Source organism: Melopsittacus undulatus, chromosome 16 (assembly GCF_012275295.1).
Source record: "Melopsittacus undulatus isolate bMelUnd1 chromosome 16, bMelUnd1.mat.Z, whole genome shotgun sequence".
Classification (NCBI taxonomy): domain Eukaryota; kingdom Metazoa; phylum Chordata; class Aves; order Psittaciformes; family Psittaculidae; genus Melopsittacus; species Melopsittacus undulatus.
The window spans coordinates 1,272,447-1,394,437 of NC_047542.1; the positions used below are offsets into that span (position 1 = coordinate 1,272,447).

The 121,991-nt window shown below is 45.4% G+C and overlaps 7 protein-coding genes across 16 annotated transcripts; all 7 read left to right on the forward strand.

Moving 5' to 3' along the window:
* The first annotated feature begins 10,190 nt into the window (after positions 1-10,190).
* Positions 10,191-16,221, forward strand: SIKE1 (suppressor of IKBKE 1). Of its 5 annotated transcripts, none has more exons than XM_031054667.2 (5): positions 10,193-10,565; positions 10,634-10,742; positions 11,705-11,847; positions 14,213-14,326; positions 14,686-16,221. In XM_031054667.2, exons 1-5 carry the CDS (start codon positions 10,407-10,409, stop codon positions 14,695-14,697), a joined length of 537 nt encoding a protein of 178 aa, XP_030910527.1. In that variant the 5' UTR covers positions 10,193-10,406; the 3' UTR covers positions 14,698-16,221. The 5 variants fall into 5 exon arrangements, with proteins under 5 accessions (XP_030910523.1, XP_030910524.1, XP_030910527.1 ...); XM_031054666.2 differs by having other exon boundaries at positions 10,637-10,742; positions 14,706-16,221; XM_031054665.2 differs by having other exon boundaries at positions 10,194-10,565; positions 14,706-16,221.
* A 323-nt stretch (positions 16,222-16,544) lies between these two features.
* CSDE1 (cold shock domain containing E1) lies at positions 16,545-35,287 on the forward strand. 2 transcript variants are annotated; one of them, XM_005140863.4, is made up of 20 exons: positions 16,558-16,659; positions 20,173-20,589; positions 22,745-22,943; positions 23,670-23,779; positions 24,131-24,223; positions 24,760-24,857; positions 25,016-25,097; positions 25,424-25,552; positions 25,712-25,837; positions 26,668-26,880; positions 27,964-28,104; positions 28,194-28,352; positions 28,930-29,037; positions 29,884-30,059; positions 30,422-30,534; positions 31,206-31,325; positions 31,541-31,719; positions 32,645-32,808; positions 33,286-33,418; positions 33,985-35,287. In XM_005140863.4, the coding sequence occupies exons 3-20, from the start codon at positions 22,745-22,747 to the stop codon at positions 34,030-34,032; spliced, it is 2,391 nt and encodes a 796-aa protein (XP_005140920.1). In that variant the 5' UTR covers positions 16,558-16,659; positions 20,173-20,589; the 3' UTR covers positions 34,033-35,287. The 2 variants fall into 2 exon arrangements, with proteins under 2 accessions (XP_030910522.1, XP_005140920.1); XM_031054662.2 differs by lacking the exon at positions 24,131-24,223 and having other exon boundaries at positions 16,545-16,659.
* A 123-nt stretch (positions 35,288-35,410) lies between these two features.
* Positions 35,411-39,504, forward strand: NRAS (NRAS proto-oncogene, GTPase). The gene is made up of 5 exons (XM_005140862.2): positions 35,411-35,581; positions 36,699-36,877; positions 37,328-37,487; positions 38,367-38,490; positions 38,913-39,504. Exons 1-4 carry the CDS (start codon positions 35,471-35,473, stop codon positions 38,484-38,486), a joined length of 570 nt encoding a protein of 189 aa, XP_005140919.1. The 5' UTR covers positions 35,411-35,470; the 3' UTR covers positions 38,487-38,490; positions 38,913-39,504.
* A 6,056-nt stretch (positions 39,505-45,560) lies between these two features.
* AMPD1 (adenosine monophosphate deaminase 1) lies at positions 45,561-53,244 on the forward strand. Its single transcript, XM_034069865.1, has 10 exons — positions 45,561-45,582; positions 48,402-48,576; positions 49,035-49,200; positions 50,007-50,175; positions 50,381-50,600; positions 51,027-51,156; positions 51,436-51,630; positions 51,826-51,957; positions 52,051-52,200; positions 53,077-53,244. The coding sequence occupies exons 1-10, from the start codon at positions 45,561-45,563 to the stop codon at positions 53,242-53,244; spliced, it is 1,527 nt and encodes a 508-aa protein (XP_033925756.1).
* Positions 52,073-77,775, forward strand: DENND2C (DENN domain containing 2C). 5 transcript variants are annotated; one of them, XM_034069754.1, is made up of 25 exons: positions 52,073-52,214; positions 52,712-52,838; positions 53,077-53,240; positions 53,732-53,852; positions 54,314-54,487; positions 54,608-54,718; positions 55,348-55,510; positions 61,412-62,424; positions 64,232-64,380; positions 64,933-65,045; positions 65,400-65,567; positions 68,096-68,192; positions 68,867-68,911; positions 70,102-70,283; positions 71,303-71,412; positions 71,853-71,922; positions 72,268-72,345; positions 73,165-73,305; positions 74,159-74,307; positions 74,690-74,867; positions 75,172-75,213; positions 76,099-76,204; positions 76,616-76,855; positions 77,158-77,244; positions 77,586-77,775. In XM_034069754.1, the coding sequence occupies exons 4-25, from the start codon at positions 53,833-53,835 to the stop codon at positions 77,615-77,617; spliced, it is 3,468 nt and encodes a 1,155-aa protein (XP_033925645.1). In that variant the 5' UTR covers positions 52,073-52,214; positions 52,712-52,838; positions 53,077-53,240; positions 53,732-53,832; the 3' UTR covers positions 77,618-77,775. The 5 variants fall into 5 exon arrangements, with proteins under 5 accessions (XP_033925645.1, XP_033925646.1, XP_030910538.2 ...); XM_034069755.1 differs by lacking the exons at positions 52,073-52,214; positions 52,712-52,838; positions 53,077-53,240; ... (2 more) ...; positions 54,608-54,718; positions 55,348-55,510 and adding an exon at positions 55,750-55,886; XM_031054678.2 differs by lacking the exons at positions 52,073-52,214; positions 52,712-52,838; positions 53,077-53,240; ... (2 more) ...; positions 54,608-54,718; positions 55,348-55,510 and adding an exon at positions 57,313-57,898.
* A 190-nt stretch (positions 77,776-77,965) lies between these two features.
* BCAS2 (BCAS2 pre-mRNA processing factor) lies at positions 77,966-80,451 on the forward strand. Its single transcript, XM_034069965.1, has 7 exons — positions 77,966-78,099; positions 78,178-78,270; positions 78,353-78,423; positions 78,510-78,671; positions 79,092-79,142; positions 79,551-79,631; positions 80,133-80,451. Exons 1-7 carry the CDS (start codon positions 78,007-78,009, stop codon positions 80,260-80,262), a joined length of 681 nt encoding a protein of 226 aa, XP_033925856.1. The 5' UTR covers positions 77,966-78,006; the 3' UTR covers positions 80,263-80,451.
* A 2,861-nt stretch (positions 80,452-83,312) lies between these two features.
* Positions 83,313-116,429, forward strand: TRIM33 (tripartite motif containing 33). The gene is made up of 20 exons (XM_005140874.4): positions 83,313-83,790; positions 91,451-91,569; positions 91,671-91,818; positions 94,054-94,186; positions 96,316-96,432; positions 99,296-99,410; positions 100,482-100,628; positions 101,146-101,263; positions 101,552-101,796; positions 102,042-102,206; positions 103,001-103,201; positions 104,668-104,800; positions 105,829-105,892; positions 106,181-106,340; positions 106,727-107,073; positions 107,574-107,697; positions 108,411-108,485; positions 109,520-109,672; positions 111,385-111,435; positions 111,518-116,429. Exons 1-20 carry the CDS (start codon positions 83,358-83,360, stop codon positions 111,728-111,730), a joined length of 3,261 nt encoding a protein of 1,086 aa, XP_005140931.2. The 5' UTR covers positions 83,313-83,357; the 3' UTR covers positions 111,731-116,429.
* The last annotated feature ends 5,562 nt before the right edge of the window (positions 116,430-121,991 follow it).

Below are 121,991 nucleotides of genomic sequence, written 5' to 3' on the forward strand. Positions count from 1 at the left end.
ACAGTACAGATTCAGGATAGAGAACATTCCTAAATGAGCAAGTTATAGTTAGAACTGTTTTGCTCTGAATTTTACACAAAACTATGTGGGGGAATCAGACTGATCATAGGTAAATTTTCTAGTTCAGGAAGAGATTAAAAGGAGCTTTTCTGGATAGAGAAAACTTACTTCCAGAATGAGTTTGGCATTTGCACTTATGTGGATGTGGTGGATGTTCTGTTCCTGCACAAACATGGGCTTTTAGTGAATTTGCTTCATTCACTTCCTCAAATCTGAAGTAAATAGAAGAAAACAGCCTGGAAAGGACAGAATAGGATATCTTCTTCCCCATGTAAATACTTTTTTATGCAGTAAAAGTCAGCTTTGCCTCACTTAAGCACTGCCTGATTTACATTTAAGAGCCTGTATTCCTTAAAAAGTACAAAGCATCCTGTGAAGACCAAAACACATCCGTTTCCTATAGGATGTATTGCCCTCTAGAGAGCTTTTCTCTGCCCCTTGGTTAGTGAGGGAGTCTGGGCTCCAGTTGGATGCTTTGACACCGAAAGGAAGTGTACTTCTTGAAAGACACACACCCCTTCCCCCAAAACTGGACTAATCTCTGGAACTGAACACTTTCTGTTCGTGTTGTTAGCAGAAGGTGAGAAGATGCAGTGAGGCTGGAATGCTGGGTTTTTTTTGTTATCTCTGTTAGTAAATATTTGTTTGAGAAAGAAGTGACTCACTGTATCATGAGGTCCTTATCAGTTAGATCAGTTTGGCCTGGGCAAAGTCTACATTTTTCCCCCAAAATGTGTATTTGCTTAAGAAATGTGCTTCTGGATTCCAGTAGCTCTTTAAATAAAGATAATAGAAGAACAGTAGCTAATATAAAATGACACCAACCCAGTCTGAAAAGTATAATTTTGGAAGTATGAAGTACTTATGGCCAAACACTAAATGTTGGAAGCAGACTTTGATTAGGCAAAGTTCCCTCATCTTCAATATTGTATTAGGAACGGATTTGAGGACTTAGCCCTTCTTACTGATTTTTTCTGGGTAACGAAAGTTATCAGTTGCAACCACAGAATTCACAACTTAGAACAAGACTTTGTAAATTAAAACTCTTAAATTAAGAGAACGTTATAGCAGTATTAATAGTAAATCCAGTGGTTATTTGAAGAATGCTGTACTGCCCTGAAACAAGACTAATAGTCATGCTTGCATATGAATGTCACTGTTTCATTTTCTGACACTCTAGAATTCACTGTTAACAAGTTTGTTTTCCTGATATAAAATTGCATTGGGCTTTTTAAAACAAAAAATATAAAGATCAGATTAAGATGTGTAAAGTAGGAACTTAATTTTCTAGGACAAGATTAGTTTTGGTTATTTCTAAGACTGACTGTTGTAGTCATGTGTTGCAACCTTTGCCTCACCCTTTGTATGAATCTATTAGCAGCAAGGAAACCTCCTCCAAACTTGAGAAGTTGCTGAAAGAACAGAAGCTCAGTAGCTGTCCCTAATCTCTCTCACCTCATGGGAGTGAGCAGTGACCTAAAGGACACTTACTCAGCCCACACATATGTTCAGTAATCCTTTGCCTTGTAGGCAAGTAAATTCTGCACGCACACAGAGCTCAGCTCTACACTGGGGGCTGTGGAATCCTGGATAGAATGTAGTACGTGCCTGATCGTAATTTTCAAAACATAATCACTTGGACAAAGTTGAAGTGAGGTTGGCAGAGAGCTCTGGAGGCTTGGGGCAGTTACAGTAATTTTGTTTCCAAACTAAAACATTTTGTGCTCATTTTTCTCTTTTCTGTTGACTGAAAATACAGCTATATGTTTTGTGTAAGTGTGCTTTAAAAAGGAAGCAAAAAGAAAGAAATACATTTGGGGGTTGGAAGTAGATGATCTTAAGGTCCTTTGCGGTCCTTATGATTTTGTAATTGAAGAGATGCTTCATAAAGGTCTTTAGCTTAAAAAGTGGAACTGAAACCAAAAGATTTTTTTAAGTAGCTTGTTTCATAAAATTACAAGTAGTAACAGAGGATTAAAGTCTTTAGTCTTCAGCCAGACATACTGACCTGAAAGAAAATGTCATCTGTGTAAAAGCTATTCCCTGCTTTTCTTTCTTCTCAGTTACTTCTAAGTTGCTATTTCAGCTCGGTATTTTCATGTGTGAAATCCTGATGAGGGGTGTGTCGTATCAGTTTGGTTTCAATTTGAAGTCTCCGTAAGTGTGTAAGTGGAGTTACGGGTTTTTCCCTTTTTTCCCAGAAGATGTGTCCTAGGCTGTAGGTTGCTTAAACGCATCTGAAAATGTTCCACTTTTCCAGGCTTAGTTTTGACAACAATCAGTCTTCTGAACTACTAGTATTCAGTATAAACTGGAGTGGATGTAGATTCAACAGGTTGATTACCTGTCTAATACATAAATTCACCAACATTCAGTTCTTAGTCCTGCCTGAATGACTTCTCAATTTATCAAAGAAGATGGAAGCCAGTAAAGAAAACAAAACAAAACCCAATAATTGATAAAAGTAATACAGAATCACAAAGCAGACACTTAACAGAATGTACACGTTCAGACTGGAACGTACAGTACATGTATCCATTGTTATTTATGGTGAAAGATGTTTTTACCATTTCTATTGCTCTAAAATATAGTATTATAAAGTAACGTATCATTAACTTATATCATCAAATTTGTTAACATGCAAAATCTACTTGTAGAAGAGGCTCTGGGGCATATTTAAGAGGTATATATTGATAGTACTTCAACTGTTATAGTAAATATTTTGACAGTTGAGTCATAGGGAAATTTCTTGTTTACTGGGAATTTTAGGAACTCAAGCTGAAGGTCTCCAACATTTATTTAACACACCTTGCGGCATGTTACTGATCATGCAGTGGAGCCAGGTAGCATGTTTCAGGCTCGGTGTTAATAGCTGGACTCTTTTTGCTTCTGGAAAGCATAACTTAGTTTTTTCATTTGTGAAATTTAAACCAAAACCTGAAACAAATGATAACTGAGCACAGTTGGTGTCAATATGCTTACTGCCAGATGGGCTATTTGGTTTCACTCAAGCAATTCAGTAATCACTTATTACTGTCATTAGAGAATTCTTTTGCAGCATAAGCTGTAGGATCACTTGATCCATCCTATATGCAGCTTACATGCATTATTAAGGTTATATCTGTTTCTCCCAGTTTTAATGTTCCAAGAAGCTCCCCAAAGCTGCTGTTTGAAGAAATCCCACTTTTCTTCTCATTAAATAGATCCTTTCCTTGTCATATAATCACCATAATAGGAATTTACTTATTTCACTAATGGACTGTGTTGGAATTATCTTGAGATCATCCTTTGGAATTGCTACCCCATGAATGATTATTTCAAAGGTATCATCTTTATACATTGTAAAATAAGAGATTAGAGGTTGTTTGGAACTTAGCGTTTTCCAGGTACTTTGGGGAAGAGAAACAGATAATGGAATTTAAAAGTCATTTTACTTCACTCTGGATGTCAAATGAAGAACTGCCAGAACAAATTCTTGGCAGTAGGATGCCAAATTTAAAAGCTTCTTCTATTTTCATTTAGTCAGATGTTTAAAGGGGAAAAAAAGGAAGGAAAAAGAAGAAAAAAGCCCAATGCTTGAAATATTTTCACATGGCAAATTCATTTATGGCCAGAGCAACGATTTATAATCCCAGAGCAGTCAGGGAAGTACATGAAATACTCACAGTAGTCGCAGAATTTCTGGCTCCCAGAGCTGAGTCCACTGAGCTGCAGCACTGCTCCGAGTCTGAGTCCAGCTGGAGCAAATAGGGCTTTTTCCGTATTTATCAGCTTCTGAGCATACACAAGGCTCCAGACGCTGCGCAGAGCAATGCTGCACTCGGAGACACAAACTTCCCACACAGCCTTTCCTGGGGTCGAAGCAAGGGCAGCTGCAAGTCCACATAAATCAAATAATAACTGGGTCATCAGGGATAGAGGCCATGGGACCCTCACGTCACTGCTTCCCAGAGTTCTCCCTGTCCGCTTACTAAATATTCTGCTTTCTTGGTAGAATTTTAAATTCTCCCATTTTGCTTGTTCAACATTGCCATGTCTGTGTGTAAATGGATAATGTTCATTTGCTGGGCAGGGAAATACTGCAGCAGTATTATTTGGAATTGATTTTGGAAACACTGGTGAAATCAGTATCTCCAAACACAAACCACTCACCTGGTTTTCCCTGTTATAATTCTGACACAACTGAGCTGATGCAGTGAGCACAAGGCTCATGTGCTCCCATAACAGACCACACTGTTATCAACTTCTGTTGCTGCTACTTCTGCAAAATTTCATTCTTAAACCCCCAAGTATTTCTATTCTTAATAATTTCTAATACATGAATCATTATAATTAGAGGGTTTCCTCATTTCCTAGATAAAGTATGTGATCTTTGGCAGGGCATCTTCTTGTTAGATATCATGTCATTACACTTGCTCCCCAACATGATGCACGGCAGGTTAGATGCAAACATACTACTTCCAGAAGGGTGTCACTTTTCTTCTGTGGAAGAGCAATTCTGGATTTACATTAGGAAAGCCTGAGTCTGTTGTAGACTTCATGGAATTAGGTGTCAAAGGGAAAGACTCAGTCCATGTTGGTTATCTTACTGCAAAGTCACTTAAAATAGTCTTTAGGGACAATAGGTTTTCATGGCATAACGAGCTAACATTACCCTTCAGAGTTACAAATGTATTCCATAGGCTCCAGAGAAGAGCATGCTACTGATTTCCACACAGTCTATCACCATTTAGGAATCTCTTAGTCTTTGGAGGTGAATGGTTGAGTCTGACTTTCAGGATCAAAAAAGATTGACTTTGAAAAGGTGTTGTTTGAGCATCCTACAGGGCTTTTTGAGCTTTCAAATGCCCGACATTGATGATGCGTGGTGACAGAGGGCTGGAATGTACAGTTTACACAGTACAGACAAAGATAATGATTTTTTAAGTTTCATTATGATCAGCATTTGTCTTTCTGGTAAAAGTAGCCTTATACAGCAATTTACTAAAACATCACAAAAACTTCAGTAGTAACAGTGAAGACTTTACAATTGTTACAACTCAGATTTCTTTTGCAGCAGTATCTTTCATATACATCACTGGCTTTTCATCCAGTTTTTCAGCCTTTCCTGTGAAAGTTGGAAAAACAAGCAGGGGGTTGTGAACTATTTCCTTCAGCTTTTAATACTACTGACTTTTTTTAGTACCTTCTCTGATATGATACCTTATTGGTAAGCTGCTCAAATGTGCCTGAGGGACAAGGGCATTTAAAGCCTATTGCCTTCAGGAAACTCAAGTCTGAAGCTCAGTTTTTTAGAAGGTAACTAATCCCCCTGCTGCCCATATTATAAACCCTCGTGGATTCAGAATAAATGCAATTTCTAAAATAAGAATATAGGAACCTAAAACTTAGTCATAGTAGAAATCAAGTGCAGTGCCGCATTAAGCATTAGCCTGTGGTCATTTGCTCCAACCCATATGCTGTCCAGTCATGCAGTGATTCACACCAGGTGACTGGTCCACGTTAAATACATACATTTATATTATTTTAACAGGCCCCTTCTTCTATTCAAAAGTTTGTGTGACATTAAAAATGGGAGACCTGAGAGCCCACTACAGTCACACAAAGAACTGGTTAAAGGAAATCATACCTACTCCAGCTGGATCTTCTCTACATAACTGACCCGCTTGGCTTCATCTGGTATTGTTTACGTAACTTCAGTAATTAACCACTATCAGCCTCATTAATGAAACATAAACCACCTCTTCTGCTCATTTATAAAGCACTTGTCAAACAGAACTTAAACAAAGGGCACAATCTCAGCAAAGTAACAGCCCTTCAGAAGCTCCTGAGGCTCTGACTACCAGTCCTGACAGTCACTGTTGTTGTTTATCAGTAAGAATGAAACAGAAGCCATGGCATTGTATATTGCTTTTGGCTAACTCTCCACAAAAACATCTGAGTTCTGTCACAGGAGGGCAACGATGCCTGGACAACTGTTTTGGCCATTTCAGTACAAAATCCTGATGTTCCAGCTCATTACTGTAAATCATTAAATGATGAAAGCAAGAGTCAAATACTAAACTGGGAGCCTTTGGAAAACTATTTGCTAATTGCAAATAACGACATTGTTGTTATATGTGAGTTAAAGGTTATACTGAAATACAGATTATATCCTATCATCAGGGGATTAAGTTAGTAAACTGTCAGGACAATATTAAAGAAAGTTGAGCTATAACAACCAGCTGAGGTACTAAAATGTTCCTTTACCTATTTTTGTTTTAGAGAAATAAAATGTTTCAGAGGCATAAAATAGACTGGTAGACAAATAGATGGCAAGAAAAAGTCTTCCAAGAGCCACATGCACTTACAATTTGTTAAGGAGCTCATGGAAAACCTGCAAACTTTTGTTCACGCTCTTCTGGATTATTTATTAATCTTCAAAAAGTGCAGTGGTTCTGGCACTGTTGGGATGTTTTTCATGGCATGGATGAACCTAAACGCTGGATGAGAGAAGGCCCAAAGCCTCCTGACTAGCACTTGTGCAGGTTGGTGTGCATTCCTGGCTTTAACAGAGAGAAAGATTTATTTTAATGGGATGTGTACCTGTTGAACGTGGTGGGTTCAATTGTTGGATCACATGTTCTGAGAATTTCTCTGTAGGTACAGCAAAGAGAAGATAAATCCTGGACCTCATTTCCAAAAAGCAGAATATCTTGACATTATGTATTAAGCATTCCAGAATAATTATCATGGAATCCCTTGGTCAGCATTTTATCAGCTGTGGAGTCTTGCTGCTGAGAGATTTAAAAAGCTGGATATATCCATTTATCAGCAATAATGTTTTCCCTTTTTTCTAGCCTGGATTTCATCTTAAGGACATTTGTTTTAATAGTAAAAAGAATATTAGACTCATAAATATGAGTGCTGTGATGCAGTGGGTGACTCTTCAAGATTTATCAAAGCAGGATAATTGAGATGAACAATAAGACTGAGTTTCTGGGTAATAGTTTTTGTCACAGATGGACTCTGGGTTTATGCAGCAGTAATCCACCTGAAAGTACAGTCTGGGAAGTACAAGAGGAGGATTCACTTGGCCTAATGTGATGAGGATTTTGTGGAGCACCATACCAGTGACACTGTGACAGTAGCTGATTGTTATGTTAACACCAGCACTCTTCTAAAAGCCAGCAGTAAAAAGTGTTGGTGGTGTGGTGTGAGAGAAGCCTTTACAAACCAACTGGAGCTGATGATTTATTTGGCTCTTAGACACCAAGTTTTTCAAGGAAGGACTTGTAGAGGACATGAGAAAAGCCAGTGTCTGCTAGTGTGAGATGGTATGAGACCTGTCAGAGACTTAGCCACAGGTTCTCAAACTGTGCTGACCACACTTAGGATAAATATGATTTTACCTGGAATCCAAGAATTATCCTAGAAATTTGCCCTTCATTCTTTTATCTATTTCCAGCATTTAGATGCCACTTGGTCTGTTGCGGATGTTGCCATTTTCAGCCCATCAATTGCTCTGGGTATTATCATCCACCATTTCCTCCACCTCCAGTTCCTGGGTAAGTTACGGGCATCACCTGGTGCACATTCACATCCTCTGTAGTGATGCCTGAACCTGTTCCAGGTCTGGCTAGGTTTCCTTTTTACTTTCCTACTGTGAGCAAGAACCTGTTTATTCCATCACAGAAATAGTATAAATACTACTTATAAAATTAAAATTAAAACATAGAAATCATAAATTATTTTTCAAAGGTGGCCTAGAAATGGTTTTCATGCTGTTTTGGAGAGCCTCGACATGATTCTATCTAGCGTGTACTGTTCCTGCTAGAACAACTCCATGTTCTGTTTGACAAAATACAGCCATGTGGTTAAGAGTTATTAAAAGCATTAAAGCATTAACCTCTTGTACCCTCATTTTTCACTTTGTACACATACATAAGTGTTTAACCAAATTGAAGTTAAACACTAAAAAGTTTGAGAGGCCAAATTTATACATTCTCTTTAGTTTATACAGAATGGATGTGATAAGCCAAAGGAATTATAAGACACCACTACTCAGAAAAAGCTCATCCGTTGATTTGTTTAAGCTCTCTTGCTCCATACTAGAACTTCTTCTGACAAACATTCCCAGCATTTAAATCAAGGAGCTTTGTCCTGCTGGGATCAGTCGGTGTCCTGGCGCCACACTAACTTATTCTACTGTCCCATGGAAGTTGAACAAATGATTCTGTGTCAAAAGATCTGCTGGAGAGGGGGTGAGCCACATCCCAGAGGGAGAACACAAGACTTAGTGCTTTGTGGCCCTAGTAAAGTAGACTTACTGATTCTCATTCTACAATTTTATTTCAAAGAGCCTGAATTACAGAAGGGGACTACACTGATCCTGAACTGAAAAATCTGATAGAGCAGTGCTGGCCCTTGTCTCCTTTGCTTGTCTCTACTTGGCATGGAAGGCCAGGATGTCATCTCTAAAGCCAGGGAAAAGTGATTATTAAATCAGGAGTATAAAGACAAGGGACAGGCCAGACCAGAGATTCAGACATACAATCCACGTGCAGCTTCTGTTGAGGTGTAATGATCCTTCACGAGGGCTTTTGAACAACCTAGCCTAGTTCCAGCCCCCATGGCAGGAGGTTGGAACTAGCAGTTGATATTTGTTGTTTTCCCAACTGTTTGTGAATTGCCTGTTACAAAAAAAGAATTCTCATAACATGTTGTCTTAGCTTTGTAGTATTCTCTAGTAAGAAGAAAAATAAGGAAGACCCAGAAGGTAACACATGGTGTAAAGCATGGTCTGGACCTTTAGTTTATGCAGTTTACTATAAAGCAGCATTACACTTCCCAAATTTGCAAAATCTGTACCCTACTTCACATACTAATCTGAGTCTGATGAAACACTCCAAATGCAGATGCTTACTCTGTCCTCTTCTGGACTGTAGGAATGTTTTGACATTGTTGCTTACACAAAATCCTCTTACTCAGCACTTCTGCACCAGGCTTGGTGATCTCTGGGATCCCACAGAAACCTTCATCTGACAAAGCATCCTAGATTTTTCTTTTGTGTCTGAGTGAGTCCCGTGAGTCTTTGACATAAGTCAAAGGGAGCGCCACGGGAACCTTATTGTTGAAAACATGATTGATAAAGTTGGTGATACAAAATAAAGGAGCTTTGTGGCTCAGAGTTGTGCCAAACATCAAGGACATCACAGATCATGGACAGTAGCTTTACTTAGCAAATAAATACCAAAGGAGTAAGTCAGTATTGCACAGCTTGTTATTTTAGCTGGAGTGGAGGATGTTTGCAGTGAAGAGGGGCACATGGGAGCACAAGATAAGCAGACAGCCCAGCAGCCCTCAGCCCGGGTTTATCGTGTGCTAAGGCAGGAGTGGAGAAGATAACAGCACCCCAGGTCAGGGACACAGAATTAACCAGGTTGGAAAAGATCTTTAAGCTCATTCAGTCCAACCATTCCTCAGCCCTGCCAAGGCCATCACTAACCCATGGCATTTAAGAGCCTCATCTGCACAGGGTGTGAACACTTGCAGGGCCGGTGCCTGCAGCCCTGCCCTGGGCAGCCTGTTCCAATGCCTGAGCACCCTGTGGGGCAGGAATTGTTCCTCAGCTCCATCTAAACCTGCCCTGGTGCAGCTTGAGGCCGTTTCCTCTTGTCCCATCCCTTGTTCCTTGGGAGCAGAGCCCAGCCCCTCCTGGCTCCATCCTCCTGGCAGGCACTTGGAGGGAGCCATCAGGTCCCCCCTGAGCCTTCTCCAGACTGAACCCCACAGCTCCCTCAGCCGTTCCCCATCTCTTGTGCTCCAGCTCCATTGCCCTTCTCTGGCCTCGCTCCAGCCCCTCAAGGTCTCTCTGGCAGTGAGGGGCTCAGAGCTGAACCCAGGATTCGAGGGGCGGCCTCCCCAGTGCCCAGTGCAGGGACACAATCGCTGCCCTGGCCCTGCTGCCACTGGTGCTGGTACAGCCCAGGATGCTGGGAGCTGCCTGGGCAAAAGCTGCTCTCCCATCGCGCTGGTGCGAACCGGAGCCCGTCCGCCCGGGCTCCCCCGGCAGCACCGCTGCTGGGAGCGCATCGCGCCTCAGCGCTCTGGGGCGGAGAGAACGCAGGGCTGAGCTTCCGCCGCCGGGGCCGATGGCTCTGCAGCGCCCGCCCTGCTCCTAAGAGCCAGCCCGTAGCCGTACAGAGCGCGGCGGCCCCGAGCTCCCCGTCAAGGGGCCGGCCTGGCCCTGGACCCGAACCCGGATCCGGACCCACACGCGGACCCGCTGCGTAACCGGGGGCGGAAGCGGCGGGGTCGCGCGCTGCCGGTCATGGGGAGAGCGCGGGGCTGAGGAGCTGGTCGCCATGAGCTGCACCATAGAGAAGATCCTGACGGACGCGCGGACGCTGCTGGAGCGGCTCAAGGAGCACGACACCGCGGCCGAGTCACTCATCGACCAGTCCGCCGTCCTGCACCAGCGAGTGGCCGCCATGAGAGAGGCGGGCGCGGCGTGGGCCGAGAAGGTGAGAGCGGCGGCGCGGGCGGCGGTGGGTGGCGGCGGGGCCGCACCGGGTGACCGAAGTGTCTTCAGCAGGGCCAGGGCCCCGCGGCGGAGCGGACCGACTTGTCCCGGCTGCGGCCTCACGCCCTCCTGGCCCAGGAGAACACGCAGATACGCGACCTGCAGCGGGAGAACAGGGGTGAGCGCGGTGGCACCGGCGGCTGAGAGGGGCCGGGACCCGGGAGGGGGCATCGGGAAGGGTGTTGTGGAGCTCCCGAGGCCGTGTTGGGTGGTGCGCTGAGGACTGATGGGGTGCGATGCGTGGCGGGGCCTGTCGGGGTGACCAGAGAGCGCGGCTGTTCTGCCTTCTGCCAGGGCCGCTGGGTGCCCCAGCAGGGCTCAGGAGGTGATCCTGCCCCTCTGCTCTTGTGAGACGCCACTTGCAGCACTGAGTGCAGTTCTGGTGTTCTCAACATAAGGACATGGAGCAAGTCCAGAGGAGACCACGAGGATGCTCAGGGGCTGGAGCACCTCCCGTATGGAAACAGGCTGAGAAAGTTGGGGCTGTTCAGCCTGGAGAAGAGAAGGCTGCGTGGAGACCTCAGAGCAGCTTCCAGTGTCTGAAGGGGACTGCAAGGATGCTGGAGAGGGACTCTTCATCAGGACTGTAGTGATAGGACAAGGGATAATGGGTTCAGACTTAAACAGGGGAAATTCAGGTTAGATATAAGGAAGAAGTTCTTCCTTGTGAGGGTAGTGAGGCACAGGGTGCCTAAAGAAGTAGTAAATGCCCCATCCCTGGCAGCGTTAAAGGCCAAGTTGGACAAGGCCTCAGGCCACATGGTCTTGTGGAATGTGTCCCTGCCCATGGCGGGGGGTTGGAAGGGGATTATCTTAAGGCCCTTTCCAGACCAAACTGTTCTGCGATTCTGTGTTTCTATGCCGTGGAAGTGGCAACTGCTGTTGAGATGGCCCCTCAACTGGCTGATGGCTCCAGACAGCCAGTGGCCACAGGCCTGAGCCCTGGGGCTGCACTGGGAAGGGGAGTGATGGGATAGCACCAAGCAGGGGAGCAGCTGGTACAGGGAAACTGGGGGAACCGCCGACATGGCTATGGAAAATGGCTTGAAGTTTGTGGCAATGAGATGTAGTGCTTTGCAGAGCTGTGGATCTCGCTGGAGGAGCACCAGGATGCATTGGAGCTTATCATGAGCAAATACAGAAAGCAGATGTTACAGCTGTTGCAAGGGAGAAAAAGTGAAGATGCTGAACCAGCCTTGAACGTTCATCAGGCTAATTCTTTGGTAAGGTGGGATGGGGTCAGAAGAGAGCTCAAGACACCTGTTCCATGTCTCTTGCTTTTGTACAACATTTGTTTCCATCCATGGAACATCTCTGCTACAAAAGACATTTTCTGAAACTCTTGTCTCTCTTTGCTGGTATTTTTCTATATTCCTTTTCCAAGAATAGAGATTCCAACTGTAAATGGTTATAACAGTTATCACAGAGGACACTGAAAAGCACAACCCTTTCACAGCTGGGGTGAAGGTTTATTCTTTATGCACTAGGTCCTGAATTCCCTGGGTTAAGCTTAATGCACGTGATTCTATACAATAAAATCAAAGGCATCAGAGTTGTTACTCTTCCTGTCCAGGAATTTTAACAGAGGGAGAAGATCCTTCTAAAACTCTGTGAGCTGCAGCATGTTTAATTCTTAAGAAACCATCACTCCCAAATGTTTTTAAATCTGCATACTCAGTGGCCTAAAAGTTCCCCTTCATCAGTGACTTCAGACCTCTGAGCTGTGGCTGCTGAAAAATGCTGCCTATTTTATGTTTAGGCATCTAGTAATAACATTAAATCCCCATTTAAACTTATGAATTCAGTTAAGCATTTGTTAAGATGCATTTTTATGTGATTAGAGAACAGCAAACTAGTTCACACTATTGACATTTCATATCTTGTGGGGTTTTAATTGGTATTGGAGTTAGCCTATGTCTTTGCATGTGTATTTGGCACTGATACATGGCAGCTTGTTCTCTAGTTTGTGTTGCTTAGGTCTTCTGAAGTAGCTCAGCAATGTCTTGCTTCCAGTGCTTGTTTAGGGGCATGAACTGCTCTTTATCAAGACCTAACATTTGTACAAAGGTTCTACTATTATTCTCTGTCACTGCTTTTGTTTCACTGAGGAAAAATCTTCTGTACTTCAGATTAAATCCATGAGTTTTTTCCCACCCAGCACTTGGAGAACAATAACAACCTTTTAATGTCTTTTTAAGAGCTAAATTCTTGCTGTAACCATAGAATCATAGAATAGTTAGGGTTGGAAAGGACCTTAAGATCATCTAGTACCAACCCCACTGCCATGGGCAGGAACACCTCACACTAAACCATATCACCCAAGGCTTCATCCAGCCTGGCCTTGAACACTGCCAGGGATGGAGCATTCACAACCTCCCTGGGCAACCCATTCCAGCACCTCACCACCCTAACAGTAAAGAATTTATTCCTTATATCCAATCTAAACCTCTGCTGTTTCTTTCTGTTTAAGGAAAAACAAAGTAATTCTTTCTTCCCAGATTAAGTAATACAAGTTTTTCTTGTTCTTCCAGATGTCTTTTAGATACTTTAATCTGTTTACATATTTCCTGAATCATGGAATTTAAAACTGAATTCTTTGCTCTGGTGATATATTTATCTTCCAGAGGCAGTAGAATAACTACTGATGCTTAGACGAAAAAAGCTCTGTCCTGTCACTTTTTCTGGTATTTCCCAAAGGGCTTTGTGATAACCTTATATTTTTGTTACATTAAAATGCTTCAAAAACTTCCAAGTTCTTAGACAGGGCTTGGAGCAAGCTGCTCTAGTGGAAGGTGTCCCTGCCCATGGCAGGGGATTGGAACTGGATGAGCTTTAAGGCCCCTTCAACCCAAACCACTCTGTGATTCTATGATTTTTGCCACTTAGCGGCATGTTTGTGTTTGCACATTTGAGTTTCTCTCTGAAACCTGGAATTTGGAAACAGAACACTCTCCAAACAGGAGCTGTTCCTACATAATCAGTACCTCTTGGAATTTTTCAGTGCTCTTTACCTGTGTGTTTCTGACCTTCAACAAAATGCATCTCCCAAAGGATTAGAGCTGTGTCTAGATTTGTTTCTGTACAGACTGCCTCAGGAAGCTCTAGTCTTACATGGTTTACTTTCCTTGCTTGGCATCCTGCTGAGATGAGGCTGTTTACTTCACAGTTACTTAGTCATGAAACCCGTTTGCCTTTATGGTCAATGTTCTTAATTCAGTCAGGCTTTTCTAATAAAGCAATAGGAAATTTGCTGCATACTAAACTCTGTTCACATGAATCTGAATCTGTTGCCCTCAGTCCCTGTCACACTTGAAATGATTTCCATCTTGGTAAGTAAAGGTGCTTATCTAGATGTCTGATGTAATTCTCTTCACTGTTTTCAGTAATGGCTCATGATGAGAAGATACATGTTCATCTTTAAATATTATACCAGTTAGAAAGGGTTGCAGATGCTTGGGAGGAAAGGATTAAAATTCAAAACAGGGAAATAATAAAAAATCAAGAAAATGAAAGTAATGGATTTAGAAGGGATAAGTTGCTGCTGCTTTTGCCTGAACATACTGAATATATTCCTTTCATGTCTTTCAGGAAATTGAAAGTCAGATAGACAGAATATGTGAGATGGGAGAGGTGATGAGAAAAGCTGTTCAAGTTGATGATGATCAGTTCTTTAAGGTTCAGGAGAAACTAGCTCAGTTGGAGGTAAGAACAAATACAACTACTAAGGATCAAGCTTTGGGAGTGCCTAAACTTACTCTGGACTTGCATGTGTCATGGATTTATAACAATCAAAACTTTGGGGGTGGGGGTCAGGAAATGCAGAACATGATCTGTTAATTTTCAAGTTGTTAATGACTGTATTATATATATTATGTCTACATGTATGTACACATGCACACATGTAGCCAGAAGCAAAATATTAGCTGTAAATGATGTGGTTCCTCTCTTGCTAGCACTGCCTCAATGCTTATGTTACAAAATCAGTTTTATTTAGCTGTGGAGGAGCGGGCTATTGAAAGATGACTGTCCTTTAATTGTGAATTAGCTCATTTCTATTTCAGCAAAAATATTGATTTTGCAGCTTGAAAACAAAGAGCTGCGTGAACTATTGTCAATCAGCAAAGAATCTTTTGAGGTGGGGAGAGAAGATCTGCCTGACTGTGAAGCTTAGGTCACAAAATAACCTTATCTCCAAATCTTGACTTCAGAAACTTATGAAACTACCCTGCGAGGATGGGGTTTGGTTTGTTCTTTCAGGTGTTTCTTTGTATGTTTGTTCTGTCTTTCAAAGTGCGTGGGTTTTTTTCTCTGCATTTTGATGAAATTACATACTGTTGATGTCAAAGGCTTTGCATTGCTGCTCTGTCTTAGTAATTGCAGCATGCAGATGCTTAACTGTGAAGTATTTGATGTGTACTCTTGTGTGATAGTTCATTCCCTCTCCTGTTTGTATTTTTAATGAGCTTTAGTTAATAATTCCAACTGTGCAGAAGGCACTTAGATCCACCTTGCCAGTAGATAGAGAAGATAACATAGGTTGCGTTTATTTTGTTTGATAGAAGGAATCAGAGATTGTTCAAACCCGATGTAAATGGTAGTACACATTTTGCCCTGCCTGCACAAAGCAGGCATGCAGAGCTTTTGTTTGGCTCTGAAGAGCTAACACTCAGTATTTGCCTGGGTTGACATTGTTACTTGGGCAGCTGCTTAGAAGCAGGTCAACAGAACAGCAGATAGCCAAGAGAGCACTTTAGTAACTCCTCTAAGGAGCATTCTTTACCTTGTTTTAGGGGTGAAAAGCAGAGGGAACAACTCTTTCTGACACCTGTGCATTTCTGAAGGACGTTTATCCAATGAATTTTGGTTGTATGTGTAGCCCTGTTCCAGCTTTACCAGTGCTCCACATGTGTACTGGCTAGCTGTGAGTTCAAGGCCTATGTGCTCTAACCCTGCACAAGCACAGAGCTTTCAGATCAAAGCTCTTCAGCCTCCCACTGCTTTGGACTTCAGGAAGACTGTATAGTTCTGCCTCAAAACTAAACCAAAACTAACCATATAGACAGGTTTTTAGTGTTACCTCACAGGTAAGTCTAGTGCCAGATGTTAACATAGTTATGGCAGAATCCTGTAGTGAGTGAAGTTGGAGTTGTGTTATTGTATGAATTTATCAGTATCATGATGTTTTTAATGACATTTTTATATAAAGACTCATCTTTCTTACCTGTGGTCAAAGAATAATCCTCCAAGAACAGTAAACATCTTGGTTCCAATACTAGTTTATTTTTTATGCTACTTTTCCCCAGTGAGAATTTTGATAGATGCAGAAGGTGATTTATGTTCCTGTGCTTATTAAGAGACATTTTCTTGCAAAACTTTGGAATATTCAGCAAGATTGTTTGATAGATACAAGGGATTTCTGTACAGGAGTAATCTTGTATATAATCCTTTTCTATTAGAAATTGTTGAAGAGGGAATAAAAGATCCCAGTGGACAGTCTTTTCTCAAGTGTGGTATGCTTTGTGAATCCGTCTGCTCTGCATGTACCCAAGCTGTTAGCCCCCTATTTTTTACCTCATCTGAATGAAATATTACAATGACCAACAGTGCTGGATTGTTTCTTTTAACATATGAAATGCCTGTGTCGAGGCGCTGGCACAGGGTGCCCAGAGCAGCTGTGGCTGCCCCATCCCTGGCAGTGCTCAAGGCCAGGTTGGACACAGGGGCTTGGAGCAGCTGCTCCAGTGGAAGGGGTCCCTGCCCGTGGCAGGGGTTGGAGCTGGAGGAGCTTTAAGGTCTCACTTCTATCCAACCAACTCCGGGATTCCATGAACCTGGAGTCTGTGCTCCCTCAAGCGGACAGATCCGCGTCGCCGGCCGGTAGCCTGTCGCGCATGCGCATCGTGTGGCCGAGGGGGGGTGCTGAGGGTGCAGGCGCGGCTCCGCCCCACTGCTCTCGCGAGAGGCCGGGATTTATTGCTACGTGCGGTGCCGTGCTGCTCATGGCGGCGCTGGAGCGGGGGCGCTGAGCTGTTGGGGTGAGTACGGCTCGTCTGGCGCCGTGGCCGCTCCCGGCGCCCGCGGGCAAGTGAGGGGACACTGCGGGCAACGGGGAGTCGCCGAGAGGCGTAGAGGGCACCTCCGGGTCCGCCTCCCGCTTGTCCCATATCGCAGCGGGCTTAGCGGGGCGGAGGTGCCCGCAACCTCCCCTCGGCCTTGCGGAGCGCGGCGGGGACAGATGGGTAGTGTGCACTTGCCTTGTAGGCCGCATACCCCGGGGGTGGGTGTTGTGCCGGTGGCCGCGGGACGCTGGGCCGTGACGGTGTGCGCACTACGCTTCCCGGCGCCCCGCGGGCAGACGCCCTGCCGCCGGGGCTCCTGGGGCCTGGAGTTCCGTCCGGCCGCGCAGGCGGGGCTGCTGCGCCGCTGTAACTCGTCTTCCCGGCGGGCAGCGCGGCCCGGCGAGCTGCGGGGCGCCCTGGGGGCTGCAGGCCGCCGGGCGCTGGGGTACCGCGGGGATGGTGCCGAGGGGACTACGGGTCCCGGCAGGCCCCGGGCGGGGCCCCGGCGCTGTGGCTCCTGGGGACGGGGTGTTGCGTCCGCTGACGGGGGTGCGGCACGGACCGCGGCTCCCGGCGTGCTGCGCGCCAGCCCCGCCCGGCTCAGGGCCGAGGCCCCGATCCCTTTGTGTGTGGGGGAGCGGCCGCCATCGCCCCCCTTTGTGTGCGGGGCGGGCGGCGCGGCGGCCACTCCCTCCACCGGGCCTTGCCCTTCCCCTGGGTCTGGAAGCGGTGGTGCCTGGTTCGGCCCCTTTCCGGCCTTTGCGCTGTCATAGCGTAGGCCGCGGCCGGTGTGCTGTCCCCCTCCCGCGCACCGCGGCCCCCGCTCGGCGCGCCGCTGGCCGGGGCTGCTTTTGGCACCGCCCCTCTGCCGGGGCCCGCTCTGCTCCGCGGCCTCCATCTTGCTGCAGCGCAGCCGTTAGGGCCGCGCCGGGCCCTGGAGGCCGCCATCGGCCTGAGGCCGGCTCTCTGTTGTCTGGGTTAGTAACGAGCGCGGGGCTCTTCCCACATCCCTTTCAAACAAAACGGATTTGGGAGGTTATGGTTATCTTTGTAAACGATTCTGTATGTACATGTGCTTTTGCAGATCTAAGAATCCCAGGTTGGAAGGAACCTCAGAGATCATCTGGTCCAACCTCTCTAGGCAAACCATGACCTAGACTGGATGTCCCAACACGCTGCCCAGCTGAATCATAACAATGTCCAGTGCTGGGGAATGTGCCACTTCCCTGGGGAGGTTATTCCCATGGCTGGCTGCTCTCATTGGGAAAAATTCGCTTGTGTCCAATTGGAGTCTCACCAGGAGCTTGTGCCCATCATTCCTCACCTATTCCAAGGAACCCCTTGTCAGAAGGGAGTCTGTGTTCTTTGTAGCCACCCTTTAGATACTGGAACAAAATGTCTTTGGAAGTTCTTTTAACTTTTTTTCCCCCATAGATGTTTGAGGATTTTTTGATATAAAATTTGCTTCACTGACCCAGTCGATAGATGCTGGTGCCTCATCTTGTAACAGTCATGTATCAGTTGGGGCACTCAAGCTAGTGTTTAGTGCTGCTTTCTGATAGTCGTATAAGAATATGTGGAATAGTTTTATCTCCAAGTATCTAAGAGCTGTATTGTGTGTGCATACTAAAAATACGAAGTCTTTAGACAACTTGGTTATAGTCATGTAAGAGGTGGCTATTTCCAGAAGCACACGTTACATCCAGTAAAATGCAAGTTCTTGAAGTTACAATTTCTTCTGAAGAAAAAGTGAGATAAAGCAGTGGTGGCAATCCAGCAGGTTCTGCTGTGAGCCTGTTTGAAGCTGGGGCCAGCTTTATGTGACTTACTGTCAGTTAGCAAAATGTGCACCTGAAAGGCTTCAAGAACAGGATGTGTACGGCTCTACCCTGCCTGCATTAATCCTTTCAGCTGTAAATACACAAATGTGAACCCAGTGTGACTTGGGGGCTGGGCAGCTGCTTCGAGTGTTTACCATTTGGAGGAGTATTTATAGCAGCTGAATTAAAAAGTAAAGAATTTGAGGCAGATGCACACAGTGAGATTTTTTTTTGCTTGAGTTGGGCTTGCTTAACAACCCTGTGAACTGAGGTAAACCAGCCTTGTTACCAGATCAGACTGGCTTTTAAGGGAAAAGCTGATGCTTGACTCTTATTACCTGATACAATCAGCTTTGGTTATCTTTGGACAGAAGAGGGGTTTTGATTATTCTATGGAAATGTAATATATTCTATGTCCAGGAAAATGAGAAATGTAACATGATAGTTACAGTTTGAATAGAGCTCTAATAATATCAGTCTAATTAGATGAGAGAGAAGTACATGGATACTCTGTGCAGTTCCGGTATACAGTGTATGTCTGCTTTGCTCCTCCTCAGCTTGGGCAGGGAAAGGATGCTCATTTGAGATCTGAAATGCTGTCCAAGAAATACTAGTATTGTGAAAGAGATTCTGGTAACAGTTGCGTGAATCTGATGGGGAGGTTTGTGCAAAGTTTAGTGGTCTTGTTTTTTGCAATAGGTTCATGTCTTCTAATTTGTATGTTTTTATAATTGAGTGTTTCACAGGTTTGTACCACCCTCATCCAGTTCCTTATTTAACCTCATTCCTGTATGTGGAATGGTCTGATGAGAGCTTATTTCAGATGGCAGTTTTTCAGAGTGGTGACTAAAAGAAGGTGCCTCATCTGGAGGAGAGGTCATTGAAATACCAGCTTGTGTAAAAACTGAGTGATGAGTTTGCACACAGCCATTGTGTGCTGCTGGGGCATACAGTTATAATTTGTAATAGCTGCCTGCAGTCAGCGTTTTCACTATGAGAAGAGTTAAATGACTTTACATTCATGTTTCAGTCACTTAAGTTGACTCTTTCAGATTCAGTAAAGGGAATTCAAAGGTAGATACAAATTGTGAAATCCATTTTCCCCACTGCAGTGAAGAAGTGGACTTTGTTTTTTTCTCATATGGTGTGGGACTTGTGAAATAGCTCTGCAGTTCTTACATGCTGTGTAGGGTGCATACAGCATCTGTACTTTGGTTTTTTTTTTCATACACAAAGGTAAAGGTGCTTCAGGTATTGTTAGTCCTTGACTTGTCTTTTGCAACAAAAACTATTCCTTCCCACACAAACACCCTGCTGCTACACTGAAAGTCTGTGTAAGCACTTAGTAATTAAGTTATGGGGCAGCACATAAAGTAATTGATAGGAGGATTAAGACTTGTATTATCAAATGAAGTTGCTGTTTTAATTGTACCTTTCCTGAAATGCCCAACTGCATGCAGAGCTTAGAATGGGACACGCCACATCACTAGCTTGGAGGTAGTTTCTTGTAGAACAAAGCTGAAAATGGGTATGCTAAATATATCTGTAAGCCAGTCTTGGATCCCACCTGCAGTATTAAGGTAGAGGAACTGCACCTCTTTGTAGGAACACCTGGACTGATGTAGAATTTCTTTTTAAAGTGATACTTTGTGTCTTTTCCCTTCTCCAGTATGAAGTGGAACAGAACAGAATTTACCACCTGAAACTGCTGCTTCAAGTTCAGATCAGGAAAAGAATATACCACATTGTAACAACTCAAGACCAAAGAAGAGGAAACTTACACTGAAGACACAAGGCTTGATCTGAAACAAGAAGTTTGTGCCTACTCAACAGCTTCAAAAGAGCACGTCCCAACGCTGCTAGTAGTCTTTTTCTCCAGTGCTGTATTGAAACTGCTAAGGGCAGCAGCACTTGTATTCCCTATTAGCTTAATAGATCAAGTTCTCTTGCTATTTTTTTTTCTTTCTTTCTCTCTCATTTTCCTTATTTTTTTAAATAATAGCAGTCTTCATCCTTAGAAACTTGTGCTGAAACAGAAGAATCGGCTGATACTACTGAAAGTGCAATATTTGAATATCGCTGCGAGGTTGGTGTGCATATATAAAGGTTTTGTATATATATATTACAGAACTTAATAGGAAATAAGTTGCCAACAGAATGTATGTTGGTTTTTACTGTTATGTTGGCTTTCTAGTAGTGTAACAAATTAATAGTACTTGCAATTGATTCTAGTTAATGATGCTTATAACCCTGGAGAGCTGGTTATTAATGTTTCTGTTCTCTAGTAATGGTATTGTTGTGATTCAAATCCCCTCTTTTCAAATAACTTCCTATTTAGAAGTCAGCTGTTGGGAGTGAACTGTTGGCAGAATTGGGCAGTCATCATGGTGCAGTAGAGAACCATTATATTGTAGGTCCAAGTAATTAATAGGTAGTAGCCCATTACTAGAAGCTTCTTAGAGCACAGTTTTATGACAATACTCCTGGTGATCTGTATAAATGGGTGTTGTTTGATTTTTTTTTTTATGCTTTTTTTGACATGCTTGCACAGGTCTGGGAATATGACAAGCATCTGGAAAGGCTGCTGATATTATAATGTGTCCTTCTCTTTACAGCAGAGTGTATCTTGGAACTTAAGATGTCAGACTTTAGAATACTGATGATGAGTTCTTCGTGCTATGCTACTAATGCTTCTTGAAATACTATGCTACTAATACCCATATGGTTTATATATTGCAGTGATGGTGACAGGAACTAGTCTAACTCAGCAACTTTGCATAGCAGTGGTTTCGGGTTTTTTTGTTAGATATTCTGAGAAAATGTGGCCTTTAAACAATTCACTGCATAAAGGGAGAGGCAACACCTGTGACTTTCATCCCTTGAGCAACTTAGGCTGCACATGAGACATCTTTGCTGGGAAAGTAGCACAGCACTGCAACAGTTAACCCAGAAAGATGGTGGAACCTCTGCCATTGGAGGTGTTTAGCTCAGCTAGACAAAGCCTTGGCTGCCTTTGTCTGATGGCTAGAGGCTGAGGAGGATGGAGGAGAGTTCTCTAGGGGTTTCTGCTGGGCCCTTTTTTTTTTGAGTCACTATTTTATGACGTGTTTGTGCTTTGGCGTGAGCATGTGAGAGTAGTGCTTTATGCCAGATAGCACAGGTTTGTGGGGTGTCTTGATACTTGAGGTTTTCTAAGTGTAAGCTAAGAGGGCAGTTTAGATTAAAATCAAGAGATTGAGTAGCTGCTTGTCTGTAACACTGTGGCTTATCGTGCTGGTTTAACAGATAATGCTGCATTTGACTGTCTTCTTCCAGAAGACATTATGTAATCACTTGGCTACTTCATTTTGGGATAGTAGGTAGGCTATTGTTCTGAGTATGGTGGCAATAAAATTGATATCTAACCTGGCTGTGAACCAGATGTTCACATAGTTGTTACATACCTTCCTTCAAAGCATATTTATAGACTACCATGTTGCTATGTGTTCTTGCACTGGTGTTATGGTTCTGTGTTGAAATATTTTTTCATTCTCCTAAAGTTTTTGACAGTGTCAGCTGTGCCTGAAAAGACACATCATGTCCTAAAGCTGGTAGCAAATTATAGTGCATTACATCAAGCAAAGTAGGAAAGGATTAAAACAACTAAACTCTGTTGGTTCTAGGTTTGCAGGTTCTGTGGAAGTTACCTCAAGATTGCAATGTAGACAGATGGCAGGAATCTCTAACTAATGGGGTGTTAATTCCATAACTGCAAAAATGTTTTAAGTACTTAAAACCTTTTTTAGGTATGAAAGGCTGAACAAAGTAGGGACAAACTTTCCAGGGATGTGAAGCTGAATCTGTTGGTTCAGAACTGTTGCATTTTTCCTAAACCTGCTTAATTTGGAAGAACAGATACTTCAGGTATTTCCTGGCTCTGGTGTGAAACAGTGAATGTGGGAGTACTTTGAGGTGCAGTGCTTCAGAAATTCAGAAGTTTGGTTTTGTCTAAACAATATTTATTTTGGTGTTTTATTTGTGTCCTGTTTTATAAATATATTGGGTGTCTAAAGATGATTGTTTTGCAAAAGCTTGACTGTTTTGGTACTCTAGAATTTGCTTGTTACAATAACTTCAACAAGCTCTTTGTGTTTCTGTTAATAATAGTTACTGTATTTTGTGGGCATGGAGAAAACAAACATATTTTAAGTCAATAAGTGGGTTTTGTGGCTTTTTCACTCACTGTGCTTTCTTTTAACCAGATGAGCTTTGATCCAAACCTGCTCCACAACAATGGACACAACGGGTACCCCAATGGTACTTCGGCAGCGCTGCGTGAGACTGGGGTTATAGAAAAACTGCTGACCTCTTATGGCTTCATTCAGTGTTCAGAACGGCAAGCTAGACTGTTCTTTCACTGTTCCCAGTATAATGGCAACTTACAGGAGCTCAAAGTAGGAGGTAATGAGGCAACTTCCAGAGCTTCTTGAGTGAAGACCAGGCTCTTTCACTTGCCATAGAAAATACTTCTATCTTGTGGCATGATCAGATGGGTGCTGTTGCTTCTGGTGGGCTAAGAGACAACTGAATCAACCCACCACTCCTGATGAGAGACATTTGCAACACTTAAGCTTTTGTGCAGCTTGCATTAATGTAGCTGTGGCCATTCTGGCAGAGTTACGGTGTTAGGTCAAACTTCTATAACTGAGATGGGAATAAGTGCTTTGACTAGGGAAGAATCTACTTAAAGAAGTGTTTCTTCTTTAGAATTAGTTTGAGGATGGCCAGTTGTGTTTCAGAATGGGCAGACTGCTACTTCATGCTACTGATTAACCTGGCAGCAAAGGTTCTAAACTGTTGAATGGCATACTTCATGTTGTCTGAACTTCCATTTGAACTCTGCTTTACAGTGAGCAGGGCAGGAGGAGGGAATAACTCCGGGGCAAGCCATTGCAATAGAGTAGTTTGTTAGCAGGAGTGAATAACCAGAGAAATATTATAGTGTGTCCTTGCTTGCTAACAAAAGCAAGGTTTTTACTTTGTGTTTGGCTATACACTTTACTGAGATTTTACTTTGTGTTTGGCTACAAGCAGTGGATTAGCATGTCACCATTTAGTGATTTTAAAAAACCAAAACAAAACCCCTAAACAAAACTGTGACACCATTATTGTGTGTTTGTCTTGTAGATGATGTTGAGTTTGAAGTGTCTTCTGACCGCCGAACTGGAAAACCCATTGCTATTAAATTGGTGAAGATAAAACCAGAAATATTACCTGAAGAACGAATAAATGGACAAGTTAGTGCTTGTTTGCTATATATGCGTAATTTCCATGCTTCACTCCAGTACTGAAAGCTAAATTCATTTAGCATACATATTAACCAAATATGGTGTACTGTTACACTGAAATATATCTTTGTTCTGGTAAAAAAAAATCACAAGTTCTGTTTGAGCTCTTCCTTAGCTCCAAACAATTCTTACAATCACCAGATGCTCTGTAAGAGTGAAATTTGGCAATGTGGCATTCCCTGTTGCACACTAGAAGTGCATCCATGAGTGTATAGTAGGGGATACTGAGATTCATGTTGTATTCAACAGTGCTGCTCCTGAAATGACTAGCAATGGATTTTATTTGTTTTTGGCTGGTAGGTTGTGTGCGCTGTTCCTCACAATTTAGAGAGTAAATCTCCAGCTGCCCCGGGTCAGAGTCCAACAGGGAGTGTATGCTACGAACGTAATGGGGTAAAGCTTGCATATTTTACTTGAACTCTTCACTGGTCCATCACTGTGGTCTATGAGCAAAAAATGTGATGCAATTTATAATGTAGACAGCTGACATTGCTAAGAGCTCTAGTTTTTGGCCAAAACCCCCCATGCTTTGATAATTACTACAAGCAGAAATGTTAATTCCACAGCTTGCTAGCTTATATCTGTTGAGGACTTTATATAAAGCCACAGAGTTGTTTTTTCTCTTTTAAAACTTAATGAAGCTGGGCTTGTAATGTTCATGTATCCTTACCTTGAAGATGTAAAGTTTAGAAACTGACATTTCAAGATGGCCACATAAAAACCTTTCAACTTAAATTGCTTGTTAAAGACTCATCCAAGCAGCGTGATGGGGAAAAAGGAATGGTTTTGCATGCCATGTTTGAGCATTTTCCATTTTCTCAACTCAGTTTTTTTAGTGCAGGTATTGTTATTGAAACTCTGTTAATCTTTCTTTGAAACTGCTATTCTGCAAATATGAAGTAATAATGTCAGTCAATGTTAATTTACAGGAAGTATTTTACCTGACTTACACCCCAGAGGATGTTGAAGGAAATGTACAGCTGGAAACAGGAGATAAAATCAACTTTATAATTGATACAAATAAACAGTAAGTTGGTATTGCTTTTCTGCCTTCGTACTTGGGGTAGTAGGCAGCAGAATTAATGGTGGTTCCAAGAACTGAAATGACATTATGAAATAATCTTAAATTTTGCTGCAGTTTTAAGTTATTTCAGGTTTGCTCTGTTTACTTTTTTTCATCTCTAGTACTGGTGCTGTAAGTGCTCGTAACATTATGCTACTAAAAAAGAAACAAGCCCGCTGTCAAGGAGTAGTCTGTGCCATGAAAGTAAGTGGTGCTTCAGCTTTCAAGTTTCCGTAGAAAATGAAACGCTGTTCTGAAAAGTGATATTATAAATAATATATTTAGGGTGCTAAGAGCTATTAACAGCTTGGAGCTGTGGGTGTAAATTGGGTAAAACAGCTGATCTTTGACACAAATCTTAACAAATTAAGTCCTATTTATTTCCATTTGGATCTTAATTTCTCATGGTTGTCTGTTGTGTGCACTTGTGAATCTACTATACTGGTGTGTCATAGTCTTTTATTATCTTTGATAGAGCTTGCTATGTTAAGAGAATAGGCAATTTATTAAACACTCTGTTCTGTTCTTAGGAAGCCTTTGGATTTATTGAGAGGGGTGATGTCGTGAAGGAGATATTCTTTCACTATAGTGAATTTAAAGGTGACCTAGAAGCCTTACAGCCTGGCGATGATGTGGAGTTTACAATCAAAGACAGAAATGTAAGATGAAATCCAGTAAAAACGGAAGACAAGATGCTAAAACATAACTGGACAGCTGTCTGTTTTCTCAAATTCCCTTGTAAAAGGAGGGAGGAGGTTCATGGGAGAATGGCTCTTTACCTCATCTCTATGGGTGTCTGACTGATTTTGTGCTTTTAGGGTAAAGAAGTTGCAACAGATGTTAGACTGCTGCCTCAAGGAACTGTCATTTTTGAAGATATCAGCATTGAACATTTTGAAGGAACTGTAACCAAAGTAATTCCAAAAGTACCCAGCAAAAACCAGGTGAATTGCAGTATTTACTGAAGCTTGAAATGTTTTGTTGATCGTATTGAATTCCAGTCCAGCAGTAAGTGTTCCCTTTCCCTGTAACAGTCTGCTGCATAAGCATTGTATGAGAGTGGAGGAGTAAGTTTGGGCTTAATCTGTTACAACCACTCATAGCAGTTACAGTACACAACTTTTCTAAAGATGATGAAAAGCAAGAATTAGGGTAGTGCTACACTGGGGAGTGTTTTCTTTAACATTTCATATACTTCCCATTAAATTCAATTGGTTTAGGATGAATCTTTAAGGCAAAAGAACAGGGAAAAGGGGAGAAAGTATTTGCTGGAAATGCCCGATCTTGGGATTTCTGTGAAGATTAACACTTAAAGAGGTGTTTGACAGATAACTTGACCACTGATGTTTGCCTTAGAGGAAAGAGCACTTCCCTTATGGCTTTAGGCCACTCTGCATTGTTGTTCTGGGAGGGGTTGGGGCGGGGTTTCTTATGTGTTTTGAACACTTGGTAAGACTGCATTTTGGAAGTGTTGTAAGCATGGTTATAAGCTCAATTCTTAAAATAGCCTTGATTTCTTTTGCAATAACATGCTTGGTGCTTTAAATAAAATACCCAAACCAGCAAGCCACAAAAAAGACACCTTTAATTTGGCTATGTACAGCAACTTTCAAATGAGGAGTGGTAGAAATGGAGCATAGTGGTTTGAGTCCAGCAGGCACTTGGTGTCATCCATCCTTCTGTTAGAATAGCTGGCAGAAATACCAATGCTGTGTGCAGTTATGTTGACTCTTGCATGTGAACTAATGTCTTCCGTTGGGTGTTCTGCCTATAGAGTGATCCATTACCTGGCCGCATCAAAGTTGACTTTGTGATTCCTAAAGAACTTCCATTTGGAGACAAAGATACAAAATCCAAGGTGACCTTGCTGGAAAGTGACCACGTTCGATTCAATATTTCAACAGACAGACGTGACAAACTGGAACGAGCCACCAATATTGAGGTTCTTCCCAACACTTTCCAGTTTACTAATGAAACTAGGGAAATGGCAAGTATCTCTTAATTCTTATGAGGAAGTGAAAGTAAAATGTGAGGAGTGTTTTGTCTTAAACAGTAACTTCAGTGTAAAAATCACTGGTGTGTTCCATTGCCTTTTCTGAAATCCTTAGATATAAGACTAAGATGGATGTGCTAATCAGTATTATAGAGTATCTTTCATTCCTGTAATTTGGTATGCTGGTTCTGTTCCAGCTACACTGTAAGTTTGCCTTCCTTTTCAACTGAAGACCAGTTACATACCAGCGTGATAAGACTGCTGTGATTAGGGAGTCTTTGCTTTAAAAAAACACTGAACTTCAGCCTTGGGTTTTGGCTTTCTATCCTATAGACTTATGTTTCTACTATGGCCAGGTACAGTTGCCTGCCTGAACTGAGTTCTCATTGGGCTGACAAGTGTTAGCTGAATAGGAGCTAGGGAAGCTCAGGATGCTATGTAAGAGAATGTTCCCAAAGGTGGAAATGACCTTTGCATTGCCATTTAAGTCTTATAAGCCTTCCTTGAGACTTGCTAAAAGCTCTGTAGGAGCTGGGTTTAACTGAGCATGCTTATGAATTCTGTCTTGCTCTGTGCCTTTGGCAGGATCTTGTTTTAGTTCTTCCTAACTTGAATTATTAATTATTTCAGCAACTTCTTTTGTCTGGAAATCTGATGGGCTTTCTCTTAAACTTCATTTGACCACTGCATTTATTTTCTCTTTATATAAGTTCTTGTATATTTAGTTTGCATTTATGTGCTTTATATGTATGAATTTGTAGAGCTGTTCTCTGTGTAGTAGTAGTGCCAGGTTCCTTAACTGCAGTAGACCTTGTTAATGGCTTAATCTTTTTCCATATCACTCTTAAGAAATTAAGTTGAGAAACAAGGTAAGTACAACCTGTTTGCATTTCAGATTGACCATAGCCATTAACACCACAGTTTGCAAGGCAGCATATTGCATAAACCAATAAATGTTTTCTTAGGATTCAGGCCTTGTCTCCAGAGCATTATGTACTTCCTCAGACACGCATGGAGTACCTGCAGACAGGTGTCAAGTAGTACTAAAACTGTAATTGTCCCTTTGACTGTTACCAGGGTGTGATTGCAGCAATGAGAGATGGCTTTGGCTTCATTAAATGTGTGGACCGGGATGCTCGCATGTTCTTTCACTTCAGCGAAATTATGGATGGGAATCAACTCCATATTTCTGATGAAGTAGAATTTACTGTTGTTCCTGTAAGTGAGATTAATACTTCTAAGAAATCCTTACTTTTAAAAGGTATTACATACAGTCTGTCTACAATCAGATTGATCCTGTTTTCCAGGATATGTTGTCTGCCCAAAGAAATCATGCTATAAGGATTAAGAAGCTTCCAAAGGGCACGGTTTCTTTCCACACCCAGTCAGACCATCGTTTTGTGGGCACTATAGACAAAGAAGCCATGCCAGCCAAAGCCGCTAGCCCAAATAAAGGCAAAGAGAAGGTAATGCTTCTACTTGCTAATGCTCTTCTCTACTTGTGGAGTACCTGTTCTGCATCCCTGGCTTTGGAGCCTGAGGCTGTTTGCTTAAAAAAAATAATTCAATTTCTTGAAGCACTCTTACTCCTGTGTGAATGTGAAATACATTGAGTAGCCAACAACAGCAGTCAGAACAAACTAACCTGTGTGAAACAAGAAAACGTTAATGATTATATTATTGAGGATAATTTCCAGGAACTTTGGTAAGAAGTTTCTTTCTACCGTTTATTCCGTAAGATACTAGATAGAATAAAAAAATAAAGCTTCTAGGGCTAGAGGAGAACCTCTGCTTTGTCAAGTTGTTTTAAACAATACCAGAGTACTTACACTGCTAATAAGTGCTTACTGGAAATAGTAGTAATACTTTTCTTTCCCTTATTGTATCATTTAAATCTTCTTAGAGTCATTTGCTCTGTTGAGTTTTTCACCAGTTACTGTCAAACCACTGTGGCTCAAATGATCAGTCCTTGAATTGTACACATGGAACTTGCTCACTTACAAATGAGACACTGATTGCTGAATTCTCATGTTTTATTTTTAGGAGGCTGAGGATGGAATAATTGTTTATGATGACTGTGGAGTAAAACTGACCATTCCTTACCAGGCCAAGGATGTGGAAGGATCTGCTAATCCCCAGATAGGAGATAAGGCAATATAACTAAGTATACCATCGGGAAGTTTTTTTTTCTGTGAGGTGGGAGCTTCTCTTTGCCTTGATACTGGATTTGTTCTCCCTCTTGGAACAAACAAAGGACAAGGCATCTGCATAATGTTACCTGTTTCTTTTGTCCTAGGTTTGAAATGCTTAGTATTTTGTATACCTAAGAATAATATCCTAAAACCTGGTGATATATATGTGCAAATAGTGTCCTAATGAGTAAATGAAACTTTTAAAACAAGCAATTCTTATCTTTAAGACACTGGGCTCTGCTTGTGAATAATTAAGAGGAAATTGGCATAGAGATTTTGAGATGAATGGTGAAGAGGGAGAACATACCATTATGAGCAACTTAGCATGAGAGATAATAGAAAGGGAAAAAGAGCTTTGAGATCCAGAAGAGCAGCCTAAAAACTGCCAGTGTTCAGCAGCTGTACTAGGAAGGCACCAATTGCTGTCTTTAAAAACCTGAAACAAGTGGGTGAAGCTCAGTACATGTTCGCTGGGGGCTACTAATGGTAAGTGTAGTGTAAGGAGGCAACTCACAGGAACAAATATTCTCATCTATAATGGGTAAAAAGCTGAGTGCTGGAGGCTGGCTTGCCTTGCAGGTACTGCTAGTTGTGACTGCTACTCTCTGGAGTGTAGTAAATGTCAGTGACTGACAGATGTTTCTGTGAGTGTATTGGCTAGAAAACTGCTTCCCTGGTGAGTGTAGGTATTGATTAGAGCTACACAGCTTTGAAATTAGTTGGTTTGGGGCGGTTTTCTCTTTTTTGTTGGTGGTGGTGTATTTGGGTTTTTTCTACCTAGTATTGACATGCACCTCTTCAACAGGTTGAGTTCTGTGTCTGTGAAGTGAAGAGAACTGGTTTGCAGACAGCTGTTTCCGTCAGAATGCTAGGACGCAATTACAGCTCAAAGAGGCTTTTGGGATACGTGGCAGCCCTGAAAGATAACTTTGGATTTATTGAAACAGCAAATCATGATAAGGAGATCTTTTTCCACTACAGGTGAATGACAGTTTATTATTACTTGCTTGTTTGTGTGGGTTTGTTTAGTTGGGGGCCAGAGTTTTTGGTGTTTACTGTTAAACCCATCTGGACTTCACACACACATACGTGTTAGGTGTCTCAAGTTCCATTTATTATCTTTGCTGGACCGGTTCAGGTTTTTCTATTAGTCAGCAGCATTGGTATTCTATCCCTGTGAACCCCAGACCACAAAATACAGTTAATTGTATATTTGAAATGCTTGGTGGAAATGGGAAGTACTGAACTAGTTAAACAGTTTCTGATCAACTTATGTAAATGTTGAATGAGTATCACATTATTACATAACTAAAGGAAAGTTGTCCATAATTCTGTTTCTCTAGTGAATACTGTGGTGATATTGATAGCCTGGAACTTGGAGACACTGTTGAATACAGTTTGTCAAAAGGCAAAGGAAACAAAGTTAGTGCAGAAAAGGTGAACAAAACACATGCAGGTAAGACTCTATCTGGTATTTTCTGCTTACAAGCCTCTTTGCAGGTGTGGATGGATAAATTTTGTTAATAATCCATTTACAGCTGCAGCTTAGATCAATAGGATGATGCTTAACATGGTGGTCATAGGTTTCTTGAAAGCTGTTGCTTATATTTCCAGAGAACAGACAAGTGTAGACCAACAGTCCTGGGGACAGTAACAACTCTTTAGACCTTTACTGTACTTTGTCCTCTTCAATTGAAGGGTTATAACAGGAGAGCTAGTGGCAGAACAAGCCAAATTAATAATTGCCCTAACTGTGCTGTGCCTTGCAGGAGGTATGCAGCTGGGGCTGTTAAGGACTTGGGGGTAAAGAAAAAGCATACTTGAAGATTACTGGATGTTTAAAATATGTGGGGAATGGGAATGCAGTGGAAAAGAAGTAAAATCCTTTGATTCAGTGGTCTCTGGTTTCACAAGAATCTAGTGGTTTTCTGCTTCAGTGTTTGAAGTATCAGCATGGTCTTGATTAGAAAAGCTGTCATTGCTGCTGTTTTAAAGCTATTCCAGTGCTAGTGGGTTATAGTACATTGCCTTCAATGTCTTGCAGTGCAAACTAGTTTAAAAAGAGGAAGTTATTGACCACTAAAGTATGAAAAGAACATCCTGTTCTTCCATTATGTTTCTTTTCAGTGAATGGTATCACTGAAGAAGCTGATCCAACTGTTTACTCTGGTAAAGTAATTCGTCCTTTGAGGAGTGTAGATCCCACACAGACTGAATACCAGGGCATGATTGAAGTCATGGAGGATGGTAAGATTTTAAGTTACAAGAGTTCCTTTCACAAATACACAAGAAGTATAGAAGCTTAATAAACTATACACAGAGGTGTTGATATATCCTACAGACTATATTCATACTACTAAGCTGACTGTAAAAGCAGCATTTCTAATATCAGAAATAAGTTCTGAATTCCCTCAGGTAGGAAGGGATGTCTCTCAATTGTCCTGTGCTTTTTCCTCCTCTAGGTGAGATGAAAGGAGAGGTTTATCCATTTGGAATTGTTGGAATGGCAAACAAAGGTGACTGTCTGCAAAAGGGAGAGACTGTAAAGTTTCAGCTCTGTGTTCTTGGTCAAAATGGGCAGACAATGGCTGTTAACATCACACCATTCCGCAGAGCCACAGTGGAATGTGTGAAAGATCAGGTGAGTGACACATGTTCACAGGAAATACCAGTTAATACGGCATAGAGCAGATGAAAACCCACTTCAGCACTTTAATCCAGGAATCTTGTTGGGCAGGGATGGATTGCTTTGTGTGCTGGTCCTAGGGAAGCAGGTTTGTGTCACCCAAGCACTGGCTTATGTAAACTTGTGTAATGTGGTTTCAGGGAAGGTGAAGACAGTATTTGGTTTTACTGGTTCATTGATGCTACTAGGCAGCAGTTCCTGATCAGAATCAGTTGTTTCTGAACACCTGTTTCTGGGATGTCCTAGAAATTGTTCTAACTAGTTTTTGCTGAACAGGATATTAAAAAAGGGGTTTAAAAAAGAAACAAAATGGTGCAAACTCTGCTTCTAGAAGCAACTTCCCAGTATTAAGCAGACAGTGGTTGCAGTCCACCTGAAACACGAAGGATAATCGTAACCTGGCCAGCTGTATCTCACAATTCTTTGAAAATTAAGTGCTGTGGATGCTTTCTGGTTTTACAGCTCTTCTACAGCACTAAGCTCTAGTCATTGCCAGAGGGGTGAGTTTTGCTGAGTAAAATGGTAAATGGGAGTAACTGACTACTTATACCAGAGACAGACCAACAAGTGGAGTGGTTTCTGCTGTATGAGGAGTCTTGGAAAAGAACATGCAGCAGCACTCTTCAGTTTAATGCTGAGAATGCTGCCAGGGCTTTGGCAGGTTTCAAAACTTGTTCTATAGGTTTTTGGGGTTTAAATGTGACTTTACCAACTCGAGTGCCTAGACCTCCAGAAGTATTGTTTCCAGCAGAATGCTCTGATTAGTGTAGAAATTGCATTTCTACTTCTAAAAATCATTGAACTGCAATAATGAGTAAATCATTGAATTTATTTAGATCCAGAGAGAAAAACAATAACCTTGTGATATGTTGGTTTTCAGTTTGGTTTCATTAACTATGAAGTGGGTGACAGCAAAAAGCTCTTCTTCCATGTCAAAGAAGTTCAGGATGGTGTGGAGCTGCAGGCTGGGGACGAAGTGGAGTTCTCTGTAATCCTGAACCAGCGCACAGGAAAATGCAGTGCCTGTAACGTGTGGCGTGTCTGGTGAGGATTTACAATTCAAGTGACTTAATCTGGCATGATGTCTGCATCACAGCAGGCTGGTGCAAGCCTCTTCTAAACTGAGCTGTTCCTAGACTGGGAGCTCTGAACTTCTGGCTTCAGTGAGAGCCTCTCACCCAAGAGCTGCCATTATTTAGAGATGTTGATGCTATGCCATTATGTACCGGCAACTCGTAAATGTTCTATTGTTGCAGTTAAAGGAAACAGAAATGTAGGAAATAGTACTTAGATGTGCGTGAGAGTAAATGCAACACCTCTACTCACTACAGACTACTCTTTTGAGGAGTCTGAGCTACTGCTATTTTGTAGCCCTGTGCTTAAAGTAATGGTTTTGAAGCAGAATTGTGTGGCATCACTGAGGTCTGCTTTTGCACAGGATGGGTGATACTAGTGGGGACAGTGAATAGCTTATACTAGCTCTGGGAAGTGACCTGTGCCCTCTGTGGCTGACTGTTACAGTGAAGGTGCGAAGGCTGTGGCTGCCCCTCGTCCTGACAGACTCGTTAATCGCTTAAAGAGCATTAATCTGGATGATGCCAATGCTCCTCGGCTCACAGTTCTTCGTCAGCCTCGGGGACCGGATAACTCGAAGGTATGTAAGTTAAAAGGCTGCACTGCAGAGTAACTGCAGTTTGGGTTTGAACTTGAATGACATAAAGTTGACTTCTCTGTTGGAAACCTGAATGGTTGGAAATACAGTGTCCACCTTCATTCTGTAGTGAATGACTCACCTGCTGTGAGAGATGAGATTTTTTCTACATGATGTCAGGGTGCTGTCCCTTGTGTCAGTCATCTATACTGTGGTCTGAAGAGCATGCAGTATCAAAGCAGCCAGTTGCTGCTTGTGTTCTAACACATGATGGCTCTCCAGGTTTGTTTATAACCCTCCTGCTCCCCTTCTCAGAGATAGTAAATGAAATGTCTTCACATCAATTTGGCTTTCACAGGAAGTTCTGCCACTACTTGATAAACAGAAATGAAGTGTCTGGAATCTCTTGGGATATCCAGGAGCCCACAGAACCTGTATTGTGTGTGTTTCTGAAGCCAAATGTGGCTAATTAGAAGAAGTGCTCAGTTGGTCCTGGATTGGAAGAGAACAGGTTGACTTTAAAGTGTGAGGCTGGAGCTAAAAGTTACTTGTTTGTGTTTTCCTTGCAGGGATTTGGTGCAGAGAGAAAGATCCGTCAAGCTGGTGTTATAGACTGATCCTCAAAGCCCATCCCTGATATAAGGCTGAGTGCTGGGGGCTGGTGAAGGGTACTGAATATCTCCCTGTTAATCCCTTCCTCCAAATTCTAAGAAACTATTACACCGGTTTTAACACCTTCTCATGTTATGTTTAAAATAAATTTATGAAACCATTTTAAAATTATGCACAGTTGCATTCTGGAGAACTTTAAGGTGGCGCCTTTATAGTATCACATTTTAGAAGCTTGTTTTGAATGGTGCATTTAAACGCAACTGGTTACTGCAAATCTACGTTGCCTCTGTGAGTAAACATTATAGAGAGCTCGACTCGGGTAGACCTTACGGAATTCTGCACTACAGTACTCTGCTTTGTTACCTTGGCTGAGGTGTTCCTATGCCTTAGTGAGTGACTGCGTTGTGTCCACTGCCTAGTGGAAGCCGGAGGCTCCCTTCAGCTCACTGCTCCGCTCCCAAGGACCATGTGAGGGTGGAGTCAGTGCAACCTGATACAAATCTGTCTGAGCATTCAGATAACTTAAGTTGGTGGCCAAATGTTCCCCAATGTTTTCCTGTTTCATTTAACTTCAGTCCTTTTGCCAGTGACCTTTAGAGCCCAATGAGAGCCTCTTTCTGAGCTTCACCTTGTGTTTGTAGTGTTCGGAACCACGTGCAGTGCAGAATTTCCTAAGGCTGAGGTGTGCCATCAGTGTGGTAATTTAAATATACTTAAAACAATGCACAAATCTGCTGCTTCCACCACTGCAGCTTCCACCCCCCTTTCCGTTGACTGATTTAATCTGAAACAAAGGACGAAGTTGTGCCTGAAGTGAATACTTTTTTTTTCTCTATTTTTTTTTGCAGCCAGCACCATGTACTGTAACAGAAAAAATACTCCTTTAGGCTTCCCATACTAACTGTACCGAGCCTTCCATCGAGGTGGGATAGTTGATCTCTGTGTGCTTTATTTTGCCCGCCCCCTCCCCCATGTTCCTGTCACACTTTATCAAGAAACCGGATTGGTCGGTTCTGAGTCTTATTTACCCAACAGGATCGGGAGTTACCGCTCGGGATCGAGGCGAGTGCGGGGTTTGGGTTCGGTTTTGTTCAGTTTCGGGATTGTTTTTGTTTGGTCACGTTACCTCTCTTCTCGCTGTAGGGGTTTCTGGGGGAGACGCGTTCTCTTTGTAAACCGGACGTTGCTTCCTCCCGGTTTTCTGTTAATGGCAAAGAATGGAAATAGAATAAAGTTTTACTGATTTTGAGACAAAACGAACCCTCCCTCCCGCCCCGTCTCTTCCTTCCCGTCGGGGGGGGGCGGGGGGACGCTGCCCTCTGCACGTGTCCGGAAGTAGCTGTGCTGCGCTGCTGCGCTTCCGGCGGTGGGTGATGACGCGGCGGCGGAAGGCGGAAGCGGCGGAGGGCGGCGGGACGCGCCGTGAGGCGGCCGGGGCCGGCCATGACCGAGTACAAGCTGGTGGTGGTGGGGGCCGGCGGCGTCGGGAAGAGCGCGCTCACGATCCAGCTCATCCAGAACCACTTCGTGGACGAGTACGACCCCACCATCGAGGTGAGCCCGGGGGGGCTGTGACTGGGACGGCCGGAGGGGGTGCGCAGGGGAAGCGGGAGAACCGAGGACGGGAGCCAGAAGGATTCGGGCCACTGAGTTGTATCGGTGCTGAACACCCATCTTAATGGTACCTGTGTTAATGGGAACGGGACAAAGAATAAGAGACAAGGGAGTGAGAAGGGTTTGTTACGTTATGCATCGGGCTGTGCTCGGAACAAGCCGTAGCACTGCAGCCCCTGCGCTGCTCAGGAGCTGCAGGCACAAGTGGACCTGTAATCGCACGAAAAACTGGTAAATGCGGTGCTGGAAAACGTTTGGGCTTGATGAGCTTAAAGGGCTTTTCCAGCCTGATTGGTTTTATGATTCTAATGTAAGACCTGCACGCTGAGATAAGAATAGTTTATTGACTAAAGGGCTGTATAATAACAATGGTAAGGAAAATAACGAGGGGAGAGAATATAAAACTAAAAGGGAAAATGAAATAACAACAAACACAAGTGATGGCCAATACAATTGCTCAACTCCTGCACACCAATACCCAGCCCGGCCCCAGCAGCGATCAGTCCCTTCTGGGTAACTTCCCCCCAGGTTATATACGGGGCATGACGTGCTGTGGTATGGAATACCCCTTTGGCTAGTTTGGGTCAGGTGTCCTGTCTCTGCTTCCTCCTGGCAGAGGAGGAATTCTCTAGGAAGAGAATTAACTGCCACAGCTGCAAGTGGGACACTCTTTCTAAGACTCCTTGCCTGTCGCACTCCTTGGTGTCCAAGGGAGAGTGCAGGTAGGCATAATAGCAACAAAAGAAGTCATCAATTGGTAGGTTGGACATTCCATTCGTGGTGCTGCAGAGATGGTGTTTATCATTTTTTTCTACTACTAAAGGCATTTCTTACGAACAGGATTCTGCTTTTTAGTCAGAAAGGTGGAGAGGGATTAGAGCAACAGTTGAATTCCTGGCAGTTCTTAATACTGGTGTCTTTTTATCAGGCAGGGCTAGAAAAGCTCCTGATTCACGCTTCTCTTTATTCTTATTATATTTATTTTTCCTTAAAACTGCCTGAGGTGGACAGAAGTTGAGAAGTGCTTTACCCTGCAGTCTGCCTGTGTGTGTTCCAGGACTCGTACAGAAAGCAGGTGGTTATCGATGGTGAGACATGCCTGTTGGACATCCTGGACACTGCAGGGCAGGAGGAGTACAGCGCCATGCGGGACCAGTACATGCGAACTGGGGAAGGATTCCTCTGTGTCTTTGCCATTAACAACAGTAAATCATTTGCTGATATTAACCTTTACAGGTATGACCAGGGGCTGTGCCACTGGAGCAGAGAGCGGAAAAGGCACGAGACCCATTTGCTCTTAAATCCAGTGACGAGTAAATAATAGACAAATATTAAATCTCTCTGTTATTTGAGGAAGTTTTTTAAGCTTATCTGGGTTCTGTGTAAATACTTGAGTAGGCTGTTGGGAATGGGGCACTTATCTGGGTGGTTATTTTAGTCCAGTGACATTTAGAGCACACAGAACATGATCTCTAAGAAAATGGGCAAGGAGGCAAATGGAGTTACGTGTGGACAAGAAGATGAAGTGCAGGAAATTATCTGACATATTGCTGTAGGTTAGAAGCCCTGAGTCCCGTCTAGCTTCAGTATCTATTTTTGTAGCACAAGGTTGGTTGAATATTGAACTAAACAAATCTTTATATTTAGAAAACAGTTCAGAACTTTTAAAAACTTTTCTTTTTTAAGAGAACAGATCAAGAGAGTGAAAGATTCGGATGATGTACCAATGGTGCTAGTTGGAAACAAGTGTGATTTGCCCACAAGAACAGTAGACACAAAACAGGCTCAAGAATTAGCAAAAAGCTATGGAATCCCCTTCATAGAAACATCTGCTAAAACAAGACAGGTAAGATGCTTCTGTTCTTATCTGACCTCTTCCTGCATGATAAATGCAGAACGGTCTCACATTTTCCCATGTACTGTGGGCAGCCACAGCTTCATGTCTGTAAAGAGAGCTTCATTCTTCCCTGGGAGGGTGCTGAGGCACTGGCACAGGGTGCCCAGAGAAGCTGTGGCTGCCCCATCCCTGGCAGTGCTCAAGGCCAAGTTGGACATAGGGGCTTGGAGCAGCTGCTCCAGTGGAAGGGGTCCCTGCCCGTGGCAGGGGTTGGAGCTGGAGGAGCTTTAAGCTCCCATCCAACCCAAACCATTCCACAATTCTATGATCTTGCTCTTGCTGGGGCATAGTCAGACTTGCCATTAGTCATTGCAGACTTGTTCAGTTTTCTTGGCTTCTTAACAAAGGGTATTTATAAGATTATGTTTACAGAAGGATTTCCTCTGTGGACTAATAGGTTTGTTCAGAGCTGCACTGGGTACATGTCTGTGTCTGGTTAGCCTGGTTCTACCCACAACAGTGTGGACTGAAGCAGAAAAGCTCTAGTTATTAAGCAGCAGCCAGAAAATCCTAAGAATCCTAAACCAGAGATGATGAATCAAGAAGGATTTTTTCCTGCACAGGACCCTTCTACAGTTACAGTTTGCCTTGTTTCTTTTAATGGCTGCTCCTCTGGGTGTTTGCCTCTGAGAAGGAGTTAAGATCATAAGCCAAGAGTTTGGGACTTAAGTGCTAATTTCTCTTTCTTACGAGCTGTAGGATAAGTTGGATACTACTCTTCTGTACGGGTAGGTCTTTCAACTATGTTAAGAGATTCTGGGATGCAAAGAATTGTCATCTCAAAAGCTTCAGGGAAGAAAATACTTTATCTGGATCCTTTGCATTCAGGGCGTGGAAGATGCTTTTTACACACTGGTGAGAGAGATCCGGCAGTACCGGATGAAAAAGCTCAACAGCAATGAGGATGGGAATCAAGGCTGCATGGGATTGTCCTGCATTGTGATGTGATAAGGTGAGCTTAATGTCAGTCATTTATAACTGATCATTGTTGGTTTTTCTGTATCATTTTGTCAGCGTATCCTTCCTTTGGGAAATCATTCTGACTATTTGGAGAATGTGTCATTTCTGTTTTATACACAAGAAGCACCTGAACTAGAAAGAGAATGTGCACAGTTCTGCAGTCACCATTTGCTGGTGGTTGACTGACCCCTGAGCAGCTCGAGTGGCTTTGCTCTGGAGTATTTACTGTTTGAAGATTAACCAAATAAGCTAATGCAAGTAATGAACTTTAGGAGTTCCCCAACTGAAATTCTTTCCAGCAGTTACCTGAAATATGTTGTTTGTCGCCAGTAAAACAGGCAGATAAGTTCGGGACTGTTGCTCTGCACATCACAAGGTGAAGAGCAGCTAATTAGAGATGCCTTTCTGTTCCAGATGCCAAGAATACGTGGTTCAGATGTAGCTGCTGGATAAGTCTCGATGCTACTGTATTGCGTCTCATGCTGATGCCCTGCAGTATTTTGGTGCCAGTGACCAGAATCTTGGTACCAGTTAATTAGCACAAGGTCCTTTTCTGTGCTCCATCTGAAGAGAACATCTGTGGCATCTACCTCCTTGCTCAGCTAACAGAGCAGTCATATCTCTTGATGAACTGGGATTCTTTTCTCACTGTGTTATCTGGATTTGGTCAAGAAGAAAACCAGTCACAAGAAAAGTGAACTACAGAGACTAAATGCTGTGAAAAAGATGACACTTTACCTCTAGAGTAAAAAGCTAGAAGCAATGTTTGTCCCCTTTCGATTGGATTCTGATTTGCAGCACTGCCAGAGGAGTAGCACTGATCATTGCTTGGCAGCTTATGTCAGAAATGCTTTTGCCACCATGGATGCTCCTGTCACGTATCAGATTGGTATCTGCTCTCATTGCAAATATACCATAGGGGTGCACAATCTCCTTTGTGCCAGGAGTACCATTTAACTGATCCGTCATTTTCTGTAATAAAAAGGAGTTCTCTTTCCTAACTTAAGTGCCTGTTTGCTAAGAAGATTGGAAGTTTTCCCCTGTTCCCTTGGGTTGAGGAAAACCCCAAGGACTGGAATTTCTTGGGAGCTTATTGTCTGAAGCAGGCAAGTCTTGTGTGGGTGATACCTTTACCTGACAGGATACTAATGAAAGAGTTCATAGACTGGAAGATCCAGCAGGCACTTGTAAGACTCTTGAACTAGGGAGAGGGACATCCTGCCTCTGGTTTTTACTTTCTTTGTAGGTGGAACTGTTTGTATTGGTTTTCTGCAGCATTCAGATCTCTTCTGAGTTGGACCAAATTAGTCAGATGCTCATTTTAACATAAACTGCCAGCATTTATATGGGCAGCTTCTCGATAGTTAATCCAATAACTGGAGGTTAGAGAACTTGCACAGCTGGTACTCAGCTCTGTAACTTGCAGACTACTTTATTCTGAATTACTTTCTTACCAGCAGACTGTAAAACACAGTCTCTGCAAATTGTCTCTCTGTAAAATGTAGCTGGAGAGTCTCTATGTCAGGGAGGGGTGTGGGATTTCAGGCTGACTCTGCTTGGTGCAGTGGTTGTCATATACATCCAGGCTGAGGGGAGAAAGCAGTGAGCTAGAACAGAAACAGCTGGCTTCTGATTGCAGCATCCTTGCAAAATGAGGGAGGCAGCGAGTTCAGCAATGACTGTGCAGCAGGCAGTGTTTTACCGATGGGAATTCTGGGCTTGTTCTAGGAGAACTATACAAGAGGATTCCTGCATCAGCTGGATGAGTTCTTCCTAGAACAACATGTTGTCACCTCCTATAATAGGGATGTACAAGTGTGGTCAATGTTGCAAAACTTACCAGCATTCCTTGGAATGCTATGTCTTTCCCCAGTTCTTGTGCTATGGGGTTTTATTCTGGGTGGTCAGTCAGTGTGTCCCACTGCAAAGCTGAATTCCCAGCTGGTATCTGGAGGTAAAGATTCTTCAGCCAACAGAGGGAGCATTCAGTCAGCCTGCTGAACCAGCATGAGCAGAGACATTGCAAGAGGCGTAATTCAGTTTGGTGTCAGATTCGTACACCTTCACTTGGAGTTCTTAGTTTCAAATGGAAATTAGAAATCAGTGAATGCTGAGAGAAGAGATTGTTCCTTTTAATATTGTTCCCTCCACTACTTACAGTCTGAATTTTCCTCTTGGAATGGGAGAGGCTCAATCTGCATCAGGTTTTCTTTATCAGTGATAATCTTTGTAAGTACTTTTTGCAGTTTGTTTTACCCGTGACTGATGAGACACTGATGAAAGACTAAACCAACAGTGCTTTCACACAACACATTATTTTCCAGCAACACACACAAATGGTGACTCAGGTTGAGTTCATCTGAAGATGATCTCATGCCTGCAAGTTAAATGTGACAGAATTACCCTCGCTGCAAGCTGTCCTGGCTGTAAGCAGCAAGCAGGGTTTATTTGGTGCAAGAGAAGTGATTGATGAAAACATTCAGCACTGGCACAGCAGATGACTGTCTGCTTCTAAAGACATGAGTGGCACGCTGTTTTCTACTTAACAAATTGCATCTGGAAACTGGCAGCTTTTGGGATACACATCTGGTTGCACAGGAGAGCCAGCAGTGTGGAGTTTGCACTGTGTTTGAATGCTGAGATCTTGTCATCTGGCTACATTGGTGGTTTCTGCTTATTGAGAAACTTGGGAGATTCTTTTCTGGCAAACAGGACTGCAGAAGTCAGAGCCTGTGACCATGGGAAATCTTTTTCATCTGGCATTGGATGTTTGGAGGTTGTGTGGCCATGTATGGAAAACTGTTTCTTTTGGATGAAGGTTCATCACCATAACTCCCCATTGCAGGACCATTCAAAAATCTACCAGCTGTGAAAAATCCACAAGCTGTGAATTCTCAGAGTTGTTTGAGAACTGGCAAACGCTTCTGCCTTGGCTGCAGGGGTTCCCTTTCTCTTGGCCTGTATAAAATCTTAGAAGTGAAGATGATCTGGTAAGGATGGGTCAGTGTGGATTCATCTCTGGAGCCTTAGAGGGGATGCTACAGAGCTGCTCTACACAGGCTGTGCTCCCTCCCATCTGCATGATTTTAGTTTCAGATGTAGTGATACAAACTCAGGGTTTATGCTTCATTTCCAGCTGTCTGTAAGAGAACCCCAGTTTTGGTGGCAACTGAGAGAGAACCGTGGAAGGACAAACCTCCAAGAACTTTTGGGGGAATGATTCAGACTTTAAGCACAGAAGTTTTTGCACAAGTCCCTGGGAAAGGGGGTTTGTAGATTTAGTCCAGATGTTATTTAGAACTAACAGCAAAACCATGTGTTGGTGCCAAGTGAACTGCCCCATCCTGCTGGGGCAAATGGGCAGGAACAACCTAGAGGTAAAATACAACAAAAGAGTAAAGTTCTTGTTGAAAAATTACAAGTGCCAATAAGAAAACAAAGGTTCCTGTTGTTATGCCCATAAGCACCTGTTTAACTGTGAGACAGTGGAACTCTGTGGCTTGATCGTGTTCATGTCCCCACACCATGATCTTCAAACAACACCGCTCGGATTTTGTTCTTTCTGCCATCAGCTGAGCTTTGAATGTCCATGGTGATGCTCCAGCCCTCGGAGCTTAGTGCAGTGACTTAGAACTGGAGTTAAAGCAGCTTCAAGCCTATGTGGGGAAGGAGAGTAGTGGGAGTTTGAATTACGTGGTCCTTTTTACTCCCCAAACCTTGAGTGAGTGTTTGTGTGCAACTTCCAGGATTGTAGGGAACTGTTGGGATCTGGACTTCTTATCCAAGGGCTAACTTGTTGTTAATTTGTATAATTATTTCCTTCCAATAATGCATCTCATTTGGTTTGAAGTAAATTATTTTGCTTCTTAATTAACTTTTTTAAATAATAAAACTTTGAATTCTTTGGTTGTTTCTTTTGTTGGAGGTGAGCTGGGCAAGGGGTCCACAACTGGCTCACAGAAAGCCTACCATGATACTCTCTGCTTTCCCTGTGGCATCTGGGTTTCCTTAGATTGTCCCTTCTGCAATGTGGCACGAACAACAGTTCACTACAGCATGAATATGCAGCGAGAGTGGCTTTGAGATGTACCATGGGCTTGTTCCACAGTCCAGTTTTAGTGACTTCACCAATCTGTGCATGTCTTGAGTTGGTGCTGAGTCTCCACATTTGCAGTGGGGTCTCTCATCCTACTTTTGCTGTATTTGCCCTTGGAAAGGATGCTGAGTCAGAAAGGGGAAGGAGGAATTACTTGGCATTCCAAGAGTGACATCACCTATGGAGTTGTTGCTGTGTCCAAATCATGCTTTTAAGATGCTTAATTCAGTCTTCTGCAATACATCCCTTCTGGCTTTCTTCCTGCAATAAGGGGTTGGACCATGCAGTAAGTGTGCTTTGAATGTGTTTCTCCTAAGACATTGTGTCAAGCCTCTGGAAACACAGGCTCCAGTCCGTTTTCTGTGCAAGGAACTTAAGAAGAGTATATAAAAGTCCCTGCACTGTGTACCTGCAGTAGTAGCTGCCTGTTCCAAAAAGAGATATTCAGAATATACAGATGAACGCTTAAAAGCAAGGGCTTTTCCTGGTTTGTTAGGAAAGCTTTCCTCCACTGTGAAGGTTAGCTGGGACAGTCTGGTCCTACAAACTAGCTCACACCTGAAGAATTTCCTGACTTATGCTGCATTCCAGAGCAGAGGTTGATTTAAACAGCCCTGGAGGGATCTGTGTAGGGAATGACTAAGGGAATGTGGGGAGAGAACTTGCTGAGGCTCCTTAGTGCAAGGAGCTGTTGGTAAAGGCACAGCACATCCGGGCATGGTGGGATTTCCCCCTTTGTTAATACTTTCCCTCTTCAGGAATTGAAACCATTTTCTCACAACACTTGCCCCCAGGCTTCTATGGGGACAGTTTCCCCTGTGCCAGGGCTGCTCTGCTGGGCTCCCGGGAGCCGTCAGCTCCAAAGTTCTGGCATTTTCCTTTGACCAGACTGGGGTGGGATGGAGGCAGCTCAGACAGAAAGATGGGGAGGAGGTGGGGTTAGAGCTGCTCTGAAGCCTGGGGCTGTGAATCACTTTGCAGTTGAGAAAGAGCAAGAAGATGGCTTGTTTGTACTCAGTACTTCAGCCTAAAAAGGCTCAGATCTAACTTTAGCAGCACATACTCAAGCTTTACTCATATTTCTAACATGAACCCAACTACACTTACCCTGTGATTAAAAAAGCTGTGGGATCAAGAGCCCTCCTAAGAAGGGATGACCCTGTCACCCTAAAGGTTAACTTTGGTTTCCGATGTGAATCCCAAGGTCTTGATCTATCCAGAAAGGTCCCTGTGGGGGAGCAAAGCAGCAGGAGCCAATTATTAATTAATCGGGGGTTGGAACTAGATGATCTTAAGGTCCTTTCCAACCCTAACTATTCTATGATTCTATGATTAATGACCTTAAATGGAACGGTTACACAATAACCTGGTGTTGGGGGCTCAGAATCTGGGACTAAGAACAAGAGTAACGCAGAAACTGAAGACTGCTACTGGCAGGTATGAGACCAGGTATTAGAGATGATGACTCTGGCAGCATCCCACCTTTGCCCTGTTGGCTGCACCTCCAAATACTGGGGGGGAGGATCTATTTATATTCTTGGGATTCTATGAACATGTGGGAAGTGGAGCTAAAACCCCCTCAGTTCTGGAGAATCTCTTCATTATAACCCAGCACATTTGAAGTTGTGCACATGCAGTAGTGACCCTTGAGAGTTATGTTCTTTGGACATTATCTGATGCTGGGCCAGGTCTCAGCTCACCTGACTTCACTGAATAGTTGTGCTAGGAGCTTCCCATGCACCTACAGCCAAAATCTACAACTGGTTATTTCTAGATCTGTATCTTACGCAAGTCACTCATTCTAGCCACCGTCCAGGACAAAGCCTTTTCATTGCTGTTCCTGTGCCATCCAGCACAGGAAGCCTTTACATGCACATACACTTCCAACCAGTGTTGGCTTTTCCAGGGGTGCTGGTTTTTCTGTTCCCTTCAGAGTTATGACCAAAGTCACATTGAACTGAGCAGCAAGCCTCTGCTGCCTGTAGCCAAATGCTTTGCTTGTCCTGATTTCAGTGCAGTTTGTCAGCTCCAGCAAGCAGTGAAGTAGAAACAAACAGGAAAAGACCGTTTCAAATCAAAGCTATTGTATCCCTCTGACCTGGTCCCGGTTTTCCGCTTCCCACCAGGAAGCTGAGCTGAGTCAGGAGCTCACAATTACCCTGGCAATATGCAGTGCACTACAAACTGTGGTCATTTCCTTCAGATGGGAGCTGTTTTCCAGCTTCCTGAGAGATCTGAAGTAGATTTGAGAAGACCTTAAAGGACTGGGTACAGCCCTCAATGCCTGGATGCTAGGAAGAATCTACCTAAAACACGCAGAAGTACTTCCTGGAGTGATACCCTGCCCTGCTGCATCCAAGCACTATGTGTAGCTTAAAACAGCAGTTTCTTGCCACACCTTTGGTTGTACTAAGTGCTGGTCTCTGTGAGATACACCTTGGTTATGGCTCACACGTATAGAATTGAGGATCACCCTTACTATTAAGATACACAGCTTTATAACAGCAGTTCCTGAAAAGCTCCGGTGCAAAACACAGTTCCATGAACTTCCCTTTTGTTTGATCGATTCAGCTGGGAAGATGTGAGGACATTTCCTTTGCTAAAACCCCTCTCAGGAAACATCCTCTCTGAGCAGTGCACTGGTTGGTGAGAGCACATCATTTGTACCCATCCCCTGTGCTGATGAAAACAATGCAAACCTCAGCCTACTCTGCTAAATATAAAGTGAAAGCCTCAGTTAAAGAAGTTAAATTTGAGCTGTGGCTTCACCTGTTTCAGTGCAAGTGCTTGTGGCTGCACTTTAAATAGGCTTAGAGCTGACCTTGCTTCTCCTTTTAGAGCAGGAGAGTCTGATTACAGGCAAGGGAAAGGAGTGAAATCAGTGTGAGGCTGCTGTGCAGTCAGTCATCTGCTTGTGCTCTGTTATAGTAGGGTGTTACTTGAGGCTCTGCAGACTTGCTGCAAAGATGTCCCAGCTGAGAATGCCAGGTAGGTCTGAAACTGCAGGTAGTGAGGCCAGGAACCACTGGCCAGGCTGGAGCCCCTGTGGGTCTGGTGGTACTTGTGCAGCCCAGGGCACCTCTCTGGGGGCTTTGAGTGGTTTTCTTCCTGTTTGGATGGTGCAGCAAAGAAACATTATTGTTTAGCCCAGGTTGGATGGGGCTTGGAGCAGCTGCTCCAGTGGAAGGTGTCCCTGCCTGTGGCAGGGGTTGGAACTGGATGAGCTTCAAGGTCTCTTCCAACCCAAACCAGTCTAGGATTGTTTAAATCTTGCTCTGTTTGTACTGAATAAAAATGCTGTTTCTCCTGCAGTGCACTGGATCCTGTAACAACAGCATTAAATCACTGTGGAAAGGGGCAGAGGGATTTCAGGAGTCTCTGGTCAACCTGGCTAAGCTTGGATGATCTGGGGTGCTGCAGTCCCAAGGGATGGGGAACACAAGCTGAGCAGCAGGCATAGGGCCAGCCAGGCTGTGCAGAAAAGCACAGAGGGACATGTGATCCCATTGCAGAGGAATATCAGCACCGAACAGTTCTGATAAGAGCAGGTTAGAATTGCAGTGCTGTGTGGTGTGTTATACACTGTCCTGGTGTGTGAAGCTTGTGTCAAAGCCTGGCCCAGCAACACCAGTGGGAGTTTGTTGTGTCATTTTCATCCACTAAGGAGAGGAAAGGTCAAAGCAGGCATTTCTGGGATGCTTAGTTTGCAAATGAATACCTGGAGTTCAAGTGCCATGAGTGCATGTTCTGCCAGCTGGGCTTGGGCAAGTCAGCAGCTGGTGACTTGTGATGCCAGAGCTCCAGTCTGAATTTGCTGAGTCAGATGCAAAGGGCATGAGTTGTACCCCAAAGTATTGATGCCACACTATAACTGTGCATGAAAATCTGTGCAACTGTCTCAGCAATTTGATCCCATTAGTGGGTAAGTGGAGATGTGACCACAAGCAGCTGGAGGATCAACTTTAGCATCTATGATGTTCCCATCCACCCTGATCTTCGCAAAGGAGATGGATGAAAAAACAGCAAAGCAGCCCGAGTGCTCTGAACCCCTGAAACATTTGCTCTCTGTTAAGCAGGAGAATGCTGCTCTGCACTCAGTTCTTCCTGTGCTCTTCTGCATCTCCAGGTGTAAGGAGAGATGTTCTAAGACAGCTCAGTGTTATTAGATGATTGGGTATCTGGTAGTTGCTTATGGTGTTGAGGTGATGGAGATTCTAGGAAATGCTGTTCCCTTGGAGAGCTGCAGTGCAGAAGCTCTGCCAAAGAGCTCAGGTCTGATGGCATATGCCATGTGGTTCGTTGTGCACACATCATTGGGGTGCTATTGTGGAACAGCCAACACTGAGCTTCCATCTTTATATTGTACAAAGTGACAAGTTCTTTCTTTTGCAAGTGGAAGGCTTTGGCTAAACTTGCCCTTCACTCATCTCTTTATAATCACTGATGTGATGATTAGGCAAAAAGGCTTAAAGTTTGAAGAGCTGATCACATGTGTTTCATTTTGTTTCTGTTTTATCTCAAACAGCAGGAGACAAAGGTGAGTATTTCCAGGCTTTTTGTATGCTCTTCTGTATTGCTGCCTAGACATGACCACTGGAAACAAGCAGCAGTTAAGGATCATGGTGATGTTCCAGCAGCTGGAGAAGGTGCTGTTTCTCAGCAGTGCCAGCTATGCCCCTCACTCCTCCATGGAATGGTTCCAGCTTTTTGCTCCTTCGCTATACAATGCTATTTGTTAAGCATCGTCTTGCAGCCCTGAGCTCCTGCTCAGGAGATAAGCATTTCATAAAGGAGTTCTTTCCACTGTGGCAAGAAGTGAAACATTTTGCAGTTTCCTTTGAGCCTCTTCACACCTTTGTTGTTTATTTGGTTGATTTCCCCTTTTTCTTAACAGAGATCCAGCCTAAAGTAACTTCTTTTAAATTTACTTTAGGCTGGAGCATCCTGCTCCAAGAGCATTTTAATCCATGAGAGGACAGAGCCAGTGTTTCACCTCATTTATTCACATTGTCAGTCCTGTCTGCCTTGATTGTCATCTGCTGATCGTGTCCTGTCTGAGATGTCGGTGCTGTCCTCCATCTTTCATCATCTTTCCTCGCTATGCTTCAAGCTGAGCTGCCAGCTGCTGGCAAAACCTGTTCGATTACTGTCCAAACATACACTTCCAGAAACTGGTACCACAGGAGCCCTTGAGGTTCATGTGTTATGGTATTTTGTTGGCAGAAGAAGAGCTTTTAACCTTCTTTCTCTTTCTTCATAAAGCTCCAGTCAACCAGTGTGTCTTTCATAGGAGCATGTTAGCTGTCACCTTTGCAGCACACTGCTCTTGATGGGCTGAGAAGGTTCTCCAGCTAGGAGCTCTTTAGCTGCATGGTGATAAAGGGAGCTAAGTGCTTGAGCTGCTGGTTCTGTCTGTCTCCATCTATACCTTGTCATCATCCTGGCTGGATGCCTTGCAGAGCATGTGGGTCTTCAGCTTCCTACAGCTGTAATGACTCTGCCAACCTTCCCTTCTATATCTCTGTGCATGCTCTTATCAGCGCCCTTTGCAAGGACAGGCTGCTTTCTGGGCCTTTTGTGTCACTCTTGGACTGTGGTTTGTACCAGAGGTATCCAGGCATGTCTCCAACCCTCCATATGTGGCCCAGGCTCTGTTAAGCTTGTTGCAAACTTTAGAGTCTTGCAGGCAGCATGGAGGTGTAGGTGTCCTAAAGACACCTCTTAGCTGAGAGGTAAGATGCTGCACGATGCTGTTATGGTGGCTGCAAACCAGATGCCTGTGTGACCTTGCACTCTTCTCCCTTCAGAGATGGATGAGGCATTGCGCTCCTTCGCAGAGAAGGTCTTTGCTTCTGAGGTGAAAGATGAGGAGACCAGGCAAGAGATCTCTCCTTTTGATGTGGAAGATATCTGTCCCATCTCACGCCAGGAGATGAGAGAACACATGATACTTCAGGAGAGCACTGACACATCAGAAAAGCGGTGAGCAACAACCAGGGCAATTGGGAGAAGGAAAGGAGTGTTGTCTGCACGTCCCCAGCCAGAGCTGGGGAACATAAATCAGTGCCTCTGAAAACAGTTCACACCACCCCTGGGATAAATCCTTGGTAATCCCAAGGCATCTCTCAGGTACCTCAGGGTTTCCTCTCCAACTGTTGCCAATGTTGGACAGAAGGACACCCATGGCCTGTTTCTTAGGTGTCAGCACAGCAATGGTCATGGAGCTGCTGGAGAGGGAGACCTGGAGACCTTTCTCTGGAAAGGTGCAATTTCTAAAGACCATACTTGAAAGCCTGTGGCTACTCTGTGTGCTGTGACCCCTACTCCTGGCACTGCCTGTTGGAGATGCTTAGAAAGCACCAATGAGATGGCTCATGTAGTGCACAGCTGGAATGTGGCTGTGGTCAGTGCTGTGTGCCTGAGGTTCTCCTACCCGGCAGGAAGAAGCGCTTGTTCCGCATGAAGACGATTGCGTTGGCAGTGCCTGTGGCTCAGAAGTCTATAACCAAACTATCTGCTATCGAAGAGGTCATCTCCACCTCCCCCCTGTACCAGACTGTGCCTGACTTCCAGCGGGTACAGATCACAGGGGATTACGCCTCTGGGGTAGGTATTTGCATGGCTGTACTCTTCCCCATGCTGACCACCACCTCATACAGTCTCTGCCTGTCCCTCAGTAGTGCCCAGTGTAATTGGAGTCTGTATGAGTTGCAGTGGAGTTAGCCTGTGTCTCCCAGCTCAGTTTGTGTCTCGTGAGTACCTCACGGTACCTTGCTGTGTCTCTGGAAGATCCAGAGCTGAATTCCTTAGTAGGAGCCTGTGGAGTGCTGCATGTTCCAGATGTGGTTGTCTGGGCAGAGGGGAGGGCATGGCAGGATGGGCTATGCTCATTATGTTGTAGCCTGCACTTGCTTGCACACAACTGTCTGAGATCTGTGCATGTTACAGAATCCCAGAATGGTTGAAGTTGCTGCACAGCATTCTCAATGCTGCTCCACTCTGACTCCTCCTGACTGCCAAAGCAGTTGCCTGTGCAGTAAATCAGAAACTATTGACACATTATGTCAGTGTATGTTATTAGTCTTGCTTCAGTTACATCCTGTGCTCCAGAAATAGCTTCTAGTGTTCTGCCCAGACCTTGCTTCCATCTCAGTTTGCAGCAGGGAATGTAAAAGATGATGATGGGGAATTCACTGGTTCTGGCACGAGGAACTTGCCTTTGCCATGTCTAGGACTTTGCCTGTCATCAACACCTTCCACTAGAGCAGGTTGCTCTCAGCCCCATCCAACCTGACCTTGAACACTGTGAATTGCTGTGAATAAAATTGCCCTCTTTCTCTTTTAACGCACCAGGTATCTCTCGGGCAGGCAGGCTCCCTTGTGAGGTTGTTTCAGCAACAACTCTCTTGCAGGTGACAGTGGAAGATTTTGAAGTTGTCTGCAAAGGCCTGTACCGTGCACTGTGCATCCGGGAGAAGCACATGCAGCAGTCCATGCAGAGGTTCCCCAAGACCCTGTCCCAGTACCTGCGCACTATTGAGGGCGAGGTCTGGAGGGCGAGAGATGCTGGCCCAGGCCCATGTAGGTACTTGGGGGGTTTCCTCTCTGGCTTCACTATGGGGTGGGCAGGGTTGTGGGAGTGCTGCACAGGAGAGTTTCTTGCCCCGGTCTCTTCAGTGGCAGTGGCAGGGATGTCTCTGCCCTCTGCCTGTGGTGTGGGAGCAGGGCAGGCTCATGGGGTTTTGGCTGCCAGCATGTGCCTCATGATATTGTCCTTTTGGTCCAGTGTTCACCCCACCAGTGAAGGATGGAGAGGATCCCTTTGACACTGGGAATCTCGGTGAGGACCTGGGATACCACATTCAGATGAAGAATGGTGTAGTTTACGTCTATGAAGACAAGGCAGCAGCTGACAGAAATGAGCCAAAGGATCTGCCCTACCCGAGCCTTGAGCACTTCGTTGATGACATGAACTTCCTCTTGGCTCTGATTGCAAAGGGGCCTGTGTAAGTGCACAACCCAGCACTGCTGGATGCAGCTGAACAGGTCCTGCCTCAGCTGGCAAAAAGAGGTGAGGGCAGAGCCATGGTTGCCCCCTCTGCTTTCTGGGCAGAGGGAGGAACCCCCGATGACATACCTGCAGCCTGCTGGTTTCCAAAGTGCCCTTGGCCCTTGTAATCCGTCTTGATTGGGGTCTTAATTAAAACCAGCATTGAGGGATTGGAGACACACTCTGCAGGTATGCTCACAGCCAGCCAGGTCTTCTTTTGAAGCTCTCTAATAGAGCCAGGAGAGCATCTAAGGGAAGCAGGGCCAGGCCAGCATGAGCAATTCCACTTCAGGAGAAAGCTGCATCCTAGTGTTTGATGTGCCATGCTCCTGTGTTGAGGGGGAAGGAGCCCAGTCACTGTTCTGCCCTTTGCTTTCACTAGTAAGACCTATGCTCATCGACGCCTGAAGTTCCTCTCATCCAAGTTCCAATTGCATGAAATGCTAAATGAGATGGATGAGATCAAGGAGCTGAAGAACAACCCCCACCGGGATTTCTACAACTGCCGAAAGGTAAATGGCTAAGCTTAGAGGCCTGGTGACTCTGCAGATGAGCTGTCTGGGTGCCATCCCTGCCCTGACAACTGCATATTAGAGTCAAGGTCTGTGGCACCTACACTGTTGCTGCTAATGGGATGGTGCTGACTGGGGTGCTCTTGGCCTCAGCCTATTATGTTCATCTGCTGAACTCCCCACACATATTTGACTCATATATGGGGTTTGTTGGCCTCCTTGTAAAGGTACCTGAGAATCCCAGTTTGAAACTAGGTAGCTGTCCCTCTGGTTTCTCAGGTGGACACACACATCCATGCTGCGGCCTGCATGAACCAGAAGCATCTTTTGCGTTTTATCAAGAAATCCTACTTTGTGGATGCTGACCGCATAGTTTATGATGCCAAGGGCAAACAGCTTACCCTGAAACAGCTTTTCCAGCAGCTCAATCTGCATCCCTATGACCTGACAGTGGATTCCCTGGATGTCCATGCTGTAAGTGGTAGGGCATTTACTATAAGACCACTCTCAGGTCACACTTATCCACCCATGTAGGCACAGCTTTTCCCCTCCCATGCATCCATGACATCTTAGTGGTTGTGGCAGGATGCAGCAGGTCCTGGCTTCCCCATTTTGGGTTGTTTGGATCAGGGGTGTGTGTAGCCTTTACCCTGACCCTCCCCTCCTCAGGGACGTCAGACATTCCAGCGCTTTGACAAGTTCAATGACAAGTACAACCCTGTGGGTGCCAGTGAGCTGCGTGACCTCTATCTGAAAACAGACAATGCTATCGATGGCGAGTACTTTGCTACCATCATCAAGGTGAGAATACAGAAAAGGAGAGCACAGTTAAGCTGTGGTGCTGCTGTGCTCAGAGGCTGGAGTGTCTCCAGGCAACTGCATCCTGGTTTGCAGGAGGTTGGATCTGATCTGGAGGATGCCAAGTACCAGTACATGGAGCCTCGCCTCTCAATCTATGGGCGATCAGCTGAGGAGTGGCCCAAGCTAGCCAGCTGGTTCACCAAACACCGCGTCTATTCCCCCAACATGAAGTGGATGATCCAAGTGCCCAGGATTTAGTATGTGCTGTGGGTCTGAGAGAGCCCTGTGCCTTATCATAGACTGGTTTGGGTTGGAAGGGACCTTAAAGCTCCTCCAGCTCCAACCCCTGCCACGGGCAGGGACCCCTTCCACTGGAGCAGCTGCTCCAAGCCCCTGTGTCCAACCTGGCCTTGAGCACTGCCAGGGATGGGGCAGCCACAGCTTCTCTGGGCACCCTGTGCCAGCACCTCAGCACCCTCACAGGGAACAGCTTCTGCCTAAGAGCTCAGCTCAGTCTCCCCTCTCTTGGGCAGGTTCAAGCCATTCCCCTTGGCCTGTCCCCACAGGCCCTTGTGCAAAGCCCCTCTCCAGGTTTCTTGTAGCCCCTTTAGGCACTGGGAGCTGCTCTGAGGTCTCCCCGGAGCCTTCTCCAGGCTGAACAAGTGCACTCTATCTCATTTTTTATCCTGAAGGGATTGTGGGGGCAGTGGGACACGTTCCTCTGCTAGCAGCTGATCCCTGTCTGTGTCTACAGTGATGTATTCAGGTCTAAGAATTTCCTCCCACACTTTGGGAAAATGCTGGAAAATATCTTTGTCCCTGTGTTTGAGGCAACTATCAACCCTCAAGCCCACAAACAACTGAGTGTCCTTCTACGCCACGTGAGTGCCACCTGATGATGTTGTTGGGGTGTGATGAACATTCCTGTTTGTGCACAAGAAATGGGGTATTACCCATGGAAAACATCACTAGGGCCTTGTGGCCACTGAGGGGTGGGACAGGGCTACAGGCTGCAGCGGGATGATGGCAAGCTGCAGTGGGGCAGGGTGAGTTGGTCTGTCTGGGCATGAGGAGGGGGGCAACTTTGAGACACGGCTTCTCTGTTGCCTTGCCAAGCAGATCACTGGCTTCGACAGCGTGGATGATGAATCCAAGCATAGTGGACACATGTTCTGCACTAAAAGCCCAAAGCCAGAGCAATGGACTTCAGAGAAGAACCCATCCTACACCTATTATTTATATTACATGTATGCCAACATTCTGGTGCTGAATAACCTACGCAGGTGAGGCCCAGGATCTGCTAAGGGATGTGGGATGGGCTGGCAGAAGCAGGGCTGCCTCATGAATTGTCTCTTTGGTTGTTGATGTGGAAAAGTGGGGCCCCCCATGCTCTGCCACCGGTGTAGTTTGGAGCTTTATGTCTCAGAGCCATCCAAACACTCCTCTGTAGGAAGTGTGATGAATTGGGGTGAAAACTTTGGAGTTGCAGAGATGCATCTGTTGCATGCACAGATCATAGAATCTCAGTCTGGTTTGTGTTGCAAGGGAACTTAAAGCTCATCCAGTTCCAACCCCTGCCACAGTCAGGGACACCTTCCACTGGAGCAGCTTGTGCAAGATGAGGAATGATGACAAGTAATGTGCTCCTAGGTCAAGCTGGATTCTTGGGGACTCACTGCTAGGGGCAGAGCTGGACCTGAAGTCAGGGAATCTTGCATCATAGCCACCTACCCTTGCTGCTCGCTTGCTCTGAGTTCTTCTTCCATGTGCCTAGGCAGCGTGGCATGAACACGTTCCTCTTCCGTCCACACTGTGGGGAAGCCGGGGCCATCACACATCTGCTCACAGCCTTCATGACAGCAGATAACATCTCGCATGGTCTCAACCTCAAGAAGGTAAGTGGAGTAGTTTGTCACAGAGCAGCCCAGGCATGGCAGAGGAGCACATGCACACAGCTGGCATCCACTGTAGCTGTGTTAATTGCACCTCTGCTTTAGACTGACGCAGCCTGGCTTCAGGCAGGTGTTACATGGTTCTGTGGGTTCCTCAAGGCATGGAGGGATGCTCTCCAGGCATGTTTGGGGATGTAGCTGAGATGTTTCAGAGGTTCAGCCTCACAGACTTATCACTGGATATGTCTGTGATCACTGGAGCCAGCTGAGTGCTGAAATCAGACAGGTTTCAACTCGCTTGATGTGCTCCCTGGAGGACAGCTCCCTGGCCTGTCCCTTGCACATGTGAACTCTCTTCATTGGATTTCCTAGCTGGGGCACTGGGCTGATTGAGGAGGGACCCTGGAAAGGGAAAGGACACAGCAACTGTATTCCTAATCTGGCAACTCTGCTCATCTTTGCAGACCCCTGTGTTGCAGTACCTGTACTTCCTTGCCCAAATTCCCATTGCTATGTCCCCACTCAGCAATAACAGCCTCTTCCTGGAGTACGCAAAGAACCCATTGCCTGACTACCACCACAAGGGCCTCTTGGTGTCCCTTTCTACAGATGACCCCATGCAGTTCCATTATACCAAGGTAAGTGGGAGCTGATCCCTGGGTTCGTTTCTATGGGAAGCCAGCAGTGTTTGCAGAGGGTCCAGCGTGCTGGGGTGGCCCTGGCTGCAGTGGTGCCTCTAACACAGCCTGTGCCTGCAGGAGGCCCTCATGGAGGAGTACGCCATTGCTGCCCAGGTCTTCAAGCTCAGCACCTGTGACATGTGTGAAATCGCCAGGAACAGTATCCTGCAGTGCGGCCTGTCCCATGAGGTGGGTGCCCCTCGAGGGGCCCTAGAGGCCTGGGGATGAGGACCAGGTCTGCAGCACATGGAATCTGATACTGGTTTGGGATGAAGAGACCTTAAAGCTCCTCCAGCTCCAACCCCTGCCACGGGCAGGGACCCCTTCCACTGGAGCAGCTGCTCCAAGCCCCTGTGTCCAACCTGGCCTTGAGCACTGCCAGGGATGGGGCAGCCACAGCTTCTCTGGGCACCCTGTGCCAGCGCCTCAGCACCCTCCCAGGGAACAGCTTCTGCCTAAGAGCTCAGCTCAGTCTCCCCTGTTTCAGTCTGAACCCATCACCCCTTGTCCTATCGCTCCAGTCCCTAATGAAGAGTCCCTCTCCAGCATCCTTGTACCCCCCTTCAGACACTGGAAGCTGCTCTGAGGTCTCCACGCAGCTTCTCTTCTCCACGCTCAACAGCCCCAATGTTCTCGGCCTGGCTCCAGGCCCTGATCAACCTCGTGGCCTCCTCTGGACCTGCTCCAACAGTTCCATGTCCTTATGTTGGGGACAGCAGAACTGCACACAGTGCTGCAAGGGGGGTCTCAATGCTCCCGGCTGTGCTCAGGCCAGGGTGCCTCAGGGGCTCTGCAGCACTTGTCCTGTTCTCTGACAGGAGAAAGCCAAGTTCCTGGGTGAAAACTACCAGGAAGAGGGGCCCCAAGGCAACGACATCCGAAAGACCAACGTGGCTCAGATCCGCGTGGCCTATCGCTACGAGACCTGGTGCTACGAGCTCAACCTCCTCGCCGAATGCCTCAAGAACGACTAGGAGCGGGGTCGGACCTCAGGGGGCGGGGTCGGACCTCAGGGGGCGGGGTCGGGCCGCAGGGGGCGGGGTCGGACCGCAGGGGGCGGGGTCGGGCCGCGCAGTAAAGCCGGTGTCTGCCTCAGCGGTGTCAGCGCCCCCGTGCGGCGGCTGCGGGGATGGGCGGGGCTGGCGCTGAGGGACGGCCGCGAGAGCCAATGGGCGGGCGGCTCGGGGCGCGCCGGGAGCGTCCAGCAGAGCGGGGCCGGGGCCGGGGCCGGGCGGTGGCAGCGGCTGTGCCCGCGGGGCTCGGGCTGCCCGTGAGGCCAGGCTCGGGGCGGCCGGGCGGGACGTGCTGGTGCTGGTAGCGGCCCGACCGCTGCCGGTGCCCGGGGCTGCGGGACCGGGTAAGGTAGCGCCGCGGAGGCTTTTGCCGCCCCTGAGCGAGCAGGGAGGCGGTGCTGCGGCCGGGGCTCGCCATCCCCAGGGCCCGTGCCGGGTCCCGCAGCTCCGCCCCGTGGGTCCCGCGGGGCATTGACCGGAGCATTCCCCCGCGGGCGGGGTACGGAGCTGAGCGGAGGATGTGGGTGCTGAGTCACCAGCCCCGTGTTCTGCCGCGGCCCCTCGTCCTGGTCCGCACCGAGAGGACACGGGGGCTGTGGGAATGACATCGGTGTGCGCCCCGGCCACCCAGCCAGGCGCCTTCCAGTGATAGGCACAACCTGGGGCACGGGAAGATCCCTGTGAACTTCGGGAAACGCTTCTGCTGTAGGTGGCCCCGCTGGGGCAGCGGTTGGGCGAGCTGAGCTCCAGAGGTCCCTTCCCACCTCAGCCACGCTCTGATCCTCCGGAGTTTCGTTAAGGCAAATGGTCTACTAGGAGGCTGTGATGGTTTAGGTAGCCCTCGGTACCTGTGCTTCGCTGCACTGAGGTGTGCAGGCATGAGGTGTTGCAGAGGTGCTTCCTGCCAGGGCTGCCTGAGGGCTGCTATGCCGGACCTGCCTCTCTGTGCCTTTCCTGCTCACTGCGTAGATCCCTCTGTTCCCGTTACCATGACTGAACGCAGCTTGTCGTCTGGCTGCCATGACTCTGATAAGCCTTAGTAGTGGTGGGAGCTCTTTCTCCTGGCAGCTGGGACTTGCATCAACCCTAATGATGGAAGTGTAAAGAGTTGCAGGAAAACTAGTTCCTGGGGATGTGCATTTGGGCAGTGGTGGTTGTGGTTTCTGCTCTCCCTGTCAGTTACAGAAAGGAGGGATGAGGAGTGAGTGGTGACCTTGCTGGGTGGGAAGGGAGAGTGGGGCAGAGAAATGAGAGCCTTCTGAACAAGCCGGTGTGCCCTCTGTCAGCTGGAGGGGGAATGCAGGGGTGAGCAGGATGCCTGTGCTGGCCCTTGTAACATAAAGGTGGTGGTGGCTTTATGGTGATGCCAGTCCTGAGGGAAGCCTGGAATCTCACCTCCTACAGCTGCACCAGGAAACAGCTCCAGGATAACTCCTGTTTAACTTTTCCTTTGTCCCTGCCTTGGGTCTCAGTTCTTGTGTGAAGCTGTGGCATTCCTGGGGCATGGAGCCAGCCCATGGTGTGGTGTGAGTCAGTCCTGCTACCCGAGAGTTCAGATCCTGTGAGTCAGGTTAAAGCCCATGACTTTAAAAATAGTACCTTGTGGGTTCTGTCCGGGTGTCCTCAGCTACAGCAGCCTTCAGGGCTTACATGCTTAAAGCAGTTTGGCTTTTAGCATGGGTAAAAGCTTCCAAGAAGTTGGATTTCATCGCTTGAAAAACAGACTGGAAGTTGAAAGATCCATCTGTTTCTCAGTACAAAAGTCTTGGGACCTATGCAGAGGTCAGACTTAACCTCCTTTTGCCATGTAATTAAGATGGACATCACATTTAGTACATCCAGGGGCTGTGCGTCTGATGAGGTGGAGCTCTGTTTCTCAGCATGACAAGCAGCTTTGAATGAGTTAATAGCTAGAGCTGCTTTGTATCGAGTTGGAAATGACTAAGCATGCTGCATTCCTGAAGTGTTACTTATTTTGATATAAAATCTGCATGTTTGGTACTGCCCATGTCCTTCAGGCATCAGCATGGCAAGAGTTTGCTTCAGGAAAGCTTCAGCTTCATCCTGGAGCTGAACAGAATGGGAGTAGCTGAAGACTCTAGGAAGGGTCTTTGCTGCTGTGCTGGCTGCCCCCTCATCCCTCCAGCGCTGAGCCGGCAGCTTCCCTAGGCTCCAGGAGGCCAGAAACGATCTTTGATTTGGCTCCCAGCACAGGAGGCTTGGCGAGGAGGAGGTCTCCTGGGTGGTTTGGAGCGGCACAGCTCTCACAAAGGGAGTGAGGGATTGCTTCAGGACTGCACGGGCTTGCCAAGGCAGTGATCTGAGTGTTCTCATGCCCGTGGTGCAGCAGGATAAGGTAAGGTGGTGTGTTCGTGCCTTTGTTTAGCTGGCATGAAGGTAGTAAGGGGGGTTGTGGGGTGCCAGCAGCACCTGTGAGGCATCGGAGTATTTCGTTCTTGGAGAGCAGTGGCAGCATTCTCTCCTGGAGTGAGTGGTTTCAGGAAATGGAATTGTCTTGAGACGTTGCATGGAAAATGCTTTGTGTGCTCTCTGGCTCTCAGAGCTGGAAAAAAGAGGGCTCTCTATCATGTGGTGTGAGTGTGCCTCATTCTGCTCGGGTTGAAGAGGTGGAAGCTGTGTTCAAACAGTGTGGATCCAAGAGGCTCTCCTTTGGGAGAAATGTGGGATGATTTGTCTGGAAATTACTGTATTTCTCTTCACCCCAAACCCCACTTTCAGTGAAATAGTTCAGCATTCTCAACTACACCGAACTGCTGTAACTGCTCACGCAGTAGAGATGATGCATTTGGCTTCTGTGGAAAGACTGTGAAACATCCTGAAGCCACTGAAAGAATTTGGAAGTAGAGGTCAGGAGAGAAGCAGTCATGTTACATCTGGTTTGTTTGTGAAAGGAATGGGGTGTGTGGTCCCTGAGGTGCAAGTGCTGGCTTTCTCACCTGGGTGGTCTCTACCAGTTCTGTGTCCCTAAGCTGGGTTTTGGCTTATCTGAGGGTTATTAGCTTGGATCAGACCATCTCGGTCTGCTCTTTCCTCACCAAAGATCAGTCTCTACTCTTGCCCTGGCTCGTGTAATGAGCTTACATTAAATGCCTAGTTCTTGATAGCACCTTGCAAGCCTGGGCAGGTGAAGAGCTGCACTCCTCAGATGGTTATTTCGGAAGACACAGTCCAGGGTTGTGGCTGGTGGAGCGGTGCTGAGTGGGAGACCGGTGGGTGCTTTAAGCTTATGCTCTGTGCTCTGTGTTCAAGATGAGCCAGGAGCTGTTTCGAGTTGTATCTGGTGGTTCAAAGATCAGTGACAGCTTCTTAGGTGAGTGAACCTTATGGCTTCACCTTCTAAGTAGTACTGCTTCTCCAGGGAGTGCGTGGAGCTTCAATGGCTGGAGAAGTAATATTACTTGATAGGTTTACGAAGGAGAGGAAATGAGCTCAGTGTGGATCCTGTTTCTGCATCTGAGTCTGTGTAGCTCTGGATGGTAGTTGGGTGATTGCTTGAGCACTGCGTGAACTGCTTGAACTCTGGGTATTCATCAGTGAGCAGAACCAGAGGCAGCCCTGCAGAGTCTCACCAGTACCTGTATGCTGGCTGGGACTTGCTGGTTGTGCCTCATCATGGAGGCACTGAAGTAGGAGAGGTCAGGAGCACCAGGCTGAGCTGGACCATGGCTCTATATCAGAATGTGTCAGACTGGCTGAGGAAACTACAGCAAATGCGCTTGTTATTGCACCGTTACCCATGTGAGTGGTTGGAGGGAGGATGTGGGGCAGGCTGGCAGCCAGCAGACCTGACCTGCCACAGCACAGGCAGCCCTGCATGCTCTGGGGAGGGACCCAACTAGAAAGAGGAAGAGGGCTGCTTAGTCTGCTCTGCCTGGATGGCCTCGTGGATGCTGCATGCAGATGTGTTGCCAGGCTATTGGTGTGAACCCCAGGGTGTATTCAGAGAGGAAAGCTTCCAGTGCTGCTGGGAAGCAGGGGAGCCACTTTGACTTGCTGTCAGCATGGAGCTTCACGTGCTCCATCAATGGATATGGTGGCCTTGAAGTGCTTAATCCTGTGAATAACCCCATTGCTCCACACTGCAAGGTCCTTTGGGGTCCTATCCCTGTGTGAGTTGTCCCTGGGTGAGTTCCTCGTCCAGTGGTCCGGTGTCTGAAGACATGGCAGGGAGTAAAGGTGGCTCTGAAGCTGTACTGGCTGAAATGAGGTTGTTTCACCCCTCCGCTAACCTGGCTTTCCCCATCAGAGCTCTTGCTTCTTTGCTGGTTTATGCTTCAGGTCCTCAGGAGCAGCACTGAGAGTGAATGCAATGGTGTAGGAAAGGGGAAAGTTGCTTTCCTGTCTGCTAGTCAGAGCTGTGCGGGCAGGCACTGAGGAAGGATGGCTCTGCTCTGGCTCAGGATGTGTTGGAAACAATGCCTATTTATAGGAGGGGCCCCTTGCTGCCTGGAGCAGCCTGGCTGGGGAGGAAGAGGGTCCTGCAGCAGGGCACAGGAGCTCTGCAGTACCCCAGGCCAGGGCACTGGGACAGGGGTAGGGGGGGTTTGGATTTTGTGTGCTCTGCCTCATTCTTCAGCTTGTTCTGCCCTGTCCCTGCCCCTCTGGGGTGGGATCAGCAGGGGCTGCCTGCACCTCGATGCTGCTCGCAGGAGTGGGGAGGGGATGCTGGGCCGTGCTGGAGCTGGCCCTGGGGCCATCTGCACAGTGGTGGCTTCACCTCACTTCAGAAACAAGCTTGGTGCTGATCAGGAGTTCTGAGAATGTGGGGATCCCAAGAGCTATGGACAGAGCCAAAGGACTCCGAGGCTGGGGACACCACATGTCTGTACTCAAGTCATATTGAACCTGCAGGTGCTGGGTCTGTGTAGGCACCCAGGGTCTCCCTGGCAGTTTCACCCACCTTTTGTCCTGTACTGCCTGGAGGACTGTTTGCTCTATCCTCTGGATTACACCTTGGGGTAGTCTCAAGGAGCATAGCTCCTGTTTGCGCAGGCTCTGCTTGGGTAGAAATTAGCGTTTCTTTAGCATTCCTTCTCTTCTGCTGATCTAAACAGGGCTGTTTTCCTCTTGAGGGTGAGAACTCATCAATTTCTTCTGCATTTTAGCCTCTTGTATGCTTTTAAAACCTGCCCTGGCTGCTGGCCACAGGCTGGGCAGTGCTGCCCTCCAGTCCCTTTGATGGCAAATTTAGGTCAGGTGTTGACAGGCAGAACATCAGACAGGTTTTTACTTGTGTTGTGATACAGGAGCACGCTCCCAGGAGAGAGAACCTCTTCTCCAGTCATCACAACTGACCTAGTCCTGCATGAAGCAGCAGCCGTCCTGTTGCTGCTGACTCTCTGGAGAGGTAGATGGGGTTCCCTTTCTGTGGAGCTGATGGGTACCCTGCTGTGTTGGGAGCTCTTGTAAAGACATCCTGCTGCAGTGGTTTGCTGTGTGCTGCCCGAGGTGCTCAGAGCATCAGGAGGACCTGAGCACTCCTGCCTGGCCTGCAGCTGTCCAAGCAAGCAGCAGAGGGGCTGGCTGAGGGCCCTGCTGCAGACAGGCTGTGCTGCTGTGTTCCTCTGCTCTTAAATGCTTTCCTTGAGTTTGGACCCTTGGGATCCCCAGCTGGGTTTTGTTCCTGTTGTGGTGTCGTGTTTGGTTTTTTAAAGCCAGTGGGACCTCTCTTTCCTTGTGTTAGCCCTCCCTGAAGTGTGCTACACAAACAGGCTCTGTGGGCAGCGTGCTCTGGAAACCAGTCTGGACCATGTGATTTGGGAGGAATGTTCTTCAGCAGCGGCCAGAGCAGCAGTGATGTGTATGGCTGGAGCTCAGCTGATGGCTCTGCTCTTCTCTTTCTCTGCAGGTTGTGCTGCCAGGCTGTCCTTGTGGAGCTGATGCCAGGGAGCTCTTGCACACCAGTGGGTGCTTTGGAGCCTCATGCCAGCTTGATGTGTGCGGGACACAGGTGGATGTGGACAAGGCTGGAGATGGGGTGTTTGTGAGTGCCTTGGCACTTGCCATGCACCCAACAGGGTCAGTGGACAGCAGCTTCTCCCGCTCTGCTGTGCAGACCCTCTCCCGGAGCCACTGCCGCAACATCAAGCAGAAGATCTCGCAGTGGGAGGGGAGGACACGAGGGTGCTCCAGCAATGAGAAACAGCAGCTAAAAGACTTTGGAGTCAAGTATGATCCTAGCTGTGACGCTCTGCCCAGAGTGAAGCCACATCATGCAGAGGAGGGCAGAAGGACTAGGTCCAAAGATCCAAAGAGCTTGGGCTTGGACTTCAGGGAAGATGCACAGGGCTGTGGTGACCTCAGGCCCTGTGTATACAGCTTAGCTTCCCAAGCCAAGGAGAAAGGAGAGTTGCAAGCTGGCCTCCTTGACCCAGAAGCAAGACTGCCCCCAGGGAACTTCTACACCTCACAGGCTCTGTGGAGGAGAGTAGATCCCCATCTGCCTGACAAAGCCCCACCAGTTCCCTTGGACCTTCAGAGGAAGCAAGGGAGCTGTTGCTCCACAGAAAGAGAACTTAAAGGAGCAGAATCTCTCTGCAGGGCAGAGAGGAGCTTGAAAAACATTTACTCTGAGCCTGAGGGGCAAGAGGAGGCCCCACCACCTCCTGCTGCTGTCCCACCACCTCCTGCTGCTGTCCCACCACCTCCTGCTGCTGTCCCACCACCTCCTGCTGCTGTCCCACCACCCAAGCCCCGCAGGACTTTTCGTTACCTAGCAGAAAAGGGTGCTGGAAGCTGTGGTGATGCCAGAGCTACCAGGGAAGCGCCTGTACAAAAGCAGCATGGAGGAGACTCGGTGTCATCCTCCAACAACCCTGAGAAGAGAATAGCCAGCAGGAGGATCAGAGGCAGAACCCAGAGGTACAGCGATTCATCTCTTGTGTCTCCTTAAGTCAGTTTCTAGATGGGTTCCAACAGCTTGCTTGCCACAGTGTCCTTGTACAAGTGCTAGAACCAGTGTTGTTGATGGAGAGGATATTTCTGGATGAAAGCATCCCCTATCCAGCATTGCTTGTGCACTGCTTTTGCTGCTGATAATCACAGAATCATAGAATAGTTAGGGTTGGAAAGGACCTTAAGATCATGCAGTTCCAACCCCCTGTGAGGTAGGGACACCTCACACTAGACCAAGGCTCTGTCCAGCCTGGCTTTGAACACTGCCAGGGTTGGAGCATTTACCACTTCTTTGGGCAGCCTGTTCCACTGCCTGATAATCTTACAAAGTAGGGTGAAAGCTCCAAATAGATGTCAGTCCCACACCCTAAAGTGTGTGACTCAACAGAGTTGAGTGACAATATGCTGGTCCCAAGGAGGGTGCTGCCTACTTCTTGCCCTGAACTTGTCCTTAGCTGCAGTTTATGGATTACAGAATAGCTTTCTCTTTATGCAGTGTGCCTGCTCAATTTTCCAGCTTTCCTATTGCAGCAGGTTTGGCTATTCTTCCCTTTTCCCCCATCCATAGGTCCCTGTTGCAGAGTAAAACACCTCTGAGCTGGCTTGATGCTACTTCTGCTTACAGAGGAGCTGCCTAGGGCAGCTGTGCTAGAGAAGTGTGCACATGATAGGTGGAGATGTGACTAGGACTCCTGAAACATCCTTTCACCAGGGCCAAGCATGCAGCAACAACCCAGATTTTATGATGATGGGCTAAATCCCTGCCAGCTCCTTTGTGATCTCTGTGCCATGAGTTTGAAGTGGCGGCCAAGTGTATGAGAACTGAAGCTCACAAACATGATAACACCCTTCACAGAAGCAGTAGGTGAGCTCCAGTAGAAAGCAGTGCCCTAATTCTGAGGACTGCTGCAAGTGCTTAGTCTGCAAAATGTGGTTTGGGTTGTTGCCTCTCTGGCAAGATGGGACTCGTGGTACCTGCTTGGAGTGTGCTTGGCCATGGAGCCTCTAACTTCATGTTTAAGTTAGAAATCTCTCAGTGTAAGTGAGTAGGACTCACTTGGTGTGCTGGCTTTGGCTGGGATAGAGTTAATTTTCCTCATAACAGCCTGTGTGGTGCTATGTTTTGGATTTGTGGTGAAAATAGCGTTGAAAACACACCAGTGTTGTAGCTGTTGCTGAGCATTCATCACACAGCCTCAAGGCATCTTCTGCTTCTCTCACTGCCCCACCAGTGAGCAGGCTGGGCAAGAGGCTGGGAGGGGACGCAGCCAGGACAGCTGATCCCAATTGAGCCAAGGGATATCCCACACTGTATGTTAAAAGCAATGAATATCTGGGGAAGAAGGAGGAAAGGGGGGACTTTTGGAATTACAGCTTTTGTCTTCCCAAGTCACCATTGTGTGTGATGGAGTGTTCCTGGAAATGGCTGAACCTGCTTGCTAAGGGGAAGTAGTGAATGAATCCCTTATTTTGCTTTGCTTGTGTGTGCAGCTTTGGCTTTACCTGTTGAACTGTCTTTATCATGACCCAAACGTTGTCTCACTTTTACCCTTCTGCATCTCTCCCCCATCCCACTGGCTGGGAGCAAGTGAGCGGCTGTGAGGGGCTGAGCTGCTGCCTGGGCTTAAACTTCAACACTTAGAAATCAGAGTTCAGAGTGAAGCATCCCTGTGCTTGGTGGCCCCAGGGAGACCATATTCTGTGTGGGCTGGAGACAGCAATTCACTGGTACATGCAGTTGCCTTTAGAAGAAGTTACACTGGTTTTCCTCTAGGAAATCTTTTGAGTTTGAGGACATCCAGGGCTTCCGCAACCGGATGGCAACCACCAAGTCCCACAGGCTTCAAGAAGAGACAAATGGCACTACAGGATCCAGGCTTGTCTACACACAGTCAGAAGACAACATCTATGAGGACATTATCTGTATGTGCCTGTGCTTCTGGGGGATGCACTCGCTTTATTTAAGGGTAGTAAATTTGTTGGGGAGGGAGGAATGAAGATGAGAATGTATTGAGGCCTTTTCCAGCTCTGTGACTTTTAAAGTCTTCCCCATCTGGGGTTCCTTGTTGATGTTAGTAACTGCATGTGAACAGCCTGATTTCAGGTGTCATGGAAGAGCTCTAGAATTGGCCTGTGCTAAACTGATTTATAAGCTCTTCATTTATATGCTTTGCTGGAGTGCTGCACAGAGATCAGTGTGAACACTGTCAAAATCAGCTGATTTGCAATAGAGCTACTTTCTCTGCAGTGTAGAAGTCTTTTGTTTTGCTGAATCCATGCACAGTTTGCCAAGTTGATGGTAGTGGGTTAGAAGGGTCTTTGAGTGGTAGGAACATAACCCATCTTCAACCAAGTCTCTCTCAGGCCCTGTTAAAGCTTGGCAGGCAACTGCACCTTATCTCTGCTTACATCCCTTGCAAGAGTGCAAGACTTGATCTCCTTTCCTAAGTCCCCTAAAGCCCAATGCTTTTCCAGGTCCTGCAAAAGAGAACCCATATGAAGATATCGGAGCACTGCCCTTACCCCTCTGGAAGGTCCCATCTGTCTGGAAGCTGCCACCCCCCCGGAGCACCAGTAGAGCTCCCAAGGTAGGATGAGGGGGTTAAGTTGTCATGTCTTTAGAGAAAGTCATCCTCACCAGCCCTGTTTGTGCTCTCCCCTGGCCCCACATTCCCTACTGCTACATCATTGTTTTACCTTGGGTTTTCTTGCTTGTTATTGATGCAAATGATAATGAGCAACCATGGCAATGGCAGTTGATTAAGCTGCTAAGGAGCAAAAGAATAGGAACAAGAGAGGGTTGATGAGATGCTTGAGTATGTGGGGTGGGATGGAGAGCTTGGTAGAGCAAGAGGCTGCAGGAAGTTTGCCATTTATAATCTGACTCCTTGGGCCAAAGGTTAATCCCATGCTTAACCATCTCTTCTGATGCTGTTTTCTAGCCTCCCCCAAAACCTCCCTTCCTCAGTCGCAAGACTCTTGAGCCAAAGCCCTCCCAGTCAAGTTTCCAAGGGAAAATGGTGAAGGACACAACCCTGCCTGTCACACTGTCTGAGTGGAAGCTGTTCCGAGCAGTAGAGGCTGCTAGCAGGAGAAAGAATTTGCCCTGGGTGAGATTTAAGCGTGAAACCTTACCTCTTGCATGGCATTTCACAATCTTGCTGCTTCTGTGGCACCTTCTAAGTGCTTTGTAAGTGGTCCTGGCAGGTGAATGCTTGTTGGCCCTGCTGTATGTGTGGACAAGTGGCCCTGCTCAAACCATTTCCCCTCCAGGTAGCAGGGCAGGTATGTGGGGATCAGAAACCAGTGTCAGTTCTAGCTGGGGCAGTGTTGGGTTTGTTGGCCAGCAATCTGGAAATGGAGTACTGGGTGCTTGCCTGGTGATCAGTGCTGTGAGTGGTGCTGTGTGTGAATGCGAGCTCTTCATTTAAGCCTTGTTGCTACTGCTTCCATGAAGCGTGGTGATGCTGTGTTTGTGCTGAATGTGGTGCAGGAATGAGATAAAGCTCTCTGGGAGCTGAAGGGCCAGCTCTGTACAATTGTATGTACATGTCTCCTGTTCTGATGACTTCTCAGACTGACCCTTACCTTCTTGCTCCAAGCCCTGGGTTGTTAGTGGCTGACAGTGTGGGGCTGCTGTGGGGAGCTGGTTGGGCCCTTGATTACTTGGCGTGTTGGCTTGGAGCTCCTGACTTGCCATCAGGAATATACCCTTGCAGCTGCTTCATCGTCTAAAGGTGAAGAGTGGCTTTTAGGGAGAAGCATGTTTCACAAAGCCTTCCTACCCCTCTGCTGCCTCTTCCTGCTTCCTCCTGCTTGTGTGCCATGTGCTTCTGAGGCTAGAGAAAGGCTTTTAATCCACCTTCACAATAGAGGACTCCATTGTACCTCTCATTAGATGTGTAGAATCTTTCTAGCTATCAGTATCAGTGACCAGCTCATGTGCCTCAGTGATAAAGCACACAATGTGCTCTAGAAGTTTAGCTGCAGGTATCACTGCAGTGCACTTTGTGCATAGGCCTCAAATTCCAGTTGTGGAAATGTTAACAACTTACTTTTGCCACAGAAAAATAACTGAACTTCTGCAGATCTTTATTTCTTGTGGAAATTGGGTGCATTTGCTCAAATTGCACTGGACCGCAAGGCAGAGCTGAAGAGCTGCACAACACTGTTCAAACATGAAGTGCTTCAGAATAACAAGCAACTTCTGTCTGATTTTGAATGAACTGTAGCCCTGGAAAATCAGGAAGAAGATGGTACTATTGTAGCAATGCTGTGATGGAGAGAATCCTCCATTTGGAGGGGGAAAATACAACATTCTCCAACAGCAAACCTGTTCCAGAAATCTGGTAGCAATTTTCTTACAGGAAGCACACTTGACTCTTTTTGCTCACAAGGAATTGAGCCAAGATTGCTCGAGAGGTTGAGGAAAAGGTTGGAGTGTAAGAAGAAAAAAAGCTGTTTTTTCTTAAGAAACACACAAACACACCCAACATCTCTCCCTGGTGACTCAGCTGCACAAAACCAGAGCACTCCCACAGAAATCCTTTAGGTAAGGCTGTAGAGGAGGGGGAAGAAATTAGGTTATACAGCAGGAGAGCTGCTTTCTGCTGTGGGCTGTTCTCCTCCTTGCAGCCTCCTCGTGCTGGGACTGGCTAATGCAGAAAATGGGGAGGAATAGATCTGAAAAGGAGAAGAGCCTAAACTTGGTTTGCTGAGCTAGGGATAAAGGATTGAGCTGAAAAACAGGTTCTCTTGCAGAAGATCTTCCTTTTTATGCAGCATTTGTGGTGACAAATGGCTGGGCCCCACCCTCCTACATTCAGTGGGAGCATTTAATGGATTCTTAACTTGAGACAAGAATGGACTTGACTTGCTCACTGCATTTCCCATAACTCTTTCTTTGACATACAGAACCAGAGCCACCTACAGCATCTATACCTGGCACCTGAGAGAAGAACCCAGGGAGGTAGTGACAGGAGTTAATGGAAAGCACTAGGACTTTGGACCAGATATGTGGTGTCCCTGTTCTGTCCCTCTGCCCTTCTTCACCTATGCAAAACAAAAATGCATAATCCTCCCATTTTAGCGACTACCCTGGGACAAGGACTGTGTTAGAGCAGCCTTGTTCTGAGCCTGATCTGTGCTTTGGAGAACTATCTGTAGCTGTCTGACATCCAACTGCACTTGAAAAGCAAGTGAGCAACCAACCAACCCTAAGCTACAATAAGACTGCTCTGCTTTTTCTGGGCTTGGAAAGAATTAGGATGCTTGAGAGCATGAATAGTTCAGAGTCCTTTGTAGTGGAGGGCTCAGAAGATGTTCTTGCAAGTGCCTTTGCAGTTGGCCTTACTAATAGAAAATGGAGATCTGATACCAGAATGCTTGTAGAGTTTGGTGTCAGCTCTGAGTTATGCTAACGGGAATCTCTCTCATAGTAGAAATTCTGTGTGGATTCACTATCCACTGAGCTGTGCTAGAAGTACTCTAGCAAGCAGTCTCTCAGCCTGGTAGGACTTGGGCAGCCTTTCCAAGTGTTGTGGTGCTAGATGATTACTGTTGAGCTGCAGTCCTGTTGGCACCTGGGAGCCCTTTTCTGGACCTCCACATTAACCTCTGCTTCTGCTTTGGATTTCAGCTGGTACTAAAAATACAGGAGATCTTTGATGCTAAGCGTGGAAAGAAGAGGGTGAAGTTGCTCAGTGCTGCTGGGAGAGAAGCACCTCCAGTGAAAGGTATAGTCTCCAGCACCATAAACCTCTTGAGTACCACAGCTCCTGCACATGCTGGGGTACTGCTGGCAGGCCCAGCACCACTACCTTCTACACCTCCTGCTGGGCTGACCCAACACTGCTAGCCCATGTCTTGCAGCTGTAATTGCTGAGCTTTCAGCACTGCTCAGATTGGGAACACTTGCTTTAATACTGGCACAAGTGGCAGATTCGCTGTGATCTGAGCCTGGGCCGCTGGTTAGAAGTGCTGTTTCAAAAAAACAGAACAAACCCCCAGGTTGGTTCACCTCTGACTACTCCACTCATTGCTTTTGTGCCTCTAAAGTGAGGCTCTTGTGTTCTCCTGATTTTTGTAGCCGTGGTATGGTCTTTATTTATAGTATATTCTATTCAGCAGCTCTGTTAACTTTTACTGTGGTATCAAATAGCCATTTGGTTTCTATTCTTTGTCTATGTTCAGCTGACCTGCAGGTGGTTTACTAGAAACAGCAACATGGCATCAGCTCTGCTGTAGCACATTGCCCACTCCCAGCCGTTCTTTGCTGCTGCTTTGAGCAGGATAGGTGGGCAGTCCTGAACGGTGCTGGTGTGATGAGTGTAAAGTTCTTTCTCTTGCCCAACTCTGGGTGTTGCCCATCTTCCTTCTGCATGGCTAATAAATGAAAACTCTGTTTCAGGTGAAACCAGTGGGAATGAAAGTGACACGGAAAATCAGCCAAAAAGTGAGTGAATCATGAGGGCTGGTCCCATCCCCATAGCACTACACATTTGGCTAAGGCTCTACTGGGATAAGCACACTGACTAGTCTTTGCTTCTCTCATGGCTTCTGCCAAGATAGAGAGAGGGAATATCTAAGCGGCAGCATGGCCAAAGCTGGGAGCTGTTGCTGTGGCAAATCAAGCTCTATTTCTCCCCTTCTCCTGAGGTTTAATGCCATTAATCCACCAGTCATCAGAATTGGATTCATTTTGGGGTTGGTAGAGTAACACTCAACTGTGTCTTGCAGGAGGTTGTCTCTGAATCACCTTTGCTGCTAGCACTTGAGGTTATTTTGCCCCTGCTTCCTTCCTGTGGTTGTGTTTTACATGTATATTGTTGTGAAATGCCCTTTCCTTGGGGGAGAAATCCCTTGGCTATTTGTCTGGCTCCACAGTCCTGAGTTTGATCATAGGCCCAAACTACAGACTCAAAATCTATACTTTCAGATGTTTCATTTGCTTAGAGGGGAGCATAGATGAGGTCTTAACTTGGAGTCAGTAGTGAAGTTCCACTGTTTTGTATTGAGAGTAATGTGAAGAGTCTCTGCAGAAATACAGTGACTGAGTCACTGCCTGATTTCAGAGGTGTCCACAATGTGTCACGGTGCCTGGGCCACAGGAATTTCTTACATCAGGGTGCTGTGCCTGTGCTTGTGAGTTGGTACTGCCTGTCAGGACATCCCAGCCTGGAGGTTTCTTGGCCAGGAAACTGACTCTGCCTCTCTTGATGCCCATGCTGCTTTAGTCCTGCATGCCTGAGGCCTGGCAGTTATTGAACTGGTGAAGCTGGACTTCCCTCATCCTTAGCACGGCCTGCAGCTGTGAGATGTGTGGAAAGAGCAGGAGAATGCTAGCTATCAGCCAAGAAGGGTTGGAACTGGATGATCTTAAGGTCCTTTCCAACCCAAACCATTCTGTGATTCTAAGAGGAATTTGTAGAGCTGCTGCAAGGCCAGTGCTCCCCTGTCTGGAAGAGTTCTGTGCTTGAGGAGCTGATGCACAGTCCCAAGTCCCATAGAGTGCAGCAGTGATGTTAGGCAAATCCACCCATCTCTCTTCCCCCTTCTAAAGGTAGTGATAGGTCCTCTTCTGTGACCTATAGGTGCTTGGCAGTGGTAGCCACAGCCTGGTTTGGGGTTTATTCCTTTCTTCAGGTCGACACAGGTGCCTGCTAAGGTCAACCTCCAAGAGGAACCCACACTACCAGACTTTGGAGAGGGATCTGATAGAGCTTCAGGAGCAGCAGCTGTTTGAGCTGTTTGTGGTGGTGTCACTGCACAAGAAGGCCTCTGAGATGACCTACACGCCACAAATCATACAGCAGTTTCCCAGCAAGGTAGGAGCTGCATAGAAACCTGCCCAAAACACACTCAGCAGCTCTTTGTTTCCTCTCATGGTGTGTATCCCTTCCCAAACTCTTCACTAGTAAAGCAGGCCACTGGTTAGGAAACAGGCATGGAATATGAAGCACTTTGCTCTTTTACAGACAAAGTACAGTGTTTTGTTGAGTTACTTTACATGGGACAGTCTGTCATGTTGGGATTGTGCAGGAAACATTGGCCAGGAATTGTGGAGGTGTTCTGATTTGTCTCCCTTGTAAAAATAGCCTTGCTTCCAAGTAATCAGCTTGTCACCCTCTTCTTTGGGCTGTGTGCCCAAGGACATCAGTGCTTTGGTACAGCTGTTACTCTGACAATGCTGTGCTGTTTTCCAAACTGCTTCTTCATGCTGTCACAGCTTGGGACACTGGAATAACCTGGATGCGCTGACGGAGTGTGCAGTATCTATAATCAGCTTTGTGCAATAAACTTTCAACTTCTCAGAGCCATTTCCCACTTAAATATGATCTCTCTTAAAATCCTTCCTTTTGCCCCTTTTGGGCAGTTTTGAGCCTGGAAAGTTGTCCTGTAGTCTTTGAGAGGTTTGGCTTGAGCCCTCACATGGTAACTGGGACATAGGATTCAGATACACTGTTTTCACAGTTGAGTGATCAGCACATCACAAGCTTCATATCTCCTAGGAATAGAACTGAGGCAAGCTGACACAGCCATCATGTGGGCGGATCAGTACTAGCTTTATTCCCAAGTAAACTTGGCCATGCTTGTAAATCCTTACTCACTTCTTACCAAGACTTCTTGCCAGGTGGGTAATTTTACAAAGGTCCAATCAGCAGGAAGGATCCAAGAGGGAACTGGAAATCTGCTACAGGCAGAATATGTTCTCCTATACTTGGGCATTACCCATCTGATAGTTCAGCATCAGGAAGTGTCAGGAATACACTGTCTCCCACTGTTTTAAATGCTGAAGCTGTGCACCACACTTAAGTGACTTCAAAAGCATGTATTACTCCTCCAGACTGAACATCCCTTCAGACAGTCAAAGGATACTGAAGAGAGGCTAAAGGTCATTCCCAAATTCTGCTTTCCAGATCCCAAAGACTGGTTTCCTGCATCAGACCTTAAAAGGTAAAGACTTGGTTTTAAATACTCATGCCTGAAACAGGTAATGCTGAAAGCTTAGGTAGGTGCCAGTGTGCTGGACCAGAGGAACTGCAGAGCAAGTTAAAATGGGAAAGGCTGTATCCCTGACGCCGGTGGTAGGGGAAGTTTCTACCTGAGCCCCTGCTTTCCTGCAAGAGGGAAGTTTGTAATGTCTGTTCAAGGCCCAAGTGCTTCTGCTGTTCCTTGGCAGAACAGAGAAGCAGCTGGGAAGGAAGAGAGCCGTAGTAGTTCAATGGGAGTCCAGAGGCTGCAGGTTTCTACACTGAATAGAAATCAAAGCAGCTTGCTAACCACAGCAGGGGGTCTTCAGCATGACCAGAAAGAAAATGGCTTGTAGTCTGTGAGCTTTGTCAGTCTGTGACCTGGCTGGTGAATTCAACCCTCACTGTTCTTTGGTTCCCCAGTGAAACATTTTCTTTCGTGCTGACGGGAGAGGATGGCAGCCGCTGGTTTGGGTACTGCAAGAAGCTCCTGGTAAGCATCTGTGTGTTGGGTTGAGGGTAAACAATGCATTGATAAATGCACAGTTAAGTGCATGATGTGACTCAGCAGTCATTTCCCATGGGAGTTACATAGTACCTGTGCTGCTGATGTTACCAGCCCTTTGAATGAGTAAAGGAGGGATCACAATGATGCCCCTGTAGAGTGAAATGGGCTCTGGGCTTGAAAGACAGCTCCTGGAACTCAACATTCCTCAGGAATCTTAAGTCAGAAGTATAAAGGGAACTCCAGCAGAAGGAATTGTGTGAATCAGCTGCAGTGTAGGTGCTAGGGTGCCTTATTGCATCCCTGTTCTCACCTGTTCCTGTTGTCTTTCAGCCAGAAGGGAAAGGGAAGCGCCTTCCTGAGGTGTACTGCATTGTTAGCCGTCTGGGCTGCTTCAACCTCTTCTCCAAGGTGAAGTGGGGAGAACCTGTTACTTCGTATTGGACTTGAGTCTCTGACAACCTGCAAGCCCCAGAAAGTAACTGGGTGCTTCTGTCTGGTGTAGAACTGCTTAGTGATCGTGGTGCTTCCTAACTGCCTTTGCTTTGACAGGGCAGATAAAATGATGCTAGTGCTGAGACTTGTCAGCTGATACACAGATAACTATTCCTTCATTCAAATTACTGTCAGGAAGTGGCTCCTCATCAGCCTCATAAGACTGGTGCCCTTCATCTTCTTCTTCCATGACTTGGAAATGGAAAATCAGTTGGGGGGTGAGGTGGTGGGAATCTCAGCTTGTTTTTCCTGTCACTATGAGGAGAGTAGATAAAGAAGGCTGGGAAAGGCCACTGCAGGTGAAGAGCTGCTGTTGAACAAGAATAGCAGGAGGCAAGCTTATGATAGGAAAAAAAAGCTCATTTCTAATCATTGGAGCACAGAGTTTCTAGAAGAGTGTTTCAGAAAGATTACTGGGGAGGAGGTTGGGGTGTTGCCCTTCTTAGTCCTCTAACTACTTGTGATAATTCAGTTGCCACGTACAAGACATTTCCTTACAGTAGCAAGAGACTGGATTTGAGATTGGAGAGTTGTACTCACAGGTATCTATTCCCATTTGATTGCTCAGACTTTTGAGGGAAGCTTTCACAGGGATACCAAGCGAGGGAGGAAAGGGCTGTGAGTCTGTTTTAGAGCCTTAACATGTAGCTATGGCATGGGATACTCTAGCAGAGGCTGGTATCTCCTCTGGCCTCAGCAAGCCATTAGACCAATGTCTAATGTATTTTCTTGCAGATTTTAGATGAAGTGGAGAAGAGGAGAGAGATGTCCCCAGCCTTGGTGTACCCATTCATGCGCAGTGTCATGGAGGCACCTTTCCCTGCTCCTGGACGCACAATTACTGTGAGGAGTTTCCTGCCAGGAGCAGGAAATGAGGTAGTGGAAACCAGAAGCAGCTTTGCTGTGCTGGGGCACAGCAGCACTTTGCAAACTGACCTGTGGAGAGATGCTGCCTGTAAAAAATCAGTCTGCAGATCATAGAATTGTGGAATGGTTTGGGTTGGAAAGGACCTCAAGATCATCCAGTCCCAGCTCCCTACCATGGGCAGGGACATCTCACACTAGACCATACCATCCAAGACCTGTCCAGCCTGACCTTGAACACTGCAGGGATGGGGAATTCGCCATTTCTCTGGACACCCTGTGCCAGTGCCTCAGCACCCTCACAAGAGCTTCTGCCTTAGGTCTAACCTAAATCTCCCCTGTTTCAGTTTGAGTCCATCAGCTCTTGTCCTACCACTCCAGTCCCTGATGAAGAGTCCCTCTCCCGCATCCCTGTAGGCCCCCTTCAGACACTGGAAGCTGCTCTGATGTCTCCACGCAGCTTCTCTGCTCCAGGCTGAACAGCCCCAATGTTCTCAGCCTGGCTCCATACAGGAGCTGCTCCAGCCCCTGAGCATCCTCATGGCCTCCTCTGGATTTGCTCCAACAGTTCCATGTCCTTATGTTGGGGACACCAGAACTGCACACGGTGCTGCAAGTGGGGATAATGTCTAAGTCCAAAGAGAGGCTGTCACAGAAACCCTGTTGAATCATCTACCGTAGAAGTGATTTCCTGCTTTCTAAGGCAGCTCTGTCTGGGAGTCCTCTGGGCAGTTGGAGTGTCCAGGCCACAGGGTTCCACCTGCAGGGAGCACCCATTCCATGTTCTAGCCAGGCTTCCCCTCCTCTGGCCTGGCTCTGTGGTGGCTTTTCTCCCCCAGTGCTCTGTATCTCTGTTTGCCTGTAGGTGCTGGAGCTCTGCCGCCCGCTGGATTCCCGACTGGAACACGTTGACTTCGAATGCCTCTTCAAGTGTCTCAGTGTGTCTCATGCAATTCGGGTCTTCGCCTCTCTCCTGCTGGAAAGGAGGGTGATCTTTGTTGCTGACAACTTAAGGTAAAAACAGAGTCTGAGTGACTGCTTCTGAGGGACACTGTTTTCTTCTGCACTGGGGCTGTTTTCATGTGCAAGCTTGTCTGACTTGTAAGTAGTGACATTTATAGGCTTTTGCAGACTTTTCACACAACATGTGCATGCTTGGAATTTGGAGTATACTATTTACCCAAGGTAGAAGATAAAGGAATGTTTCCTTTACCTCTTTAGTCTGGGTTGATGCTATTCTTAGCTCCTCAGAATTGCCTTTAAAAGTGGATGCATGGGGCTTGTGTTGATGTGTAAATGTGTGTGAGTTATGTTCCCCTGAGCATTTCTAACCTGTGTCTGCAGCCAGGTACTGAAGAAGTTGACAATCAACTCTGTGCTTCTCTTATCTTTCTAGCATTCTGTCTAAATGTGGCCATGCTGCAGTTGCAACGCTTTATCCCTTCACTTGGCAACACACCTACATACCAGTCCTGCCAACTTCTATGATTGATATTGTGTGCTCTCCGACCCCATTCCTCATTGGCATTCTCTCCTGCTCGTTACCACAGCTCCAGGACCTGCCCATAGAAGAGGTGAGAATTGGGTGAAGCACAGTATAGGGCCAGTGGCAGTGGTATGAGCTGACCTCTGGAATAATCTCTGTGGGTTTGTCTTAATATAAACTCTCAGACTTTGCTGAGGTTGGTGAACTGGCCAGGTACATATTAGGGTGTCCCACTGGTATCAAGGATCAATACTATTCACTGTCCTTATGGACAGGCTGCAGTTTATGTTGGGTGTGTAACATCCTCTGGCACTCAGAAAGAAAAGGGTGTTTTTCTGTACAGCAGCATACCTGGTTATAAGAGTCTGTGTGTTTTGTGCATCCTTCCCCAGGTGCTGATCGTTGATCTTTGTGCCGACAAGTTCTTGCAAGAGGTGAGTGAAATAACAGAAGCAGTCACTCAGGGTTATATGCCAGGAAAAGGCACCAGTGAAAGAAAATGAGAACAAGACCTCAGCAAAAGCTGGTATTCGTATAGAAGCTCCAGTGGCTGAAGAAGTATCTTGCATTCCTTTCTGACCAACAGAGAAGGGAACAGGCTTACAAATCCTTGTTGCAAGACTGAAGTTGCATGAGGTGCAGAGCTCTGTGAAGCTGAAGATGCTGCTTATCTGAGCCTGATTTCAACAGTGATAATGAGTGGGTTCATTATGTGAAGTGGACCACTAAGGCTCTTTGCTGCTTTCTGTCTGGCTGTGTACATGTTCTCCTCTCTCATCTGTCTGGGGTGGGTTTCCTTTGGCTGGTTGTTTTTTCTCCCCAGGGTTATAGTTGAGGAGACAGATCATCATCACAGTTCACTTGTGGTTCTCCTCTGAACTTCACCTCATGTGCTTCTACATCACAAGCTGTTGTAAATGTATGGGAGTGTTACTAGTTCAGGAGGGTATTTGCATCTCCTTTTCCTTACCTTACTGTTCTGTTTTGCATTGCAGCCTGCAACTGGAGAAAGGTATTAAAGGTTTTGGGTTATTTTCTGTTGATTTTGTGTGTTTTATCACTGGTATCGTAAACGTGAGTCTTTGTCATAGATATAGCGTACACTGTTGTGCGCGTGACTCCAACAGAATGTGGAGGATCTAGTGGGAGGGTGCTGAGCAAATGGTTTTCATTTCTGTGGCTGCAAGACAAATGTGTGTTCTCCACCAAGACAAACCATATCACAGAGTAACTTCCCTCAAGCTGTTTTAGCCATGTTACGAGTATTTCTCATCAGTTCACCATAAGCAGGTTCTCAGCATGGCCTTTTTTCTCTTTAGGTATCAGATGAAGATGAGATCCTACCCCATAAACTTCAGGCTGCTCTTGTCCAAGTCTTGGAAGAACGAAGTGAAATCTTGTCTCATCAGCAGAGTGACACACAAGGTACTTGTGCAGACAAGTGTTTTCACATTAGCAAATCTCCACAGCTCTGATGGGGAAAATGAGAGGAAATACAGTTTAGAAAAGTATTTTCCTGTGACCCGTCAGCGTGTGCTTGAGCCCAGAACACCCCTGTGTGCTGGGCTGTACCCGCAGAGCGTGAGCAGCAGCTCAGGGAGGGGATTCTGCCCCTCTGCTGCACTATGGGGAGGCCCCTCCTGCAGTCCTGATCCAGTGCTGGGGCAACAGTACCAGAGGGACGTGAAACCTGAGCTGAGGCTTCCTTGGTATCAAACACGCATCTGGGATTTTATGTCTGAGACAGCCTCAAAAGTAACTGCTGCTCCTCTTGCAGAAGAGGAAGGACCGAAGTGATGAATGTGCAGTGAAAGGTCCCCTCTGTCCTCCTCGCAGGTGAAGTGCCCCTGAATTCCCTGGTCTCTGAGGCTTTTGTGCAGTTCTTTGTGGAGATCGTTGGACACTATTCCCTGCACATGAACGTCACAGAGAGAGGGGAGCGTGTGTTCCAGCGGGAGCTGTTCCGCAAGTCTCACGTCTCGCGCAATGTGCGGCACTTCCTGCATTTCTTCATGGAAACACAGATGTTTGCAGGCTTCATCCAGGACCGAGAGCTGAGAAAGAACCCAGTCAAAGGTGAGGCTGGATCTTGCTTTCTGGTTTTAGATTCACTTTCAGAGTATCATGTCAGGTGACTTTAACTCTTAGGACACCTTTTCTCCTGGCGTGTTATCCCATTGGCATTTTGGTGCCAGTGGTAGCTTCGGCCCTTCTAATCAAGGGCTGAAGCAAGGGATTTTTACGTCTCTCCTCTCATCCTGTAGCCTACATCATACCTGTGATTTCCTTTTTGTAACCTCCTTGTTGATGACACAAGCTGTCACATGCTAAAAGATGGATTAGCTCTGTTTCTAGTGTTTCTATTTTTTCTCTTTTAGGCCTGTTTGAGGTCCGTGCTTTGGAGTATTTGGAGAGTATTCCAGGGACTGAACCGACTGGAATGAACAGAATCCTTCGCAGTCTCGGTAAAGGGACACCCTCGCTTATTGTTCATTTGTCTTTATTTAAATGAATCATAGAATCCCAGACTGGTTTGGTTTGGAAAGGACCTTAAGATCATCCAGTTCCAACCCACGGCCACCGGCAGGGATGCCTCACCCTAGCCCATGTTACTCAAGGCTCTGTTTACCACTTCTTTGGGTAACCTGTGCCAGCGCCTCACCATCCTCACACCCAAGACTTTTGCTCTTGACCACATAACTGCATGGCAAAGAGAGCAGAGCCTCTTCGTTGCAGTGTGCCCTGTGTTGTTTTCAGTTGCCCCTTCAGCGATGCTGAGTACTTGGTGTCTCTTTCTTCTCCATAGGCAGTAAAATGAAGTTTCTCCAGAAGAGATGAGCGGGCGCTGCTGCTGCTGCTGCTGCTGCGGGCCAGCGGCGGGCCGCGAGTGCCACCTGCCCTGCGGCCGGAGCCGGTCTCCTGTGCGGCTGCAGGAGGGCTGGGCCCGGCTGCGGCTCCTGCCCTATTAAACCCTCAGTTCCGTGTTACCGAACCAGCCCATGCCTCTGTTCCTGCCGCGCTGCGATGGGGCGGGGCTAGGACCGGGGCGGGGCTAGGACCGGGGCGGGGCTAGGACCGGGGCGGGGCTAGGACCGGGGCGGGGCTAGGACCGGGGCGGGGTCTCGGGGCGGAGGGCGGGGCCGGGCCGCGAGGGGCGGGGCCGCGCGTGCTGCGCGGTGCCGTAGCTGAGGCGGGGTGCGCAGGCGCAGTGCGGGCCCGGGCGCACCATGGCGGGCCCGGGGCTGGTAGCGGGGGACGTTGTGGTGGACGCGCTGCCCTACTTCGACCAGGGCTATGAGGCGCCGGGCGTCAGGGAGGCGGTGAGTGTGCGCCGGGCCGGGCCGGGCCGGGCCGGGTTGGGCCGGGAGCAGAGGTGCCTGAGGCCTTGTGTGCGCTAGGCCGCGGCGCTCGTGGAGGAGGAGACGCGGCGGTACCGGCCCACCAAGAACTACCTCAGCTACCTGCCGGCGCACGACTTCAGCGCCTTCGAGGTGAGCTGCCCCGAGCTCCCCCTTTTCCTGCCCTTTCCCCGGGCAGGGCTCCACCCGCAGCCTCACCCGCGCCTTTCCGCAGACCGAGATCATGCGGAACGAGTTCGAGCGCCTGGCGGCCCGGCAGCCCCTGGAGCTGCTCAGCATGAAGAGGTAAACGGGGCGGCGCAAGGCCCGGGGACACCGGCCTGAGAGCGGAGCCTTCCGCGCCCCGTGCTGAGGCGGGCGGGCTGTTGCAGGTACGAGCTGCCGGCGCCGTCCTCCGGGCAGAAGAACGACATCACGGCGTGGCAGGAGTGCGTGAACAACTCCATGGCGCAGCTGGAGCACCAGGCCGTGCGCATCGAGAACCTGGAGCTCATGTCGCAGCACGGCTGTAATGCCTGGAAGGTGTACAACGAGTAAGGCTTTGCGGGACCTCGCTGAACTTCTGCCTTCAGCTTCTGTGTGGTTGAGGTGTTTCCCTGTGTAAACAGTGGGGATCTTCAGAACATATCGTAAAATCCTGGACATGTTTGGGTTGCTCATCCAGTTCCAGCCCCCTGCCATAGACAGGGACACCTTCTCCTAGAGCAGGTCCAAGTCCTGTCCAGCCTGGCCTTGAACACTGCCAGGGATGGGGTAGCCACAATCACAGGTTCTGGACATACTCCTGCAGGGCCACATCTTTCTTATGTTGGGGGCCCCAAGGAGTGAGCAGCACAGACTGCACTGAGAACAAGTTGTCTGGTGTTTGCATTGAGGTGGCTTTTTGTGTCTTAAATGGATCAGATTCAGCAATTATATGTGTTCCTAACACTTTGCTTCCATTCTGCTCTTAGACGTCTGGTTCATATGATAGAACAAGCCCAGAAAGAGCTTCAGAAGTTGAGGTGAGTAATTTTTTTTACATTTTTCAGAGTTAAGTTGGAAGGAAAGTGAGCTCCTTCCCCCAGGCTGATCAAGGCTTGTGTGTGTGCTGCTGCCATGGTCACAGGAAAAAAGACCCGGTAACAACAGTAATTAACAGATCTGATCCTGCCGTCCTCAAGCAGTGGGTTTGAATCTTGGAAGTTTTGCTTGTAGTACAGCGGAGGTTTTGTGTCTGTGGTTTTGTTGGTTTTATCTATGTCTGTCGAGAGTTCTGTACTGGGATTTGTTCATCTGTCTGTTGCAGTTACAGCCCTGGCTACATGAGTGTTTTATGATAGTACTTCTAGAGATCAGGTGTATTTTGAAATTAGAAACTACAGCTTGTAAAGAAAGGAGATAAAAAGAAATCGATATTTTTTTCTCCCCAGGAAAAACATTCAGGATCTGAACTGGCAACGAAAGAACATGCAACTCACAGCTGGGGCCAAGCTCCGAGAAATGGAATCCACGTGAGTATTTCAAGTTCTCTGTTAAACCTTTCACAAGTAAAGCTTCTGCCTGGAGTTCTTCCATGCAGAGCATCTATGATCTTTCCGTACTGTTGTGGGATGTTACCATGGGAAAACTGCTTGTTGCTTTGCACAAAGGGTTTGTAATTCAGATCTATGTAAGAGTTACTACAGCTGAGTGAATTGGTGAGCAACAGATGTGGAAGGAGGGTACATCAGCTCCTTGAGAGTGCCTGAACTGTTTTTTAAACTCCTTAAATACTGGCAGTCAGTGGGTTTGATTCTAGTAAATCTACATACAAAATCTTGACAGGGTTAAAACCTACATTTTCTCACTTTGGTTGTTCAATGCACCATTGCTACTGACGAATATTTATCATGTGTTAAGAAAAACACTGCATTATTCCATGTCTTTGTGCTTTTTGGAGCAATAATTGTCTCCTTTATTTTAAAGCAGAGGATGGTTACATAAAACTTAAAGGCTTTTCTTTTCCCTTCCAGATGGGTGTCTCTTGTCAGTAAAAACTATGAGATTGAACGAACCATTGTGCAGCTGGAAAATGAAATCTCACAAATCAAACAGCAGCATGGCGAGGCAAACAAGGAGAACATCCAGCAAGACTTCCAGTGACTTCACCCTTGGCGTGTCACTGTAGCATGCGTTAACACAAAAACCTTTGGAGATGCTGTGTCTTTGTAGACAGCTCGAGTTGGAGTTGTGTGATGTTCATTGTTTCTTTTGTTTTCATTTCTAGGACTCAGAATGCTCTGTTCAAATGTGTTATGTGCATAGTTAAATGTATTTTAATTGGTTTGTGAATTGCTTCTTTTTTAAATACCAAATGTAGGAGCTCTTCAAGAAAACTTTTTCATTATTTTACATTTTCCCTTATGCCTTTGCTATCTGTATGGCTTTTGCTTCATGTTCAAAAGGCAGCCTGCGAGCTGTCAGCAGACAGCCTTGTCCACTGAACCTACTGACTGGCACTGCATGGCTGATGTGTGTGAGCTTGAACCCAGTGTGGGATACTGAGTCTGGGAGGAGGCTGCTGCTGTTACAGTATTTGTAACAGACCCATGGCAGCCTGGGAGGGAGGCTAGGACAGGGTGTATAGCATTGCACAGGTACTGGTTTGTGCATGTGAGGGGTGCCATTAGGGCCCGTGTGGCCCTATGTTTTTGCACTGGGCTATTTGTTTCGTCCCCTCTGACGAACTGATTCAGCGCTAAGAGGGTGGTTGTTAATAAGTGAGCTTGATCTCCTGACGGGGTAGTGCTAGTAAATCCTTCTGCCCTCGGCAGCACCTCTAACTTAGCTTTCAGGGCGTGATTTGCACGCTCGACTATAGCTTGCCCTGTACTGTTGTATGGAACAATTCTAGAGGCTGTGCGAATGGCTCCTCTGGCTGCACGAGTAGTTGCCATTAACTCATGGGCTCGCAGGCCCTGGGCCTGCGCCTGGGGGGTAATCATTGTTGGGTCTGTACCCATCAGCCGCTGCAGGCTAGAGCCACATAACGGGTGGTCTTCCCCAGTCACTCGGGTTAGTTGTCTCACACAATTGTCTTCCCATTCCTGTTTAAAAACTATCATCCCTGCCCCGTCAAAAATCAATCGACAAGTTTGTTTTATATCCAACGGGAGCGTATCTTCTCCCCCAAAGACACCATCTATGACAGTAGATCCGCAATTGCCTGAACAATCGCTTGTATGTCCTTGGGGTTTATTGGTGAATAGTGCCTCTGTCCCCCAGCTGCCACCCGGACCGGGAATGCTAACGTGGCTGGTGAGGTCCGGTCAGCGCACGCAGTTTGTATTTTCTTCCTCCCGTGGTCCCTCTGTAGTGTGGGTGGGAATCCTTTGGCTCCTGATTTTGTTTATCTCTGTTTCCTCCTCTAAACTTGAACCGGTTGCGGACCGCTCGTCCCACCCCGTGTCTGGTTCAGAGCCGGAACTCGACTGGCGGCTACTTCCGGTTTTCGGTGCCTGTTGGGCCCCGGCCCCGCCCACTTTTGTGGGTTGGCCGTTCCCTCCCTCTGGGTTCGCCCCTCCCTCTGCTCGGGTTCCAACCCCGCCCACTTCTCCGGTGGGCGGGGCCGTTCCCTCTCTGGGTTCGCCCCTCCCTCTGCTCGGGGGTGTGTGCCCCGCATGGGCACTGATCCCGATGCCGCTCGGATCGGTGTCCGCCCTGTGCCCGCTCCCTCTTCCCCTTCTTGTGCTCCCTCCCTCTGCTCGGGGGTGTGTGCCCATCATGGGCACTGATCCCGATGCCGCTCGGATCGGTGTCCGCCCTGTGCTCCCTCCCTCTGCTCGGGGGTGTGTGCCCAGCATGGGCACTGATCCCGATGCCGCTCGGATCGGTGTTCGCCCTGTGCTCCCTCCCTCTGCTCGGGAGTGTGTGCCCAGCATGGGCACTGATCCCGATGCCGCTCGGATCGGTGTCCGCCCTGTGCTCCCTCCCTCTGCTCGGGGGTGTGTGCCCAGCATGGGCACTGATCCCGATGCCGCTCGGATCGGTGTTCGCCCTGTGCTCCCTCCCTCTGCTCGGGAGTGTGTGCCCAGCATGGGCACTGATCCCGATGCTGCTCGGGTCGGTGTCCGCCCTGTGCCCCCCCCCCTTCCCCTTTTGGCGCTTCCTCCCTCTTTCCGCCAAGGGCATCCTCGCCCCGCCTTTCTGCTCGGCGCCATCTTGGGGCGCATATGGCGGTGGTCCAGCCCTGACCCCCCCGGCTTCCTCGGCCAGCGCTCCCCAGAGGGATCCAGCCTGTCTGTCCCTCCGCGAGCTGTCAGCGCCCAGGAACTGAGGGGTCATGTCTGTCTCTTGCCGATCTTCCGGGCTAATGGAGTCGGCACAGTCTGGGGGGGGCAAAGTCTGTGTGGCTGCCCCGACTCCTCACTTCGGGGTCCATCAAACACTCCCTTGCCGCCTTCCAGGTTTCCTGCTCTTGCAGGGCCTTCCGCAGAGCCTGGATGACTCTCCCCATGACTAAAGATGTTTCCCACTACCTGAGGACATCGTCTCCTCAGCTAATGCGTTAGTACATTTATTCCATGATTCTGGGTGGAGAATATCCACCGGTTGGGCAATAGCCCCAGTCTGCACAAGCCTCGCAACAGCGAGAGTAAAGTCTTTGGGTTTACAATCAATATTCCACTGCTTATGTAATTCTGATACGACCTTCACAAGAGCTTTCATCCTCCTTGCGGGTCCGGGAGCGTCCTCCCTCTGCCGGGCTGGTCCAGCCGCTCCGGCCGCCGTTCACCTGTCCAGACGATTCCCGACCCGTGGGTTCCCGACTATCGGGCCTCCCAAGTGTCCTCCGGGTTCCCACCTTTCAGCTTCCCCGGTTTCGGCACCACATGTTGCCTTCTAACGGCGTGAGGACCTGGCTCAGGAACAGCGTGACCCCCCCCCCTCCCCTTAGGCCGCTCGGTCCAAACGCTACCTGCTGCAAGCTCCGCCCCTAGCTAAAGCCTCCTCTTTCGATTGGCTGGAAAGCCTCTGGCACGGACCAATGGGAGATAAACCCTGAGGCGCGGGAGCGAGCCCGTGTGCGTCACGACTCGTTCCTTCCGGACCCTTCCTGCCCCACCCACGCTCCCTGGCGGAGCACGCGCCGGTGCTCGCGGCCTCCCGGGCCCCGCCTCCATTGCGTGGGGCGCGCGCACGGCGCGTGGTGACGCCGTACGTGAGCGGAGCGGGGAGCTGGGTTCAAAGGAGGAAACATGGCGGAAAACAAAGGAGGCGGCGGCGGCGGGGAGGGGGCTGCGGAGGCCGGGCCGGGAGGAGGCGGCGGCGTGGAGCCCGCGGCCGCCTCCCCCTCGGCCGCCGTCCCGCCTGAGGAGCGGGAGAGTCCCGTGGCGGCGGCGGCGGTGGAGCGCGGTCTCGGGGAGGCCGAAGCCGAGGCAGCGGCGGCCGGGCCCGGTGTCGTTCCAGGGCCTGGCCCCAGCCCGGTGCCTCCGCTGACACCGGCGGCGCCGGGGCCGTTCTCGCTGCTGGACACATGCGCCGTCTGCGCGCAGAGCCTGCAGAGCCGGCGGGAGGCCGAGCCGAAGCTGCTGCCCTGCCTGCACTCCTTCTGCCGGCGCTGCCTGCCTGAGCCCGAGCGGCAGCTCAGCGTGCCCGTGCCCGGCGGGGCGAACGGCGACGTCCAGCAAGGTGAGAGCGGGGGAAGCCGGCAGCGGTGCCGGTTTCCACGGGAGGTTCCTCTGCGTTGCTCGCAGGTTCTTGTCTCTGACATCGAGCGAGCTTCAACTTTTCCGGGTTTGAGCCCGCAGTTTGTCTCGGCCTGCTTTGACAGCTCTACCGACAGAGCTTGCGCCCGTGCCCGCCGTTGCTGATGCAGCTCTGATCCTCCCGGATCTCTCTTACCACGCCCATCAGCAGTTTGCTCCGTGTTTGTAAGCGACGGCTGAAACTTGGGAAGTCTTGGAATTATAGCGTGAATTGCCTTGTACGTCGTGTTCTGGCTTTCAGAGGTGCTCCAGCAGAGGCGGGTCTGTGAGGGAGTGTTCGGCTGGTCAGTACTCGAGAAAAAATACTGTCGGAGTGAGGTGTAACTCTGTTGTTACAGTATGACATGGCTTGCTTGGCAGTGGTGTGTGGAGTACACCTGCTTTCAGTTTCGTGTGTCCTGTGGTTGAGTTAAACCACTGCAGTGCTGTTTGTCATTTGACTTGCTATGCCTGTGTACTCTACTCATGCATAACTCCTGTGCCGTGGGACGAGTGTAAACTGCTCCTTCCAGGTGTGTGTATTGAAACCACAGCTCGATTTTTCCTTTTCTTTTGAAGCATTCAGAGATAGAATTGAAAAACTTCTGAAGCTCTTCACAGAGCGACTCCCATGCTGTAGTCTGCAGACCAAATTAGGGCCTTGGGAAGTGGTTTTGCAGCTCTTAATTGGGCCTTGTGGTCAGTGAGACCTTGTTTGGTGGCATCTTTCTGGTTTTAGCAAGGACTCAAGCCTTTCCTGTGTTGCATAGTGAGGTAATTAACCTGGCTTGGTAGTGCTGCTTTCATCCAGACTGTCCAGAAGCAGTTCATCTAGGATGTGGTCTTTGAAAGTCCATTGCTTTTAAAAAGCTGATGAATTAAGTGTAGCTGATAAATGCAGTAACTAAAGCACTTGGTCTTATGATCCTTCTTATTAAATTCCAGATTTAATATTTTGCAATATAGATGCAAATGAAAGATGCAGAACTTGAAGCTAAGTTGATTTTATGGCCATCAGCAGGATTATCTGCATCTTGCTGTGTCTGTCAGGATATGAGTATAGGAACAACTTAGGTTCTGAAGTATGTGTATACTGGAGTTTCACTTCTTGTTGCATGTATCTTAAGAATGCTTTAATCTGTTCTTTGAAGTAAGAATTCCCCTTTGGGTTGCTGCATCAAAAACTTTCTGGTGATGTAAGCATCATGGACATCTTTGCTCGAGGAAACTACACGGGTAGAGACATGTGTGATCTGTCGCAGTGGTACAAATGCATTACCCCAGCAGGTCACTTAAGAATGAGGCATTGACCAGACAGAAGATGCAGGTTTGTGAACAGTGCTTGCCACTTGTTGTAAATGGAATCAGTTGAATGGCACATAAAGTGCTTACCAGTCAGTCAGGTCCAAAATGAGCGTTCTCAGCATTCAGAGAAGTACTACATTGCTTAATCATGCAGGTTGCTTCCCTGCTGGCATGAGTTTTGGTGGTCAGGATGTGTTACTGCTTCTCTAGTCTCCTTAACCATGAGCAGGTATTTTTTCATGAAGGAACAATTAATAAGTGGTACCTGTAGCTATACCTGGAACAGGTTCCACTTAACTGCAGGCTCTCAGTTCTTGTTTATTTGCTGTACTATTCTATATGCATTTAAATTTGTCTGCTGTTTTTACTGTCTCTACACCTAGATAACATAATTACAAGTGCTATGGAAAAGTACATGGGTTTCTTTTGTCATTTTCCTGGTTTATTTCTTAATTAGGTGTAGATTTTGCTCTGTAAGACTTGTCAGTATTAACAGTAATAGACATGTGTACTGATTGGGTAATAACTGTGGAAGGCATTTACCAGGAGTTCAGTGCAACCTCAGTGCCTACAGGACAGTTCTGTGTCCTCTCCTGGTGAAAATATGCTGCTGCTCTTGGTGAAAACAGAAGGATGCTTGAAGGCAGGAGTTTGTGGTCTGTATCAGCATCTCTTCTCCTACCCTGTTGCCACTCCCTTGAGAGACACTGCTAACAAAGACAGAAGAATGGTCTCAATTCCCAAAAGTTTAAGAAACTGACTAAAATTTAAAACCACAATCTAAAGTTGTGTCTGGCTCTGTTATAGAAGTCAGGGGTGGGTTCGTACCTATTGCACTAGTGAGAGATTATTTTGGCTGTTTATGTTGGGGGAAAAAAGTGTTTTGTTTCATGTATTTAAAGCATACTTTTATGCCACTTGTTAAACATAAAAAGTAACATCTCCTATGCGGCTTAATGACTTTCTAGGTCATTGGAAAATGTGTTTATTTGGTGGATACCTGATTGCTTAATGCCCAGTGTTTTACCTGTCCAGCTGTGCTCTTCCTTTCAGAGTGAACAGGTTACAAGAAAATGCCACCTGTTTACATCACAGTGTTCTGAAAGAGGCTTACTTCAAAGTTAGAAATTTCAGACTGTTACAGATCCCACAGTCCACCTTGTTCTGCACTCACGGCTGCAGCTGCTCCTGGGAAGAGACTTGTTTGGAGGTTTCACTGCCTCACTGAGATATTTACAATCTCTCGTAAGAAGATTATCTCAGCAGAGGGAATGTGTGGCTCTCCCAGCTCCCTGAGAATGGCACAATCTGCATTAGGCTAAATAAGAGCTGGAGGATGCTTTTGGGGAGCCTAAGGGAAACCTCCACAATTTAATGTGCACATATGTATAATTTGAGGAACAATCCATTTACTACTGAGTGCTGTAATACCTAGTATCATAAATTATTTTGGCAGCAGACTTCAACTCCCGTACCCACTGTTTGTGTATTTAGAAACCATATATTAATCACACCTTAAATTATGCAGGAAGTAGTTTTAATTTGCTTTGGGAGGGGGACATAAAACCAGTATGATGGCTGGGAGAGTGTGACATAGCACTTAAACTGAATCCAGTTGTAGTTACAGTATTTTCCGTCTTGAAAGGTGAAAACTCCTGCATCAAATAGACTGCTTTAAGCTGTCTCAGTGCAGACCATCTTAGGTTTAGGAAATGTTAGCATATGTTACGTGAATTTTCTTGGTTCTTTGGCTTTCTCCTGTGTTGATGAGTGAGGGTCATGGATTTATATCTGCTGGAGCCCAGCAAAGGCCAAGTCCTGAGAAATGTTCAGTTTATCTGGACTTATTAAAATCTTGGTCTGAAACTTAAATTTTGTTCTAAACGTAATTTCAGTGTATTTTAAAAGGATGCTTTTGTCTGGTAACATTTTAGAGCATGTCTCATTTTTATAAAAATAGGTGTCTGTGAGACTGCTATAAATTGGTTTTCCTCACTAAATATAGCGTGTTGTCAGGTCAATGCATGACATTTGTGATACAATCAAGGATTGTTTGTCAAAAGCAAAAGCTGTGTTAGGAGTGGACCTTCAAAGCAGTTATTTTTCTTCCAAGTGTATTTATATTCTGATAGATTTCAGTGGGATTCCCTCACTTACCTGACCTGGGAGGGTTTATTTCAAGGTCTAACCCCTGATGCTAGAACAAGGTTGTCAATGTATAGCTATACAGAAGAGTATTTGGACCCTTAGGTTTCTGTGAGAAGTAAATATTACGCACGTGTAGTAACTACTATTGGTGCTCTAAGCCAGTAAATGAAACCTGGCAGAGATTCGTTCCTTGCAGGGCTGCAAACGTGCCAAGTTGGAACTTCAGACGGAAGTTTGACTTATTAAATCGCGTGAGTGCTTGCAAATAATTCCTGCACTGGGAAGCTTTATCATTACAATAGTGTAAAGGTCTGCAAGGATGAAGCCTCTTTTGCAGGCTTTGGAAACTCTGGTAGGGAGAAATGGCTTATGATATGAAAAGGTGGCAAGTGAAACCTACCTCTCTTTGAGTGGGGTTAGCAGTGCAAGGCAGGCTTTTCTTACCTACTGAATTGGTGATGCTCAAACCAAATCTCCAGGTAAGAAATTATTCCTGCTCTCACTGAAATCAGCCTCACATAGGGTGAGAGAAGAGAAACAAAACTTGATTTATGCTACATGCAGCAGATGAGGGGCAGTAAACGTGATTGAGAATGTTTTTGCTGTTCTGGATAAAGTCTGAAGACGTGTGTGACAAAAAGTAGAATCTGGTTTGAACTCCACAATTGACTTGGAATAGGATGTATTTCAGAGTGTGAGTGGAAATGGCAGGGAAGGGGAAACGTGGTACATACAGCTGTGTATGTTAAGTATGGTGTAAGTGCTTGTTCTCGTGGTTGTTACAGGTCTTATTATGAGGTTTGTGATTAAACAAGTAGAAAAACTGGTGATGTGAGTTCTCCTCAATGCAGTGTAAGAAGCTGGAAGTCCATCCCTTACCTGCAGCTCTTGTAAAACAGTTCCTTACTTTCTGTGGCCTTTTAGGTCCAAAGGCTGATTGTTCCTGGATTTATTAATGAAGGTGATACTCACAAGAGCAGCTGTGGATGGTTAAGCTTCGGGGGGGGGGCTTTTAGTTTTCTTTTTTTGGCTCCTGAAGTATAACTCTGTTCCTGGAGTTAATGCTGATGATGATATTTTGATGCCAGTGTACTGTAAATCAGATGGGAACTGCTGTTCAAAACAGGCCCTCTGAGTTCCACATCATGTAGTCAATACTTACTGTATCTCCTAATATTTTTGCCAGGGAAGAAGCATTTCTGCTTTATGGTCGAGTAAACCGGAGTTGTGTGGGATTTGAAATGAGAAGTGTGAAAGAAACTTGCAGATTCTCAACTCTTCAGTGCTGCTGTTAACCTCTTGAGTGTTGATGTATGTGGCTTTGTATTATTTTGAAGCCATCTTTGAGAGTGTGGGATGTCTTTATGATAATAGTTTGGATTTGGGGAGATCATAAACCAGTCTGAGCTTCCTAATTTCTATGAATGTGTCTAATTCTAGTTCAGCTTTGACTGATCCTTTAAGAATAGGATTGGGGTTTTTTCTGTGTGCTGTCAGATACATTCTTTGGATGTAGGTACATGCCTTTTCTGAAAGCAGAGTTACAGTGAAAATGTGTATACTAGGGCTAAATACATTTATGTTGGGGTGGGTGGTTGGTTCGGTTTGATTTTGGTTTTGTCAGTAGTAAACTTCTAATTTAACTGGGTGCAGAAAACCAGTGCAGTAAGTTCTGCTGCAGGATGATATTTGTGCTTCATTTCAATTTTCATACATAAGAAGGATTTTGGACTGAAACTGGCAATGAAACCTTGTTTTTCTAGTAGGTTATATAAACATTTGAGCCATAGCTTGTCCTAAAATGCATTCACATGAAATCCTTACCACAAACTTCATTAGATGGCAAATGACCTGCAGTTTTGTCAGGTAAGGATTTCTTTCTGGTTTTCTTCTATGTGTGTGTTATTTCAGCATGATCTTTATCTATTTTTCCTTCTCCCCTCGCAAAATCAGCCACATCTGTATCTTTTCCATCTGGTTTCTAGTACAAATGATGCTGCATTAATTTGGCTTATATTAGATTCAATGAGCAGGACATGAGTTGCTCATATAATACTGGAAAGCTACTTTGGAAATAATTGAGGGCATTGAGATGTGAAAATGAAGTGTATATGCCAAATAAGAATTGCAAGGCCTCATCTTAGGGTTATGATGTATTGAGATATGTGCAGAACACCAGCGGGTACCTGGTGTGCAAAGTGTGCTTGAATAGGGAGCTGCAGAATGTGGATGTTTGACTGTCAGCAGTGCTTGTGGACTCGCTTTTCCCTGTGTCCTTCCAGAGAGATGCAGTGGGCAAGGCAGAATTACCCATGGTCCAAATCCAGCCCATGGGCTGCCAGTTGTGTTGCTCTTCTGACATTAAAAGGCTTGAGTTTATTCAAGCTTTTAATGATTTGTCTGATTTAATACCAAAACCCAAACCTGCCTTACAGGAAGCGCTTTGCTTTGGTGGAGTTTGACTTTGCTTTGTGTAAAGATTATAGATCTTGTATGCTTTTGTGCTTCCTGCAGAATTTTTGTGTGATGAGCCCAAGACAGCACTAAAAATGAGATTTAACTGTGGCCTGGTTTTAGATGGAGCATTTTAATGGTTAGAAACTTTTGGTCTGTAAGTATATGGACTTCAGCGGATAGATGACTTTCATTATAGTATTCCCTAAAGAATGTTGTGTCTCAGTGGTAAGGAAACCTCAAGGCTCTGCGTATGTGAAAGCTTCATTGTATATGTGAAAGCTTTTGTACATGTAGGTACTGAAATACTGGCTATTTTTTATGTCCTGTGCTTGAAGCATGTTTGGTTTGATGGTACAGGGACTTCCTACTTGGATTCATATTGCCCTGCAATGAATCTTGTGTATTCTGAAGCCATTGTTAATTTTAGCACTTGAAAAAATTAACTCATTTATTACTAATGTAATTAATCTCCCTGAAATAAGTCCTGCTGTTCTGACTGCATATCCACAAAGGAGTTGAGCATCATTTAATTACACTTACTTTCCAAAGTCATTTCAGGTGTCTCTGTGTATAAAAATACCCAATTGCTTTGAAAGCTTCTCCTTGAAAATGGTGATGACAATGAAGTTGTATAGTAACTTGATTTAAAACTAGGTGTTAACCCCTACCTCAGAGATAACTTAGGTTTTCAAACTTTTAATGTCTGTTGTTCACAAAACATCTTTAAATGTCAGTTTGGATCATGTAGCAGCTTCTTTGCTGCTCCACTGAGGACTTAAAGCTCTAGTTTAGCAATTACAGAGGATAACAAAGGCAGATACTAGAAAGGAAGTAGTCTCATTATATCCGGTGTTAAAGCTGTGTGTATATGCATTTACAGCTATATGTGCAAAGTGTTGTATGTGCTGCAGAAAGGTAGGTGTAGTTGGCATGAGAGAAATTTTTGCTGTCAATTTGTGGCTTTTGGTATTTGCCTTCCCTGCAAAGCGCTACTTGGAAAATCCCCTGTAACCTTCAGGTAGTTGGTCTTACTCATCTGCATCCCTCTCCTAATGCTTGTCTTGGGACAGACTGCACATTAGATGGTTATAAAAATTAATTAACATGTGTCTTGAGTTTATCAAACTAAAATGAGGGGAAATGAGAATATTTGCTTGGGAAGAATAAATGACTGGGCTAAAAATACATGGTTTATACATATTTTTTGGGGAAGAAATCAGTAGTAAAACCTGAGTATGATGCAGAAATTATCACACCTTCATCTTAGGAAATGGAGCTTCTTCTGAAGAGAGGTCCATGTGCTTTGTGGGGGTTCTCTTGTTCATGATTTGTTGTTATTGGGGTGCTTTTTACTGGAAACTGTCACCTGTAGGTAATGGCTGCTTTTAAGGGTAGTGTCAAGTGTGCAATCTGTTCATTTATCACAGAGTCAACCAGGTTGGAAAAGACCTTTAAGTTTATCAAATCCAATTATTCCCCAGCACTGCCAAGGCCACCACTAACCCGTGGCACTGAGGGCCTCATCTACATGGCGTGCGGACACTTCCAGGATAGTGATTCCACCACTTCCCTGGGAAGCCTGTTCCAATTTAGCCAAGTGAAATGAGCAGTCCGAGGGTTTTGTTTCATTCTTTTGATTCTGGGAGTGTTGCTTTATATGTTGTCTTAAAATTGGGAAACACTTTGTCTTGCAGTTGGTGTAATCAGATGTCCCATATGCCGCCAAGAATGCAGACAGATAGATCTGGTGGATAACTACTTTGTAAAAGACACGTCAGAAGCACCAAGCAGCTCTGATGAGAAATCAGAACAGGTATGGCACTTTCCTGCTTGCTGGAATTCACTGGCTGGCTTTGTCTGTACATGTTAATGCTTTCCAGGAAAATTATGGTAACTGCCTGTTTCCCTTCACAGGTGTGTACAAGCTGTGAAGATAATGCTAGTGCTGTTGGATTTTGTGTAGAGTGTGGGGAATGGTTGTGCAAGACTTGCATAGAAGCTCATCAGCGAGTAAAATTTACTAAAGATCATATGATCAGAAAAAAAGAGGATGTTTCTTCAGGTGAGTGTGTGGATATCACTGTAGTAAGCTCCTTTTCTTTGGCGCATGTAAAAAAAGACAGGGAGGATTATTTGGGTAACAAGCAACTGTGTGTATGGCTTTCTCCAAAGATTTGGGAAAGGTTTAGTAAAAAGCTGCCAGTGCAGAATTTGTAGCTCTAAAAATGGAGGAAAAATGAAATTTTAAGGTCAAGTGGGTTATTTACTCACACTTTGTACAGTGTGATATCCAAAGGAAAGAAATCTCTTAAGTATAGAAGAAAGAGAATGAGAGAGCAGTCTTTGGAAAGAATTGAGATCTTTGTAAAGAATTTAGATCTATTCTTAATAATCCTTTACTTTAGGAGAATAACTCAATGGAGGGTTTAAATCTGGAGAGTACTGACACATCCACTGGCTAAGGAAATTAACCAACTACAACAAAATATATAGGGAGCAATTATAGTTCTCCCAGTAGAGAAGTATGCACGGACAAGCTCATAGCCATATTCACTGTGATGTTACTGTTGTATTGATATTGCTGAGTAAATGTGGAGTTCAAATGTATTTTAGTTTAATAAAATTTAATGTGTGAAGTGTGTGTGCACCTTGGTTAGAAGTACAGCTTTATAGAACTTAATTCTTAAACTATTATTTGACTCTGTATTGTTTATAACCTGCTGAGGTAATGTGGAAAACCTTCCCAACACAGGTAAAAGGAAGCTGGGTTTTAGCGTAGGAGGTGTTATTTGTAAATGGGATTCAGATTTAAAGGCCCGTAGGTTCTACACAAGGTAAACGTACGTGAAGACTGATCTTATTGAGGAGGAGAGATCTTCACATTCTGCTCTCTCTGTCTCTTCATTTAGAATTAAGATCCTCATGATTGTTTCATTGTGCCATTTCAAAAGGGTAACTGCTTTGCTTTCTGCCAACTCTCATCAAAATCAGATTAATAATTAAAGTTTGTTACTGAGCTTAGTTCTTTTAGGCAATGATCTTATTTCACTTGCTCTATAAAACCATTTCTGGAGAGGTTTCTCTGTATGTCTTATTGGGTGTTCAAAAAGAAGTATTATCTGTTTAAGTTTAAACTTATTAATCCTACTACATGAGAAACACTTAGGTGAAATCAGAGTATAGGGCCTTATAAAGAGTTACTGATGTTTCTCATTAGGTGCTATACTGTGACTGTCAAAGTGATACTGTAGCTCTGCTTCCCCTTCACTAAACCTGAGGCAGAAGTGCCAAAAATTGGCTGTTCCAATCAAATTAACCTTGTATCAGAAATGTAGGTTGGTGTTTGTGGGAAGCCAGCCTGGAGCTGGAGTGATAGCATATGGCAAGAATGTAGCCTTCCTTCGACCTGACCTAGTGATCCTTCCTAACTGTCCTGACTGTCAGGGATGGCGATTCATGATTTTCTTGGGGGAGCTTGTTCCTTCTTTCTTATAAGAACCAAAGAGACTTTCAATTCCTATTACTGAGTGTCAGCTGTAGATTCATGAGTTCTCTTCTCTTTACAATAACTTGCATGATATAACAAGCTTCAGAAATGTTGGAGGCATTCATGTTTAAGACATTTAAGACATTCAAGGCATTCATGTTTTAAACCTTACCTGCTGTATCTTCCAAAGGCTGCTTTCCTCTGTGCTAAGCTCAAAGTATCCTTAGAAGACCGTGCAGCACTTCTTTATAAGCTCAGAACTACTTTTTGACATTATCGTCTATTATTTGCTTAAGTGGAAAAGGGAAGCAGATCAGCTGGAGTTTAACTCTTAACGTGGGCAGTGTTTGCTTTGCATTTACCACTTCAGTTGCATATGACTTAATGAGCTTTATAAGGGGTTTGAAGTGACAATTTAGAAAACCTAAGGGTGTTTGACAGTGTAAAAGCTTGTGAGGTTTGATCCATCCTTCAGTGCATCAGGTGAAATTGCACACAGTTTAGCTGTGACCATGTGTTCACAATCCCGGTGTTGTGTACAGGCTTTGCATTCTTACAGGTGCCAGTGTCTTGAGTGGTTGTGATAGGAGAGGAATTTCTCTTTCAATACAGCAGAAACAGCTATAAACCACTGGCACTGTAAATACTTCAGTGAGAACCTAATCATGGGAACTTTAGCGTGAGAACAGGTCTATAGTTGTCTTTGTCCACATTCTTTGTTGTTACTGGGCTTGGAAGTGAGTTGTTTTGCTCTTCAGATCGTGTCAGTTTGATTTTTACAATGCAAAACTGGTTTATTTTTAAAAACAGAGGCCGTGGGAGCATCTGGTCAACGTCCTGTTTTCTGTCCTGTCCACAAACAAGAGCAGTTAAAACTTTTCTGTGAAACATGTGACAGGCTGACATGCAGAGACTGTCAGTTACTGGAACACAAAGAACACAGGTACAAATATTACCATGTCTTAATTCCTGTGGTGTGCTTTCTCAGAGGATGAAATGGCATGTTATGTCCTAAATACTGTTGTATGTACTCTTTGTTGGGCTGAAATGATCCCTTGCAAAACAGAACCTGTGTGGAGTGCTGAAAACTTTGAGCTGTCAGTGGGTTGAGCTTCAGGAAGTATCATAAGGGCAGATTCAAACCAACATGGGCCGAGGTGATTTGGCATGATTGTTAACTGGCATTTACCAGTGCTGTCAGGACTTGAATAGAAGTTGCTATAGCCCTGAATACCTGGTGCTGCAAAGAAGCACAAAGTGAAATAAGTGAGTCATGGATGAGGTAATTTCTTAAAAGGGCATCTTAGGCACCAGTTGTTCAATTTAGGGTATTCTTGTAAAGGTATAAATTTTGCATTGTAGATTAATATATTCTTATGGTACAGAGGGGAAAAATTGCATGGGTTTAGTTTGTTGAATGTTGCCTCACTCCCAGTAAAAAGAAATGCTGGGGTTTGTTTCCAGAGCTTCCTGGTAGAAAAAGGCTGGAACTTCTTAAGATCCATTAAAACTTCCTGCTCTTTAACAACTGTGTTGTAGAGTTGTTTGAATGTTTGAAAAATTAGTTTGCAGTGTTATAATAGAGAACCTGGGGATAAATATGTATTAGCCACTGCAGCACTGCTTTTCCCAGTCAATCTGCAAGGGAGATTTTTCTGTCAAAGGGATTGTCAGTATGTTGCAATATTGAATTTAGTTCGTGTTTTCCAGAGTAGCATTTGCTCTCATAGACTCTACAGCAGCCTAAAGGAGAGCTTTTACTTCTGAAGCGAGTGTTGTTAACAGCCTGTTCTTGCATAGGCTTGATCATAAATACCCTGAAAGATGTGTCCAAAACAGCGTGGTCTCCTAGGATATGTAAACTAACTTGTTCTAGTTGGTTTCTTCGCATCTGTTTTGTGCATGATGCTAACTAACAGATGTATCTTGTTCTACTGACCTGTTCTCTTCCAGTAAGAGAATACTTTGCTATTAACATGCTACCTTGCAGAATATGCTTTTAAAATTAGTTCTGTTTGCAGATGTGAATTACAGATGGTTAGGATAACTGCTTCATCTGCCATGAAGTACAACTGAGATATTTATGAAGGTCACTAAATAAAGTGGAAACAAAGATTAGTTTTAATCTGTTTACTTCTTACCTGAAATCCCAATAGTTTGCACCAAAGCAGGATGAATCACCACTTTAGCAGCAATGTGCTCCAGTGTTCAATGCAAAGTTTCAAGTGAAAGAATTGCTGGTACTTCCGTAAAAAGCATGAAATTTACTTACTGAAGACAAGAAGTGGCAAGTGACTGATAGGAATCTCGAGGTTTGAGGGGAATCTCTGGGTAGCTGGGAAGAACCAGAGAAGATGAAAACTCTTGGAGCTACTTAAATCCCAATGCCTTTTCCAGCTTAGGTGTTCTGCTTCTGTTGCACTGTTCATTCCTCTTGTATGTTAGGAAAATGCAACTAATTTCAGTAGTTTCCTTTGTAGCTACTTGTACTCTTTTCAGATGAAGTAATGGAAGGTGCCTTTGATAGAAGCTCTTTGCTTGAAGGACTTGGAAGGGAATGATATGTTCTTCACATTGAAGTACCAAAGAGTTTAAGTTTTTATTTAAATAGAACTGTTTTCTTTCAGATTAAGCTAATTCAGTCAAATATGAGCAGTATAATAGCAGCTGGAAAAAATTGTTTTTCTGTGATAGGGATTTTCTGTATCATTTAATGTATGTTTAAGCTATTAGTGCATTTTCCTCATGTAACACCAGCAAAATGATTTGCCAAGCTTTGAAGCTTCTGCTGTCTGCTTTAGCTGGGGCTCCATTGCTTGCTGTCTGGTGAAATGATGCAGCACATCATCTCCTTGCGTAGTTGGAATTAATGTGACCCATAGAGGTTGAGTCTTCTGGACACTTACAAAGGATTTTATCAGTACTGAAGCATCTTACACACTGATGTACACAGTTTAATTTTTTTTTCTGTGTGTTTTGTCATGTTTTTTCCAAAAGCTTTATATCTAAATTAGAACCCTGAGTTTCAGCCCCTTCCTCCTTGGTAATTGCTATCTTTTGCATGTTGAAAAGGTATCAGTTTCTGGAAGAAGCTTTTCAGAACCAGAAGGGTGCAATTGAGAACCTATTGGCCAAACTTCTAGAGAAGAAGAACTATGTAAATTTCGCAGCTGCCCAAGTTCAGAATAGGTGAGTAACCAAAATGATGAATTGTTACTAGTACATTCTTTTGAATGCACCACACTAAGATGAGTGATGAACTAGAATAATACTTCACATTTTAATTGATTTTGCATCTTAAGTCATACTGGAAATTGACTAGGAAATTGCGGTTAGTTTGGTTTAAGCAGGTGGGCAAAACTTAGTATCATTACCTGACAGGAAGACAAACTTTTCCTTGGGTAGCTTAACTTCAGAATTCCAGAATGAGTTTCAATTCAATGTCATGTAGAACACTGAATATAGAGATAGAGAGAGCACGAGATCACTGCTGTTTTTTTCCCCCTCTCATGGTGATGTGATATGCTGGAGGTCAGGAAATTCCACTGTGAGTCCGGTGGTTTCATGAGCCTTCTGCACCTTTTAGGTCACTTGCAGAATGACACCTCATGTGGAGATGGGAAGTACAAGGGAGAAGGAAGTGCCCCAAAGATAGAAGGGGAAGTTCTGGTGCAAATTTTTAACTCCTAGTTATAACACGTACATTTAAAAAAATCCCCAAGAGACTTGCAAGGGAAGGAGAGCATAGAACATGGCAGAGGCAAGTGTGCGAAGGTGGAAGGAATGGAAATTAAATTCTTTGCATTGACTCAGCATGAAACTCTTTGAAGTTTCCCAAAAGTGAACACCATTGTGAAGGAGGAGGACAAGCTGTAGAACTGTTACATCTTTGAAGAAGAGACAGAGACTTGGCTTAATGGAAAATAATGAAACTGAAAGGTCAAAGAATCATAGAATCATAGAATGGTTTAGGTTGGAAAGGACCTCAAGATCATCCAGTTCCAACCCCCTGCCATGGGCAGGGACACCTTCCACTAGACCATGTCACCCAAGACTCTGTCCAGCCTGGCCTTGAACACTGCCAGGGATGGGGCATTTACCACTTCTTTGGGCAACCCATTTCAGCGCTGCAGCACCCTCACAGGGAAGAACTTCATGAAAGGTTGTGATAAGAATTCGAGGCCAATAATCATAGAATCATAGAATAGTTAGGGTTGGAAAGGACCCTAAGATCACCCAGTTCCAACCCCCCTGCCATGGGCAGGGACACCTCACACTAAACCACATCACCCAAGGCTTCATCTATCCTGGCCTTGAACACGGCCAGGGATGGAGCATTCACAACCTCCCTGGGCAACCCATTCCAGTACCTCACCACCCTAACAGTAAAGAATTTCCTCCTTATATCCAATCTAAACCTCTGCTGTTTAAGTTTCAACCCATTACCCCTTGTCCTATGACTACAGTCCCTAATGAACAGTCCGTCACCAGCATCCCTGTAGGCCCCCTTCAGATACTGGAAGGCTGCTATGAGGTCTCCATGCAGCTTCTCTTCTGCAAGCTGAGCAGCCCCAGCTTTCTCAGCCCGTCTTCATACGGGAGGTGCTCCAGTCCCCTGATCATGGCTGGTGCATATATGAGTAACACATAATGGTGGGGTTTGCCTAAGAGTTTCTGTCTTCACTGAAAATTCAGTGAATTTCTGCAGCATGTGGTTGGCTTGTGTAATGCTGATGATTATCTACTGAGTGAAATGGATTCTGCAAATGAGACAGTAGGTTACTTTGCCATTCTATTCAGTGCTGAAGTGTAGGGCACAAAATCCATTATCATAAATCTTCAGGGAATGAAAAAAGTGTATATTACAATAATGTTGTCATTGTTAGCAGATGGTATGGACTTGCCATCCTATGTGATTGTGAAGCATAAAACAAGGTAGAAAGAATAACTGCCTGGAATAATTGGTAGGTGCCGATGCCAAGGATGGATGTCTACTGATTTAATGAGGGGTTGGTTGAATACTTGTTGAAGACCAGGTTGTGCTGTGAGAAAGCACAACCTGTGTCCAAGGTGCCTTAAAGGGCATTTAACACCAATAAGGAAGATGTCAGACAAATAAGTCTTGTGATCCTGTCAGGATGAATGATGTTCAAGTTCAGATGCTTGATCTAGGAGTGAAGAAGCCCTTCAGAAAAAGACAACTGAAGTCTTTACACTCAGACTGGCTCATGCAAGGTGGTGTGCTCTGCCACCTACACGTGAAGCAAAGAATCCTCCTGCAATATTATGTCGTCAGTAGATTAAGGCAGCATCAAGTAAATCCTGAATTTGCAGTGAGGTTTAAGAAATGCTTTATTTCAAATTCTGTGGGCAGAGCTCAAGATGATTTGCTCGAGGCTGAAGTTGAGAATAGTGAAGACACTAAAACTGAGGAAGAATAGCAGTGATAGAAATGAAGGGATAGAAGGGCAGTAGTAGTAAAACACAAGAGAATATAACCTAATGTCAGGCAAATTGTTAGTGAATTGTGTGTCCTTGTGTATTGGCCTGTAATACCTTACAGGCATGTAATAACGTTTTTGTTACAAGATTTTCTGGGGGAGGTGGAGGAATCAATCTGAAACTCATTATTTGCTTCCTTTCTGGTTAATATACAATAGCATCAAAGTTTAAGGCATCATCTGTAAATTCTTCACAGTGGAAGAGACATGATACAGAGATAAGTATGTACGTGTCCATATGCGCATGTCTTGGCTGGGTGTGTCTCTGTATAAAGCATATAAACCACAAGGTCCGTTTCATAGAATTTTGAGTCAAGCCCAAGTTGTAACTGGGACACCATCTTGATCTCAGACTATACCATTTTTTTCCAAACCTGAAATTTTAGATGGCTTTTTTGATAAAGCTGATTAATGATTATTTCTCTTAGAAAACAAACAAGCTGTGTGTTTTGCACATATCGGAACTCCTTCGATACAGAAGTTGCTCCTTCACTCTCCAGGGGTCAGTGGTGTTGAATGTTGACTGCCTGATAATACGTTTCTCTTTTTAGGATAAAAGAAGTAAATGAAACAAACAAACGGGTGGAACAGGAGATCAAAGTGGCTATATTCACCCTCATCAATGAGATCAATAAAAAGGGAAAATCCCTCTTACAGCACCTTGAGGTACAGTTAAGAGAAAAACTAGTAGTGTTGTTCGCTGTTTCCAGTTCCCTATTCAGAACTTATATTCCATGTTTAAAGTTATTCTTCACAGTGTAAATTCCTAGAGACATTTGTCTTGAGCACATAACAAATTGATGCCATGTGTTTGATGCAGCTTTACATCATGATTTCCTCTCCTGGTTGCTGTTAAAATCAGATTTCCTTCTTTTGCTTGCATAGGTTGGTGGCAACAGGGGAAAAGGGCAGGGAAGTGACAGGTAGTCATTTTCATTCCTGGTGCCCTAATGGCACTTGTTAGTGTTTGTTTTCTTAGTAATTCTCACAAGGTATGTTGACTGCTAACAAATCCTGACCCTTTAAGTAAACCTAGGTTTTCAAAGATGTGGTAGTCATATGTGTTTGTGTGTAAAGGTATTTTAAGTTCTATAGATTGTCATTGTAAAGGAGGCAATGACTTTAAGCATACTTTCCAGTATATTCTGGTTAATAATTATATTAATTTTATTCAAATCTGTGGAAATTTAACTTATGATTTCAGTTTTTATCTGAAGAGAGGAAATTGATCAGAAGTTAGTGCAGAAAATGCTGCCAGTCTGCATGGTGTGACTGAAAAAAATAAGACCAACTTTATTACAATAGATTTCTTCTGGTTAAGGAACAGCTATTTGGCAATGACGTAAAATATTCCTGGAAGAAAAAAGTATTTGATCAGGACTAAAATACAGGATTTAATATTAGATGAGTAACTGAATTTTAGCTTTTTCTGTTGACATAACATTTGTTACAGGGTAGAAAATTCCGTTGGAAAGTTGCCTCATGTTGTGAGGTTGTAACAGTTGCCCAATCTTGAAGATTGAGCTTCTTATGTTCCCTTTATTTTGATACCTCTGTGAAGAGTGTTAGAGAGGAATAATGGCAAACTTGCTGGTTCTAGCCCCTCTGAATATGAGCATTAGCATAAGCTGCTTTGCTTGTGACAGTTTTCTTTTGCTCCAAGACCTGTGATAGCAGTTTACATTTTCCTCCTAAGTCTGTAGCCTCCATTATAATCAAGGTTTTGTTTCTTTGTAGAATGTAACAAAGGAGAGACAGATGAAGTTAATACAACAACAGAATGACATCACTGGTCTTTCCAGACAAGTGAAGCATGTGATGAACTTTACCAATTGGGCTATTGCAAGTGGGAGCAGCACTGCTTTGCTATACAGTAAACGGCTGGTAAGAAAACATCCTTTAATTTGTCTGTGCAATATAGAGAATGTTCAGTCAAAAGAGTGTTCAAAGTATCCTGTAGCTTCACTAGATTATATCCATGGAAGAGACAATGAGTTATTTGTGCTTCATTTAAAACAAAACAGAAAGAACCCCTCAGTAATAATGGAGTGAATTTCCTGAACTGCACACTGCTTTTCATTTGCAAAGACTTAGCCAGTAGGATCATAGAAGGAATGGAGTCAAGCTCTGTAAAGGCACCTCAGTGTTTTACTTGAGTCATTATAGTAGTATTGTGTAACAGCACTTCTCTGTAATCGTTTGAGTAAAAATCTAATTGTACAAGGGATGTTTTTCCTGGTGAACTCTGAATTTCCAGGCTAGGAACTAAAATTGCTATAGGCATTGAAACAATCCTTGTTGGTGATCCAGCAGTTTAATTTAGCTGGGCAAACACACACTTTTTAATGTCCTCATTCTTTATTTCATTGTCCTCACCAGTCTTGTTTTTGATTCCCATTAGATAACATTCCAGTTACGGCATATTTTAAAGGCACGTTGTGATCCCGTCCCGGCTGCCAATGGAGCAATCCGCTTCCATTGTGACCCTACGTTCTGGGCCAAGAACGTTGTCAATTTAGGTGAGAAAATTGTGTCTTATTTATTTTGAAAAAACAGTTACTTGAAAAGGTAGATTAAATTGGGGTTGTTCATCCAAGGTGAGTCAGATGGAGTACAATGTATCTCTTAATGCAGAAGACCAAAACTCTCTTGACATAATCCACCCAGTCCTGGTTACTCTCCATATCTGCTCTGTTCTTTCTATTAGCAAAGCTAATGTTAGAAACATCTGAATATTCTGTATTTATCAACCTTCAGGTGATGATGAGATTTAAGTGTTTACTGATTTGTCTTTTGGCTTTCTTTAGGTAACCTTGTCATTGAAAATAAACCAACTCCTAGTTACACTCCTAATGTAGTGGTTGGACAAACTGCTTCAGGAACAAACCACGTCAACAAAGCTCCAGGACAAATCAATCTAGCGCAGCTTCGCCTTCAGCATATGCAGCAGCAGGTGTATGCACAAAAGCATCAGCAAATGCAGCAGATGAGGATGACACAGCCAACTGGGTCAGTTCCCAGGCAGACGAGTCCACAAGTCATACAGCAGCAGGTAAGTATCTTGTTATGTTGTTATTTCATGTTTTACAGTAGCACTGAGAGTTAAAATAGCTCTATCAAATACTAATCTACAAAGCAGTTTATGAACATGAAATTCTTTTGAAATTTGCCAAACTTGAAATGTGACAGCTCTTGGGCTTTTCTTGATGTTTGTACTAATAAACCTACTGTGGAAAGAGATTGGCTTCTTTTTAACATGTTCAAAGCACCAATTTTAAAACCCAAAAACCCTTGCAGCCTCCCAGGTTGATCAGCATGCAGACCATGCAGAGGGGTAACATGAACTGTGGGGCTTTCCAAGCACATCAGATGAGAATGGCTCAGAATGCTGCTCGTATACCAGGAATACCACGCCACAATGGACCACAATACTCCATGATGCAGCCTCACCTTCAAAGACAAGTATATCCTGTGTACACGCTTCATTTGTGCCATTGTGCCAATCTGTCATTACAATAGATTATACCTCCAGCTGTAAATGTGTTTATGTAGTGTGTAGAACTGGCAGCTACACAAATGTGCTTTTTCATGTGGCATATTGTACTGTGAGCATCAGAAAATCCAAACCATAGGAGTGAAAATGAGTTCTAATGTTTGTGTTTCATTTTAGTTCTGGGAAACAAAACATTTCCTTTTTTGTTTTTCAGTGACATTCAGCTTTTAGGTTTCCTAGAGAACAGTCAAAGAGTAGTGAAGCTCAAAGTGATGTAGTTGAGGTTTTCTAATGAAACCGAATTCAAAGTGGTTTTAAATTTAAACCTGAAGCATGATGCAGAGCTCTGCATACCATTCAGAATGAAAGTTCTTGACAATGAATGTTAATGTGACTGGAAAATCAAAAATGACTATAATACTTCAAACAATTACTCTTTAAATTTGTAGACAGACATGTGGACTCTGAAGTTGTCTTTGGAAGAAATGATTCCTTTAAGAAAATATAACTATATATGAACATGATTTGGTGGAATACGTGCTGTATGTTTAAACATCTAGTCACATAAAGTGCTTTTTCTTTCCAAGTAAAAAACCAGCAGTTGCTTTGCATTCAGTGCTATCAGGTTATGTTGATAGAAATGTAAGTTTATATATGCCCACCTAATTCTTTATTGAGGACTGTCATATAATGCATGTATTTTACATGCAGTGTCTGTCTGATTTGTCTGCAGTGCGTCATGGTCTCTTCTCTTTTCCTGCAGCATTCTAACCCTGGGCACGCGGGGCCTTTTCCAGTTGTTTCTGTGCACAACACCACTATTAATCCAACCAGTCCCACTACAGCAACAATGGCGAGTGCAAACCGTGGTCCAACAAGTCCGTCTGTTACTGCAATTGAACTCATTCCTTCTGTGACAAACCCTGAGAACTTACCTTCCCTGCCAGATATCCCACCCATCCAGGTCAGTGGAGGAGAGCAGGCTGTGGGTAAAGTAACGATCTGTTTTCCATTCTCTTTTTTATTTGGTTATTGGTACTTGTCTGTGGAATGGTATAAATTACCATTTAGAGTTGAAGCATTAACATCTTCAGCCCTTGACTTGGACATGTAACTTATTTCACTATACAGGGCTGACCTGCTTGACCTGTGTTAATCTTTAGATTAATCATTACTTAATGGCTGTCCTATAGTGAAATTGATACTTGGATTAGTTAATGCCAACTGCTGTGTTTGCTTCCTTTCTTCCACAAGACTACTGTATGCGAAGTTATCACTGGAAGGGTTGAATAGTTACATATGTTGAATGACTTGAATGGAGATTTATTTAAAGTTACCTGGCACTTCTCTGTGATGTTCCTAAATATAACACTCAGATGTAGGAAGTACTGAGAAAAGGTGTCCCACTGCCCTACTTGTCTGTCTCCTCTCCATTTCCTCTGTACTCCAGTAGAGTGGCTCTAATAATTTCCTTTTATGCAAGAAGCCATTTACATCCAAGTAGATTGTCTGCTGAAATACCATAGCAACTTGTTTAACTCTTAGAGTCATGTTCAGGGGGTTGTATATTCATGTTTTCTCACAAGGCTGCAAGTAATTTGCATGTAAGCATAGTGAAGGGAGAAAAAAGGATCACATCTGAATCTGGTTTATGTGCAGTGCTGAAGCTTCATTTAGTCACTAGAACAAACCACAGGTATAAACAACTGGTTATGGACTGATTCACCTGTATGTGTCCAAAGTTTATGATACACCAATTTAGAAACTTTTGGTAGTGGGATGTATAAAATGAAAGCGTACAGCTTCTGGGTACACTGAAAAAGCGGAATTTGGTTCAGATGCTCTTGTTCTATACCTGTTCATGGCTGTCATGGATTTCAAACACATCATTTGCAATTATGCTGTCTTTCAGTTAAGGGCTTTAAGGAGAAAATAAGTAATAGGGTACCTGTGTCCTGGTTTTAAATGTATCAAAATCTGTGTAAAAGTGAGTGGGAGAGAACAAGATTTCACATCATCCTGAGGTAAAACTAGTTCATGATTTCCCTTGGTATCTTAACTGTGGAATAACTCATCACATTAGTAATCTGGTAGCTCATGTGACTGACCACCATTTGTATGACAAACACACTGAGCATCTGGGAACCAAGAAGCTTGGGATGATTTAGAGTAAGTGTAGTCCATGACCATACTGGAAGAACTCAGATATTTGGGAGCTATTGAGAAATGTCACTAAGTTTCTGACTGTGGGTTTCTGTTTTGAAAGACTTATCTCTGTATGAAACTGATAGAAACATTTGCTCATGTCCTGAAACCTTGTGGGCAGAGTGTGCAATTCTGGTAGAGGTACTGTCACAGTTTGAAGATGTGGAACTATTCATAAGGTTTACTTAGGCCTCACTGATTCAGACTTTTGGTTTTTCTTCTTAGCTTGAAGATGCTGGTTCTAGTAATTTAGATAACCTTCTAAGTAGATATATCACAGGCAGCCACCTACCCCCACAACCCACAAGTACCATGAATCCCTCCCCAGGACCTTCAGCTCTATCGCCAGGGTCATCAGGTGAGTGTGATGGGGATTTCTAATGATTCTAAAAGCAAATGGGTATTTCTGGCATTTAAGTTGAAAACAGTTACCTCCCATTTCCTGCCACCAGGGAACTTCTGTTAGTTTGGAATTTAATTTGCTCAGAAATAAATTCTTCTGGAAATTTCAATGTTACCCTCCTTCAGAAATATCTTTATAGTAAGAAACTGCCAGCACATGAATGCAGTATTCCAGATACATGTAGAGACTACATTGTTTTATCTCGTATTACCATGATGACTGGCTAGACCATTCTGAGGTTTGGGAAGTAAGTTTCTAAAATAGCTTACGATGCCATAGAGGGACTCTTCATCAGGGAGTGTAGCAATAGTATAAGGGTAATAAGTTCAAACAGGGGAGATCTATGTTGGATATAAGGAAGAAGTTCTTCCCTATGAGGGTGCTGAGGTGCTGGCAGAGGGTGCCCAGAGAAGCTGTGGCTGCCCCATCCCTGGCAGTGCTCAAGGCCAGGTTGGACACAGGGGCTTGGAGCAGCTGCTCCAGTGGAAGAGGTCCCTGCCCATGGCAAGGGTTTGGTACTGGATGATTTTAAGGTCCTTTCCAACACAAATCAGTCTGTGGGTCTATGATTCTTAGTCACAAGAATATCATTAGAGCAAGGTCACACTAATAGTAGCAGGTGGATAGAGCTTTCATTATGGATGTGAACAAATTAAGTCACCAGTACCTAATGTTGAGTTATTTAAACATTGAAAATGTCAATTTCTATTAGTAAGAAGCCAATTTAATTTGATAATGTGTTTCTCTTAGTCTTCTCCCTGTAAAGTTATTGTGAAACTTTGTGAATGAACTTTTGCAGCAGCGGAACTTACGTTTCTCAAAACTTATGATTCTATAAGTGCAAAACAATCTGCTTTTCTTGACTTTATTGATGGATGTCAGTGGACAACATTTGAGGACTTAATGGGCCGAGGGCTACAGCACTGTTTGGATTAGGTGAAATAGATTTGTACCAAGTCAACTTGTATGCTGCTTCTTTGCAGGTTTATCCAACTCCCACACTCCTGTAAGGCCACCTAGTACTTCCAGCACAGGGAGCAGAGGAAGGTGAGTGTGTTAACACTGCCAGGATGAAAAATCAGACATGAATTCAAATAATGAATTAGCAGTGGGTCAGTATGGCTTTGACGTAACTGTGACCCAGTAATGGAAGAATACTTGCATGACAATGATTTGCCTCCCTCACTCCTTTCCCTATGATTCTCTGCTGTCTTTTAAACTTGAGCTACCTCATCAATGTTCTAACATGCTCTGACTTTGAAATCGTACAGGAAATAGTCACTTTTTTTTGCTGTGGTGAGTTTTCCTATAATTTACACACTGGTATCTTTCTAGCTGTGGCTCCTCAGGCAGAACTGCTGAGAAAACGAGCATTAACTTCAAGTCTGACCAAGTGAAAGTCAAGCAAGAGCCAGGGATGGAAGAAGAGATATGTGGTTTCTCAGGAACAGTTAAACAGGAGAAAACAGAGGACGGCCGAAGGAGTGCTTGCATGGTAAAGTTAGTTTGTGCAACAGTATGTAATGGCTTGCCTTAAGCATCAAATTATGTGATTTAATATGGTTTATGTACTGGGAGCAGGGTGACGGCTTTGGGGATTTTTGCTACTGACAGGGAAGGTGTATTTTTAACCATTTATTGGTGTGTTTGTCTTGAAAGTTTGATCATGTTATATCAGTAGAAGTCTGTTCTTGAAAATGGTGGACTTGTGAACAAGTAGTATTCAATACTGTATGCGACTCAGGTCTTCATGATTTGCAGTGTATTGTGGGAGATGAGTATAGTACCTCTAAATGGTAGGAATGCTTTTGACTTGCAACATAGGAAGAAAGATGCCCATGTAAAATTGACTCTGATTTTCATGTGCTACTTTCATTTCAGCTTAGCAGTCCTGAGAGCAGCTTGACACCACCACTCTCCACTAACTTGCATCTGGAAAGTGAATTAGAAGCATTAGGAAGTCTTGAAAATCATGTAAAAACTGAACCAGCAGATTTAAGTGAAAGCTGCAAACAGTCTGGACATAGCCTTGTAAATGGAAAATCCCCGGTGCGGAGTTTAATGCACAGAGCAGCAAGAGTTGGAGGAGAAGGCAATAACAAAGATGATGATCCAAATGAAGACTGGTGTGCTGTATGCCAAAACGGAGGGGATCTGTTATGTTGTGAAAAGTGCCCAAAGGTGTTTCACCTGACTTGTCACGTACCGACACTCCTCAGCTTTCCAAGGTACCAGAAAGAGTGTAATGGTTCCTGAGAACAGCTCTGTGCTCTCATTCATATGGTAGATCTTAACACAGTGTCGAAACTGGTGTTTCATCCTCGGCATCAGCTAGTTCTGGATGACTTCCTGCCAGTAAAAACCAATCTGACATTTCAAAGGCCTGCCTGAATTGCTTATTTTTGCATGTAACTGGTCAATGTTTATCTGATAAACACATGGTCTCTCAAAGTAAGGTTCTATTATTTAAAGTCAGTTTTAAAGTCATGGTAAGAAGGTGTTGTAAAGTATTAGTACATACTTGAGAGAGAAATGTGAGGACAGGAAAAATGCCCATGACTGGCAGAATTACCTTGAGCAACAAGGGTTATTCCTTATCTTTGGGTATCCCAAGTCTTTACTACAGTAAGATGTGAATCTGTAAGAGCTAACAAAAGTATCTTTGTAGTCATCACTAAAGAGACTTTGTCCCTGGATACCTGGAATAATTGTGGTCGTTTCTGTTTAGTGGAGAGTGGATATGTACGTTCTGCAGAGATCTGAGCAAACCAGAAGTAGAATATGATTGTGACAATTCACAACACAGCAAGAAAGGGAAAACAGCACAAGGCCTGAGTCCTGTGGACCAAAGGGTATGTCTCACATCTGTGGGAATCTGTTGCATAGGCAAATGTGTCTTCTCACATTATCTGTCCCCCCACTGCTTCTTGAAGATGTTTTTTGCTGTGGCTGCAGGAAATTAAGTATAATGGCTTCAGCCAACAAAGCCCTGACAGGAGTAGTGAGATTTTTCCTGCTGTCACCATGTACCCAGATGTCAGTGACAATGTGGGAGTGCTCCATCACATTGGCACTGTAATCATTTTGTTGCTAAAAGTTCCACGTAAACACATTTTGTATTTAAATGCATCCTTTAACATGGATGAATGTCTTCAGTGATCTTAACTAGAAATTCTGTGCATTTAACATTGGTATAACCTTATAAATAGCTATGTGAGTTTGGTGCATTAAGTTCATGCTGAGAGGTGCTAGCAATATTGAGATGCATTCTTGTAGAAGGTGTAATGACCTTGATGGTCAGAATTGTTCTGAGCTTTATCCCATCAGTCTGTGCATAATGAAACTGAATTCCTCCAAAGGAATTGCAAGCAATGGAGAGAAAAGTATTTCATCAAGGAATTTGTGAAAACATTTACATTTGATAGTTAAACTTGTGGGGGTTGCATTTCAGTTTTCTAGTATTAAGCTGATAAAGTACAAACCTGCTTAAAATAGGGAGATGGGAACCTTTAGGCCAAGGATAAATTAAGGATATTAATGTGAAGCTGTTTATTTCTTTCTTAAGAAATGTGAACGTCTCCTGCTTTACCTGTATTGTCATGAGCTGAGCATTGAATTTCAAGAGCCAGTCCCAGCCTCGGTGAGTCTCCTGAAAAATAGTTGGTGATTTAGTGATAGTTTAGATGGATTGGTTTGTGATGGTTAGTGCCCCATCCCCGGCAGTGTTCAAGGCCAGGTTGGGTGGGGGCTTAGAGAAACCTGCTCTAGTGGAAGATGTCCCTGCCTATGGCAGGGATTTGGAACCAGCTGGTCTTTAAGGTCCCTTCTGGCCCAAACCAGTCTGGGATTCAGTGACTTACTTTTGGCATAACATCCCTCAAAGTCTAGAGTTGAGTTCAGAAAGGAACTGACAGCTTTTACTTGAAGAATGTCCCCCTTCATCAACCTGAAAGTTCTGGTGGTCATCCAGTATTTCATGATTCTGAGAGACACAGGAGCTGATTCTGTTGCTTCTCCATGCAGAGGTTCTAGTCCTAGTCTCAGACCCAGATAGTTAAATACTTTAAATGAGCAGTTGTTGGATTGGAATATAATGTCTTGGGATACCCATGAAATTAAAAATGCTGTAGGATGTTTTGGTCAATTTTTTAAATTAGGAAGGAAAGAAACTACTTCTGTTTCAGCTGTAAAAGAAGTAACTATATTGCAAAGCATTGTTGTGCTATGATAGACACTGAAGGTTAAAAAGAACTTAAACAGTTTGAGGAAAGGCAGTTGTTCTCACTTGTGGAACATGCATACAGTGCATGATGGGATTAGCTGATCATTAACAGAATCATAGAATAGTTAGGGTTGGAAAGGACCCTAAGATCATCCAGTTCCAATCCCCTGCCACGGGCAGGGACACCTCACACTAAACCACATCACCCAAGGCTTCATCCATCCTGGCCTTGAACACGGCCAGGGATGGAGCATTCACAACCTCCCTGGGCAACCCATTTCAGTGCCTCACCACCCTAACAGTAAAGAATTTCCTCCTTATATCCAGTCTAAACCTCTGCTGTTTTAAGTTTCAACCCATTACCCCTTCTCCTATCACCTGATAAGTGAAGAAGTTCAGCTGCTTCTCTGAACTGTTTAGACATCATAGTGATAAATTACTGTGTTTTGCAGATACCAAACTACTATAAAATCATAAAGAAACCGATGGATTTATCTACAGTGAAAAAGAAACTGCAAAAGAAGCATTCCCAACACTACCAGACTCCTGAGGATTTTGTGGCAGATGTGCGATTGATCTTCAAGAACTGTGAAAGGTTTAATGAAGTATGTTAACTTCCAATCTGTACATGTTTTTTTACATGAAGATCTGTTTTAATGTGTTTTAATGTTTTTCTCCAGTTAAAGGCTCTGCTTCCAGTTTTAACTTCTGCTTATGGAGCAGATGCTGAATCAGACACTTAAACCCAAATTAAATGAATGCAGTTACAGAACTACCTCTCAGTTCTAGCTAACTGGGGAGATCAGGTTTTAACAGGATGCTTTTTAAAGTGCATTTACTGGTACGGATATATGTGATTGAGGAGCAGGGTGACCTTGTTTCTGTACATCAAATAGACTGAAGAAGTGCTTAGGAAGTGTGGTAATAAAGATAATTAAGCAGTCCTTAAAACTATCTCAAGATATACAGATAATTGCTCCTTCAGTGATGAAACATGGGAGACCTTTACTGAGGAAAAGTGCCTTTCTGAAGATTATTCTGCTGGTTCTAGTACCTGCAAAGCATTGTGTTAATTGTGGCTGCAATTAAGCTTAGTTCTTTAGCTCAGGGGTAGCTGGGCTCTCACAAATTAATTCTCAGTAGATAACTTTTGTATGGAGCCCTATTTCTGACAAATGTGGGAAGTTGACTTATTTTGCAATGAACCCATCCGATAATGACATATTTGCACTTAATGTGAAATGTGACTTCAGGAGGAATTACCTCAGTGTTATTAGTAGGTGGAACAATGGGGAAAATATTCTGAGTATAAAGAAAGAATGCTTGTTTTGTGCTGAAACAGAGAGTGGGAGCTGAGATCAGAGGGTATCCTCATTTCTGAAGTGCCTTAAAAGTAAGGTGTTGTAAGCAATGACTTCCTTCAGACCTTAGAAATGCATAAACCAGCAAGTATTTTTCTGAGTTTTGCAGTGTTTGGGCTGCATTTCTGGCTGGATGAAGAAGTAAATGGAAGGAATTACACAAACCTATAATTAAAATCTCAGCTGTTTCACAAGTGCACTAGTAAAAATCAAGGTTAATGATGTAATGCTGTAAATGCTCACAAGCATTTGGGACTTTGACACTCTTGACTCCCTTATGCCTCTGTATTAGGTGGAGGTTAATGAGCACTGTGAAAGAAGTTGCAATTATGTGAACTTCTCAATCAAGGGAATTAATGAAGCATCTGCTATAGAGGAAAACATGCTGCAGCTCTTAGGGACAAGAGTAAAATAAGGGAGCAAGGACTCGTGGATATATTTTTTGTTTTGTTGGTATTTTTTAAAACAAAAGGTGTTTTGGACTTTTCTCACTGTTTGAAATGCTGGCTTATGGCAAAGGATGGGTCATCCTGACCTCTTATCATGTCTGGTGTCTCTAAGCCATATGCTTTTGAAAACTAGAAATCAAAGTGGGGTAAGATCCCCAAGAAAGTCTCATGGAGCATTTCTCTCTCAAGTGAGACTTCTCCACAGTAATATCCAGACAACTGAGATCTATACTGAAGAAAGCAGTCAGGAGTAGAGCACAGTTCTGAAATGGCTGGGAGACACGTATTTGTACCAAAGTTGTGTGTTTTGTTGAAGTTTATTTACTTCATGCCCCTCTCCTAAGACTGTTTTAAACCTGCTTCTGCTAAGTTGGAGAACTAAAGAGGTGTAGTCCATAACAAACTGTTCTGTTGTTATGGCTGACTTTAGTCATCCAATCCTATGCAGTCTCATAACTTTAGGAAGGATTATAATTTCTTTTTTTTTGACTCTGGTATCCTTTTTAGATGATGAAAGTTGTTCAAGTTTATGCAGAAACACAAGAGATTAATTTGAAGGTAAGCGTTTCAGACCATGCACACTTGGTGAATGGATGTGCATTTCCAACAGGTGAATATTCCTGTCTTCTTTTATTTACAGGCTGATTCAGAAGTAGCACAGGCAGGGAAGGCAGTTGCATTGTACTTTGAAGATAAACTTCCAGAAATCTACCCAGACAGGACCTTCCAGCCTTTGCCTGAATTTGAGCTGGAAGAGGATGATGGTGAAATAACTGAGGACTCCGATGAAGATTTTATACAGCCACGTAGAAAACGCCTAAAATCAGATGACAGACCAGTGCATATAAAGTAATCTAATGATATGGACCTGAAATTTATTGTAAAAACTGTTATTTAAGTGTTCCTGGAATATTATCATGCCGACAGTGGCCACCTTGAAGAAGCTGATAGCTTTTTAAACAGTATTAGATGACAAAAAAACCCACTTGTACAGAAAAGCATTCTCATCAAAAGGGGAAAAATTATATTGTAAATTTTTTGTGGTTTCTTTTTTTGTTTGGGATTTTTTTTCTTGTTTTACTGTGTGCTTTCTTTTTGTGATGGAGGGGACACACTCACCTTGGTCTGACAGATAGAGGTGGATGAACGTAGAAGAGAAGCAGATTTGACAAAAGATGTTCTATTTGCAGATAATACTCCTTAGTAAAACGTTCCACAGCACTGGAACAACACAGAGTGTCTTGCATTCATTCTGGACTGCAGTGTAAACTGTAAGCAATGTCCTTGAGCACCCCTCTTTGTATGAACTCCAGTGTGTTGTTCGTTGCTTTTTTTTCATCTCATTTAAGTGGTATTGTGAATAACTGATCTTTTGTGTTGATCCAATTACCTATATTTGACTTTATTTACAACATTTTATGTATAGCAAAAGGAAAAACCAGTATCATTAAACTGTTCTGAATTGGCAAGTGCAGGAGTGTGAGTTCTTGACAGATGAAAGACTAAACTGATGGCAAGGATCTCTTTTCAGTAGGGCTAGGTATATTTATGATGAGTCCTGTACACAGAACATTTTAATGGCAGAAGGCTTAGCATCGTGTCATCTGTCCCTGCTCCCCCTAATGAGGCAGAATGTCATCTCCAGTATTCATCAGCTCTTTTTCTGTACTTCAGATATTGACTGAAGAGGTAGTAACTGGTTGGGGTGTTTTTTCCAGTCTTCCTAAATATCAGTTTCAAATAGACCACTTGGCAGACAATAACCTAGTAACTACCAAATGTGTAAAATTTCCTGTATTCACTTTGTCTTATTTGTAAATAGTGAATTGAGATTTCTTGCAGATCAGCAACATTTGCTGACCTGTTTTTAAGCTAATATGTATTCTTATTAATTGTTCCTATCAAGAAAAGATTTGTAATATATGCTGTTTCTAACATTGCATTCATTTTGAGGTTCTGTCTTATTTTTATCAGAGTACTACTCAGAACTTTCTTCAGAAGCAGTTTAGGAGCGAAATGTCTCGAAAGAATTGGAATGAATCTGTTGATTGGGTTATTTGTCCATCCATTGAACAAAGAACTTGCAGAGACCAGGATTTGGCTTGGAGTGGTTTCTGGCCAGTAGTGAAAACAGAACAGTTTCCCTAAACCTTGTGGCAGGCACCTCTGCAGTGCCTTCCCATTGCACACTGCCTTCGTTCCAGTATTTCTGGTTCAAATCAGGTCATCACAATGGAATTAAAGTTTGAACAATTGTTTTGTTTACTGACAGGCATCCTAGAAATAAGAACTGTAATTTCTGGCCTTTACATAGATCTAAGTAAAGGAAGCTAAAGAAATAATGTCATCAGCTGAGCTCAAGTTGGCAGACTATACATTTGCCATGAGGTATTGTGTGACTGCAGCATTTCTGTGGTAAATCACAGGGCTTTGGGTATACTCAGTGTAAGCAATTCCTGTGATGTTGTATAAGCTTTACCATAATGGTAAAGGTAAATATTGTAGCACAGTGTATCAAATTGAGATATGCTCTCAGCAAATTTTGTGCAAATCACTTAAGATTTCATTTCTTTTATAAGAACAAAGTATATGTACATTGTGACTGTACCCCTCATAAAAAACGAGGGAGCTGAAGGTATTTGTACCTTCAAGCTCACTTCTTTAGATTACACAGATGTTATACTTAAAACTCAGACTGGGCGGGGGTTTGTTTCAGTTCTCAGATGCTAACATAGTGCCAGGTTCAGCTGAGTTTTTGCCAGTTTGTATGTGAAAGGAGAAGTAATTCTACTTAAACAAATTAACAAATAGCAAAACCTTTGCCCATAGAAAGGATGACGTGTGAATAGGACACTAATATTAACAAGGGATCATTTAATAGCTCTGTGTGTTGCCTACTTACGCATTTCTAGTTTCTCAGCTTCATTTTGCAAAGGAAGAATATTAAAATTATAATAAAAATGAGATTTTTTTGTGAATTCTCTTCTATCGGGGTTGCAGTTTTTATGGCACTCAAGCAGGTTCTGTCCCTTCAGGCTTCAGCCTTTTATCTGTTCACTTTGTAAGGCACTGGTCATGGATTCAAGTACTGCAGACACCGGAGCAGAGGACAAGCATGGTGGCATCCTAGGCTGGGCCACAGAGCTGCAGTTCAGGGGTAGCACATGCTCCTGGCTCTTGCAGGTACCGTCTTTGGCCATCCAGACTCAGGTGCCAGACCCCTGAGCTGATGTCTGTTCTGGGAATGCTTCTGACAGGTTCACTACAGCAAGGTAGAAGAAGCTCACCCACCACTTGCCAGTATTCCACTAGCTCACTTGCAAGCCACAAGTGAGGCTGAGCTTTGACTTTGCTGAGGGTTCAAGCCCTGCTCTTGTACATAACCCACTGAACTTTAGAATTGGCCCTTCCATTCAGTTAAACAGTGCTCAGGAGGTTGAATCTTCTTGTGCAAGAAAGTGTGTTTCTTCCTTATAAAGGAAACCAACAGTCTCTTTTATTCTTCCCACCCCTTTATTTTGAGCTCCCAGGACAATTCAATGGTTGTTTTGCAGCTAGCTAAATTCTGTTAATCCGTTTGCGGATCCTCTAGTCTGTAAGTGTTCATCACAGAGCTGGTAAGGGTTTGCTCAGTCAGATGAAGGTTTTGGTGCCACACTGTATGCAATTTGTTCAAGAGCAGGTTAATGGGGTTTAGGCTGCTGTTACTCAACATCTTCTTTGTGCCAGATGATGTGTGTGCAATATGTGCAAGTGATTGTGTCTCACCCTGGGAATTAGAGCATGGTTTACACTGATACAACTTCTCCAGACCAAAAGTGTGGTGGGTGCACTCTTGTCCCATCTTTGTCCTCACGGTCACAATGTTCTAACCTGGTTACAAGAAGATAGACTGGCACATGCTGTTAACTGTATGCTCTCATTTAAGACAGTCATGGAAAAGCCCATTTGTGTCTCAATTTTCTGTTAAATGACCCTGACATTTAAGTTAATCCAAAGAAGAGAACTTGCTTTTGAAAGAAGAGTGAGAAGTGTACAGTATGCTACTTGTGTGTTTCTCGATTACCTCAGCAGGTATCCTGCCATGTAATTACTAGTGAGTAGTGATGATTTAACTAGCTCAATAGGTTCAGGTCTTGTAAGCTGTGCCCTGGAATGAAGTGGTCTGTAGCACATAAGGCAGAGTTACTATCCCAAAAAGATGTTCCCAACTGTTTGAAAATAGCAATGCTCTGTTAAATGTTGAGAGTTGGCTTGGGGTTTGTGGGGATGGTGCCACTGCTAGTGCATCTGACTGTGTCTGCACACCGAGTGCTGGATCACTGGAATGTTTCATGGACATTTCTGCAGATTTGGGTGGATTTTAAGGACTTGTGAAAGAGAAGTCCTTAAATTTAGGCCTTAAAATCCACCCAGATGGAGTGTTCTGTATGACCGAGTTCAGCAACTGACCTTTAGAAATTTAGGGAATGGCAGCAGTGTTTTAAAGCTCTTGTGGATTTGTTTTCCTTTCTTCCTTGGAAAAAGCAATAAACCTGCTTTGTCTGTTGCCTATTAGCATGCCAGGCATCCTTCCCTTTGGCTAGTGGCTTGTACGCATGTCACCAAGTCTAGCTTTTAAAACCACAAGTGTGCAGGAGTTGTGGAGAGTGGGGCATTTTAGTTTACGAACTGGGGAAAGTTCCATATTTTTCTAGCAAGAAGGTGTTTGGGTAAAATAACTGAGGTTTCTTTTGTTAGAAACCAGTTTCTGCGCCGCAGTTTACACAGACGTATTTCAGCATGAAGGTTGTGTCCTTGGATAGGGAGGGTTCCTGTTTCTCAAGGTGTGGGTGCAGTAACTCTCCCACCTTTATTACAAAGGAACTGTTCAGTGTGCGAAATGCAATTCTGGCCTTTTCTACTGAGTGATCTTCCAGCTCCAGGCTGTTCTCTTTAGGATTTATGGACTTTCTACACTGAGAGGTACTAAAGCATTTTATAAGTTTGATTTGTTGCAGCATCCACTCTAGAGTAAGCTACATGTCAGAAAAGGAGGTGCATGTCTGCTGATGGCCTACAAACGGGGTATTCCTTCGGTTCAGACACCATCAAACATGTATATAAGCCTATAAAGACTTGTGCAGTTGAAAGCCTGTTTTACATGTTAACATGCTCATGGAAGGGTTAAATTCACGCCATTCTTTGATTCTTTCTTGCTTCCAGTAACTGAACTGGTTCTTTTTTGCACATAGTAAACTCCTCTCATCTTTTAATATGATTCTTCAAACAAAAGTGCTGTTTCTGTGGTATTGTATTACCTGAATAATCATATGGAACTTTTTTTAAACCAAGTTACTGTTTCTAATTGTTCTGTTCCTGTGTTTTTTGCTGGTGTGTAATAAAATAAGTTTTTCTTTACCTGGTTATTTAATACATTACCTGCCTGTAAATACTTCCTGTTAAGTGCTCTGGAATGTGCTGTAGAAGTTGTATTAGGTCAGTTTAAAGCATTGTTTAAAAACCATTTTGTTTTGGTTATTTCTATTAAATTAGAGAAATGACTCTTTCAATTTGAGTTTCTTCTTTGCGCATCTGCGTTAGGTCCTTAGATACTGGTTCATGACTGGCAAAAGGCATTTCTGGTGCTTGCAGCGTGGAAGTACCATGATGAAACCTTAAGGGCAGCAGCTCAGGTGTGACCACTCGAAGCTGCATAATGTGCCAAGATGGAAAACACTGAAACTTGATTCAAGTTGCTGGGATTTCACCACTCGGTGCTTACGTACCCATAAAATGACGTTTATCTACACCTAGTTCATGAGATACAAGTATTTTAAGGTTTTCTCTAGTGTTTTTTTGTTCTGCTGTCATCCTAAAGCGCTTAAGGCCAGGTTGGACAGGGCTTGGAGCTGCTCTAGAGGAAGGTGTCCCTGCCTGTGGCAGGGGTTGGAACTGGAGGAGCTTTAAATGCCCTTCCAACACAAACCAGGCTGGGATCCTATGAACTCTGGTGCAGGAGGTGTGCAGCTCCTGGGTGTCTCATTCCAGGAGCTGGGATGCTTTCCAAAGATCCAACAGACCTGACAGCAAACTATAGGGGATGGCTCCAAGACTGCTTCTGCCCCAGTAAGTACTGGAGAAACACAAAGGGAGCTGAGCAAACTTGTTAACATCCCACCCAGAGCTGGATGATGCTCCTCATCTGCTGTCTCTCTGCCCTGCTCTGCCCTATGAGATTCGTAGTGCATGCCACCTGTTGGAAACGAGTCTGTAGTGAATGTGTAGCTGGGGTCAGCGTGCTCATCTTGGGAGTGAGGCTGTGGCAGTCTTTATAAGTGACAAGGAGGTTTCTCCTGCATCCTCTGTGTTTTGCATGCAGTGAGAGGCTGGGCACAAGCAATGCTGTTGTGTTACCTACCCTTGAGCTGCAGTTTAGTGCCTTGAGCTGCTCCCTCCAACTGATCGACCCATCTTTTGTGCTGCTACTGACACAGCCTCATGACTTTACCATCTCCAAACCAAAGGCAGAATTGGGCTTTCACACCTTCGGGTATGGCCTTGTTCAGCTGCAGCTGTGCAATTTAAAGTAGGAGCCAGTCTGGTTTGTTTTAACAGGACCAGGACCCTGGCAGGTCCTTCCAGGCATCGATCTTAGTTGGACTCGAGCTGACCAGAGCTGCAAGAAGTGAAGTGAGCACGCACAGAAGCTAAAATGACCCCTGGATGATCTTTCTGCAAGCAGTGAGAAGAGGTCTCGTATCCTGGGATGCCAGCCACCTCGAAGGTCTGTTTGTGCTTTCATAGTGTTTGCAGTTGGCAAAGGCTCTGATGGCAGAATGTCTGTTACATCAGAGCCCTGACTTTGGGTTGTAGCTTGTAAAGAAGTTGGATTTTTCTCTTGCTGTTTGTTCTCTAAGTGCTTGTGGTTGCTTGGTATCACATCTCTTATGGCGTGAGAGAGCTGTCTTCTAGGCAAAGGTCTGGCTGCGTTCACTAAAGCCCAGTTATTGTTGCTAAAACTGAGGCCACCGCATTTATGGTGAGCTCTTGAACGTGCCTGCGGGTCCTTCGCACCCTGCAGCGAAGGAGCAAGGGTTTGAACCTTGGCTGCGGCTGGAGTGGGATCTGCCACCTTCAGCACCTTCACTTCACTCAGCCCCTGCTTTTCCCCCTTGGCTCCTTCCCTCTGTTCCCGAGCTTCTCCTGACTCGCTGCAGCCACACGTCAGAGTGCTGCAGCTCCTGCCTTGGGAAACCTTCCCATCCTGAAACCACCAAGAGCCAGATCCTGCCCATGAACCCTTTCACCGGTTGCTGCCGTTGGAGAGCTCACACCTGCAGCTCTGTAGGCACATGTGTGCCTGGGATTATTGCCGTTGAGGGCTGAGGGTATAGACCCGTATCCCCAGAGCAGTGGCTGAACAAACCCAGCTCTCAGCCTTTCCTCACACGGCTTCCCAGTCCTTGGATCATCTTTGTGGCCCTTCTCTGGACCCTCTCCAGCCCATCCACATCCTTTCTGTACAGCAGGGACCAAAACTGAGCCCAGTATTCCAGGGGTGGCATCACAAGACAGGGAATAGGGGCTGGAATGTGCCATTGGGGTGTGCTGAAGCTGTGGGTTTGATACAGGGGTCCCCATCCACCTGAAACGGGGTTGGAGACGTGTTCAATGTGGTTCTGCAGCAGGGTCTGTGCTGTGAGCCTCCACAGCAGGTTTGTGTTGACTTCAGGCCAAGATGCAAAGTGCCTGACTGAACTCTGTGTCTCGGGGGAGCCCCAGATGTCCGTCATTCACCTGCTCTGTTGGCCCTCGCATGCTATGGAAGGGAAGCATTGCAGCCACAGGTCTTTATTGACCGTGTGCTGCAGGGACCATGCCAGAGATGGATTCTGTTCTCCGGATGAAGACAGATTATCTGCTGATCAGAGCTTTAATCAGCTCAACACCACAGGGAAGGTGTGGGTAAGTCAGAGCTCCCCTAACTCCATTAAGAAGCACGGAGCAATCTGTGATCGTCCTTCTGCCATCAGCCACGTCCTGCACAAAAGCAGGGGCCATGAGCTGTGAGTTACCTCTCGCTCTGCTCACAATCTGGTAAACTCACTGTTAGCTCTTCAAAAGCTCTTCTATGGGATGTGTCACCAGATGGTGCTCTCAACACAGCTTCACCAGAGCCAGCAGCGGCCGATCCCTCATCCACTCCTTTAAACTAAGGAGGGCTCTGCAGGGGTTGTGAGGAGCTGGACAAGAGGCTGGGGCCACCGGCATCCCGGGGCAGGTACCCACACACAGGGTGCTGCAGGCTTTGTGTGCCCACGGCTGCTGTCAGTGCCTTCGGCAGCACCCTGCTGTGATGGGGGGGCACTTCGCTGCCTGGGGGCGGTGGTGGGGAGGTGTTTGACTCTCATCCAAGCAGACCTACAGGGCAAATGGCGCTGCCGGTGCTAATGGCTGTGTCCTGCCTCACTTGGAGCCTTGGGAAATAACGTGATCAGTGAATAGAGTTAAACCCAGAAACAAGCCGACACAGTGAAGTCTATTGGCCGAGAGGGGTTGATGCTGGCAGCAGCAGCAAAGCCCTGCTATGAGGCAGGCACCATCCTCTTTCCCTGTGTCCCACCTCCTGGGTACTGGTGCTGGGCTGTGAACCCTTGTGCCTGGGGAGAGCAGCCTCTTGCTCTTCTTCTGTTACACGGCTCTTCTGTGGGACCTGGCAAGGACGCCCTTAGTCCGTACTGCAGGGCCTGATGCTCCTCTTCCTGTGGGACAAGAAGATGCAACAGAAATGAATGGTTTGGAAAAGTCCCCCATGCTTCCCGGCCGATGGGTGAACTGGGGGCTGCTCTGCAAGGATCCTCAGGAATGGAGCCGATTGCCAGCACATCTGTCATTGAGGATTGACTTTTCTGCCCCCAGTCACCTGTGGAAGGAGGTTATCAAGCACTGAAGTGATTGCCAAAGGGTTTTCTTCTTTCCTTCTATAGAAGAATTGCAGATGCCACTGTGGGCTCCTAGGGGAGCTCCTTGCAGAGGATGCACTGAGGACAAGCTGCCCATGAGCACTTCGATGCAGATTTCTACTCCTCTAGCTAAAAAGTCACTTGGGTTGAGGGCTGTGGATTCTGTGGAGGGTGTTTGGCATCGAGGTCCAGGATGTGCTGGGGTTACCGATACTGCAGCAGCAGGACCCCACCAGCACCCAGCTCCCAGAGTCCCAGAGGGCAGGGAGGCACCTGGTGGGGAGAAGGAGAGACAAGGAGTAAATGAGACTCAGTGGCCAAAGCCCTGGTGCTACCAGGCAATGGGATGCAGGAGCTTTCCCTGTCTGGAGAGGAGACCCCTCATGGGAAGCCCTGGCAAAGGGAGCTGGTCCTGGAGGCCTCTGGCTCTCTGGGGGCTGATGGAGTTAATCAAAGAGCACTTGGGTTTCTCTCCACCTGTTAATTTTCTCCTGACATAAACCGACAGCAGCATTTTCTCTCTGAGGCACAATTGAGCACCACTGGTTTTGTTTGCTCTGTTACAGAAAAACTGCTATTTTTATTACTTGTGTTTCCACTGGGAGGCATAAAAATAACTGGAATAAGGCAAATACTTTGTAAGTGCACTGGAGGCAAAACCAGGTTTATAACTCCTCATTTTCCACTGCAGATAACGGCTCCACTTGTTTCTTCCAGAAAACTGAGTTTAAGTGTGTTCAGCTTTGCTTTTCTGTTTCCATGAAAACAATCGTGGTTTAAAGCTGGTGCTTATTCCAAGGAGGGTTGGGTTTGTGACCTCCTGAGCTCCATGCAAGGTGTTACTGCCCACATCGCAGGGAAAGGCGGCTGCAGATGGATGTGCTCATTCTGCGCTGTGCAGACACATGGGATTTACCCAGATCCTTTTATCCCGCTCTCTGTGTCTCGCCATCTTCTTCCCTGATGGGAACTGGGCTGAAATGAAGCTGTGTGCAATGTGGTCCAGGGCTGTTTCCCATCTAAACCTCACCCACCTCATGGCTGTGGGTCTGTGAGCATGTTACGGACTTGGAAGTGTCACTGACCTGGCAGTGGCAGAAGACCCACAGCCTAGTTTGTGTTGGAAGGGACCTTAAAGCTCATCCAGTCCTCGCCCCCTGCCACGGGCAGGGACCCCTTCCACTGGAGCAGCTGCTCCAAGCCCCTGTGTCCAACCTGGCCTTGAGCACTGCCAGGGATGGGGCAGCCACAGCTTCTCTGGGCACCCTGTGCCAGCGCCTCAGCACCCTCCCAGGGAACAGCTTGTGCCTAAGAGCTCAGCTCAGTCTCTCCTCTCTTGGGCAGGTTCAAGCCATTCCCCTTGGCCTGTCCCTACAGGCCCTTGGCCAAAGGTGCTGCAGTCACTGACCAAACTCTTGCTCCGCTCTGGAAACACCCACAAGGGAGGACCTGGAGGTGTGCACAGGAAAGGGCCTCCTTCTGCTTTCCTTTTTATGTTAATACATAAATGCTATAATTCCTATAATTATAGTGGCTGAGGAGCATGTGAGAGCAGCAGCTTCTCAGGAAGCTTTAGCACTTCAGACCTGAAGCCAAATCTGAATCTGTTCCCTGCGTTCTGACACCAGCGTTTTGTTGGCCTTTGAGGAAAGTGCAGTCTTCCTAACAGAAGTCACACTCTGACAGTGGTAACAGTGGCCAGGCACAGGGGATTGAAACAAGACCCTAAAAGCAGCTGATTTTCATTGGTTCTCACAGGAGGATGCATTAAATCTGTCATTAACATCTATACAAAGGCAGCTGGACCCTTCCAATAACTGAGCAAAGGCCACCAGCCACAGGCGAGGTATTGGCAGCATTGCAGGAACACGCGTGTGCCCTGGGGGGACAGTGACCAACTTCATCAATCACGTCGAGGAAGTGAAATGGGTCTAATCCCAGCCTGGCACTCGTTCCTGCCAGTCCCTGTGTGGGTAACAGGATTGGCTGCTGGAACCTCAGCTCCTGAGCAAGCCCCTCAGGCCATTCCTGTGTGCACAGGGCTCGTGCCTCGCACATCTGCCCTTGGCTTGGGTGCGTCGATGGAGCCAAGTCCTTGGGCAGGTACCGCAGCGTGGGCCCTGGGCTCTCACTTCAGCAGCTTCACTGAGACTGTGCCTCGTGTTAAAC

Coding starts and splice junctions, on each gene's coding strand:
- SIKE1 (XM_031054663.2), top strand. CDS start 10,407: ATGAGCTGCACCATAGAGAAGATCCTGACGGACGCGCGGACGCTGCTG. Junction 10,743..11,704: donor CCTGCAGCGGGAGAACAGGG/GTGAGCGCGGTG, acceptor AGTGCTTTGCAG/AGCTGTGGATCTCGCTGGAG. Junction 11,848..14,212: donor TTCATCAGGCTAATTCTTTG/GTAAGGTGGGAT, acceptor CATGTCTTTCAG/GAAATTGAAAGTCAGATAGA.
- CSDE1 (XM_005140863.4), top strand. CDS start 22,745: ATGAGCTTTGATCCAAACCTGCTCCACAACAATGGACACAACGGGTAC. Junction 24,858..25,015: donor ATAATTGATACAAATAAACA/GTAAGTTGGTAT, acceptor TTTCATCTCTAG/TACTGGTGCTGTAAGTGCTC. Junction 32,809..33,285: donor TGTAACGTGTGGCGTGTCTG/GTGAGGATTTAC, acceptor TGACTGTTACAG/TGAAGGTGCGAAGGCTGTGG.
- NRAS (XM_005140862.2), top strand. CDS start 35,471: ATGACCGAGTACAAGCTGGTGGTGGTGGGGGCCGGCGGCGTCGGGAAG. Junction 35,582..36,698: donor AGTACGACCCCACCATCGAG/GTGAGCCCGGGG, acceptor TGTGTGTTCCAG/GACTCGTACAGAAAGCAGGT. Junction 36,878..37,327: donor GCTGATATTAACCTTTACAG/GTATGACCAGGG, acceptor TTCTTTTTTAAG/AGAACAGATCAAGAGAGTGA.
- AMPD1 (XM_034069865.1), top strand. CDS start 45,561: ATGTCCCAGCTGAGAATGCCAG. Junction 51,157..51,435: donor ATTTCTACAACTGCCGAAAG/GTAAATGGCTAA, acceptor CTGGTTTCTCAG/GTGGACACACACATCCATGC. Junction 51,631..51,825: donor ATTCCCTGGATGTCCATGCT/GTAAGTGGTAGG, acceptor TCCCCTCCTCAG/GGACGTCAGACATTCCAGCG.
- DENND2C (XM_034069754.1), top strand. CDS start 53,833: ATGGTCTCAACCTCAAGAAG. Junction 68,193..68,866: donor AGAAGCACCTCCAGTGAAAG/GTATAGTCTCCA, acceptor ACTCTGTTTCAG/GTGAAACCAGTGGGAATGAA. Junction 68,912..70,101: donor CACGGAAAATCAGCCAAAAA/GTGAGTGAATCA, acceptor TCCTTTCTTCAG/GTCGACACAGGTGCCTGCTA.
- BCAS2 (XM_034069965.1), top strand. CDS start 78,007: ATGGCGGGCCCGGGGCTGGTAGCGGGGGACGTTGTGGTGGACGCGCTG. Junction 78,100..78,177: donor CGCCGGGCGTCAGGGAGGCG/GTGAGTGTGCGC, acceptor TGTGTGCGCTAG/GCCGCGGCGCTCGTGGAGGA. Junction 79,143..79,550: donor AAAGAGCTTCAGAAGTTGAG/GTGAGTAATTTT, acceptor TTTTCTCCCCAG/GAAAAACATTCAGGATCTGA.
- TRIM33 (XM_005140874.4), top strand. CDS start 83,358: ATGGCGGAAAACAAAGGAGGCGGCGGCGGCGGGGAGGGGGCTGCGGAG. Junction 99,411..100,481: donor CCCTCTTACAGCACCTTGAG/GTACAGTTAAGA, acceptor GTTTCTTTGTAG/AATGTAACAAAGGAGAGACA. Junction 107,074..107,573: donor ACACTCCTCAGCTTTCCAAG/GTACCAGAAAGA, acceptor GTTTCTGTTTAG/TGGAGAGTGGATATGTACGT.